This window comes from Crinia signifera, chromosome 1 (genome assembly GCF_055691185.1).
Source record: "Crinia signifera chromosome 1, ASM5569118v1, whole genome shotgun sequence".
Taxonomy (NCBI): Eukaryota; Metazoa; Chordata; class Amphibia; order Anura; family Myobatrachidae; genus Crinia; species Crinia signifera.
In genome coordinates this window covers 323,702,614-323,839,011 of record NC_139217.1, presented here as the reverse complement: position 1 = coordinate 323,839,011, position 136,398 = coordinate 323,702,614, and the positions used below count along the sequence as shown (strand labels likewise).

The following is a 136,398-nucleotide window of genomic DNA, read 5'->3' as shown; positions in this document are numbered from 1 at the left end:
CTCAAGGTTTTGGGTTCTGATTTTTTTTTTTAAAGCATGAAAAACGCTAAAATCACAGAAATTATTAACCTCAACAGCATTCATCATCACTCATTTCCAGTCTATTCTGAACACCTCACACCTCACAATATTGGCCCTTATTCTAATCGGCTCGGTACGGCCCGCGTGCGGCCGTACCGCCGATGTTTTCTCTCTGCACATGCGCAGAGGTCACTCTGCGCATGTGCAGGGGAATTCTCCGTGTTAAAAATTTAGACGCCGCAAAGGGGGCGTATAGGGGCGTGAGGGGCTTCATCCCCTCATTTCCCTATGTGTACGCCCCGCGTTTCATGGGCGTTCCCATGCAAACGCGGGGCGTACGCATGGTAATGAGGGCATGACGCCACTCATGGGGGCGGAAAGCTGACGTCGCCGGATGTCAGCTTTCAGCCCCCATACAAGCTACCACACGGACGATTGTCCGTGTGGTCTCAGCTTGCGGGAGCTGCCGCGGCGTGCGGTCCTGCCTTCGATGGTCGTCGACCATCGAATGCAGGGGGCAGCTCCCAGCATGGTGGAGGCGTACGCCTCCACCATTTTCGTGCGGTTCGCCAGCCGTCCGTGTACGGACGGCCGTGGCGAACCGTATGGTGGGCGGGGATTCGTCTGGTGCGGTCGGAGCCGCATATGCGGCTCGACCGCACCAACCAGAATAAGGGCCATTGTTTTTAGGCCAAAAGATGGCACAGAGGTAGCTGGATGACTATAATAAGCGACAATAATCACCCCATGACTGATACAGTGCACTTGGCAGCACCCCATGAATTATATGGCAGACTTGGCTCACCGCAGGAATTATACGGTAGACTTCGCTTACCCGAGGATTTATATGGCACAGATGGTGGCACCCCTGACCTGATACAATACACATGGCAGCACACATAAAATTATACAGCATAGATGGCGGAACCCCCGGACTGATACAGCACACATGAAATCATAAGGCACACATGGTGACACTGCAGTAAAAAGAAAAAAAATGGTACTTGTGTATTTGCAGGGCACCCACTAAGCTATTTGCTTAGTGGGCTATTCTGCGTAGTGAAATTGCATCGCATGGCACGTTTTCGTGCCATGCGATGCAATCTCATTAGTTAATTTATTGACTGCACCCTGGCTGCGGATCCCATTGCATCGCACACAAAATCGCATGCGATGCGATTTAGCACAACACCCCCAGTATACACGTCTATACTATGCAATGGGATTTAGCACACCCCCACTATCCACGTCACCCCGAGCATGGTGAGCGCATCGCATGCCATTTGCGTGACGAGCGCAGCGAGTCCCGTGAGGGAACGCGGAATACATGTAAAGTAATCCGCGTCCCCTCACTGTGCTCGCCACACTTTATAAAATCAACTCCACACCGACGTAGATAGTGGGGGGATCAAACGGTCGAGAGGACGCGGAATGCGTCCTCTCGCCACCTATTATACGTAGGAAAGACCACTCGAACGATTTGTGAAAGAATGGCACTTCATCCATCAGCCATCAAATATGTGCTCACTGGCAAATTCTCAGAGCCACAAAAATAGGTGGTGTCTATTACGTCGCGAAGCGAAGTGGATTTATGTCCTGTATTCCAGCAAACCTCTAGGACTGAATGAGAGACTCTCTTATAACATCTTCTTATGATTTTTAATGATGTCCACCATACACCGATCCACCTCCCTTCATTTTCTACATTCCCGTAACCTAGGCTTACTATAAGCATCACCCATGGCACCCCTTACTTAATTATAATTCAACATTGATGCACAGTTGTTAGCCATCCACCTGATTCCGATATCCAATAGATTCCCTTAAATCAAGCCACTACAGTTTTTCTTTTTTTCTTCTTTTTTCTTTCCCCTTATCCCATTCGTTTTTCTTTCCAACTTTTTATCTAAAGGCCCATACACACTAGAAGATTTTCATTTCAAAAGACTTTGGCAAAATCTTTGATAGATATATCTTTCACCAAAGTAGTGCATACACACTGAGCTATTTTCCCAAAGAGCAAAAGATTTTCAGGAGGCGAAAGACTTTGCTGAAAATCTTTCATTAAAAGGCGATTTACATAATGGGCTGGGTTTGAATTCGAAAGGCGGGAGCAGAGGCCATTATATTTAGTGCATCTCTGTTCTTGGGGCATGATTCAGAACTAATGTAAACCCCTCCCTATGCTGCTAGCTAAGGCTTTCTTGATCTTTGCCAGGGGTTACATGCTCTTTGCAAGGGGTTTCATGCTCTTTGCCAGGGGAAGTTACTCTGTGCACTGCACTCCGTGGTAAAGGAGACAGCCAGGATATAGCGGTGGGAAACCCAGATGTCTCAGAACAAGGCTATCTGTCCGTGGCGTGGCTATTTGAAATGATGTGCCGGCTCGTGACTCACAAGCTAATCGAAGCTCGCGGCGTGGCATCGCCTGATTGGTTGCCTGGCCGCTAGTCCGATTGGCTCAGGAGTCGCGAACCGGCGCGTCATTTGAAATAGCCGTGCCACAGATGGATGGACTTGCTCTGAGACAGCCAGGTATATATTATTGGCTAATAAATTGAGTAAATAATCATTGGTGGGTAGTGGTGCCAGTGATATATACATTGCTGGCACTGCCAGCAATGTATATATTACTGGTTTAAGGATCTCATTGGTGCTCAGTGGTGCCAGTAATATATACATTGCTGGCACATGCCAGCAATGTATATTTTACTGGTTTAAGGATCTCATTGGTGCCCAGTGGTGCCAGTAATATATACATTGCTGGCACATGCCAGCAATGTATATATAACTGCCTTATGATACGCATTGGTGCCCAGTGGTGCCAGTAGTATATACATTGCTGGCACATGCCAGCAATGTATATATTACTGGTTTAAGGATCTCATTGGTGCCCAGTAGGGAGGCCAATCCCGGGCCATTTTTTCAATCCCGGGATTCGGGATTGAAAAACTGTCCCGGGTTTCCCGGGATCCCGGGATTGGCCTCATGATATGCCCAATAGTTGATAAATTACCTCTATGCATAGAGGAGATGCACGGCGGGCCGGCGGCATGCGGCATTTGAGGCGGGCCGGGGAGGAGGCGGGTGACAATGTCTCCGGGCAGACGCGGTGGAGGAGGCGAGGTGACTGGCGAGCCGGGGAGGAGGCGGGTAACTTGGTGTCCGGGCGAATGCGGTGGCTTGTGAATCAGTGTGTGGCTGCGCAGCGTGATGTGATCTCTCACATCACGCTGCGCAGCGACACAGCCTTGTTGCTAGGCAGCGCAGCGTGATGTTAGAGGTCACGCTGCGCAACCTTAGTGTTCAGACACCGCCGCGTCTGCCCGGAGTTCAAGGTAACAGCCTCCTCCCGCCCCGCTCAGCGGTACGCATAAGAAGGGGATCAAATGCGAATGCGCATTTGGATCCCGCAATCCCGGGATTGGAGCAGCCAATCCCGGGATTCAAATCCCGGCCAAATATGCCCTAAATCCCGGGATCCCGCCGATCCCGATCCCGGGATTGGCATCCCTAGTGCCCAGTGGTGCCAGTAATATATACATTGCTGGCAAATGCCAGCAATGCATATATTACTGGTTTAAGGATCTCCCAGTGGTGCCAGTAATATATACATATATTACTGGTTTAAGGATCTCATTGGTGCCCAGTGGTGCCAGTAATATATACATTGCTGGCACATGCCAGCAATGTATATATTACTGGCTTAACAGGGAAAACATTGGTGGACAGTGGTGCTCCGTGAGGAGCAGAACAGAGGAAGGCAGAGGAAGCAGGGTGTAGGGGGGTGGGGCGTCAGCATGTTGTTCAGTGTGGCCGGGCGGCAGAGCTCAAGTGCGGCGGACCCGGACGGCGGGGGAACGAGGCTCTGCAGAATCCAGCCGCAGCAGCAGTGTGAGCGGGCAGCGCGGACCAATCCTGCCTGCACGGTAAGTATGACAGACGAGGGGCGGAGGGGTGGGCGGGGATTCAGCTGGGCGGTCCGCCGGGCTGAAAGTGGTTAATCTTTCAGCCCGGCCGGCGTACACACATGGCGATGATGGATGAAAAACCATCCATCATCGCCACATCTGCTGGTAAAACCAGCAGATGAACCACTTAACTAGCGATGATGCGGGAGCGGCTGTTTTGACCGATTTTCAGCTGAAAATCGTCAAGTGTGTATGAGCCTTAAGTCCCGCCTAGATCCACACAATCCTAAGCTGATAGAGGTGGTACTAAACCTGTGATAATACACAAGGTACACAGTATAAAAACATAGAAACCTAGAATTTGACGGCAGATAAGAACCACTTGGCCCATCTAGTCTGCCCCTTTTTTAACCATGTTACCTCAAACCATATTTGATCCTTATTTTTTTATAAGGATATCAATATGCCTATCCCAAGCATGTTTAAATTGCTATACTGTAATTGCCTCTACCACCTCTGATGGGAGGCTATTCCACTTATCTACTACTCTTTCTGTGAAGTAATTCTTCCTCAAATTTCCCCTGAATCTTCCTCCCTCTAGTTTCAGTGCATGTCCTCGTGTTCTGTTGCTCCTCTTCCTGTGGAGAATGTCTCCCTCCTGTACCTTGTTAAAACCCATGACATAGTTGAAAGTTTCCATCATGTCCATCCTTTTCCTTCTCTTCTCCAAAGTATACATATTAAGATCTTTTAGTCTTTCCTGGTATGTTTTGTGATGTAGGCCATGCACCATTTTAGTTGCCCTTCTTTGTACATTTTCTAATGTATTTATATCCTTCTGGAAATATGGCCTCCAGAACTGAACACAGTACTCTAGATAAGGTCGTACTATTGACCTACAGTGGCATTATTACTTCTTTTTACTGCTGATACCTCTCCCTATGCAAACAAGCCTCTGACTTGCCTTCTTCATTGCTGCCTTTAAGTCCCCTGAAATAGTGACACCTAGATCCCTCTCTTCCTCAGTAGTTTCCATTATAGTGCCATTTATACTATATATAGTCTTTGGATTTTTGAGACCCAAGTGCTTGATTTTGCATTTTTTGGCATTAAATTGTAGTTGCCATGCTCTTAAACATTCCTCTAAACTACCTAGATCATCAATCATTTGTTTTACCCCTTCTGGTACCCTGTTGCATACCTTTGTGTCATCTGCAAAAAGGCACATTTTACCCTAAATTTCATTTGCAATATCACCAATAAAGATATTAAAAAGCACTGGTCCAAGTACAGATCCCTGGGGTACTCCACTTTCCCTCCCTCCTAACCTTTCCCTCCTTTGACTGTACTCCGTTTACTACAACTCTCTGTTTTCTGTCCTGCAACCACGATCTTATCCATTCAACTGTCTTAGAATTCAATCCCAAGCTTTGAAGTTTATCAGTCTGCGATGTGGGACAGTGTCAAAAGCCTTACTAAAGTCTAGATAAGCTACATCTACAGCCCCACCTTGATTTATTACTTTAGTCACCCAGTCAAAAAAGTCAATAAGATTTGTTTGACATGATCTTCCCCCAGTAAACCCATGCTGTTTTGGATCCTGTAAATTGCTGGTTTTGAGATATTCTACAACTCTTTGTTTTAAGAGTGTTTCCATCAATTTCCCTACTACTGATGTAAGGCTCACTGGTTCGATAGTTGCTTACCTCTTCCTTGCTTCCACTTTTGTGCAGTGGGACTACATTCACTGTTTTCCAGTCCTCTGGGATAACTCCAGTAGCTAGTGACTGGTTGAATAATTCTGTTATTGGTTTTACCAGCTCCCCTTTAAGCTCTTTTAGTAGCCTTGGATGTATCCCATCTGGCCCCATTTATTTATCCACTTTCAGTTTTGAGAGTTCTGTGAGGACTTTCTCCTCTAAATGTACTTGTTTCTCCCTCAGTTTTCTGACTATACTTGCAACTTAACTGTGGCCCCTTCCCCTCTCTTTCAGCAGTGAATACTGAACAAAATTATTATTAATATGATCTGCTATTATATTGTCCCCCTCAAGAAGACTTCCACTCTCTGTCTTTAGTCCTATTATTCCACTTTTTGTTTTTCTCCTTTCACTTATATACCTAAAAAAAAGTTTTCCCCCCTTTACCCACTGACTGGGCCATTTTCTTTTCAGCCTGTGCTTTTACACATCTGACTACCTTCTTAGCCTTCTTCTGTCTAACAAGATACACCTCTTTGTCCACATTATTCTGCATCTGATTAAATTTCTTAAAGGCCAACTTTTTTGCTTTCACGATACTTCTACTTCCGCAAACCACAATGGCTTCCTTTTCCTTGTGTTTTTCCTAACTCTTTTGACTTAGAGTTCTGTTGCTTTTAGTATTGCACTCTTAAATTTGTCCCATGTCTCCTGCATTCCTTCCCTCTTCTATTTAATTGATAGGCACGGAGCGACATGGCCAATGACGATCAGGCTGCCGTTTCCTAGTAACCAAGGATGCCCCGAGAGGTCTCCTCCCAAGGCAGCGTCACTCCAATATTCCTGCTACTATTTAAGGTAGGATAGGTAGGATCTTTTGTATTATCACTAAACCCTGTTAAGTGCCGCTGTTTGTCACCTCGCCGACCCACTCGGATAGAAATAACACACTCAGAAACCGCTGATATGCCAACGTTTCAGTGAGGTTTACTCATTTTCATCAGGGCAACAAGTACAAAACATTACTCACCATTTATGTGCTCACCCTCACCGTCCCACGCCGTATAGCCGCCCTGCAGTTCTGGCCTACGTCACCCAGTGCCCGTCACCAAGAAACACGTTGGGACGTCTGTCATAATCTTTTTTTGTGACTACTCATCGAAGGATCAAATAAAAACAATCATTTGGAGAAAATCTCTCATTTTATTGAAATTGGATGATTTCATAAGGACTGTATATCCTTATACAGTTGCGTATCTACAAAACACGCAACAGGATGCGTGTCACTGAGGACCCGACTTCCGGCTTGTGCAGGAAGCTGTAGAAAACTATATATATATATATATATATATATATATATATATATAGTGATGGATATGGCCGGCACTCCTGTCTTCTCAAAATAATACCCAGGTGCCTTTTTCGTGAGGACGATCAAAGATAGGTGCAAGCAGATGGATGGCACTCCAAGGATTTCAATAGCGTAAATAAAAGACCAGACTATGGTGATATCTTTTGCCAACGTTTCAAATCTTATTAAAGATTTTTCGTCAGGGACAGAGGACAGTCGTCCCTGACGAAAAATCTTTAATAAGATTTGAAACTCCTAAGAAGACAGGAGTGCCGGCTATATCAATCACTATAATTGGACTTATCTCATCTCAAACACATCTCCAGGCAAGGCAACCGTCTACCAGATTCTGTTTTTGTCAGTGGAATCCTCCTATATTACAGCTGGAGTTGTTTTTAACCCTCAAGTGGCCTATCTGGTTGTGTGTGCTTTCATTAACATTTCTCTTGTGTCTAAATTCCATAATGGAAATCCCTACTACCAGCGGCTTTGCTGCAATTAGCCTCAATAGAGATGAAATGCTCAGCTTCTCAGACTCTGATCGTGATACTATTCTATCTAAAGAGACTTTAAAATCTATAGCAGGAGATGAGTCTGATGAAGAATTATATCACTTATTGTTGAAACTCAAAAAAAAGGAGATTGATTATCTCCTACACAGGATAAATTTATCAGATTACCATCGTGAACATAAAATTCCTAGAGGTTTTAGGATTAAAAATATTCCAACGATTGGCAGGAACAACACCGATTTTTGTAGACGTTGGATAGCTATTTTAAATAAATGTTCTAGTGACCTTATCCTTTTGGTGGTGGAAGAGTCTACTTGAATTATGGAGGAGACCAAAGCAAAAATCCAAGATTTGGAAACCACCGCGACCCCGATTCTATCATAGGATGCCGACAATGATTGGCTGGTAACGTTAAAAACCAGTGTCGACAATTACAAAAAGGAACTATTTAAATATAAAAAAAAACAAGCTGGCTACGGTCGACAGAGACTATCAAGAACAAATGGTATACCCGTGGGCAACTTGGCGACAAATTCCTCAAAGGAGATACCAACATGCACGCTCAAGACGACCGCGTCGACAAATGAACGCCGACTCTGAGAATACATCCGAAAATAATTCTACCCAGAGTGAAGGTGAAATACTAACAATAGAATGACATCAATACCCCCTTACAGAGGAGCTAAGGATGCCGACACAGTGGTGAATAATTTGAATAAAGAAGAATTTCAAGCCTTAAAAAGTCTAAGTGAAAATAAATTGCTTATTATACGCTCAGCAGACAAAGGTGGGGCGATTGTTCTTCAAAACCTTGAGGACTACACCGCAGAAATTTATAAGCAACTGAGGAACACCACAGTATATGAAAAAATACCTGGAGACCCCTCTGTAACTTATAAAGCAGAAATAGATGGGATCCTGGAACAGGCACTCCATGAGAAGATCATTAATAAGATCACCAAGGAGGCGTTGGTACAAAAATTCCCCATAGTACCCCTCCTATATAGTTTACGGAAAATTCACAAGAGTTTGACCTCTCCCCCAGGACGTCCAATCATTTCTGCAAGAAACTCATTATTTAGCGTCATAGTGAAGTATGTTGACCACTGGCTATCACCGGTAATCCAGGCAGAAACAACTTACATGAAGGACACCACAGACCTGCTGATTAACCTACAACAATTAGGACCATTACCCACAGAAGTATTGTTATGTTGTATCGATGGGACGAGTCTATATACAAAAATACCCCATAAAGAGGGATTGGACTCTGTCAGAAGCCTACTCGTTGATAACACCCAGTACCAGGGGCCTTCCATCGACTTCCTGATCTTATTGCTTGAAAAAAAACCTCACGAGGAATTTCTTTTATTTCAATGGCGAGTACTTCCTACAAAGACTTTGAGAAAGGCAATAAATGCCGAAACGTTAGATCAGCACAAGCAGTTGTCGGTCTGCTTTTTGTTTACCTGTCATTAACCCATTGAGTGCCGCCACACTCCTGCTAACTGGTGTAGGGGGGCTGGGTGCCTTTTCAGGAATCAGATAACTTTTTATTAAAAAGATATAATTTAAAATTGTATGATGTCTTAGTTAATTTCTTTAAAGATGATGACAACCCAACGCGTTTCGTCTTTAGAAAGACTTCATCAGGTTTTTTTTAGGATAAACACAATGAAACAATGAATAAAGATAAAGATGGAAATGAAGTTTTCTAACCATATGGCGAATATCAATTTTTCGAAGATATCGCAATCTTTAGTGGGTAATGAATTGTTACTTTGAACTTGGAGGCTACTGCTCCATATAGGATAAATCAATTATTACTTCCATAATCAACCATTTTAGATGGGGGGAGCCTTCCAGGCGATGTGTATCAGCAATTGCCGTATAACAGGATGTTGTCCAATAAAGAGAACAATCAATACTTCAGGGCGATCTGTATTTATGCCCTTGGGGGTCAGACAGACACCTCAATATCTTCCCGATGATAAAATAATAGTAAGGCAAGATGGTTTCCAATGATAAGTGTAGAACAGTATCCACACCCAAAAAAAGCCTCTGTAAATGTGCCCTAGGAGATGGGGTTGGCACCTCAAAATCAGGGTCTGCAACCAAGTAACAATTTGAAGACCAGCAGCACACAGCATCTGTTTCTTTTGAAAGTTAAATCCGCTGGAGTGCCCCCTTACTGTATCCTTGAATACCTCCTTGCATATAATTTGTTTCAGGAAGGCACCGCGGTTGCTGTATATTTACTTGGAGTGCCGGATCACACAACGTTATTATATATATATATTTATATATAAAATTCTGAAAAGAAAGCACTCAAAAGAGCTTTAAACTAAAACGTATTGTATGTAGAATATGTTTTGGCCCAGGACAGGTTCTGTGTGTATATAGATTATATATCTATATATATAGATAAACGTAGTGAAAAACGGCGTCACTCCAGAGGACTTTTAAATCTTTTTATAGGTGCAGATAATATCAATATACATGCGACATCGCTGCTAGTGCAGTCGACGTTTCAATGTCATATAGACATTTTCCTCAAGACACGATGTGCATGAACAAGTACTTGTTCATGCACATCGTGTCTTGAGGAAAATGTCTATATGACATTGAAACGTCGACTGCACTAGCAGCGATGTCGCATGTATATTGATATTATCTGCACCTATAAAAAGATTTAAAAGTCCTCTGGAGTGACGCCGTTTTTCACTACGTTTGCATATTCTGTGGATGGCACCCGGGGCAGCTGATTGAAAGTTATTGGGAGTGCCGGCTTTAAACCTACCCTATATATATAGATATATATATCTATATATCTATATAGATATATAGATATATATATCTATATAGATATATATATCTATCTAGAAAGACAGTGGGCGCTCGAATAGTGCACGCTACCACTTTTTTTAATATAACATTTATTGGACAACGATAAAAGTACAAAGGATTGGGTCATGTACCAATACAAGAGGCTAAACAGTTTGCCGCATTTAGATAGCATAGAAACAGTGCTTTCCGGAGCAGTTGCACTCACTTGGCATGTATTGTATGTAGAATATGTTTTGGCCCAGGACAGGTTCTGTGTGTATATAGATTATCTATCTATCTATCTATCTATCTATATATATATATATATAATAGATACACTGGGGGTGGCGGCACTCGGAAATAAAGACAGTAGACGGCAGCTCTTGTGACCGACGTTTCAAAAGCGCTGTGGCTTTTTTTATCAAGGTGCTGTAATAGTGAGAACAAGTAACAAATGATACAGTGCTTACCTAAATAGTGTTGAGCTCCGTCCGTGGATCCCGCACGCGCCGGCAGGAGGAGAGACGCTGAGGGATGACGTCACACCCCCGTCGAGAGCGCGCAGGGCGCACGGAGGGGGGCTCGCCACTGTGATCCAATAGGAGAACAGAGGCAATGAGTATAGAAAAGCGTGCATAACAAAAACATACTAAGAGTATCCTGCAAAAAACGGGGATACATTAGTGCAAAATAACAGTTAACTCATTGCAACATCCTGGGTATTAAGTGAACAAAAAGACAAAAGGATAATTAAAAGGTTAAAAGACAATATGCAAGCCAAGCTGTGGGAATATAATAACAAGATATAAAGGTTCTCAAAATAACTACTTTAGAGTAAGAGAGGCAAACATATTAAATGGCATGGATATTATTCTGAATGTATAATCGACCTGTGTCGACACCACACTGTAAATATGAAATACCTTTACTCTGGTGTAACCAATAAGTAAATGTAGTTAACATCTGGGAATTTACAGAAAGCAGCTAAGACCCAGATTCTCGTTGAGCCCTCTGGGGGCCAGAGTGCCCAATGTGTAGATCCATCTACACTCTTTTTGAAGCAGAGCGAGGGATCTATTTCCACCTCTAGGGGGTGGTGGCACATGGTCTATAATTTTGTAACGCAGTGAGGCGACCGAATGCCGTGCCTCACTGAAATGGCGGGCCACAGGTTGCTCGCTTTTGCCAGTTGCTATTGCGGCTTTAATGGCCGACCTGTGTGCAGCAGCACGTTCTTTGAATTGACGGTCGGTTTTGCCGACATAGTGTCGGCCGCATGGGCAGCTAATTAAATAAATAACATATTTGGACGTGCACCCGAGCCGATGTCTAATCTTGTACTGCTTTCCTGTGTAAGGATGATGGAAGCTGTCCCCTGGCAATAGATGGCTGCATGTGGCACAGCCACAGCAGCGGTAGCATCCCAGTTTGGGTTTACTAAGGAAAGTGGAGGGCATAGCTGATGGGTACTGGATGTTATTATGGACCAAGAGGTCTTTTAAATTTTTACCCCTCTTGTAGGCGCTCATCAATGTTTTAGAGTGCAAGGCAGTAAGTGCTGGGTCTGTTTTCACTATAGGCCAGTATTTTTTGGCAATACCATTAATTTTAGGGCTATGTGAATGGAATGTATTGACCCAGATGACTTTTTCAGCTGTGGAACTTTTAGTTTTAGCTGTCAACACTTCTGTGATATGGCAGGTAGGAGGTGATTGGCTGGTTGTTTATCACTCCACACTTTTAAAGGTTAGAGAATCTGGTCCTGGTTGTGAGTAAAAAAATCTGATGAGTGGGTCGATGGCTAGGTCAAACAGTAATGGGGACAGTGGGCTGGTGCCACCAGCTAAGTTAAAGCTAGGAGTGTTTAACCCATTAATAGTTAAGGAGGCTTAGGGTAGGGCATATCATTTACGAAAGAAGGTAATAAATCCTACCCCGAGTTTTTGCATGTGGAATACACATAATAAATGCCACCAGTACACCTGATCAAAACCTTTATCAGCATCACAACCCACTTTGAGGGTGCTGCCTTGAGGGGCCGACAGAGAATGTGTCAGGGCCGCTATTACTTGCCTTAAATTATGCACTGAGGACCTGCCCCGAACAAAGCCAGTTTGAGAGGGATGAACCAGTTTCAGTAGAACTAATTGTAATGTGTGAGGTACTATGGTGGTTAAAAATGTCAAGTTCTGGTTTAATGAGAAAATAGGGCGATATGAGGTGACATATTGTGTATATTGACACATATACCCTGTGCCCCTCCCAAAATGTCTGCCGCCACAGAGAAGACACACTAAAGGTACTACTGCACCTCTAGTGTCTGTCACACTGACAGACGCTAGAGGTGAAGGAGTTCTTCTAGCGGTTGTCTCCTTTGCGGTGGTGGCCATTTTGAGGAGGGGTGCAGAGTCTCTAATGCTATCAGAGACTCTTCGCCTCTGCTGCGCTGCTCCTCCCCAAAATAAAAACATTTAACTCCCCCTGGGCAATGAGCATGAACCTCCCCATGGGCAATGAGCATTTACCTCCCATGGGCAATGAGCATGTAAACTTCCTATGGCAATGAGCATGTAACCCCCCCCCCCCCGGTCAATGAGCATGGAACCCCCTATGGTAATGAATATGCAATCCTCTTGGCAATAAGCATGGCATTGAGCATGGAACCCCTGGCAACGAGCATGTAGGTTAGTGGCACCAACAATGCGATTAATCGCAGAAAAATCATGCAATTAATCGTGTTTAAAAATGATATTCGTTGCCCAGACCTTCGGTTGGGATCCCGACGGTCAGTATACTGATGTGGAAATCCTGACGTCAAAATACTGACTGCCCGACAGTCAGGATCCCAACTAACAGGGGCTTTTCTCACCATGGGCAGAATAGAACCTGTGGCAAGTACAGTGCGCCACAGAGCCCGCAAGTTTTTTTTTATTGATTACCCCTCTGTCGGAGTACCGGTGGCTGGGATTCCGATGTCGGTAAACTGACTATTGAGATCACAATCCGTCACCCAGTCATACCACAGATATTATGTACAGAATTTTTGTATCTATTTACACTTGTTTAATGGACCAGGTACATATAGATTCACCTCAGTCTGAACCCCATGAGTCTCTTTACCCCTCTCTGGAAACCCCCTTTGCAAATCCTACGTTTGCCCCTGGATGTGGGCACATTCTTAGGGAACTGTATGTCAGAAATGTAGACAGATGCACATAACCAGAGAGTGGAGCGGCTCCTATGGCTGCTAAATATGTACCATCCCAGCTATAGGGTTGTGGTGACCCCGGGTGACCCGAAATGAGAGTGACAGGGGAAATGGGGTGTTCGGTCCCCCTGAGTGTCTCTGCCTCCCCCTGTGGCAGCTGGGAATAGTGCAGCGAGGGAGATGTGCCCTGGCCTCTGCTGCTTTGTCTCCTCCCAGCTCTCTGCAGCCGTGATCGCTGTCTGACTCACGCCGAGGGAGGAGGAGGATGCCCGCCTTGTATTGCGATGCCCACTTGTATTGCCATGCTGCCTGATTAAAACCCCTTCATATCACTTGAAGACTGGTGAGGGACTCCACTTATTGACACTATACAAGTAGTGATCTTCTAGCAAGCTCCCTATACCCGGAATGTCACCCCAGCAAGATATTTAATACAGATGTGAGTGCCAGTACTATGGACTGTGTAATATAATATATATATATATATATATATAATGACAGATAGAAGAATGGTGGCACTCACAGGCTGAGTAAAATAGTATCCTTTATATAAACATTGTTAAAAGTGCATACAAGCTCCGACGTTTCGGGGATACAACCCCGTTTTTAAGGTGCAGAATAGTGACCTTGAAATTCTGCACCTTGAAAACGGGGAGGCACAGTAAATAGCAGACTCTGACAAATTAAGGTCTGTGGGGGCCCAGGGAGGAACGTGGTACCTGGGCAGTGGGTCCGGGCAGTGCGGGTGGGCATAGGTCCCTGCGGCGTATGGGCAGTCAGCGGCGGGGTCCCTGCGGTGGATGGGAACTAGTTCCCATCCGCCACTGATTGTCCATGCTCAGCCTGGACCCCGCTGCCCAGGTGCCCGGCTGCTGGGGGGGCCCAGCAAGCTACCCCCTGCACCATTCACATGTTTGTTAGCAATAATATATAGTATATATAATATATATATGTCAGTGCTCTGTGTAGTGTACACCTCTTTCTGTGCACAGACTGGTTGGTTATAGTAGTGCAGATGACCTATAAAGGTGCATACACTTTACGATTCGCTCCTGTGCGATATCATCTTTTCCCTCTAATCTGCTGGGCCAACCATGTAGTGCATATGCACTGAACTATATCATTGACAAATGTCATCGGGTCTCCGTTATGTGCATGTAGTCATTGATGACTTGTCAATTGAGCTGCGTGTACAGATGACAACGGGTGGTCGGTAAAACCAGCGGGAGCGTGTATAGTTTGTAGTGTACATGCTGGGCAATATTTTAAACAATGCTACAATCCTGGCATTAATATGGTGTTTTGGAACAGAACACTGTGTAGAACTGAATTCCCGTTAATTATGGATATGTGCCAAGATCCTGCTTTTTTTTTTTTTTTTTGTAATGCACACCTAAAAAGAAAAATCTGGGGTCTCACTTTCTGCTGATTTGTCTCCTCACCTCCTCCCTCATGTCACCTTAACCCCTCGCCCCATTACCTCAGCTTGCCACCCATCACTTCACCCCATAACCTAAACACCTCTCTCGCCCCTTCACCTCACCCCTTCATCTCACCCCCTGTACCCTGTCTCCAGGTGTCATTTTTGAAGTCTGGGGAGTGACACCTATTCTCTACTGTATATAAATAAATAGAAAACAGTAAATGTGTTTGTCCAACACGCAGGATGATATTCCGTAGGTTGCCGAGGTGTACAGTGTGGGGCTTAATGTGTAATGGGCTTTACAGCATGTGACAATGTGTAATAGGCATTACAGTGCGAGGTATAATATGTAATGTGCATTACGGTGTGTGGCATAATGTGTTGTGGGCATTACAGTGTAGTATAATGTGTAATTGGCATTTACGGCATGTAGCATACTGTGTCATAGGCATTAAAGCATGTGGTATAATATGTAATGAGTATTATGGTGGGGAGCCGGGGGCCCTGCCTATTGTGTCTGTCCCGGGCCCCACTATTTCTGATGGCAGCCCTGCCTGCAGTCTCCCTATCTGCGCTGACAGTCCCTCCCTTCTAAGCCCTGGTGGCCATATTTACACAACTTCTCAGTGTATGGTGGGTCAGGTCGTGTCAAGAGCTTCACCCCCTCTGTGTCCTGGGCTAATAAATAGGTAGTAATAATGCTACATACCTCCCAACTGTCCTAATTACTGTGGGGCAGTCCCACTAATTGGAGACTGTCCTGCTGTTCCTCCTGTGGGTGGCAGTGTCCTGCGGGCTGGGGGCAGTTGGGGGAGCTGGAGATCTCAGCTACCCTACCGAGCAGCCGGTGATCGCTGAAGAGATGCCTTGCACATGTTCATAGCATCTCCAGTGCAGGGAGAAAGCCAGGGGCTGCTTAGGGAGCGCTGGGCAAGCTCCTAAAGTGACAAAAACAGGGTTGGGGTGCTAGGCCCTGGACCAGTCCTTAGACCACGCCCCTTTCATCTGAGCCACACCCATTTTCAAGTTGGCCACGCCTTCGGCGCAGCAGATTGCAACTTCTATAACGCCAAACTAGGGAGGTATGCTGCTATGTCTTTCTGTGCCCATATGATTTTCTATTATAATTTTTCAGCCTGACTGAAAACATGAACTTATTTATATGACAATATTTCATGACCATTGAACACATTGCAACCACACATAATCGCTGGTTTCAATTGTACAGCTTCTGCTCGTAGGTTGCCCATATACAAACTTGCTCTGGTGGTATGCGGCTCTTCATATTTTTTTCCACCAGCCACTGCAGGACACACCCCTGGGTGGAAATAGATACGCCCATAAGTCACTAGACACGCCCATTGGTTGAAATATGACACACCCCTTCAATGGTGCGCGACGCTGCACTCGGTGCATTTTGCTAGCATCTAAAATCTCCCTCATTTTGCTTTTCAAAAGTAGGCAAGTATGCTGTATCCTTGAATACCTCCTTGCATATAATTTGTTTCAGGAAGGCACCGCGGTTGCTGTATATTTACTTGGAGTGCCGGATCACACAACGTTATTATATATATATATTTATATATAAAATTCTGAAAAGAAAGCACTCAAAAGAGCTTTAAACTAAAACGTATTGTATGTAGAATATGTTTTGGCCCAGGACAGGTTCTGTGTGTATATAGATTATATATCTATATATATAGATATATATATATCTATATATCTATATAGATATATAGAGATATATATATATCTATATAGATATATAGATATATATATCTATCTAGAAAGACAGTGGGCGCTCGAATAGTGCACGCTACCACTTTTTTTAATATAACATTTATTGGACAACGATAAAAGTACAAAGGATTGGGTCATGTACCAATACAAGAGGCTAAACAGTTTGCCGCATTTAGATAGCATAGAAACAGTGCTTTCCGGAGCAGTTGCACTCACTTGGCACGTATTGTATGTAGAATATGTTTTGGCCCAGGACAGGTTCTGTGTGTATATAGATTATCTATCTATCTATCTATCTATCTATCTATCTATCTATATATATATATATATAATAGATACACTGGGGGCGGCGGCACTCGGAAATAAAGACAGTAGACGGCAGCTCTTGTGACCGACGTTTCAAAAGCGCTGTGGCTTTTTTTATCAAGGTGCTGTAATAGTGAGAACAAGTAACAAATGATACAGTGCTTACCTAAATAGTGTTGAGCTCCGTCCGTGGATCCCGCACGCGCCGGCAGGAGGAGAGACGCTGAGGGATGACGTCACACCCCCGTCGAGAGCGCGCAGGGCGCACGGAGGGGGGCTCGCCACTGTGAACCAATAGGAGAACAGAGGCAATGAGTATAGAAAAGCGTGCATAACAAAAACATACTAAGAGTATCCTGCAAAAAACGGGGATACATTAGTGCAAAATAACAGTTAACTCATTGCAACATCCTGGGTATTAAGTGAACAAAAAGACAAAAGGATAATTAAAAGGTTAAAAGACAATATGCAAGCCAAGCTGTGGGAATATAATAACAAGATATAAAGGTTCTCAAAATAACTACTTTAGAGTAAGAGAGGCAAACATATTAAATGGCATGGATATTATTCTGAATGTATAATCGACCTGTGTCGACACCACACTGTAAATATGAAATACTTTTACTCTGGTGTAACCAATAAGTAAATGTAGTTAACATCTGGGAATTTACAGAAAGCAGCTAAGACCCAGATTCTCGTTGAGCCCTCTGGGGGCCAGAGTGCCCAATGTGTAGATCCATCTACACTCTTTTTGAAGCAGAGCGAGGGATCTATTTCCACCTCTAGGGGGTGGTGGCACATGGTCTATAATTTTGTAACGCAGTGAGGCGACCGAATGCCGTGCCTCACTGAAATGGCGGGCCACAGGTTGCTCGCTTTTGCCAGTTGCTATTGCGGCTTTAATGGCCGACCTGTGTGCAGCAGCACGTTCTTTGAATTGACGGTCGGTTTTGCCGACATAGTGTCGGCCGCATGGGCAGCTAATTAAATAAATAACATATTTGGACGTGCACCCGAGCCGATGTCTAATCTTGTACTGCTTTCCTGTGTAAGGATGATGGAAGCTGTCCCCTGGCAATAGATGGCTGCATGTGGCACAGCCACAGCAGCGGTAGCATCCCAGTTTGGGTTTACTAAGGAAAGTGGAGGGCATAGCTGATGGGTACTGGATGTTATTATGGACCAAGAGGTCTTTTAAATTTTTACCCCTCTTGTAGGCGCTCATCAATGTTTTAGAGTGCAAGGCAGTAAGTGCTGGGTCTGTTTTCACTATAGGCCAGTATTTTTTGGCAATACCATTAATTTTAGGGCTATGTGAATGGAATGTATTGACCCAGATGACTTTTTCAGCTGTGGAACTTTTAGTTTTAGCTGTCAACACTTCTGTGATATGGCAGGTAGGAGGTGATTGGCTGGTTGTTTATCACTCCACACTTTTAAAGGTTAGAGAATCTGGTCCTGGTTGTGAGTAAAAAAATCTGATGAGTGGGTCGATGGCTAGGTCAAACAGTAATGGGGACAGTGGGCTGGTGCCACCAGCTAAGTTAAAGCTAGGAGTGTTTAACCCATTAATAGTTAAGGAGGCTTAGGGTAGGGCATATAATTTACGAAAGAAGGTAATAAATCCTACCCCGAGTTTTTGCATGTGGAATACACATAATAAATGCCACCAGGACACCCGATCAAAACCTTTATCAGCATCACAACCCACTTTGAGGGTGCTGCCTTGAGGGGCCGACAGAGAATGTGTCAGGGCCGCTATTACTTGCCTTAAATTATGCACTGAGGACCTGCCCCGAACAAAGCCAGTTTGAGAGGGATGAACCAGTTTCAGTAAAACTAATTGTAATGTGTGAGGTACTATGGTGGTTAAAAATGTCAAGTTCTGGTTTAATGAGAAAATAGGGCGATATGAGGTGACATATTGTGTATATTGACACATATACCCTGTGCCCCTCCCAAAATGTCTGCCGCCACAGAGAAGACACACTAAAGGTACTACTGCACCTCTAGTGTCTGTCACACTGACAGACGCTAGAGGTGAAGGAGTTCTTCTAGCGGTTGTCTCCTTTGCGGCGGTGGCCATTTTGAGGAGGGGTGCAGAGTCTCTAATGCTATCAGAGACTCTTCGCCTCTGCTGCGCTGCTCCTCCCCAAAATAAAAACATTTAACTCCCCCTGGGCAATGAGCATGAACCTCCCCATGGGCAATGAGCATTTACCTCCCATGGGCAATGAGCATGTAAACTTCCTATGGCAATGAGCATGTAACCCCCCCCCCGGTCAATGAGCATGGAACCCCCTATGGTAATGAATATGCAATCCTCTTGGCAATAAGCATGGCATTGAGCATGGAACCCCTGGCAACGTGCATGTAGGTTAGTGGCACCAACAATGCGATTAATCGCAGAAAAATCATGCAATTAATCGTGTTTAAAAATGATATTCGTTGCCCAGACCTTCGGTTGGGATCCCGACGGTCAGTATACTGATGTGGAAATCCTGACGTCAAAATACTGACTGCCTGACAGTCAGGATCCCAACTAACAGGGGCTTTTCTCACCATGGGCAGAATAGAACCTGTGGCAAGTACAGTGCGCCACAGAGCCCGCAAGGTTTTTTTTATCGATTACCCCTCTGTCGGAGTACCGGTGGCTGGGATTCCGATGTCGGTAAACTGACTATTGAGATCACAATCCGTCACCCAGTCATACCATGCACAGATATTATGTACAGAATTTTTGTATCTATTTACACTTGTTTAATGGACCAGGTACATATAGATTCACCTCAGTCTGAACCCCATGAGTCTCTTTACCCCTCTCTGGAAACCCCCTTTGCAAATCCTACGTTTGCCCCTGGATGTGGGCACATGTATGTCAGAAATGTAGACAGATGCACATAACCAGAGAGTGGAGCGGCTCCTATGGCTGCTAAATATGTACCATCCCAGCTATAGGGTTATGGTGACCCCGGGCGACCCGAAGTGAGAGTGACAGGGGAAATGGGGTGTTCGGTCCCCCTGAGTGTCTCTGCCTCCCCCTGTGGCAGCTGGGAATAGTGCAGCGAGGGAGATGTGCCCTGGCCTCTGCTGCTTTGTCTCCTCCCAGCTCTCTGCAGCCGTGATCGCTGTCTGACTCACGCCGAGGGAGGAGGAGGAGGCTACAGCCATTCAATTCCCCTCCAGCCGCTGCCGCCGCCGCCATCATCATCTTCACTTCCTCTTGCACTCCTCCCTCCCTCCGCACCTCACACTCCCATCACTCCCCAGTGGCCCGGCGGGGTGTGCGAGCTCCGGCCCTAATTTGTGTGGTTGCGGGAGGTGAGTGGAGACAAGGGCGGGAGTGGCGGAGGGAATCCCCCGGACATCCATCACCGGCACAGGGGACAGAGCACCGGTCCGGGAGGTGAGGACCCAGCACAGCCGTATCCGGGTGAGTGCAGCAGCATCCCCCACAGGACGGCGCCTGGGGAGGAGGGGAGGGGTGGCGGAGCATCCCTGGGGCAGCAGCCGGCACTGGGGTCCTGTCACTGGGCACCGCTGGGGGTGTATAGCTACAGGGCAGGACGCGTAGCCCTGTGTGATTGCCATCTTCCTTGGCACAGTAGTCCTGCCCGCCTTACACTGGGCAAAGGAGGGCATGCCGCTGCTGTACCGTATCTGCTGGGAAGATGGAAGATGGCCATAGTCGCAGCCGGGGCGGGGGGAGGCATGCAGCTCTTCAGGGGGGGCTCTGCCTGCATACCTTCTATTACCTGCACTTATTCTTTGCAGCAATATTCTTATGTCAGTGTTCTCGGTTCAGGCTGTTTAGTCTGGAGATATATACATATCTATTAGCATGTTCCAGCGTTATTCAATGCACACTATGCACATTTTCATATAAATGGTGTGAAAGCAAATAGTGTTTTCCTGCCAGTTCCACCTGCTGCCTGTACTATACTGTGCTGCTGTTGCTGCTGTGTATGTCACTATCTCTCTCTACATCTCCCACTACATTCTCCAGCTGCTGTACAAGCCCCCGTGCAGCCCTGTACTGTTGCACACAGCACTGATACAAAGCAATGGCAGTATGTTGTGTAGGTGGTGTGTTTTCTTCTTAAACCTATTGTTTTTTTTTTATTTTGCTTGTAAGCTGTGTACCGGTCTGAATGCTTATGCACTTATGTTTGATTTTGTTTATGTTAGTTGCCTTTGTTTATGCCTTCCATGTTGGTTATTATTATAAGACACCAATATTTTGATCCCTTTTGGGGGGGGGGGGGGGGCTACTTGTTTATGCTGTCATTAATATGTGCAATACAAAATAATGATGCAATTAGATTTCTGCTGTCTTTTAGTATCTCCAATGTCTAGCTGGGCTACCTGTGTATAAGAGTAAGTCCTATTGGTTAACACTATAGTTGTATACAACACTATAATTGTATATAAATAGCTGTCATCGCTAATGCTGGGTACACACCAGGACGACTAGGGCCCGATCCCCTCAATCTAGATCCAATTCCGACCAATTGGATGTAGATTGTGTGGTGATTGGGCCCTTTTCTGTCCTGGTGTGGACCGATCCGATGCGCTGTCCCGCGGGTCGGTCGGTCGTTATTGAGATCCTACCTGCTGCAAGTAGGATCTCAATGACGACCATACAGCCGGGTGCGGGTCGCCATCAGATCGGACCCGCTCACGGTGCACATCATGAGCGGGTCGTGCCCCCCCCCCCCCCCGCGTCACCGTGAGCGGGTCGGACGAGACACTGACGACCCGCTCACGATGTGCATTGTGAGCGGGTCGCCCTGGTGTGTACCCTACATTAGTTGTGGGTGTAACAATGTTCCCAATGAAGTTATGGCAATTACATTATCTTATTTCATGTTTAGAAGCTACAGCATGTTATAAGGATATGTAAATGCTATTTTCACACAGTTCAAACCACATGACAGTGACATAAATATGTATGAATGAGCTATATAGGAGGGATCGCTTAGTTCTGCATTAAGTCCTTCTTTGGGCCTTGGAGAGTGCTTTACTTCTACTTTTTATTTTAACTATGAACAATTTTCATGCTCCCTCTATGGCTTAATGAGATATTGACATCATACTTTTGCCTTTGCTTCACTTCATATGATCTGGTATGTCACATGGAAAAGCCTGACTCAATTAAACAAAATGTACTAGGTAGCTGTCAAGCAATACTGAATGAAGACAGTGGAAGGGGGGGTGGGGTTATTCAGGGCCTGATTAATGTTGGCTCGCTAGGCAATATATGTCCACTGCCTAATGTGCACCTTAACGCCACTAGCAGGCATGGGGATGTAGTCATTAACACATCCCCTCGCATGCGGCTAGCAGGAGAAATTATTAGATGGTCGCTCACCATTGAATGATTCCTCATTGGTCATATGAAGCACTGCCTACTTATTTGGCTCCTGGAGAGGCACCATATATCCAGATAATCTAACGCTTTGAGGCGGACAAAGAGAATTTATTCACACAGTGATTGACCATCGGCGAGTGTTTGTGAGAGGTAATGGAGAGGCAGAAAATGTACAGGCATGTTGTGACCATTTTGGGGGTGGGGGGGGTGGGGGGGGGGCAGGCAATCCTGTACACAGCAACACTCACTTATGCTGCTTTCCCATTGCAAATCCCGGAGCGACCCAGCATTTGCGCGAACTTGAGTCCTACTGGAGAAAGAGCACAATTTAAATACATTTAATACAAGTATTATTGCTAGGTTGCCGACGTGATGTGGGGGGTGGAGCGGTGGTGCATCAGGTGGGGGAGGAGGCAGCACTAAGGTGATGCTGCTGCCTACTCCATAGTAGTAAACAGGACCCGGGTTGCTCGACCCAGGTTACCCGTTCACAATTCCCAGAAACCCGGGTCTGAGCCGGGTAGAACCCTTCTTTTTACCCAGGTCGGATTGCCAGGATGATGGACGCAATATTTTTTAAAAGGCCCTTTAACATTGCACAATGACCCGGGTCGCGCACTTAATGATATAGTTAAACGTTATCGTTGAAGGTGTATGTGCTACATTGTACACCTGTTGGTATCACTGATATACTTAACAACATCGGCTGTGGCCGGAATTGCACAGCGTGTACGGAGCTTTAGGGCTAAGCTGCAGGAGGGGTGTGTTAGGATTAGTGACAAAATACTTACAGGGGTATGTCAGAATCCCAACTGAAGGGTTTCCACACCCAACCCCTAAGTACAGACTTTCTTGAGTCTCCATTTATGTAGTGTGCAGCTGTAATGAAGCAAGCGGCCTGACACCCAAATCTTATTAGAAAACCGTAGTCTCGGCTTAGTGAGCTGGATAACCAACACTTGGAGCTCATCTTTTCTGACATCTGCTTGAAACCCAAAATATGAAAACATGGATTGGAAGGTCCCACTTTCATGGTCTGTATTCATGCTGAAAATCAAGATGAAGCGAGCTTTTGTCCTTCTGCTCAATGGGAGGTTTCAGTCCTAGCTTAGCTTTCCTTAGGGCAGTGGTAGCCAACTCCAGTCATTGAGAACTACCAACAGTTCACGTTTTCCAGACAACCTAGCTGCTGCACAGGTGCACTCATTACTCATTGACACATTTTAAAAGATCCACAGGTGGAGCTAATTACTTCACTTGTGATTCTGTGAGGAGACCTGGAAAACATTAACTGTTGGTAGCTCTCGAGGACTGGAGTTGGCTACCCCAGCCTTAGAGCATCTGCATTACAGTATGACAGGTGTCATATGGATATGTAAGTCAAACTCCCCACTGTTCCCAAAGCAGGTCGCACTCCTGAAAGGGACATCCTGTGTAATAAAACAATAACCCAGCTCCAGCCTGCAGTGCGAAAACAGTTTCAAGCAGCTGAAGCAGTGGCCTAATTCATATTTGTATGCAGTGCCGATGTTCACGCAACAGAAAGGTTGATTGACAGGGAGCAGTACACAAGCACTGAGGTCACGAGTTCAATTCCCACTATGCCCTAAAGGTGTGGACACTCTGGGTGATATTTAGAGCAATATCATTCATTTTGGCCCTAAAATATCGGCCAGTGAGTATGCAACTAAAGGTGCCCATAGAGTGGATCCATTCGGCACTTATATAATACACATCGCATTGCATGCATGCAATGCGATGAACAGCTAGTACAAAAAGTATGTGCAGCATATACTTTTTGTACCGTACAATGAGATGCGCGGGAGCGCGCATCTTATAGTACAGAACGGACCATCTATGGGCACCTTAACAATGAACGATGTGCACTCCCACGGGTCATTAAGGAGGGTTTCTGTTGTCGATGAATGCATCTCAATTTTGGCTCAGTGGTGTCAAACTCCCGGCCCTCTATCTGTTGTGGAACTACACATTCCAGCATGCCCTGCCACAGTTTTAGCAATCAATTATATAATATATGTGGCAGGGCATGCTGGGATGTGTTGTTCCAAAACAGATAGAGGGCCGTGAGTTTGACACCACTGCCCTAGCTAGATTGTTTGTTTGTTTTTTGGCATATTGTTCAGTGTGTACAATATCCTGCACAATATCGTTTGTTCATGAAACTTGAAAGTGCAAGCGAAATTGTTCAACAATATTGTTCACGGTACACATTGGGGGGTATTCAATCCCAGGTCATGACTGTCGGGACATCCCGACAGTCGTGACTCAGGCCCGTTCTCAGCCAGTGTCCCACCTGCCGAGCGGTGAAAAGGGGGCGTGTCCGCGAGAAACACCTGTGGATCGTCAAGATATGGCGGTGAGCTCGACAATCTGCAGCTGTTCTCAGCAGAACGGGCTCGACTGCTTTTAAAGTCGGGTCTGTTCTTTCAAGATGCCTGTTCAAGGCTGTCAGGAAAGACAGCATTGAATAGGCACCCGCCGCTATTCCCCCCCCCCGTCGGAAATAGTGTCTGGGGATTGAATACCCCCCCATAGTCTAGTGGGCATGTGGAGTTTGTATATTATCCTTGTGCTTGTGTGGGTTTCCTCTGGATGCTCCAGTTTTCTCCTACAATCCAAAAATGTACTGTTGGGTTAATTGGCAGAAATGAACTGTATGTGTGTACATATGTTTAGGGCAGACTTGATGGGCCAAGTGGTTCTTATCTACCACAAGTCTGTGTTTCTATGTAACCAGTTTCTAGCCATTCTCTTCTAGAAGGTGCTAGATAAGTAGAATCTGGTTGGTATGGGTGACATCTGCACTTCTAAAAGACGTTTTGTACATACTTGCTTGATTAACAAGTGTCTCCTGCCATCTCTTTAAGGGCACTGCTACACAATTTAATTAGGATTAAATGCCAATGTATAAAATTAAATTTTAATCATGGCATTCACATTACAAAGAAAAATAATTTCTTAAGGTTTGTCCTGACGCAATCAGATCGTATCGGGACTCGCATCTCACGGCATGCCAGATGGGCACAATTTACACTATATAGTGTAGATCTGCACTATATAGTGTTGCCTGCCCTCTCTATCTGGCTGCTGATATGCGCTCACACGGGAGCGCATCGGGCTCGGAAGCCCTAAAAAAGCATGCGATTTGGCTTCCGATGTTCCCTATATTGGGAACATCGGAAGCCAAATCTAACCGTGTGTACACACTATTAAAGTATTTCCCAAACCTATACAGGATGGTAGAAATTGACATATCAGGATGGTACCATAGAACTCTGCATTCCGTCTACAATACTCAGCAGTAGTCATTTTCTGGCCTCCATAACTATAAAGGCGTATAGTATGTAATAATAATACCTTTATAATGATAGTTTAACTTTACCGGTTTTCAAGGGAAGATCATAACAATTCCGGTTTCCCTGGAGTAAACACTAACCTGTGAATGTCTTATCTGGTAATAAAAAATACTTGTCACTAGCTGGCAGGTTTGTAATTGTCAGTATATAAAAAAGCAAACAAACCTGTCATAGGGTGTGGCTGCTGCTGTGTTGTTTATGGGCATCCATTTTCAACAGGGCAACAATGCATTGTACTGGGGGAATTAATTGTATTTTGGGCACGCTGCATCCAACAGAGTAATTTCTGCTTGCCACATTCTGCTGAGTAGAAAAGTGTGACTTTTGTGCAATTTCCTTGTGGTGCCCAATAGTTTACTTTATATGGCTAAGCCTGTTTATTTGGGCATGATGCGTGCCAGACCAACAGTTGAATATCATCCCATCTAAAGTGGTATGACGGGCACCTTAAAACAAATGTCAGAAACTGGAATGATTGTTCTCCATGATAAAACATAGATTTTGATGGCTGTTCAGAACAGTTTGGCCATCTTAACTGCCGTTTATGATACAAAAGCAGGAGTAGAACAGTGGACCATACCAAAATTGTGTTTGGCAGTGTTGTAGCTTTTGAGGAGGAAAAGTAACTTTTTGTCCCACAAGCCAGAATGATCAGTCTTTAGAGTTGAACATTACACGATAATAGAAAAATTCAGAGACCTTTAAACTGGGTACACATTAGACGATATTGTCCATGAACAATATCGTTTACTATTTTGCTTGAACTGTCTTGTGTTCCCTGTGCAAACTATATAGTGCATATACATTAATCAATGCCGTTCAATGGCCTCATGATGGAGGAGAGCTGTTGATGACGATATAGTTAGGATTTGACTGCATGTACAGGCGACAGTGGGGGAGGGGGGGGGGTGCTAATAATCCAGAGTCGATATGCATTCAAATACTGTTTAATTGTACCCAAAATATTGTTTAATTGTACCCAGTGTTCCATATATATTTGCAAAGATGTGGTTAAGCCACAGGCTTCAGTATTGGCTTCTCTGATACTGGTGATCGCTAACACTGCGTGATAATCGCATCCAATTTGTGTCATATAATTGCTTATTGTTCTGCTGCATAATAGCACAAAGACATATATGAAAATGTTGCAGTCCAAAGTTTTTGCAATTCAAACAGTCTGATTTTAAATTTTGAAATTGTCTTTTTTTTCTTTTTTTTTCATTCAGAAATGGTCTACATTGAATGTTAAACAATGTTAATGTTTTTATTTTAAATGGCTCACCATTGGTTCTGCTACTAGGGCTGTTTAGCCTGACGTTGGACTTGAAAGGGTTAAGTGTTGCTGTAGCTTTGGTGCACACAGGCTCTGGCACATTCACAGCTCAGAAGTGGCCACTTCTCTACACCCCTAATGGGCTCTACACACGTAGCAACCTGCTGAGCGATCTGTCAGGGCCAATGTTCTCCAGTGAGAACACTGGTCCTGACCGATTTAATAACCAGTGTTCTGGTTATGAATCGCCGGGAGATAGCGATGCGTGGGGCCGAGCATCGCTATAGCCCCTTCACACAGGGATATAGGGACATTTTCTGAGTGATGTAATTACATGAAGTAACAACGTTACATGTGTAGGGCCCATAAGAGAAAAAGGGAGGCCTCAGAGCATGAAATACAGGCAAAAGAGCAGCGGTTCCCAACCCGTGGTATGCGTACCACCGGGGGTACGCGCTGGTCTTGCAGGGGGTACGCAAACCAGTCGCCGCTATTGGCGGCCGCGTGACCCAGCACATGCTCAGGACACCGGGTCCCGCCGCGGCTCGCCACAGCTGGAAGGCAGTAAGACGGGTTGCTGGGGGTATGCGGCGCCGGCTACTGAGCCTGAGGGTAGGAGAGTGCATTGCGCATCTCTCCTACCTCTCACCGTGCTTCCCTGTGACTGGGCCGCCCGTCAGCCAATCAGAGCTTGCAGGCCGGCAGCCAATCAGGAGCCAGCCCGCAAACTTTGATTGGCGGGCAGCCCAGTCACAGTGAAGAGAAGGAGAGATGCGCAGCGGCGGCAGCTACAGTGACTGCAGGGGGACACTGGACTGTCCTCTCCCCGGCAGCAGCATCAATGGTGAGTGTGCTGCTGCTGGGAAACACTGTGGGGGGCATTGGCACTGTGGGGGTATACTTATTGCTGGCACTGTGGGGGCATATTTATTGCTGGCACTGTGGGGGCATATTTATTGCTGGCACTGTGGGGCATACCATATTGCTGGCACTGTGGGGCATACCATATTGCTGGCACTATGGGGGCATAACATATTGCTGGCACTGTGGGGGCATACTTGTTGCTGGCACTGTGGGGCATTGCTGGCACTGTGGGGCATTGCTGGCACTGTGGGGGCATATTTATTGCTGGCACTGTGGGGGCATACCATATTGCTGGCACTGTGGGGGCATACTTGTTGCTGGCACTGTGGGGCATTGCTGGCACTGTGGGGGCATATTTATTGCTGGCACTGTGGGGGGCATACCATATTGCTGGCACTGTGGGGGGCATTGCTGGCACTGTGGGGGCATACTTGTTGCTGGCACTGTGGGGCGTTGCTGGCCCTGTGGGGCATACTTGTTGCTGGCCCTGTGGGGCGTTGCTGGCCCTGTGGGGCATACTTGTTGCTGGCACTATGGGGGCATACTTGTTGCTGGCACTGTAGTGGCATTGTTGGCACTGTGGGCGCATACCCAGTACCATGGGGTCATACCTTGCACCGTGGTGGCATTCCTGTTTCTGGCACTGTGGAGGCACACGTGGCACCATTGGAGCATATGTGTATCTGGCACTTTTGGGGGCATATGTGTATCTGGCACTATTGGAAGGCTAACGTGATCCCTTGGAATGTCTGTTGCTTCAGTAATAGAGATTTGACAGTGTTCTGTTTTTTTATATGCTGTCCGCAGAATGGGCTGAGCTTATATTGTGGTCAAGTGGTTGCACTTTTTTTTTTTTTTTCTCGTCATTGCCAGTATGAACGCTATGTTTTATATTTGGTACCAGAATGATTTTTGTAGTATAAACTGGGCACTAGAATCTTTTTGGATATCATACATCATCTGAAGACATGGCACATACCACCACAGTGAAAATGGGGGAGTGACTTGCCCCTGTTAAGCCACACCCTTCAAATGAGACCACACCCTTTTAGGCCACGCCCCTAAATTTTTCCACGAGGGGGGTACTCATAAATGAAAAGCCTAATCAAGGGGTACGGGAGAAAAAAAAGGTTGGGAACCACTGCAATAGAGGGTAGGGGTTCCCAGACCATGTACTACTGATACAGCCTACTACACACATGGTAGTTCCATACTGCATGTGAGCATCTTAAGGTTACTATAGAGAGAGGATGTGAAGATCATTTCATCCATTTGATATGATTGAATGTCACCCAGTTTGGCACACTGCTGTAGCCAGAGAATGTAGACAAGTGAGTTTTAATTAAGTGTTACCTTTGTGTACATTTTATCAGGTTATGAATAGGTAAAGTAACATTGTGTAATATTATAATGGGATAATAATAATAATCATGAATTAACAGTTTCTGAATTAATTAAGCATGCCTATACACCATGCTTTTCATTTAGTACTTTTTTCCCGAATTCGCATATTTAATGAGAAGCGAAAAACTGTAAAAACCGCTGATTTTGCCGCGAAATCGCACATTCTGAGAGTGCGCTTTTTAGTCCCGCCGGAACTCGCATCCAGATGTTTTGCAATTGAAAAGTATACAATTTGCATATTTAATGAGATGCGAATTTGGAAAAATGTGTCTAAAAATCGCCAAACATGTAGACCAGGTTCTGATATGGGAATTGGCCAGAACCCTGCACAGGTCATTGAGATCTGTGCATGGTCCTGTGTAAAAAAAAAAAAAAACAAGTCCGCTGGGACTTGTAGTCCACCTGTAAAAAGAATGTTTAAATAAAACACACACACAAAAAATATATATAACTTTATTTCACACACACACACCTCACTTTTACACCAATATACTTACCGCACCAGGGTCCAGTGCTGGTCTGTCTCCTGCATAGCCAGCTCACCCCGCACTGACAGTGTGCTGGGTACAGACAATATGATTTGCGGCATCGGCAAAATCATTGATGATGTTAGTGGTTCTGCTGGAAAAACGATCTGGAGTTAAAACAATAAACGATACCATTAACATGCAGTCACTGACAATATAGATACAACATGCAGACAACTAGGAGAGTCCATCGTTAGCAATATAGTTTAAAACACACACACACACACACACACACACACACACACACACACACACACACACACACACGTGTGAATGGATCTTTTATATGTAGTAAGTGAAGTCTTGTCCTCCAGGAGACTAGACTTCCTTTTGACCACTTAAAACCTGGGAAAATCGACTAAAATTGGAGTTCTATTGAAGATGGGATGTAGCAATTGTTGCCCATTAGATTCTACTACTTATTTATCTAGCTCCTTCTAGAAGATAATATAATTTGGTTGCTATGGGCAACTCCCATCTTAGTTAATTTTACCCATAAGAATATCACAGGTATATGTAATAGGTAGAGACAGGATTATATGCAACATAAAAAGCTTGAAATATGCATGCAAATAATAATAAATACTTAAAATATGCATGAAAAGCATTAAAATATGCTACATTAAATAATAAAAAAGTAATTTTTAACTTATTTAAAAATCAGCATACAATTAGTTGCAAATAAACTTCAAAAATAGGCCCACAGCATTTGCAGATGTCTAGTGCTGTACACATAATTTTTTTTCTTCCTGGCTGCTACAGCAGACTGCAGCGTCCAAAGCTCTTCTTGCATCAACTACACGCACCCTCATCTCCAGCGCCAATGGATCAATTGTCAGCATAGCGTGTGAGGGTGGCGCAGTGGAAGGCTTACTCCCTGCCCTGCATGCTCACAGCAACCCGGCGTCTCCTGCGCCATGTGATGTCACAACCCTTCTGCCCGCCTCCTCTACTGCAGAAGTCTGTCTCTTGGTGTAAAGTACCAGGCCAGGGGCAGGCAAAGGTTCAGGAGCTTCGTAATGGCATCTGCCCAACTGACTTTTATCAACATGGATTGGCAGCCTAGAGCAGTGTCAGACATATCGTACATTCAAGGTTCCCCACACTGCACACATATTGCCCCAGCCTGCACACTCTACCACTACCTGGCCAGCAGCAGCAGGGCAAAGCAGTGCTGTGACTCACGGGTGCAAAGGGGGCAGGGCCTAAAATATGCACCATCTCTAGATTTTAGGTAAAATATGCAATAACCAGTAAGAATGGGCAAAATATGCAAATGCATATAATCCTGTCTCTAGTAATAGGTTTCGAGTATGCCGGAGCGGTGGGATATTGGCTGAGAGGTACTTATGAGTTATCTGGGCGCCCGATTTTTTGATTGTATGCCTTAAGTTAAGGCATACAATCAGATGCGATGCGATGCGATATCGCATCGCATCGCATGCGACCATCGGATGCGATGACCCGATTTTTCCATAGGAATCAATGTTAAAATGGACAGAGTCCATTTTAACATGGAATTCAATGGGAAAAAGGGGTCCTCTTCATACCCCTACTATCCAAGTGGGCATGGAGTTGGATATAAACCTGTGGCGAGCGTAGCGAGCCACCGAGCCCGAAGCGTGGCGAGCCCCGCGAGGGGACGGTATTCTATGTCCCCTCGCGGGGCTCGCTACGCTCGCCACGCTTCGGGCTCGGTGGCTCGCTACGCTCGCCACAGGTTTATATCCAACTCCATGCCCACTTGGATAGTAGGGGTATGAAAAGGACCCCTTTTTCCCATTGAATTCCATGTTAAAATGGACTCTGTCCATTTTAACATTGATTCCTATGGAAAAATCGGGTCATCGCATCGCATCCGATGGTCGCATGCGATGCGATGCGATGTGCCCGATCCGACCTGATTTAGAAATCGGGCGCCCGGATAACTCATAAGTACCGGCTGAGAATATCCATATTTGTAAAGTGGAAATCATTTACAAGGCAAAACCAATCTGGTCGGTCAAGCCTGGTTTTTCCCCAGGGACCCAGCAATAACACGGGTTGTTTGGGCAATGTAAAAGGGTTAGAATTTAACTCACTATAGCTGTGTACACACAGTGCGATTTGGTCGCTGAGCGATTTTTTTGGCTTAATATCTCTCAGCAATATGTTGCTCAGTGTACCATTTTAATCGGCGACCAGTGATTATGGCTGAAAATTGCAATCTATTCTGTCTCTACCTCATTTTGACTAGAAATCGCACAGTACAGTGCATTGCGCACCAGCAATTTTTAGCCATAATCTGAGGAGCATGCTCCTGCGACCATGAAGGGCTGGCAGCGGGAGTACGATACTAGTGATTTATCTCCCACAGTACATGAAATCACTGGTAATATGGTCGCTCAGTGACCATATTGCCAGCGATATGTGCTGAAATCACCCCTGTGTGTACACAGCTTTAGGCAAACCAGGGTGGCTGCTGTAGATCCTCCCTGGATGTTTGCCATCTATGTGCATTCCACTTTAACCTAATGGCATGGCAAAAATGTAATTTCTCCATCGCGCCATCTTGTGACAGCCATGGGAAAAACAATTGAATCCCTCCCCTTGTGTCCAGCTTCACAATTGACAATATTTAACTAAGCTAGAATAAAAAAAAAACATTCCATTGCTGTGGCAAGTCTACATACAATTTAAAAAAAAAAATATATATATATATATATATATATTCATTCTTTCATTGTGTTGTTTTTAAATGTCTTTTCATTTATTGTAAATCCCCTTTCATATGAATGTTTTTTTTTTTATACACATTTATGCTGGTATTTCAAGCACCACGTACTTATCTTGACACTGAATAAACAAATGCTGTACATATGATTTAGTACTGTTTTTACTTTATAGACTTTTTGTTAATATGCTAAATGTCTTTTCTAGGTAGGTCTGACCTTTTATAGAGTGTATCACAGGGCAGTTACTTCCTCACCTTGTTATATAGAGCACCCTTGATCTTTTGAACCTATTATAAACTGTAAAAAAACTGTTAGGCACACAGTATCTTAGCTAGTAATGGGGCAGATGTATTAAGCCTTAACAAGAGATAAATGCAAGGGTGATAAGGAGAGATAAACGTCCAGCCAATCAGCTCCTTACTGACTTTTTTCAAACACAGCCTGTAACATGGCAGTTAGCAGGTGATTGGCTGGATGTTTATCTCTCTTTATCGCCCTTGGATTTATCTGTTGTTAAAGCTTAATACATCTGCCTCCTTGTGTATATATCAGTCACAGAGCTGAAGAAATGGCCAGTCATGTTTTCCCAAATTGTAGCTCAGCTACTGTACTTTTTCTGGTAGTTATAGATGAGGTGATCGTCTATGAATGGCCATACATACTATTTTTTTTAATAATAGACATGGCTTACTGTTTAAAACCAAACTATGGCCCTCCAGCTGTTGTGAAACTACAAGTTCCAGCATGCTTTGCACAGTTTAGCTATAAAGAAATGCGAAAACTATGGCAAGGCATGCTGGGATGTGTAGTTTCATAACAGCTGGAGGGCCACACTTTGGACATGCCTGGTATACATGCCTGTATTTTTGGTTTTGTTTGTGTGACCAACAGTATTATATATACTTAAGCCCCGTACACACGGAGTGCTTTTTTCTAGCCAGCATGCTGAGCGATGCAGGCTAGGGAAATTGCCCTTGTGCTTCCCACTGGCTAGATGGCCCATACACAATGTGTGTATGGGCAATCTGTTTAACCAGTGTTCTGGTTAGCTCAGGCCGGCAATTTGACTAGATTTTGACAATGGCGATCCCTGCTTAATTTCTAAGCAAGCTAGTCTGATGGCTTAGAAGACTTAAAAGTGCCTGTGTGTGCCCCTTTAGGCAGTAGCCGTGTCTTCACCAACTACTTGCCCCAAGGCCATGTGGCTTTGTGCCCACATAATGCCACCAGCACAGTCCACTGATTGCAAACCCACCAAAAAATAGTGGTTCCCTGGGACCCCTTGCTTACAAAAATAAAGCCTCCTTTCCCCTTCCAGCCCCAGCGTGGCACATACAGAAGCCGCCTACTCTTCTCACATGGCATATACCCTGAGTTGGCCCAATCCTATTTTTTTTTTCTTTCTGTTAAGCAAACATAGATTTGGGCACCCTTAACTGTGGCTATTGTGGGCTATTTTTTTTTTTTACATTTACTGTATGCTGGTGTTTCAAGCACCACGTACTTATCTCGACACTGAATAAACAAATGCTGTACATATGATTTAGTACTGTTTTTACTTTTTATAGACTTTTTGTTAATATGCTAAATGTCTTTTCTAGGTAGGTCTGACCTTTTATAGGGTGTGTATCACAGGGCAGTTACACCCTCACCTTGTTATATAGAGCACCCTTGATCTTTTGAACCTTTTATGAACTATCTACAGTTTTGCTATTTGGCCATGCCAAAACTGATGCAGGGCATGCTGGGATGTGTAGTTCAACAAAAGCTGGAGTGTCAAGGTTAGACATCACTGATCTAAAACCTATATGGAGGTATTCAATCTTGCCGCTATTTCTACCGGCGGATATAGCAGAACTGTAGGCCTTCAGATTTGAATTTTTTTTTTTTTTTTTTTAAGTCTAATCTGAATTGTCGAAAACAAAACACCGCCGTGAATCCGACTGTCAGGAACGTGCCGACTGTCGGATTCGGGATTGAATACCACCCATAGCCAAAATAAGTCCATGGCTAATTCAGTCTAGACTATCCTATAAAATAACACATATATACTACATATGTCTAAAACAAAAATTAAATTACAAACAGTTTCAGTTTTTTTTTATGTTTTGGTATTGTTGCTTTATAATCCCGTTCTGGAGAGCGCAGCCTGCTGGGAATGGAGATCAGCCCTGTGGTTTAATGTGTGCATTTTATTACCTCCCTGCTCTAGTTGGGAATCGCTGGCAGATCTCTTCATTAAAACAGTCTAGAGACCCTGAGGTCAGACATCATCTTATAGCGTTTTATCAAGTGATTGAATTCTGAAAATGCTCACAGAAGACCATCCACCAGAGAAATCTACTTCTAATATGTAGATGATTTGTATAGAGTTGAGATAGATATGGGATTTCAATTGTTCATTAATTAATTGCACATTTATGAAATAAAATAGAGTTAACATCTATTATGGTAGTCCCATGGTTTTTCCAGTGTTTTTGTTACTATCATGTGCCTGGGTTTTAAATTTAGCTCTTGGCCTAAATATCACTGTTACATGTTATTACTGTGGCAACTTATAATTTTTTGATTATACTAAAAAAATATAAAACGCAAACTGATGAAAACAAATGTAATGTACATGGTATATACTTAGTCTCCTTTTGCTATTGTCGACTGCTTTTCGTGCAGATGAAAAATGCGTCCCTCAGTGCCTGTATAATATATTTTCAGTTTGGAAATGTTACCTGTCTATTAATGTTACATTGTATAAAAAGGCCATTCACATCATGTGGCTGATTCAGTACACTAGTCCGATGGGCGGTCATTAGGTAGACAATGTGTAGGTCGACAGTCACTAGGTTGACCCCTATTGGTCGACGGTGCATAGATTGACACCTTAAAATGGTCAACATACCCAAGGTTGACATTGACAAAAGTCGTTTATGGTCAACATGAATAATGAGTTTTTCACCTTTTTTTTTCCCCCAAAAAAGGAGGTTTTCCATACTTTACTATCCGAAGCATGGCGAGCGCAGGGGTACACTATAGGATGTCGATATAGGGACTGAAAAATGTGGAAAACTCACATGGACCTTATTCATGTTGACATTAAGCTTGTGTTGACTTTTTGACAATTATCGTCCATTTCAAGGTGTACAATATACACGGGCTACCATTTATGCCGTAACCCACTAGTCCTATACCTAGTGCAAGAGATATCTCCAAAATCAAATTAATCCCTGTGTGCGCATTGGATACCATTCCACCTATATGTGACCCTGTTGCCACAAAGTTAGGTCCCTTCAGCCGCAGTGGAATATGTTGCATGGGACTCTGAATTGAATGTAGTTACCAATAGATGTGTATGCTTGGAAAAACTGCTTGTGTTGTGCTAAACATCACAAGACCTGGCAGCAAACCAGTGTTGCCTGCAGCTCTGCATTAGCCTGTGCATGTTTATGTGCATAGTCCAGGACATATTAGTGTTCACAGCAAACCATAATCACACTTCTGATCACCTCTTTATTTTATTAATGGATATATACATGTATTGGTGGAGTAAGGCTGTGTACACACAGGGCGATTGTTAAGTGATTTTGACTACATCGCTCAGAATGCTTCCCTGAAGACCAAAACGATCTGCAAATCAATTTAATTTTTCATATGAATTCTGTTTGGTAGCTCTGCAAGTCACATGGGCAGAGAGGGGGTGTCAAGAGCATATGTTTCTGATGCTTGTCAGTTTTGCTGATAGGTTCTTCTAGTTGTAAGGGCGGGTTTTGTGTTGATGTTGGGTTAAGTGTATCGACCACATTTCACAAAATCCTGAGAATGTAATAATGCATTATTTTTATGGTATCCAGATGGGTGACAGACAATGTATTGGTTGACCTGCACAAGGCTGACACATGAAAAGGTTGACGTGTTTATTTCCCTTCATTTTTTGGACTGTTTTATAATTTACCATCCATGTGGACTCCGATTGGGGACAGTTAATTGTTCCGACCTAATGATTGTTGATCTAGACATTGTCTGTCTGTGAAATATACCATATATATAAATTTTAGTGCAATTTGAAATCCTCCAGGCATACCCACTAATAATCAGTGAGTTAGAAAATCCACAACTTCGTAAATTAGCCCTATGCTCAGTTCTTACGCTAAGGGCAGGCATCTAGCATATTATGATTTCAATAAGTATTTTAGCTGTTTAACAGCCACTTTTCCAATGGAAGCATACTTCAGTTGCATAATTAACTGATTATAGCAAAGTATTGGGCTCGTAGCAGCCAACAACCTTGCAGTTAATATCTTCATTACACCCCTGGTTTTTTTAAGTTGACAGAACTGTCAGATTTTTTTTGTTGCAAAGACAGAACAACTGTTGAAGCTTTGCCAATGCCAAGCACATTGGTTCTGGCTCCTGCCAAAAAGTCTATCTTATATTCCCTAAAATGCTGAAGAATGTATTACTTCAGTACCACTGTACATTCTTGAAACAGGTTCATCCTTTTTTGTATTAGATCCCATTACATGTTCTTGGCAGCAGAGTTTTTTTTTCCTTCTGGGCAGGAGAAATTAACACTTTATAGGGTTCCTATTGATATTGTGCAGCCATATTTTTTTTTTTGGGGGGGGGGGGGGTGTATTTGCTAATATTACAAGGTAATATCATTTAAAAAAGATAATGGTGTACTTACTGACTTTTTCCTCTATAAATGAAGTTGATGGATTATAGTAATATCTAGTAAGTATCCTTGTTATGATGTCAAAGCTGCTGACAGTATGCCAGCAATGGTGCTAAGCGTTAGGTGTATGCAAAGGTCAGGGGAGGCGGAACACCTTCTCTACAGCTGCACGAAGCATCACACACTCTGCTAGTAACTTTTCTAATGGTAAAAATGTTGTGTGATTAAAAATAGATAAAAAAGGTAAAAAGAAAAACGTGCACAATGGTTATTTCCTTTTTTATGGTATACATTTTGTCAAGGAAACTGTAAATAAATAAGGATGTTTGGCATTCCCTCAGAACTGCATGTTCCCCAGACCTGTTATCATTTAGCAGTATAAAAAGGGGAGTTCTCCCGGTCTCCTAAAGCTGTGTACACATGGTGCGATACTGGCTATCGATTCTGACTATATAGTCAAAATGAAATAAAAATGAGTCACAATCGCTCGGTACTCCGCCACATTTGATGCTAATGCGCGCCCCTGTTTAATCAATCTTGCATAGAACAGTGATGGCTAACCTTGACACTCCAGCTGTTGTTGAACTACACATCCCAGCATGCCCTGCATCTGTTTTCGCATGGCGAAATAGATCCTCGCTGTTTAACCCCTGCACCGGCCGCTCACCCTATTCTACGTTCTACGGGAATCCTCGCTGTCAGAGGAAGATGAGAATTCCCTCAAACAGAGAGACTCGCATCTAATGCAGGCCGCTCATGCCGTTTCCCCGTCGCTACAAAAACCTAGCGAGGGGGAAATGGCATGTGCAGCGGGTCAGTACATGCATGCATCTAACCTCATATACTAAACAATAGGGGGGATATCTATATGTGTGTTGTTCTTACAATATCATGGCTGTAAAATACTGTTGATATATTTTTTTTAAATAAGAGTATTATAACTTTTTAATAAGTAAAAGGATTTTGCACAGCGCTGCCTCTATTCTCTTTTTTTGCATCTTTTCAATTCTAAGGGGTTTGGTAATCCCCCTAAATTGAGACAGCTGCAGTGCAGAATCACACAATCTGCGCTCAGAATTTACCCCTTTTTTTGTTGTTGCAGTACAATACTGACCCTGCACTGCTCGCTGTCACAGCTCATAAAAATCATTGAATACACCCCGTTATATTTTCTGTATTGCTGGCAGCCTTTTTTTGCATGTCATTCATCTGCTTTTTTTACCTCATATTATGGGGTATATTTACCTCTAAAAATGAAGAGGTGATGTTGCCCATAGCAACCTATCAGATTACTCTATTGCATCCTAGAAAACGATAGACAGTATATTATTGGTTGCTATGGGCAACATCACTTTTCATTTTTCAATGCTTTAGTGAATTTACCCCGTGGGTTTATCATATAGCATCCTTTGTTATACCCCGTTCTCACTGCCGCAAAAACCCGGGTATTTGCCAGGGCAAGCAGTAATTACCTGTGTCCTGTCTGTGTGAAAGGGTGTTTGTGAAATTCCCAGGTGTTATGCCCTGGGAATTAGACACACAAGTTTTTTGCAGGGTTTTTCCTGGGTAATACACGAGTGTATGGCAGTGTGAACAGCAGACCCGGGTTTTTCTCACAAATGCAAAAAAAAAAGCAAGTTCATTGGGGGATGTAATCATGTGATATGTGACAGCCAGCCAATAAAAGCTGGTTTTTAAACAGCCAATCACAGCAATTTGTACAAATTTCCCAACACCCAATCAAATTCCACACACCTGTTGGAAGGCAGACCATGGAAAGCAGTGTGAAAGGGGCAGACATGGGAAATTCCCGGGTCTGAGCTGCAGTGTGAAGGGGGTCTGTTGAGCTGAGAAGCTCTGTGCCCCGCCAAAAATCCGGCAAGAAAAACCTGGGATTTTGCAGGGGCGGCAATGAGAACGCAGCATAATACCCCGTTCTCACTGCTGCAAAAACCCGGGTATTTCCCGGGGCAAGCTGAACATTCCCGTGTCCTGTCTCAGTGTGAAAGGATCTTTGTGAAATTCCCAGGTGTTATGCCCCTGCAATTACACCCGGGTTTTTTGCAGGGTTTTTCCTGGGTAATACACGGGTGTATGGCAGTGTGAACAGCACAGACCCGGGTTTTTCAGACAAAAACGAGCTCATTGGGGTATGTAATCATGTGATATGTGACATCATCTTTAGCCAGCCAATAAAAGCTGCTCTTAAACAGCCTATCACAGCAATTTGTACAAATTTCCCAACACCCAATCACAGCTGCTATTACATTCCACGCCCTTGTTGGAAGGCAGACCATGGAAAGCAGTGTGAAAGGGGCAGACACAGGAAATTCCCAGGTCTGAGGTGCAGTGTGAAGGGGGTCTGTTGAGCTGACAAGCTCTGTGCCCCACCAAAAATCCGGCAAGAAATACCCGGGATTTTGCAGGGGCGGCAATGAGAACATGGTATTAGTAGTTTCTTTAGTCAGTGAAAATTTAACTTTTACGTAGTTGTATACTATCATTTCATAAGGGGGAATTCAATTCAACATAATGCCTAGTTACAAAGAGATCTGCCATATATGATGAAGCGCAGCATCGCAAATTTTCCCTCACACCCCTAGAAGACTTAGGGGGGTATTCAATGTTTGTTGTGCTCCCGCAGCCATCTCCCGACGGGGGAGATGGCTGCAGGGCCCTATTCAATGCTGTCTTCCCCGACCGCATTGAACAGGGGTTCTCGGAAGAACGAGCCCGACATCACAAGCTGTCGGGCTCGTTCTGCCGAGAAAAGCCGGAAATAGGCGAGCTCCCGGCCAGGGCTAGTCTATTTCCGGCCTCAGCTCGCGGCCACTCCCCTTTCTTGACTCTCGGCAGCCGGGACATTGAATTCCGACCGCCGAGCTCAAGTCGAGCAAAGCGAGAACGGGACAGGGGCACGGCTGCCGAGCTTGTTTGACAACCGTGCCCCTAACATTGAATACTCCCCTTACAGTATGATTGAATGCAATATTCTGTAACAGAACAGCACATTATGTACTTCACAGAGAAATTAATTGCATTACTTTTCAAACTATTGTGGTAGATTCCTAAACCTCATTCTGGATGTGCAGAGCTTAAAGTTCTCAGCCTGTGTTCTAGACCACACCGCCTGCCAATATGAGTTTACTTTTTTTTTTCAAGTTTTAAAATCTGAGTGTAGGTGCTGGGCTTCCCCCAAGCTCTTCCTTGCTCATGGCATCTATTCACATGGCGGCAGCGCTCAGACTGTTTTAGCAGGGCATTGTCAAAAGGGCAAGGAGCATTTTGCTCTTTTAAAAATCGGGTTTAAACAGCCCTGCATTAAGTACTATGAGATGCATTTGTGTGTCATCCCTTTACTGATCACACTTTTCCCAATACAGTCAATCTATGGCAGTGGTTCTCCAAATCTAACCTCAAGTGTCCTCAACAGGTCATGTATAGAGGATATAGGTCTATTAAAACATATAGCCCAGCAAAATGGCTACGGGGGAGATTCTCTAAACTAAAAATGCAGTAAAAACACAGTTATCAGGGTTTTTACCGCATTTTGGGATGCTCTAAGACAGTGGTAGCCAACCCTAGCCCTTGAGAGCTACCAACAGTTCACATTTTCCAGACAACCTAGCTGCTGCACAGCTGCACTCATTAATCACTGACACATTTTAAAAGATCCACGATGGAGCTAATTAGCTCACTTGTGATTCTGTGAGGAGACCTGCAAAACATGCACTGTTGGTAGCTCTTGAGGACTAGGGTTGGCTACCCCAGCTCTAAGACTAAGCATCCCCCGCCGGGTTACCACAACGGGGGACATCGACAGAAATTTGGCTTCTAAAGCGACCCACCGCCGCCCTGCAGCGACCCCCCCCCCTCACCTGTTTCCGGGCAGCACAGAGCTGTGTGCTGTTCGGACCTGTGACCTCCTCCGCCCTGCACTGTACATCCTCTTCCGGGTGCAGGGAGGAGGAGGAGAGCCCGCCCCCCCTGCAGCAGCAGCATCCAGGCCGGGTAAGAGAGGGACCCGCCGCTCATCGCCGGGTCACCGCAAAAGACAGCTCTTAATGCAAGAGCTGTCTTTTGTCATTATTATCGCATATGTTAGATCATATGGGATAATGATGTTTGCGGTGGGCGGCGGTAAGGGGGCGCAGATGTTAGAGCACCCCCCACCTCATCTGTGCTTTAGGTAATTGTTTACTAGCAGGGCGCTCAGTACGCTAAATGCTTACTGGGCTATTCTCCGTAGTGAAATCGCATCGCATGCCGCGTTATAGTAGCATGCGATGTCCATATAAAATGCACAGGAGTGCTTATACAATGAAATATCGAATCCGATCTCAGTTCACCAAATGCGATGCGGTATTTCAGTGTACAAGCACCCATGTGATGGGTGTTTACAATTGTAATCACCTATGCCATCGTTTTGCATCACCCCCAGTATCAATGCCACCCCGAAGCGTGGCGAGCGGTGGAGGAACCCATCCTCTGACCTTTTCATACCCCCACTATCCACATCGGCGTGGAGTTGACTTAATATAGTGTGGCAAGCGCCGCGAGCCACCGAGCCCGAAGCGTGGCGAGCGGACGCAGAATACATGTAAAGTAATCCGCGGGGCTCGCTGCACTCGCCACACATCGAGCTCGGTGGCTCACTGCGCCTGCCACACTATATAAAATAGACTCCATGCCGACGTGGATAGTGGGGGTATGAAAAGGTCGGAGGACTCATTCTGCCGCCCCTCGCTGCGCTCGCCACGCTTTGGGTGGCGTTGATACTGGTGGGGTTTTGAAATCGCATTGCACGGCAAAAAATATGCGATGCGATTTCATTACGCTTGCGTACGTAAGAAATCTGGGTGCCCTGCTAGGAAACCCGTGTTTTAATAAAGTGTACCGTGCTTTATTAACCCGTGTTGTAGTTTTCCACCCAACACTTTAAAAAAGTATATATCCATTATATTAAATTTTAAAAAAAATTCAAAAACAAAATTAGCCATCCCTCAAGAAATCACATACATTTCAACTAATTCAGTTACTGAGCCCAGACATAAATCCAAAAGACATAAACTGTTGGTTCTTGTGGACAGGAGTTCCGAACCCCTGGTCTATTAGCATGTATGTATGTGCTCATAATGTATTCTAGAACCCTTCATAGTGCAATTTACACTTTAGAATGCAGTTGATGAGAACCAATCCATAACACACTGTTAAGCCAATTTGTAATCCAGTTTTCGTGTTGTGTTAGCGGCTATGAACAGATGATAGGTGTGAACGAATCACTATTATTCATGAGATTGGGTTTGTGGCTTTTGTACAAAGTTTGTTTCCTTACATTCAAAACAAATATTTGTTTTCAACAGTACACAGGATGTGCAAACAAATAGAGGACATTCAAATATTTTTCTAATTAAGCTCTTAAGTATCTCAATGAAAAAAAGTGTGAGACTAATCGTAACAAAGGCATCCCTTCTACCCCAGTGCATTTGATGTGGATACAGTAGATTCTTTTGGATGCAGCATCAGAAACTAGTGTGCCCGCTTAATATAACATCGTTGGAAAAGAATCTAGACTGGCTGGATGAACAGTAGCCAGTGGAAGTAATAATTAGCTGCATAATTCATATCACCAACACACGTTTTCTCGGCATGTGTGGTATTTGACTATAAATATGAGCTGCTTTCTGTATTACCCAGTTCTAGGTAATACAGTATAATGAATGTGTCTACAATGAGGTCACTGCTATGAGTCTACCACTGGTGCACTCTTACCAAGAAGACTACATTTTAATGATGTTTATCACATGTATGATCTAGTGCAGAGCAAACAGGGAAAACACTGTTTACCTGTAGCCACAGCCAAGTTATTTGATTGCAATATATTTCTTCAGTATTTTATTTGTTTGACCAATCATTTGTGCAGTGTTTGAACTAAAAGGTTATCCTTATTCATAAGAGTATAGTCTTATCAAAAATGTTTAAGTAAAGTATTATCACAAGTAGTAATACCTTTTTTACCTATTGCTTATTTAAAAAAATTGTATATGTGAAGCTTAAGCCCTCGGTATCTTGCAAAAGGTCAATCACCTAAAAAAAGGTTTATTTGTATAGGTAGATCGTACAGCTGATGAGGCAAAACGCTTGTTTCAGAACAGATATTAACAGATATTAACTTATGGTGGGTACACACTAGGTGATTGACACACTAACTGGAGTCCCAATATAGTGCATACACACTAACCGATATCTGTAATCGATCAGTGATGTCATCCGCCCACCACTCCGTACATGCAGTCGTTGACTAGATAGTCAAGATTGAGCTGCATTTAATCGCAAGTCTCCCAGCCCCCATCTGTCCCCCACCGTTCTAAAATACTCACATGACCAGATCCTCTGTCCGTGTCTGCAATGGAGGATATGTGCAAGAAAACAGGTATGCATTCGTTTTAACATGCTCGCTGATTGGACAGGATTCTGAGCAGTGCCTGTACCAGTCCCTTTAAGGAGACACACACAGTACCATGAATAAGGGATAGCGAGGCTGCATAGATGAATTTTTCCTTTAAATATAAAACTGACTTGTATAATAATTTTTGGATTTACTGCATTCCCTTTATTACAACTAACTGGTGTCATCACATGACAGGAAGGTTGTTTTAGACTAATACGCTGCAGCTTGTTGTAATAGTGTTCATTCTAGCACCCGCTATCTTTGAAAATCCATGCAGTTCCTCTTCCCTGCCTGGGGTGTCACTGTCTGCTGTGGTGCTTCTAGCACAGTGTGGTCTGTATATCAGCACTGATGTGCAAACCAGGCCTGTGCTAGAAACACCACAGCAGACAGCGATACCCCAGGCAGGGAAGAGGAACTGCATGGTTTTTCAAAGATAGCGGGTGCTAGAATGAACACTATTACTGTAAAGTTCTTACAGTAACAGTATAGGTGACAGCCAACCAGGAGTGGTTTGTTACACTTCTCAACCAATCGTTGATAATGTTATTTGAGGAAGCAGTTCACATACTGCCAAAAAGGACACTTCACCAGGCTGTACAGCCTTCCTAATGATAACCGCATTCTACAACTTGCATGCACATTTCTACTTCAGATACCATCATCAGTATTGGTGTGTACACACGGTAGATGTGCCTTAAGATCCTATCCACGATCTGGTCAGATAGGATCGTGGATAGGATCTTAAGGCACATCCGATTTGCATCCTATCTTGACTAAATAGTGCAGATCTGCACTATATAGACAAGGCAGCCAAGACTTTCTGGCTTCTGGTACGTGAACGCGCATCGGGATCGCAAGGGTTAAAACCCTTGCGATCTGCATCCGATGCCGATCCGATGTTGACTATATCGTCAACATCGGAAAGGAAATCGGACCGTGTGTACACTGCTTATCTGTATATTTGTAAATAAATATTACACACCCAAATGACACTGTAAAAACATACTGATGCCAGGTGTACTTGGCATACTCTGAAGCATGACAGTGCTTTCCATTACTAATCACTACTGTGATTCGCTGATGATAAAACACATTGTAGTCGAGTGAAGCACCTGAAGGTGAGCACACACACTGATTAGTTCTGGTGAGAGTGTGCTCTTATTTAGGGTTCACAAGTTTGTTGTTTATTTTTCTTGTTCATTAGGTGACTGTAGACTTTTTTTTGTCTTCCATTTCTTATCATTTTTAATAAAACATTTCTAAACCGCTCATTTTGTGGTTATGTGGTCTCTGTCTTCTAAGAAATGCTTGGCTGCTACTAGGAATAAAGCTTTTGTCTGAGTATTTCTGTTTGGCCAGGCTCTGGAGCAGCCCTTGATGAGTTGGAGTGTGCTTGCATTAGTTACAATGCATTGACTATTGTTTCTATTTTTACTCTCCCCATGTCACAGAAATTAGCAGGAGCCTCGATAGTGCTCTGAATTCAGATCAGCAGGACGTCACGTATCCATGGCAATACATGGTGGTGTGGGAGGCAGTGAGGGGCAACACTACAAGCCTCTATTAATGTTACAAACATGTAGCCTTCACATATACTATGAAATGTTTAGTGCACGTGTCTTTGGCCTCCTGGCTGGCAATAACCGTTTGCTGTTAAATTAGCGTCTGAATGTAAATTAATTTATAGAAAATACTTGTACGACTTGTGCATTATTTCAGCAGCATGTTACATGAATTGTCTTTGACTTAACTAGAGAACACTGTATTTATTGTTGATCGCAAACATAATGCTTCATTCATACTCTTTACTATGAGCATTCATACTTTCTATGACATTGTTGTTTTTTTTTAAATATATTTGGTGTATACTGCTAAAATCAAGAACCATAAAGTGGGTCATTCCATGAAAACAGTGGCATAGAGGTGAATTGTTGCCAGATGAATTCCAATGATTGTTTCTTAAGAGACCACAATGTATATAGCATACTCTAGTGTCCTCAAGATACAATTCCTTCGAAAGAATAGGGGGAGAGATTTGTACTTTGTCTATCCCCAAGCAGATGAATTAATGACGTTTCATTTGTAATGGTGTTAGCCAAACCAAGAAGTGTTTTATTTCTCACAAAAGCTACCTGTGACAATCGAGTGACCTTCGTGTTCTTTAGTACTCTAATTTTTGGACACTCCCTACAATGATCTCCGTTATGAACATTTCACTGTGTAACGTTTTGTTTCATGTGTGTGACGTTTGTTACTTTTCTGTGTTAATTTTTTTTCTGGGAAAATGATGAACAAGTCATAACTTTGTCATTACCCAGTTTTAAAATACATGCTCTCTATTACAAGCACAAGTGTTTTTATTTCCAGAATTTACCAATTAGCAGAGACATTTCTTTATGGGTCACAAACATTGCAGCTCAGGTCATTTTCATCCAATGTTTGTTACCAGTTTTCAATCCTCTCTCAAAGCATCTAATAATGACAAGAGGCTAAGCTTTGCATTAAAATGAGAGCATATCATGTACTACACAAATAACTTTACTTTGCACAAAGTATTCAACACATGCTCAAAAAATTATTTCACATGATCTGTTTAGTCAAAATATAACATTTGTTACCATGGAATTACCCATGTGGCCTATTTTGCCTATATTTACGGTACTAATCATTTCATTAAATGTTCCTTTTTATAGACTACATGGCTAAACCATTAAAGCAGTGGTTCCCAAACTGTGTGCCTAGACCAGTGGTTCCCAAACTGTGTGCCGTGGCTCCCTGGGGTGCCTCGGGACACTTGCTGGGGTGCCCCAGGTTGGTGGTCCAGGACCAACTCAATTTTTTTATGGTTAATTATTTATGGGCAAAACCAGTGCTGGTGGCTGCCAATCATAAAATGTGTACAAACAGAAGCAAATCCTGCCCTTTAGCACATAACTGACCCTAGGAATCGCATATAAAGCCAATCTAATTACTTGTTTTTGGGCCTAGGGGTGCCGCGAAAAAAATTCTGATACATTAGGGTGCCGTGATTCAAAAAAGTTTGGGAACCCCTGGCCTAAACACTCTGGGGTGCTGCAAGGCACTTGCAGGGGTACCTCTGGTTCTTGGCCTAGGGCCAAATAAAATAATTTATGGTCAAGGTGATAAGAAAAACCAACTGGAAGCAAAATGTACACCACCACATAACTGACCCTAAGAATGACAAGCCTAATTTCTGTATCAAGCAAACATAAATTTTAGCGCCCATCATTGTGGGTGGAGCTACAATGTGGGTAGAGTATCAATTGAAATGTAAAATATGGACAGTATGCGCACAGCAAACATTTATGGCATGGCCACATAATAGTAACAATTCACATTACACCACACAGTAGTGCCCCTTACAAAAAAACAAATTACAAGGTAACGTACAGGGTGTGTTGATAAAATACAGCATAAATAGGGTATAGCTGGTAGAACTAAAAGCATCAGTTCTGTAGTAGGTGTCGAAATTGTCGAGGAGACTGAAGATGAAGTAGAGGAACGGAAGAACAGGGCAGGAGCACTGGTGAGGTAAAGAGGTAGGGTGAGGAAGGCGGGCCCTACTCATAACAGTTAACAGACTAAAAGGAGGTGGGTGGACGAACGAAAAACAATAGGATAAGTAGGAACGGATGGAGGGGTAGGGTAGGCAGGATAGGAGGAGCAAAAGAGGTTAGGAGGAGGAGGGATAGGCCAGTCGGAAGAAGTGGGTTTTGAGGGAGCGCTTGAAGGAGGTAAGTGAATCAGAAAGCCTGATGGTTGGCAGGAGGTTGTTCCAGTGCAGGGGGCAGCGCGAGAGAAGTCTTGGACACGGGAGTGGGAGGAGGTGATTAGGTGAGAGGTCAGTCAGTGGTCGGCGGCAGAGCGAAGAGGATGGGAGGGAGTGTGGATAGAGATCAGTGAAGAGAGGTAAGGAGCAGTGGAGGAGGAGAGAGCCTTGTAGGTGGTGAGGAGTTTTTAAAGAGAACCTGGAAAGGAATGGGGAGCCAGTGAAGAGATAGACAGGGGGAGGTGGAGCGGCAGGAGAGGAAGATGAGCCTAGCAGCAGCATTAAGAATGGATTGGAGAGGGGTAAGGCGGGCAAGAGGTAGCCCAGAGAGAAGGATGTGGCAGTAGTCAAGGCGGGAGATGACGAGAGTGAATGAGAATTTTGGTCGCGTCAGTGGAGAGGAATGGTCTGATGTGCGAGATGTTGCGGAGGTGAAACCGGCAAGACTGTGAGAGAGCACGAATTCCAAGCGACCCAGGTTCTGTTCACGTCTATGGAGGAGGCATCAGCGTCGCCTCAGTGCTGCCTCTTTCCTGGCAATGCCCCGCCCCGGATGACGTCAGCATGTGGGTTGCTGTGAGTAGCAAATGCCGGGATGGACCCATGTCCAAATACCGGGTGTGACCCGGCATTTGCGGTGTGAAAGGGGTGTAGGTGTTATAAAAAAGCTTAACAAATGAAATCTTTACTCTTTAAACATAGATATTTAGAAGTTGTTTCTGTGCAGGGAAAATACTGACTGCTTTATTTTTACACTGCAATATAGATCTCACTTTGAAGTAAAATCCCACCCAAATCTAACTATCTCTGCACAAGTAACATCTACCTCACCTGCAGTGCACATGGATTTTGTCCATTTGAGAAAGAATTTGCCAGAACCAAAATAACCCCCAATATCTGCTGTGCACATGTATTAGATGTGACGTGTCCAGAGATAAAGCATGTAAGCTTGGTTTGATTTATTTTTGTTGCATAACTGAAAAATATCTGTGTGTATGTATGTATGTATGTATGTGTATGTATATATATATATATATATATATATATATATATATATATATATATATATATATATATATATATATATATATATTGAAAGTTATCATCTCATGACTATTTAACTGTGAAATGTAATTGACTGTCAATATGTTTTAATGTTTAAAATGTACATAGGACCTAAATATTTGATCTACTGTCAGTCACACCCTACTGTTTTTAGGCAGTAGGGTATAAGCAACTTTGGGGTAGGTAAAGTCTTGGGGTTTAACGTCTGGATAGTCCCCCATTTTTGGGGTGCAGTAAACCATGGGTTAATGCATGTTAAGCCTTTAGATTGTCCAGCAATCTGGGTCCCACGCGGGTAAAACCATTCCTTTAACCTGGGTCGGATGCTGCGTTGCTGGAGGTTTTTTCAAATGGTCCTTCCACACCTCACAGTGACCCGGATCGATCCAGCAACAACCTGGGTCAGACCCAGGTTATGTGTGCAGGGGTAAGAGGTATTCACTTGCTAAACCCAGCACCTTGTTGACTCAATTGCATATCTCTCTACGATCTCCTGTTGCTATAGGTAACAGATCGAGCACGATATTACCATTGAATACAGTCCACTGTGTATTTATAGATATCATATTATATGGATTTGATGGGTATATAGGAATCTGTGTAACCAATTCCTGTTTCGTATGAGCAGAAACTCAGAATGTGAGTAATGCATGTAATAGTACATCTACATGTATTATATGTTCCAGGAGAGCGAGAGCTACTGTACTAGTTTAAGAAATCATTATTGGTATTTTGCATCAAAAGGCAAATCGGCTGTAAAACCATTGGTACACCAGCATACCTATGACTGTGATAAAGGGTCCATTCAGACCCACTTGCTTGGCTGCAAATTTGCATCCAGAGCAATTATCGAATTACTGCGTTTGTGCGCAGTCCGCATTGTGCCTGTGTAAACCTTCCTTGGGATCGCAGCTAGCGTGGGGTGGCATTCGCCTGATTGCTGGGCTCCGAACACACTCAGCCCAGTGATCAGGTCTGAATCGTGCCCAAAGTGCCTGTGTGTGAGTGTTGGTGTGAGCTGAAATGTGTGTAAGTGCTAACATAATAATAATAGAATAGTCAGTTATTGAGCCCTTCTTGATGATTTGTCCAGACCTTCCAGCTTTACACTGAGTATTTGAGAGTACTATGGCTCTAATGCAGTGGTTCCCAACCTCGGTCCTCAAGTAACCCCAACAGTTCACGTTTTCCAATTCACCTGGCAGGGGCACAGGTGCGCTCATTACTGTTACACAGGTGGAGCTAATTATTTCACTTGTGATTCTGTGTGGAGACCTTGAAAATTTGAACTGTTTGGGGGGACACACACACTTGAGGACCTAATGGACAAAACCATGTGCAATGCAGGTGGGGCAGATGTAATGTGTGCAGAGAGTTTAATTTGGGTGGGGTGTTGGTTTTGTACAATGTAGCTTTTGTGATCCAAGCTGAATTAGGCTTTATGTCCATTTTTTGCTTTTAATCTAACTGTATTTTTTTTAACAAAACTGTTGCCTTTTTATATTTTTAAGAGAGTAAAACTTTTTTTTATAGTTTAATGATGTACTGTCCATGTGTTCTTAACAAGTACTGTGCCAGATGACTACTGCAGTTAAGCACAGATCGCTCTGCTCAAGTGATGTGTGCTACGCGATCTGTCATGGTCAGTGTTCTCAATTGAGAGGACACTAGTAAAGACTAGATTTATACTGCATGCAGTATAAATCTATTCAGGCGATAGCGCCGTGTGGTGCCGTCATTGCCGCTGCCGGGGGCCATACACATACACAGTGTTTCATTTCTAAGCTATCTAGAGAGATCGCTTATAACTGGGGCTGTAATCACCCCATGTGTATGGCCCATTCTGTTGATATTGCAGTTTGGTATGTTGTAATTCAGGAAGTAACTGCTGACTTACATTGGCTGTCAACTCTTGAAGTAAATGTTAGTGCTGCTAGAGCTGGATGTTAATACTGAGGGAGAGATATTTTTTGACATTTTAGAATGACCAGATGGTTTTCTTTTGACTAACCTATCATGCCCACAGTTCCTGCATTCTTGTCATAACAGCCACCTCCGCTTATCTTAAATGCATATTGAGGCATGTGTGTAGCACAGCTGTATATTTTAAATGTAGCTCACACATCCGAACTGACATAATTCTTGAGTAATACTTGCACTTTGTGCTAATTCACAAAATATATTACCATGTAAATTGTCATTTATCAAAAAAGGTACTTGTGTAGTTTCACGCCGCCAACATGGGGGCACACTACTTCCGGGTTCTGCTCACGGCAAACTTTCTAAAATAAACTAAATAAACTCCATGCCTACGTGGATAGTTCATACCCCCCCTATCCACGTTGGCATGGAGTTGATTTTAGATAGCGTAGCAAGCCACCGAGCCCAGATCGTGGGCTTGCGCAGCGAGCCCCGCAAGGGGACTCAGGCGCACGGCCATGCTGGCCATCAAAAATTATACACATTATATTACAAAGATACTTCATTCCTAGTTTTCTATTTTGGCTTGGTACGCACTACGTGATATGTGTGTGTGTACCCACCGTTTTTGACGGCGGTGGGGTGCCGGCTTTGGCAAGTACATACACACTTGCAGATGATGACGGGAATACAAAGACTATACGAGAAAGTAAAAGATATCACTCAGAAGGGACCTTCTGAGAGGTATGTTTTACTTTCTCATGTAGTGTGTATGAGGCTTTATTTAACCGCTGTGTAATAATTAGGGATGAGCGGGTTCAGATCTCCAAGGTCCCAACACCATCCCCCTGGACTCAACGATCCGAGCTGGCTTGGGTTTTCCCGCCAGACTCAGATCCCAGAACGAGGCAAAACGTAGGTTTTGGATTCTATATAAATCCACGCTGATCAGCATCATCTGCACTCCAGCATAGGAGAGGGTGCAGGGCGGACCTGTGTCTGTCTGTGCATGGTGGCGTCGGATGGGTCTGCTGTAGTACTCCAGGGTATCCGGTCTGCTCTGAACTATCATTTTTGGTCTGCTTTTCAGCATTTGGGAGCAAATGTCGATTGTAATTTTTGCTCCTATACATTTCCAGATTTTTGTTCCCACCAGACAGATTGGACATATAAATCTGTGTGTGTATACCCAGCTTTTGACCATGGCCTATGTTCATGACTAGTAGTTCAGCTTCTCATGAAGATAGAAGCCCTCCTTCCTGATTAAACTGGTTAAAGCACAGATATCACAAATCCCCTAGGAGAGTTCAAGTGTGTCGGTGTCTAGGTCTGACCTTCCCAACACTACGGCAAGAGGAGTTTCCTTATCACCATTATCATGCCCTCTGCAAGTGCTGAGAGGAGCACCGTTATTCCCGTTGGATTAAGGATGTCACTTTTGAAGTACACCAGGATGAGGAGAATATTGCGGTGTCTGGCGCTGAGGAGGAAGTTGACGATGAGGCTTCTGATGGTGATTTGGTTTGTTGGAATAAGACCGCGGTGGAGACATTTGTTGGACGTGGGATAAAAAAGCCCATTGTCATGCCTGGGCAAAAAAACTAATAATCCACTTCTTTAGTCTGGAATTATTTCTATCCAAATCTGGACAACTACTCTTTTGCCAGATGTAGTCTTTATTAAGAATAAGGGGTAAGTATGCTAACCACCCAGGAACATCCTACACAAAGTACACATGTTGGTGTTATGCTGTGTACACACTTGTACAATCTGCATGAGATCCAGATGAGATAACAATTTAGACTATCTGCATACAATTTAGACTATATACTGCAGATCTGCACTATATAGTCTATGCAGCCAAGACTTTCTGGCTGGGATACGGGAGCGCGCATCGAGATCACATCTGGATCGCAAGGGATAAAACCCATACAATCTGCATGAGATCCAGCTGAGATTTTGACTATATAGTCAAAATCTCAGCTGGATCTCATGCAGATTGTACAAGTGTGTACACAGCATTAGACATGCGCCCAGTTTCCGCCATCAGTGCAGTGGGATTTAGGCAGTTGATTTTTACCAGTTTCCATTAGAGGTACTCTGCTGAGAACCTCTTAGAAAAGCTCTGGGGACATAACCACACAATAGCTTACCCCGCTTATACTCTCCTGGGTATTTCCGATATCTGACAATGCCATCAATATTATGCAATCATTACATCTGGGCAAATTGCAGCACATCCCATGTTTTCCAAGTTGCATCTCCTTGAGATAGATATTGTATTATGAGAATCTGATGATACCATCTTTCCTGCAACCTGATAATTTTCAAATCTTGATTTTAAACCAGCTGTGGGGATGGAGGAGGGTGTGTAACTAACCTCTAAGAGATCTAAAGAGCTGACGTTGCCCATAGCAACAAAGTACCTTCTAACTGTCTATTTAGCCTGTGCTGGTTATCCCTGATTTTGTTTTGAAAAGTATTTGCGAAACATTTAGGTCTCAATGGTGGTTGTTTTTCTGATGAACAAGGATCTATTTTTTTTTCTAGATGTGATGTCGCTGTAGGATGTCCCGGCATCTGATCACAGGATAATTATCACACAGAATTGGACTGCAGATTTTTGAAGCATTTGTTCATTCAGGAACTTTAATTGCTCTTGTACGCATTAAGTGCCGCTTTAAAAATGCTGTACTGTGATAAAGCTTTGGCTTGGGAGCGGAATCTAATTAGTTGCATAGATTCAGCTCCTGGTGTTGACGCACAGAAATATTCTATTAGCAGTAACCCATAGAATCCGGGTTAAATATTTAGAGCAGAAATCAAATGCAGCCTAAGAATAGCCTTGGGCACTAAACCTGGGAGCTAGAACTAGTTTGTAAGTTTTTTCCCAGTGTTTGTGTGTGTTTTTTCTTCTATAAACCGAAATTGTCAGAATACTCCTGGTAGGTTAATTGACTTGACAAAAAAAGCTATGCACATGTAACTGCATAAAAATGTGGTGTTTTAGTTATCATTGTGTAGTGATCACCTGACATTGACATTTCAGTCCTGCGATGGGGGCTTTGCAGATCTCCCACCATCCTAGCATTTATAAACACACGGGTCCCCTTCATTTGATGTGGTATTCCTTGTTCTACCATATTATTGATATGCATGTAACGTTTTTTTTTATTTGATCTAAACAATGTTTTAATGGTTTTAGTGTAGATCTAAATTCAAAAATTGTATAGTTCTCCATTGTTGCTTTTGAAAAGTGTATTAAAGTGGAAGCAAGTATCATAGGAGCAATTCAATTGTTCATGCAAATATTTCTTCATGAAACTATTCCGTTAATTCCCACGATGCGTACTATTTCACTGGAGAAGGTGCGAGATTAGGAGCTTCACCCATGCTAAGTGCCAGGCACTCTGCAGTTACAGCAGCCAGTGCGGAGCCATACTTATGCGGATCTCTGCTAACATCGCATGTGCCAGCAAAAAACTATGATGCATGCAACCTCGGGTTTAGTTTGGGAATTAATTGAATAGCTCCTGGGAACCCATATATATTCTTGGCGTTGGTGTGAAACACATTTTGCTTTTAATTCAATTATATTTATCATATAACTCATAAAAACTTTTTTCCTACATTTGTGTTGATTTAAACTTTTGGAAGAAAATCTGTTAATTAATATTTTTAATAGTTCAAGGTCTTCTGACAGACCAATGTGTAGTTTGGGTGAGTGCTGTACTTATGCATTCTTATTGATGTTAGAATGTAACCAGTGCAGAAACTGCCCAGATAATCAGATAGTTATACTAAAATTATATATTTATAGTTATACTAAAATTGCAAGGTAAACATGGGTCCTGTGTTGGTGGGAAAGGGTCCTCGAAGCTTAAATGTGCTGGGTCTAGATTCTTACAAGGGTTATTACTGGGACCAGTCTAGATACACTCAGGTGTGAAAGGTTGCACTATTCGGAATACATTTAAATAAGCACTGAGGTTCTTTTTAAAAGCATGGTTGCAAATCATGCACAAAGTTCATCTTCTTCGCCAAACATACTACGGGCCTGATTCAGTACTGGTTACAGTTTTGTGACACTTCAATCCCTGGCGGTAGTCTGTTGGGGGGGAAGGAAAGGTGATGTGACTGCAAAAATTTGCAGGCACATCGCTAAACTGTGAGCATTTTGCTATACAGGTGTAAGCAGCCAGGTGCAGGCTGGGTATTTTCCGGGTAGCAGCAGTGCCTGTGGTTTCTGTGGGCCCCTGCCAGAAAACACTGCATAGGTGCCACCCCATCAGAAACTGATTGATTGCGAGGTGATCACAGTTTAAGTGTTTACGCACTGGCACATGTACAGAATTTTGGACATCTGGGTATGGATCAGGCCCTATGTCCACCTCCCCTCTTCAAAAAGTTCTACACGGTCTCACCTTCATAATCAATCTTAAGCTCCTAACACTCACTTGCAAAGCCCTCACCCATTCCTTTACCACTTACATATGTGACCCTATCAGACTCCCCCTTCCCTACAAAACTTTTTAAACGGTTCTCAAGACCCACTTCTTTTTTATTAAACCCAGCCCTCTCTCATCCTAAACTTCAGTTTATGCTCCCTTCTACCCCATGTGTGTCACTCCTGTCTGTCTGCCCGCCCCTCCACTTTAGAATGTAAGTGCTCACGAGCAGGGCCCTCTCCTCATGTGCTTGTAAATATACACAAACCTATAAACGGAGGGTGGATTGGCACTCACAACAAGTGTCAGCTGGCTGTGTACCCTTGCCGCAATAAAACATTTGCTCTGTAACACTGAACCCAGATGGGTAACTGGAAACTAGCACAGTAATACAGCATTCGGTATAAGTTACTTTATTACCATATAGATAATATAAATATAATTTCTCTATCATTCTTATGGGATACAGGGAGTCGTTCATAACGATGGGGAAAAGAGCTTATCCGAAGGAGACAGGCACATATAACAATTTATACAGGGTGTACTGGCTCCTCCCCTCTGCTCCCCTCCCTCTAGCTTCAGTTTGAGAACTGTGCCTCAGGAGAAGCACGCATCAGGAAGAGCTCCAGAGAGTTTTTCTTCTGTTTTATTTTCTTTATTATTTTGGGGCTGCTGTTTGGACTTAACAGCAGTCCTGCGTCGTGGGAGACTAGGGGAAGGGTTCAGCTGCTGGCCACTTCAAGGTACCGAGCTGTCCCTGCCACAGGACCACCGTCCTGAGTGGGTGATGTTACCGCGGGCATTGCGCTGCAGCGCGCACACCCCTGGCACGCCGCACACCCCTAGTCCAGTCTGAAGACGTCTGTGGTGAGTATTACCCCGGGGTCCCCCGCCGTGGGGTCCCCGGGTTATTGTGCGGCAAAATGGCGGCGGTATGGCGGTGCCCTGCACAGGGACCGCGTAACCCTCTGCCTACACTGAGACAGGGTACAGTTCCTGTTTTGTCCAGGGCAGTTACCAAAGAGGATTTGGACATTCCCCAATGTCAGTCTCAGTATAAAACGCAGGTAAGCTCCGGCGCCATTACGCTGGGCGGAGCTTACCCAGAGTGAGACCAGCTCTGTGAGGGCGCCAAAACCTGCTTCCTGCTTCTTCCCTGGCTGCTGGAAACGCCATTATACTGCTCCAGACACTCCTCAGCGGTGTGGATCAGAGGGAATCTGCTTGCAGAGACAGCTTCAGGTTTTCAGCGCTTGTGTACTTGTGCACTTGCCTGCTTACACTGTAAAGTACTGTTATTGATACTGTACTGTATTACCAGCTCTTCTAATCGGAGAGCTAAGGTTATCAGGTGTATTGGTCTCCTCCATTATCCTCTGTACACCACCCCACTGGCTTGTTAAGCTGTACAGATCAGATAAGGCTACACATAGTATTTATCTGGTTAATTTCACACTGCATATCCACTGTGTGTGCGCGCTGTGTGAGGGGAGACTGTTTGTTTGTCACAATGGTGAGGAAACTTACATGTATGGTGTGCAGTGATAAGTTTGTGCCAGCATCTTCATCACAGGTTACTTGTGAGTCATGCATGTCCCCTCAAAGTACTGGGGTCCCCCCACAACTAACTGGGCAGCAAAGTAGCACACAGGACAGCTCACAGGAGCCAGCCTGGGCTACAGGTATAAAAACCATGCTTGAGACTGTAACTACACAGTTAACTGCTACTGCAGCACAGACCCAGAGAGTACAAAGGGAGCTGGCTGTCCTCACTGCCAGAGTGGATGTAATTACTCCCACCCCTGGGGATACTCGTAAGAGAAAGACCCCCTCTCAAACCCCTGATTCCGGGGCTGATGATGGGGATGATGGTGATGATATGGATGATGCAGACGCAGGTGATGACGAGCCTGATGCTTCACAGTCACTACTGCGGGGCACAGAGCCATTGATTATGGCAATCAGGGAGGTGTTGGACCTTCCCTTAGCTGAATCCACAGCAGGTGATACCTTCTTTGCTACTCAGAAAAGGCAACAGGTAGTTTTCCCTGAGCAGGCTGACCTGGAAAGTACATTCAAGTCAGCGTGGAATAACCCAGAAATGAGGTTTAAAGTGGCTAAAAAGTTTAAGTCCACGTTTCCCTTCGATCCTGAGGGACGTAAGGTGTGGGAGGAGCCACCAGAGGTTGATGCTTCTGTGTCTCGCTTAGCCAAAAAGATGGTACTCCCAGTACCAGGGTCGTCTTCGCTTAAAGACACCACGGACAGAAAGGTTGAAAACACTTTGAAGTCCATTTTTACTGCTAGTGGCGCGTGTCAGCGTCCTGTATTAGCTAGTTGCTATATGGCCAAGTCCATATACACGTGGGCCTCCCAGATACAGGAAGGTCTTCTGGGCGACATGACAGTTGCGCAGGTGTCTGAAAAATTACACCATATTCAGGACACTGCTAAAGTTCTGTGTGAAGCGCAGAAGGAGTTAGGTGCCATTAACGGCCGTAACTCAGCCATGGCAGTGTCTGGGCGCAGATCCCTCTGGCTCCGGCAGTGGGCTGCTGACGCTGACTCCAAAAGGAGTGTAGAAAACCTCCCCTTCACAGGTGGCAGGTTATTTGGGAGTGATTTAGACGAATTAATCTCTAAAGCCACGGCGGGAAAGTCCACTTTCCTGCCATCCACTCCACAGGCGCCAAAGCGTCCTTTTCAGGCTCACTCCCAGCAGCAGTCCTTTCGGGCTAGTAAATTCCGCCCTAAAGCAAGAGGTGGTTCAAACGCTGCAAGAGGCTCCCGTGGTAAATTCAGGAAGCCTTCCGCTTCGGCCACCGCAGAGCGGCCATCTGGGGCAGCTGCAGGAAAACCCGCAGCATGACGGTGGGGCTCCACCATTAGCTCCGGCAGAGGTGGGAGCCAGACTGGCGTTCTTCGGCCAGGTTTGGGAAGCCTCGTGCCTCAATTCTTGGGTACAGGCTCTTATTACGCACGGCTACAAGCTGGAGTTTGCAGTTCAGCCACCTCAGAGGTTCTTCAAATCAGGCCTCCCAGCGTCCCCAGAGGACCAAGTGGTGTTGCAGCAAGCAATCCAAAAGCTGGTGCAGGCCAAGGTTATAACCCGGGTCCCTCCCCTAGAGAGGGGGCAGGGTTATTACTCGAACCTATTTGTAGTTCCGAAACCGGACGGGTCAGTGCGCCCAATTCTGAACTTAAAATCCCTGAATCCCTTCTTGAAAGTAACCAAATTCAAGATGGAGTCCTTGCGGGCCGTGATAGCGGCACTGGAGGAGGGGGAGTTCTTGGCGTCCCTAGATGTGAAGGACGCCTACCTTCACATCCCAATATGGCCCCCTCATCAGAAATACCTGAGGTTTGCGCTGTTAAACGAGCATTATCAGTTTCGCGCACTGCCATTCGGCTTGTCCTCAGCCCCGCGCATATTCACCAAGGTGATGGCGGAGATGATGGTGGTTTTAAGAAAAAAGGGTATCTGCGTGATACCATACTTGGACGACCTGTTGGTAAAGGCGCGGTCGCCACAGGAACTACAGACAGCTCTACAAGTTACCATACAGACCCTGTCGGGTCATGGTTGGCTCCTGAATCTGGCAAAGTCTTCTCTGATCCCTTCACAGAGACTCCAGTTCCTGGGCATGGTGATGGACACAGCTCTCATGAGAGTGTCCCTGCCACAGGACAAGGTGTTGGACATCCAGCGGCTGGTCACAGACTTGCTAAGGACCCCCCAGGTGACAGTACACCAGTGCATTGTCCTATTGGGAAAGATGGTCGCCTCTTTCGAGGCTCTCCAATTCGGGAGGTTTCACAGCAGGATTTTCCAGCTCGATCTCCTAGCGAAGTGGTCCGGTTCACACCATCAGATGCACCGGCGCATTGCGTTGTCATCTCGGACCAGACTGTCACTACAGTGGTGGCTCCACACGCCCAACCTGCTGGCAGGGCGTCGGATTGGCATCCAGGATTGGGTCTTAGTCACCACGGATGCAAGCCTCACGGGATGGGGGGCAGTGACCATGGGTCAGTCCTTTCAGGGCAAGTGGACCCTATGGGAAACACGCCTCCATATCAACAGCCTGGAGTTACGTGCTGTGTATTACGCACTTCTGAAGGCGGGCCCTCTCCTCTGCGGTCAGGCGGTCCGTATACAATCAGACAACGCCACCACGGTGGCATTCCTGAACAGACAGGGCGGGACCAAGAGCAGGCCCTGTATGAGGGAAGCATCGAAGATCCTGTCCTGGGCAGAGAGTCATTGCCAAGCGCTCTCGGCCATCTTCATACCCGGGGTGGACAACTGGGAAGCAGACTTCCTCAGTCGCCACGAGCTCCACCCCGGGGAATGGAGTCTACACCACCAGGTATTCAATTCTCTGGTGGCTCGGTGGGGGACCCCACTGGTAGACTTGATGGCATCAAGAAACAACTGGAAAGTATCCAGGTACTTCTCGAGGGCAAGAGACCCTCAGGCAGAAGGAGTGGACGCCCTCTCCATACCGTGGACGTTCAACAGCCTGGTCTATGTCTTCCCACCGATTCCCCTAGTGGCTCGGGTGCTAAGGAAGATAAGAAGAGAAGGAACCGAGGTTATTCTGGTGGCCCCAGACTGGCCACGAAGAACGTGGTACCCGGAACTTCTAAGTCTGCAAAGGGACTCGTGGCGCCTACCCCTGCAAAGAGATTTACTCATGCAAGGACCGTGCGTCTTCCAGGCCTTGGAACAGCTGCGTTTGACGGCCTGGAAGTTGAACGGCAGATCCTGACTCAGAAGGGGTTTCACACTTCGGTCATCAGAACTATGACAAGTGCAAGGAAACCGGTAACAGCTGCACATTACCACCATATCTGGAAAAGATATGTGGGTTGGTGCGAACAGGGAAAGTTTTCTCCATCAGAGTTCAGACTTGAAAGATTTCTTCGCTTTCTTCAAGCTGGTCTGGATCTCGGCCTACGCCTAGGCTCTTTGAAGGTGCAGGTATCTGCGTTATCAGTTTTCTTCCAGAGGAAACTGGCTAATATTCCTGAAGTGCAGACATTTCTGCAAGGAGTATTGCACATACAACCTCCTTTTGTGGCCCCTACTCCACCGTGGGACTTGGATGTTGTGCTGAAGTTCCTTAAATCCTCCTGGTTTGAGCCCTTGGAGGAAATTGACCTGAAATATTTAACCTGGAAGACAGTGGTCTTACTGGCCCTAGCTTCGGCTAGGAGGGTCTCGGAGCTAGGGGCGTTGACTTGCAAGAGTCCTTATTTGATATTCTTTGAGGACAGGGCAGAATTACGTACTAACCCGCGTTTTCTGCCCAAAGTGGTGTCTGCGTTCCATGTGAACCAGCCAATTGTGGTTCCTGCTGGTGGGCCTCATTCTGAGGTGCCGACGTCCTTGGACGTAGTAAGGATTCTCCGTGTCTACATCAGGAGAACAGCAAGGATTCGAAAAACTGATGGACTTTTCGTCCTTTATGATGCCCAAAAGATTGGACGTCCTGCTTCCAAGCAGTCTATTGCACGATGGATATGTGCAAACATTAAACAGGCTTATGCGGTAGCAAAGCTGCCTATGCCTGTTGGGGTGAAAGCTCACTCTACTCGTTCCGTGGGGACATCCTGGGCGGCTGCCCGAGGAGTTTCGGCCTTACAATTGTGTAGAGCAGCCACATGGTCTGGCCAACACACTTTTATCAAATTTTATAAGTTTGATGCTCTGGCCACTGAGGATACTCAGTTTGGGCAAGCGGTGCTGCGGCAATAGGTTCCGCACAATCCCGCCCGTTCTGATATCTTTGGTATATCCCCATCGTTATGAACGACTCCCTGTATCCCATAAGAATGATAGAGAAAATAGGATTTTAATACCTACCGGTAAATCCTTTTCTCGAAGTTCTTATGGGATACAGGGCACCCGCCTCTGTGCGGAGGTTTGCCTTGCTCACTTTGTGAGATATGGACCAATTCTGGGTCCTTCTGCTACCCTTCTTGTTCCTGGCGGACATAGGGTGTAGGTTACCTAGGTAACTTAATCTTACATAGTGTACCTTAAAGGTCCACGAGTGTACATGGTCACTTAGGTGATTATTCTATGCATTGTTCCAGTTGGAACACCGTTCAAAATAGTTGTCATGTTGACATGTTCTTAGGCCCTTAGACTTCCCAGGTTATGGGGTTGCTAATGTGGTCTGTTTTGTTGAATGTTGGGTGTGCTGGATGAATCTCACCACGGTAAATATACACATATTCCTCTCATATTGTTCTTCTCCTTCGGCACAGTTCACTTTAACTGAAGCTAGAGGGAGGGGAGCAGAGGGGAGGAGCCAGTACACCCTGTATAAATTTTTATATGTGCCTGTCTCCTTCGGATAAGCTCTTTTCCCCATCGTTATGAACGACTCCCTGTATCCCATAAGAACTTCGAGAAAAGGATTTACCGGTAGGTATTAAAATCCTATTTTTTTTCCGGTACTTCTTCATCTTTGCAGCCACTGCTACGCCAGTTAAGTTAGCTGCTACTTAACCACTACGTAGTGGTACCATTGTCCCATTGCGGGCTTGCTTCACTCGCTACGCTTCGGGCTTAGTTGCTCGCTAAGCTCCGCTCACCACAACTTTACTAAAGGTAATAGATGGGGGAGTGGACACAGGGTGGTGGCTTACATAAGTTCTGTAGCATAAGCGTGGCCGCAGAGATGAGGAAGTACCTTTTTTTGCCTTTCTGTGAACTCGTAATAATTACTTCAGTGTCCTGTCCCATGATACTACTATCTTTATGTACCATGTACTTGTCCTAAATTACCGTTGTTTTCTTGTTTTTGCTCATTTATGTATAAGGCGCCGTGGAACCATTGTGGCGCCATATCGGTAAACAATAATTATTTTAGTAAAAGCTGGAAAGCCTTGGTTGGAAAGCAGGTTGTAAGGTGTTTTTGTCTCTCCATAACAAAGCTTATATTGTGAAGTTATTGCTTCTCCTGGGGAATCCATTCTTGCAGCAGAACAGCTTATTGCATTATTTCGAGTGACTTATCCATTACTGTAGAGAGCAGAAAGGATTTATTGTAAACCACAGAGATAAATGTAAGTGAATCTCTCATCACTGGTTTACTACTTCAATTGTTCTTCTCCACAATGGGCATCATGCTCTAATGTGCACTTGTAATAACAATGTTTTCAATCTTTATACTGTTTCATCTAAGGCGGATGCAGGTCTTTTATGATGGCCTTATGCACATAGTATTACAAGGGTGTGGATTAATAGATTGACAGCGTAAAGGTATACAGTCATTGGGGTGTATTCAATGATTTTTGTGACAGCGAGCAGTGCAGGGTCTGTATTCAACTGACCCCCTTCACACGCCGTTTCCCCCTCGCTAGGTATTTGTAGCGAGGGGGAAATGGCGTGTGCAGCTGCTAAAACAGCGAAGCCGGCTGCTGAATGACATGGACTGCATTATCCACGAGCCTTGCTGTCTGGGGGAATCCTCGCCGTCATGTGACAGCGAGGATTCCCCCAGGACATAGAATAGAGTGAGCGGTCAGCGTGGGGGTTAAACAGCGGAGATCACTTGTTTTTGGCGATCCCCGCCATTTAACCCCCTCGCCGGCTGCATTGAATACGTTCCATTTCGTCAATACCATATGGTTGGCGTGCGTTAGGTGGACAGATTTCTTTGGTTACTTTGGGACAGATTTAGGAAACTTGCTAAAGTGGCCGTTGACAACTCACCAGCCAATTGGCCCCTAACTGTCAAACCCAGCTTGTAACATAGCAGCTAGCAGCTGACTGGCCGGTGTTAAAGTATTGGCCACTTTATCACTTCACCTTCTTATTAAATCTTCCCCCTTGTCCCAAATGCAGTATCTTATCTGACAACCATCAGCAGAAACAACTCTCCCAGATTTAGCTCGACAGGCTTCAGGCTTAACTCGCCACAGGTTACTATTCCCAGTAGATATTAACGTGGATAGTGTCCCCACCGACCTAGTGTGTGGCTGGACCTGCTCGTTATCGTGCTGGTCGTTTTTTAATTGTCTTATCTGTATGCACATTAATTTAGGACAAAATGATGACCTTTTGTACCTGTTCACCTATACGTTGTCAGTCTGCCATCAGTTTCTGCATTACACATTATTGGGCGGCGCATTTAAATAAACGTCCAGAGCTTAGAGTATACAAAAAACATCAAATTTAAAGGTCATTTTTCAGCTGCTTATGCTGCGTATTCCAATCACTTACTGTGTATTTATTCCCTCCTGACGTACGACCAGAAATCCGCTCAAATTCGGGCAGTTCACCCATTTGTTTAGATGGGTGTAGCTGCTTTGCATGGCTAATCTCTTTTTATTTTGGGGATATCTGCAATAAGCATCTGCTTCAATTGCACCCATTATGACAAGTAAATTAAAAGTTCCCGTCACTGTACACAGTTGTGTGAAAAAAACAATTGAATTCATTCTTTTGAGCAAATTAGCTTCTGTATAGAGGGGCTGGGAGCTAATTCAGTTGTTTGTGCAACCAGCCCCACGCTGGATGTAATGGCCGCATTATTGTGCCTGAATGTGCCGCATTAGCCCTCAAGTCCCAGGCACAGTTCACCCTGCATGGTGCAAGCAGAAATCTGCAATAAGTGAGCTTCAGTGCTGCTCAACCAAAACTATTGAATGTATTCAATGGGGTTCATCCTATTAGCCATGAAGGGTGCGAGTGTTTAAATGCTGGCAACAACACCTAATTTTAACCTGATCTCTCACCCTTCGCTGGGCTGAATTTGCTTATAATTGCTCGCAACCCTATGAAGATGCGAGCGTTTTCGGCAAATTCCATCTGCCGTAATGTGCGCCCGGTGCAGAGATGATTCGCACTCCCGAATCAGCCACGGCTAATAGGATCAACCACTGTTTTTTCAGACCAGTTCTTTGGGACCACTGACTGGTGATATTCCAAAACGTACCATGCCTAAATTGCAGATTGATTATACTAATTAAGATCTTTTAAGACATAAATGTATTTCATGGTTGTTATGTCACTGCAGTGGACATTATAATATAAACCTGCCATGTACTTCATTGCATGCAGGCAGCTGTTTTGGACAAAGTTGAACTCTGTAAATGGGCTAGGCAAGAAAATCCTTCTGATTATCCGTTTGCATCCATATACCTTTCGCTCTGATTGCCTGCTTAACCTGAGATATAACAGTGACTAGCAACATCTGCTTAGATAAGGATTTCCATTTTAAAACCATTCCTTTATCCTGACAGAAGGTATGTTGTAACATGAGAAAGTAGAATGTAACTTTTACTGTGCCCCACTAAGCAATCTATAATAAAAAAAAATACATTAGAGCAGGCTTTCCCAACCACAGTCCTCAAGGCACACCAACAGTGCAGGTTTTAGTGATATCCAGGCTTGAGCACAGGTGACTTAATTAGTACCTGAGTGATTCTGATTAAACCATCTGTGCTGAAGCCTGGATATCACTAAAACCTGCACTGTTGGTGTGCCTTGAGGACCGTGGTTGGGAAAGCCTGCATTAGAGAAAGTGTAAAACAAATATTAAGAAGTGTTGAATATGATTTCAAATTGTATTAATGTGACAGCCTGGCAACCAGACCTATACATAGCTTATGAGATTGAGTATACTTGTTAGTATGGTATAATTAGCACATAGACCATGCACAAAATCTAGTAAAATACAGTATGTGCAGCTATTTTGCATATATTAAGGGGCACTGGTGACATTCTTCTTGAACAAGCTTGCTGGGTAAAACGTGTTTGATCAGGACAACCGCTGTGTTCACTCATGTGAAAGATACCTTATGCTCAAATTGTTTCCCTTTCTTTACTACTCTGTTCCACAGGTAATAAGACAGTTTACCTGTTCGCAAACTGATTATCTTCCAAAGTCTCCTGATATTGTATTTAGTGAAATGTGGGACATGCAATGCAAAAAAAAAACAGTGTGATCGCTGGGCTGATAACTCATGTTTGAATTGTGTTTTTCACCATTCCTGTTGATATCATTTTTTAGTTACCATTGCAATGTTCCACAGATAGCTTTGGCAGTCTCAATATTTTGTATTTTAGTGGGGATGATAAGTGTGTTTACAGTGGTATACAGATGGAGTTCGTGCCATCTTTGCAGGGGATGGCGGAAGATTTGCCAGCCGCCATCCCCCGCCAGCCACTGTAAGTTGATGCGTGCACACGAGATGCGCGTGCGTCCCCTTACAATGGGGGTCCCCGCCGCCTCGCCGAGGGTCATCCCGGTTCCCCGCGCCTTGCCGCACCCCCGTGTCCATGAGAAACGGGCTTGGATGATCGACATACAGCAGTGAGCATCGACAATCCACAGCTGTTCTCATCAAAACAGGCCCGTCTGCTTTTAAAGTCAGGTTCGTTCTGCCGAGATGCCTCTTCAATGCTGTTGGGAAAGACAGCAATGAATAGGCACCCGCCGCTATTTCCCCCTGTCGGAATTAGCGGCAAGGGATACACAGGGTAGCACTGTTCCCAGTATTAGCGTTACTTATAAATAGCACATAGGGGCAGAGGTTTGAAGGCTGATTAAGTGATCAAGTGGAAGGTGGTAACACACCAGCCAGTCAGCTCCCAACTGCCAAGACACAGGCTAGGTTTGAAAAATGACAGTTAAAAGCTGGTTGGCTTCTACTTTATCACTTCACCAGGCTTAATACATCTACCAACCTGGGGCACCCCTGCAAGTGTTCCGAGGCACCCCCAGGGATCCTAGGCGCACAGTTTGCGAACCACTGACTTAAGCAAATGAATATTAATCTCAAGTGTTGCCTTAAATTGTAAGTAATAGCCCAGTTTATGGGCATTTTATGATTTTGCATCACTATGGTGCCAGACATAAGCATGGGAATATTAAAGACTCTGTGTTGTGCTTCATAACGTTTGGTATTCTGGTGCGGATGTCAATGTGCAGGCAGACTCCCTGTCAAGACTGAAACATATTTGGGTTCTGCAAATAACGCATAGCAATTATATGAATGGGAGGCATACAAAAAGAAAATGAGCTTTAACGTTTTTAGATTTCTTACATTCTGTGTTGAAGAAGCAAATTAAATTCTCTGCCAAGGTAATATTTACTTTTGCATGGTTATAAGGGTAGAGATCTTGCCAGATAACACAACAGGGGCCCTATTAATCCTGCAGCACCCCAATGAATGGTAGAAAGGTCCTTTGGTATATATGGAGACTGCTGTGGTGTCTGAAGCTGCAATATTACAGCAGAAGTAGTAAGTTATGAAGGTCAATAAATAAAAACAATAATATTTAAGTAATAAGTCTCCATCACATTCTTCAATCCTTTCTGTCAGGCTACTCCCTAACCATATGGCCACTTTCAGGGACAGATTTATTAAGCTCGGTGAAGTGATAATGGGGCTGGTACACCGGCCAATTAGCTCCTAACTGTGAAGTTATAGGCTTGATTTGAAAAATGACAGATAGGAGCTGATTGGACGGTAATAAAGACCAGACACTTTATCACTTCACCAAGCTTAATAAATCTACCCCTCAGTTTGCTAGGATATTGACCCTTTTCACAGAAGTTTCCAAATGTGGGTTCTTGTTTATGTCACATGTGCACTCAGTGGTTACATTGGGTGTGGTATAGGGTCCTGACAGTCATTATCCCGATGTCGGGATCCCGATTGGCTGGACCCAGACAGCATGGTGAGCTAAACAAAGCCCCTTGCGGGCACGCTGCACTCTCCACGCTGCGTGCATGGTGGCTCACTACGCTCGCCACCTATTCTATTCTCCCTCTGTGGGGGTCATGGACCCCCACGAGGGAGAATAGCCGGTGGCCGTCGGGCTCCGTGTGTCGGGTTTTTGACTGTCGGGATCCCGACGTCGGGTAAATGACTGTCAGGATCCCGACTGTCGGGACCCCATCCGGCACCCGGTTACATTATGTGAAGCTTTCTAGCACTAAAGCTGACCTATACGTCAGTACAATCAGCATCCGATCCAATTTGTCTAACGATTTTCCTGGGAGCTTCTCGGACACACAATAGACCTATGTGTGTAATATCACCTAAAGCTGGCCATACATCAGAAAGATCGATCTCAAGATCGATTGCGCTCATGATTGTGTACAATTTCCCTTGAAATCCCCGGCAGTCCTTGGTGGTTTTTGGACACACAATCTACACACAATCCATCTTACAATCAGTCATACAATCCATCTGCTGTATGATTGTGTATACAAGATGTGCACACAATCTGCATACAATCCATCATACAATCAGTCATACAATCCATCTGATGATTGATTGTATGATTTGTGTACACAAGATGTGCGCACAATCTGCATACAATCCATCTTACAATCAATTGAGATTGTATGATTGGGTACAATATCTTTCTGATGTATGGCCACCTTAAGATCTATCGTAAGATCTGCAACTCCCTGCGTACTGGTCGTTGGCAGCATCTTCAGATCTTAAGCTGGCCATACATCAGAAAGATCGATCTTAAGATCGATTGCGCTCATGATTGTGTACAATTTCCCTTGAAATCCCCGGCAGTCCTTGGTGGTGTTTGGACACACAATCTACTCACAATCCATCATACAATCAGTCATACAATCCATCTGCTGCATGATTGTGTACACAAGATGTGCACACAATCTGCATACAATCCATCATACAATCAGTCATACAATCCATCTGCTGAGTGATTGTATGATTGTGTACACAAGATGTGCACACAATCTGCATACAATCCATCTTACAATCGATTGAAATTGTATGATTGGGTACAATATCTTTCTGATGTATGGCCACCTTTACTTGCAGCACATAAGATCTAAATGTGGCCATACATCAGAAAGACATTGCACCCAATCATACAATCTCAATGGATTGTAACATGGATGACAATCTCACAAGTGTATTACCAGCAGATGAGCGGCTTTCCCAGTGATGATGCGGGAGCGCGCAGCAACGCTCACTGCTCGTCGCCGGGCCACACACACTGGGCGGCTTTGAGCTGAAAGCCGCTCAAACATGCTGTTTTTGAGCGGCTTTCAGCTCAGTCGCCCAGTGTGTATGGGCCTTAAGACCATTCTATCATGGAATATCTCTGCTATGGATAGAAAGAGGCATCTGGCACAACCTGGTAATACACATTTGGGTACTTGTTTCCTAGCATGTGCCAACCCCAATTTTGATCATAGTACATCTTCTACCATTGCATGCAATATAGCGATATGCAATGCGATTACATTTTTTATTGTACAAGCACCCTGATGGGTGCTTACAATGTTAAATGCACCCCCATTGTCAACGCCACCCCCACTTTCAACTCCAACCCGAAGCGTGGCGAGTGCAGCGGTACGCGTCCTCTGAATTTTTCATACCCCCACTATCCACGTCGGCATGATTTTATATAGTGTGGCAAACACCACAAGGCGAGCGGACATGGATTACGTTACATGTATTCCGCTCACCACGCTTCGGGCTCTTATTCCGCGTCCCCTCGTGGGGCTCGCTTCAGGCTCGCTGCGATCGCCACACTATTTAAGATCAACTCCATGCCGATGTGGATAGTGGGGTATGAAAAGTTCGGAGGATGCGTACCACCACCCCTCGCGGGCTTACTGCGCTCGCCACGCTTCAGGTTGGCGTTGACAATAGGGGTGTATTTAACATTGTAAGCACCCATCAGGGTGCTTGTACAATTAAAAATCACATTGCATGCCATTTGCTGGCATGCAATGCTATACGATATTTCATTGTACAAGCACTCCTGTTCATTTAACTGGAATATTGCATCGCACACCACTAAGTACGGTATGCGATGGGCGCCGTGCTAGGAAACAAGTACCCACATTTTTTTTTACATATTGAGTTTGAAATAGCTGATGCTGGTCCAAAGCTGTGTGGTACATATATGGTGTAATGTAAATGTGTTTACTTTTCTAAAGTGCCAACATTATACATCACAATTATCTGTACTGCAAGTTACAAACAAAGTGCAATGTTCAATTATTCAGATCTGATTGCAGTACAAACTCTCTAACTCTCTCTGCACATGTTACATCTGCCCCACCTGCAGTACACATGGTTTTGCCCATTTTCCAAACAAATTTGTACTGCGATCAGATCAGAATAAAGGCTATTGTGAGAGAAATTGCTCAATTGTATTAAAAGAAAATAGCTTCCAGCTCGAAGAGCTTGCTATCTAATCAGGCGCATAAGTTTTGGTACAGCGCCATACTGAGTAAATTTACTAAAGCTTCTGAAAGTAAAAAGTGGATATGCTGCCCATAGTAAGAGTTTTATTTATATAGCGCACTTTCAATAACAGGACTCAAGTCGATTTACAGACATCAAAACAACGCACATAATAATTCATAGGATTTAGGTAGTACAGCAATAGGCAAGTTGCACAGGCATACAAGAAAGCCTTTGGGGAACAAGCACAATGCAGTGTTGGTGCAGGCATTTTGCATAATAACTTCCATGAGTTGTGTATTCCACCCTAACAAGGTACCAGGTGAGGCAGCCATCTTTGGTGCACTGCGTAGGATTACCCTTGTTGGAATAGGTTACCCTTTGAAAAGATGACACCTAATGGGGTAGTGTAGAGTAGGGTCCTAACAAGACACGTTGGTACTTATGTAATATCTGGGCTCCCGTTTTTCTTATGAGTCCGCGTCCCCTCGCGGGGCTCGCTGCGCTCGCCACGCTTCGGGCATGGGGGCTGCCTGCGCTCGCCACACTATATAACATCAACTCCATGCGTAGTTGGATAGTAGGGGTATGAAAAAATGGGGTGCATTTAACATGGGGGCCCAGATAATACATAAGTACCAACACATTAGTAGAGTCCATGTATTATTTCATCTCATCCACATATCACCTAATCGGATCCTGGCTATCATTTCCTGGAATGCAATAGAGAAATGATAGATAAAATCTGATTGGCTGTGATGGGAAACATGCCCATTTCTCACTTTTAAAAGAGTTAGTGAATTTACCCCTGATTTCTCAGCTGTCATCGCTAAATTTCAACTAATGCTATGTGCCGTTATGTTAAAGAGCGAATCCCAGCTGGTGCAAGTTTAGGGGTCCTAAACTGGCTAACACCTTGTGACTGCTCAGCTTTACAGAGCCAAGATACATTGTGATATTCTTTTCTGGTTCTTTTGCATGGTTAACAATTTTTATTTAGAGCGTCGGGGTAGTAAAATGGTGTCCTTAGTGCTGTGCTTATCTATATACCGTAAATGACCGTCTTCTGTGCTTTTAGCGGGATAAGCATTCTGCCAGGCACTGACAGTACAGCTGCATCCCTGGTAACTAGGTACTGGGAGAAGGCACTAGGGCAAACATCCAAACAATGCTCAGCTCCATCCAGCCGGGCACTTTAATCTAATGGATTAATGCAAGACGCGCGTTTTCTAACAGTGACCATGCCAGATCCTATTTCTAAATGAAAAATGTGCTGTAGAGACTCTTATTTCACGCTACAGTTTCTAGTGGATATCCTGCATCCGTGATCATTGGCTATATGAAATACAGATTTGCAGGAGGAGTTGTCTATGCATGAATTTCCTGTACGTTGGTCTGAAAAGTAGACACATCACTAGTTGTACCAAAAATCTATTTATTACATGTGCACATAGTTCCATTGAACACAAGAACACTTGTATCTTCAGTTTGTTGAATACCAATATATTCGTACCTTTTTGAAACACTATAAACATATGTTAAACATTCCCTCTCCACATGTCATTTCAAGTACAAAATTGCTGTGATATATTGAAATTGATGTCACATAAGGGGGAAATACTTTTGATCCACATACATACACCTACGCCTCCATGGAAATGTAATTAAAATGTTGGCAATAATTCTTAAGCTGGGTACACACTATTCAATTTTTGTTGATGATAATTTATAGTTCACGATGCGCAGGCTCCCACATGGCATTACCGATCCCCCATTTAGTCTGTACATGTAGTGAAATCTGACAATATCAGTCCAAGTGATATCGCTGAACGATATTGTTAATGATATTGCTCAGTGGTTTAGCGCAACTCACTCGATCCCCAGCAGTGCCAATATCATTAATGATACCGGCCGTGCTGCAAATCGCATAGTGTGTTTGGGGATTGATACAGACCACAACAAACACATTTGCTTTTCAGGAGACCTAGAATGTGGGCTCAACCCTGTGCCTCAAACTTATAGGTTGATTGGGTTTTGGTCCCTCCCACTGCGGTAAAGAAAACGAACGTCTGTATTTAATTGTGTTAGTGTCTGTATGTAATTTGATTTTGACATGGTAAATGTGACTTTTAGTATTTATTAATAACACTGTTAATTCACTGACAGACTATGGGGAGAATTCAATTGCTGGCCAAGGTTATGGCATTTAAATGCTGGTGGCGACACCACATCTTGCACGTTTGTCCATCTGATTTGGGCAACAATTCACACAAAAGCGATCACTACCCTAGGGGGTACCTAATTCCTTTTTTTTTTTTTGTACAAGACCCAACAATTCTATTAGAATATATATTGTGACAATTACTTAATGTGATGGTGTGTACACATTTGTTTTGGTTCAATCTGCTTTTATTTTCCCAATTCCAACCCCTTTCGATGTGTATTCAAGGCACAGGATACACTTTAGATTTACTGTATCTAATTTAATATTTTCTTGCACAGTCAATTTTTCTTCACGATTTTAGAGAAAATGGTAGCGTGCATCTAATCAAAAGTGTATTAAAAACTGTTCGATGTTGCTTCTATAAGCAAAATCGAATTGAAAACCTGTCAATATTGAAGCGTGTGTACACCCCTTAACTGTATACATTTCTACACACATGGTCAACGGACATGCCACATCCCTTGTAGTAGACCAGGCAAATATGCTGCACTTGCAATGTTAGTTCTGAAACCTGCAAAAAATGATTTTTGTTTTTTTTTAAATGTATTTTTAATGCTCATTTTACATCTGCATTTAAAAAATCTTCCCCAGTTGTTGGTAAATTAATTGCTATGGCAATCCAATTTCTATACATTTTTTCCATAACACGAAAAAATTCTTGATTTAACAAACCTAATTTGGGGGGGGAGGGAGGGGGGGAGAGTGTCTATCGTTGATGTATATCTGCTGGTGAAAACCCTGAAATTCCTATTGAAATATTTCACATTCTATTTCAATGAACTTTACAGCTGAATTCAACCTGGCAGGATGCATCATTCAGAACACAGTGTTCTGCTTCTGTTTTTCATACTAAAGGTGGTGTCATGCCAGCAACTGTGCGTGGGGCATTTACTAGAATGCGTTAGCTTTCCTCAGGAACACTCAAGCCAGCATTCAAAATATAAACATTTTTTAGGTAAAGAAAATTACAGCAAAATGCTAAGGTTTTATATATGTAATAATTAGTAAAATCCAATTAAGGACACACTTGTCAATGACGGTGGGGGGCCATGCTGCATCATGTCCTTTTTTGTTTTAGAAGAACCTCCCTCGTCTAAAGTGTTTAGATGAGGGAGGTTGTTAACGGTTTGAGGAAAAGCACCTCATTAACGATATGGAGTGTACACAATAGACGAGATAGTAAAATATATAGCTCAGAAGGGCATTAACACTTGTTACTTGGTAATAAGTAACATTTGAAAAAAGCAGCGCATATCAGACATTCTACTAGAAGGTAGATAAATCATTTCTATGTGTTGATGGAACTATGCCTTTCTGTTGGGTAGATGTATGAAGCAGTGATAAGGGAGTAGAAGTGATAAAGTGCCTGGTACTTTATCAGCTCCTGACTATCCCTTTTCAAACCCAGCCTGTAACTTAATAGTCTGGAGCTGATTGGCCGGTGATAAAGTACCAGCCATTTTATCACTTCTCCTCCCTTATCACTGCTTCATACATCTACCCATGAGTTTAGTATGTGATATGTATGGATTTCTCAAACTGAAACTTGAAGTCACCTCCCACATAACTGGGTATTTTCTCACCTATTAAAATTTTGTTAAATAAACTTAGAACTGCATCGGTGGAAAATAGTCAAACGGCTACATTTTTCGACTAAATCATGTGGATTAGCGAGTAATTAGCTGATCCATGTGTTTTCCGACCATGAAGATTTTTCGAGCAGTGACAGAATTGGTATTTTTCTTTTTTGTATTTATTATGTAGGTCGACTGTCAGAAAAATGAAAACAATTAAATACTTTTATTTTTTTAAGATTTTGTTCAGCTAGTAGAAAAATGTATTTACGGTCAGAACAGTCAAACTCTGGAACTCTCTTCCTGGAGAGGTGGTGTCGGCTGACTCAATAAATACATTCAAAATAAGGTTGGACAAACACTTACTGGTTAATAACATCCATGGGTACAAAGAGTAATGCAACAATTGATTTAGCATAGGGGCCCACTGATAAAGCACAAGCTTTTATATGCCACCCTTGTATTTTATTTACTGAACATTAAACAATCTAAAAAATTTGTTCTTTAAGGCAAAGTATTTGCGTACCCAAGTGAGGGTACGCAAAAACAAGTTTACATGTCACCTCAAGATATGATGCTTTGTGGATGTGAAATGATCCACTTATGTACTTGGTGAGTACAATCAGACCAAGTCTGTGGTGCAATCAGTATTCCAGAATGCTTAAGCTATACTGTGGTTAATGTAGCTGTAATTTACATATTTATCAGCGACAACTCTGTATTGCTGCAATAAACCGCCCCAACCAGTTGAACTTTGCTCTGGCATTTCTATGATACCTGCTACAATGATTACAATATGTGTGTATGTACTTAATTTGTATATGTATATTGGAAATTTATTAGAGGCTTTGTATTACTGATCATTTTCCTCACTACTTCACCCTCCCCAGCAACTTGCGATGAGCAGTGTCCACAGAAATCACTCTGCCTGTTTTTTACTATTGTCCAGGACATGGATTCACGTAGAATGAAGGGGTGAATCAGAATTTACTTCTCAAAAGCTGTATTAGGTTATTTGGGAGGGTATTATTAAAATACTAAATTTATTTATAGCAATTTACAGTACATGCTTAGTAAAAATAAACTAATTATTAGTGTTAAGTGATATGGGGCAGATGTATTCAGCCTTAACAAGAGATAAATGCAAGGGTGATAAAGAGAGATAAACGTCCAGCCAATCAGCTCCTTACTGACTTTTTTCAAACACAGCCTGTAACATGGCAGTTAGCAGGTGATTGGCTGGGTGTTTAGCTCTCTTTATCCCTTTTGCATTTGTCTCTTGTTAAGGCTTAATACATCTGCCCCATAATGTGTTGTGCAATATGGACCCTTGGAACCAGACCGAGCCTTATCTAGGATGGTGGAATGGATGCCACCACCCAGGATATCCGAACAATAGTGGTGTGTCTGCCCATCCCTGTCTGCTCTCTGGTCCCTCCAGTGCTGCACAGCCTGCTTAAGGCACACACAAGCACAGTACTGTACCAGGGCCTGCCAGTGTCACTGATTTTAGTGGTATCACTATTGCCATGCCAGTAGCTATTTATAGGTCTTTATATGATGAGCAGAATGTGGTTGGACAGGTTGTTGACTTGTATTATTTTAAGGTAAAAAATGTTTCTTCTTTGAATGGGGCGATATATCATATTTACAAAAATCCCTTCATATGCTTAGAACAAGTATTGGCCTGTGGAAGATAAATTGCAAAAATCCTGTTACTAGCAGACTGAAATTCTTCCACATTATTCCACACTATATTCGTATAGGAAATGAAAGGACATTGCTGGGCTCAGCTATTTTCCCTTCGGTGGCTTGAGGCTTTCGGCAGATATGAGTAATCCTGCAGAGCATGTTTTGAGCAACCTGGGCTGTTTTCCCATTAGAGTTATGCATGTTGCAGTCATATGTACTTCACTTTTGTCAGCTACTTCTGATATATTGATGGTTTTAGGAAAGCAGTGGCAGCAAGGGTTCATAGAGGTTTACACCATGACTGTAATAACCACATTAGATGCTTGGTAATCACATCTATATTACCAAGATATGAATATTGTAATCTGGGGAAATGGTCCTATCTGTTCTAATCCTGGGATTTTGGTGCCTACGTCAGAAGCTGAAACAGTCCAGCCTTGCAATACAACAGTGCCTGGAACGCTGACTAATGATTTGCTGGATGTGCTTCATGTATTGTGGATCTGAGTGAAAGCATGGGAACAATACTTGGCTGCAGTGTACTTTGTTTTGAGTGACTCACCTGCACACATACATATACAGACAGCTTCCTTTCCATCTCTATCTCTTTTGAGAATCAACTTATTCCTTTGTTAGGTAATAGCCTAATTTCGAAATATTTAGGCATGGACCGATGAGGCCTGGGATTTGTCCGAGTCATAGGGGGCTGTCTGTCAGATTTGGTCAGTTAACTTTATAACACTCCTTTATTCAGTGTATCCATCACACAACTGCTTCGCTGTTTGTGAGAAACCAGGTGAGTCTCATAGCAGTAGGAATGAAAGCACTTCAACAAGAGGGCACTGTACGTACAGACAATAGCTGCTGACCAGTAATTAACGGGTATCATTTCCTCTTTATACTGTAATAAGTTGCCATATTATTATTATAATTATAAGCATCCTTTAACTTACTGATCAGTACTACATTCCTAGTTCTAGATCTACTATCATTGTTATTGTTTAACAGCTTTGCAGGTGCAAAATAAACAATGGTCCGTTTTTGTACTGTTAAATAGCAATTGGAGGTTCTTGCCACACTGGAGTTTCCTATGAAGCTTTAACATGATGTCTTAATCTAGGTTTGTGGTGCTTTTCTCTGCTCCTATGTATTTTTGTGCTATTGTTTTAGAATTCTTCTTTTTCATCATTTTCATTATGATGTGTTATTACTAAAGGCCCATATACACTTGGAGACTTTGAGCTGAAGGCCAATCAGTTTACTCGTTTGAGCTTCAAGTTAGAAAGCCGATCATTGTGTACGGGGCAGCGGTGATGCACGCTCCTGCATCATCACTGGCCAGGCTGAATACCAGCAGACTAGTGAGGGGTGGGACAACTTTCCATAGAATCTTGCTGGGAAATCTCATCTTCCCCTGGGAAAATCACTACAGTGTGCGAAAAACGCTCAGTGAGTATGCACTGAGCATTTTTCAGCCAAGTGATTTTCTCCATCGGTCAGCATACACACTGGGCAAAATCGCCCAGTATGTATGGACCTTCAGAAGCGTTATAGAACTGCAGTATGAAAGAAGATATTTCAATTGTAAAATTATACAAGCATGTACCATGTGCAAAATTGTACAAGCATGATTCCTACAACTTGCAATGGTCATAGACAAATCAGTCTCAAATGTTTTTTGTTTTGGTACTTGTTTCCTAGCACGGCCACACCGATTAAGATCGGGGTGGTCGTGCTGAAAAAAATCGGGTCGATCGCATCGCATGCGATTTGGTCGCATGCGATGCGATCGACGCGACCGACCGATTTTTGACCCGATTTTTTCATTAAATCCAATGTAAATTGGGTCCCTGGGACCCAATTTTACATTGGATTGAATGAAAAAAATTCCAAACCCCCCCAAATTGAAGCGCGTACACAGCGCCCCACGATAGACGGCAACCCGAAGCGTGGCGAGCGCAGCGAGCCCGCGAGGGGCGGCGGTACGTGTCCTCCGACCTTTTCATGCCCTACTATCCACTAGGGCGTGGAGTGAGAATAGAATAGTGTGGCGAGCGCAGCGAGCCACCGAGCCCGAAGCGTGGCGAGCGCAGCGAGCCCCGCGAGGGGACGCGGATACCTTCACAGGTAATCGCGTCCCTTCGCGGGCTTCACAGGTGTCCGCGTCGCCACGGACACCTGTGAAGCCCGCGAAGGGACGCGTTTACCTGTGAAGGTATCCGCGTCCCCTCGCGGGGCTCGCTGCGCTCGCCACGCTTCGGGCTCGGTGGCTCGCTGCGCTCGCCACACTATTATATTCTCACTCCACGCCCTAGTGGATAGTAGGGCATGAAAAGGTCGGAGGACGCGTACCGCCGCCCCTCGCGGGCTCGCTGCGCTCGCCACGCTTCGGGTTGGCGTGTATCGTGGGGCGACGACGGGGACATTTATAATGTGAAATGGGTCATATTGACCCATTTCACATTTTTTTACATTTTTACACCATTTCAATGTTAAATTTTTTTTTAACATTGAATCCTATGTAAAAATCGGGTGCATCGCGTCGCATCGCGTCGGGACCAATGTTAATGGTCCCGACCGACGCGATGCCCCCGATATTTTACCGTTCCCGACAAGATTTCAATGTTAAAAAATTTTTTAACATTGAAGTCAATGCAAATATCGGGGGCATCGCGTCGGTCGCGTCGGGACCAATGATAATGGTCCCGACCGACGCGATGCCCCCGATTTTTGTTTCCTAGCCGGCAAAATGGACCTGATTTCAAAAGAAATCGGGTCCATCGGGGTAATCGTGTCCCTTAATTAAGGGACACGATTACTTACGATTGTGGCCGTGCTAGGAAACAAGTACCTTTGTTTTTTTTTGTATAGAAATGTAAAAAATGTCTTTTGGTGAAATTCAATCCACTACAATGTGCTCCCCTGATGTTTGTCTGCATACATCACCGTAGAATATGATGCAGTAACGGTGCTAATTTTCCAGGTTATGAGGACATCATTGTTGCGTTACAGCTTGCAGGGCTCCATAGTCCTCGCTTAAGTCCCATACACACACACACACAAAAAAATACTTTTTAAAATACATTGCTCATTTTGGTCCTTCTGAGTGAAACTTGCTTAGTGTGTATCTTCCATATCGTTAACTGTAACAACTTGCTCCCCCCTCCTGTCATCTGTGCTGCACACTAGTACACATGGTATGCAGCAGGATCCGGGGGGTGATGTCACTGGCGATATGGTTTATGAGCGAATAGTCTAGTGCGTGTGTGGGGCTTTAGAATTCGCCATATTTGAATGAGCTATTTTTTTTATTTTTTTATGATCACTACGTGTAGATGAATTGTTAGTACATGGCTGATTCTGTATCAATCCTTTATTCATCTCACAGTGGAGAAATTTACACGGTTACATCAAAGTGTACTGTGCAGATAGGATCGGTAAAGAGCACAACAGAAAAGTGGAGTATGTATGTATATGTGCGTGTGTGTGTATGTATGTATGTGTGTGTATATATCTATATATATATATATATATCTATATATCATATAGCACAAGTGTTGGCATTGCATGACAGTAAGGTTAAAGTTCGTCTGGCGGCCTACCAGGCACCATGGTGTTTGTACAGTCTGGCCACAGCAGGAAGGAAGGACCTGCGGTATCTCTCAGTGAGACACCACGGGTGAAGCAGCCGGTCACTGAAGGAGCTGCACAGTGCAGATAAAGTGTCCTGGAGGGGGCGGGACATGTTGTCCAGCAGGGATGACAGCTTGCCCATCATTCTCCTGTCTCCACCTCTACAGTGTCCAGAAGGCGTCCCAAGACAAAACTGGCCTTCTTAACCAGTCTGTTTAGTATCCTGCTGTGGGCAATAGAGATGCTGCTGCCCCAGCAGACCACTCCATAAAATCTGGCTGATGCCACCACTGAGTCAAAGAAGGTCCTCAGGAGTGCCCCCTGCACTCCAAAAGACCTCAGTCTCCTCAGCAGATAGTCTGCTCTGCCCCCTCTTGTAAGTTCTCTGTACTTCCTGTCATCCCCATCAGAGAAAAGGCCCTCAATAGCGTTGTCAATCCTTACCGTTTCTGAGGCTTTCACGAATGTTCTTATGTGACCTCCCTGCTTATACTTTTTCCTGTTTCCACTTGAATAAAGAAAGTTTTGTCTGTGGTGGCATCTTTAAAATGGTGTCAAACTAGCGAAATCCCTGGTCTGCTGGCAATTGGACACTGGGGCTTTAAATAGATTGAGTTCATTTATTCGACAACCTCAACATTTGCTGCTTCCTTTAGCTAAAAAATAAAATGCCTAATATTATAGCAGACAGGGACTACAGACCGCACACATTACCTATAATATATTATGCAGTCTGTATTTGTAATAAACATCCTTTTTGTAACTGATGTAGAGAAATAGATCAATGTAAATGTATATCTTAATTCATCCATCTGGTATTCAGTTTATATCTGGGCTGAATGCAGGTTGAGCTTTTGTGTAGCTCTGTTTCCACTTTAACTTAATCCCCTCACCACCACTGTTCGCTTTCGTTTCTGTATAATGGTCCTATACTGTGGAACACTCATCAATTTTCATAACTCATGATGACAATATTTCAAGCTGCTGGTCTTTTTGCTGATGATCCTACCTCAGTGTTGTGTGGGCTGAGCCCATGGCTTTTGTTGGGTTGTACGGCATTCCTAATTATCTTCTGCTCCATGATGCTGCTTTTGATTCAGAAAAGACTCAATACTTTTAATACATATAGCTATATCTATTCAGGCTTTGTGCAGTATTGGTCATTTTTGTCTTGTTTTTAAAAGTGCATGGGGGAGGGGTGGTGCTGGGATTCACTACCAAGCAGCACCCATCCACTGCTGTAAGGAAAATGAGGAGGCTTTGAGCCCATGGGTGAACTGTAGAACCAGGAAGTGTTAAGGCCCATACACACTGGGTGATTTTGAGCTGAAAGCAGCTCACTTTTACTGCTTTGATCTGCTTTAAGGCCCATACACACTGGGTGACTTGGAACTGAAAGTCGCTCAAAACAGCAGGTTTGAGCAGCTTTCATTGTGCCGCTTTCCCCCCCCCCAGCGATGAATGCGATCATCGCTGTCCATACACGCTGGGCAAAATCGCCCAGTGTGTATGGACCATTAGGCTCAAAAGCTGGCTAGAGTGTATGGGCCTTAACAATTCCTGGTTCTACAGGTCACCCATGGGCTCAAAGCCTCCTGGCTATGGAAAGCCATCCACCCTTCGGGAAAATTGCTTGGACGGGCTAAAACCGATTAGATTGTGCGCACCTTTAAAAAATATTATTGGATGCCATGAGGCTTCTCAACTATGAAGTTTGATTTTATTTTGTAAACCGTCAAAATAAACTACATGAACTAATGTACTTTAATTTTGAAATACAACATGTTTTATTAAAACCGTTGTTTGAACATCCTTTATTTTATTGTGCTGCATGTAAAAATGGTTATCCTCCCAGTCTACATTTAGAGTCTAGATCCGTGAAACCGATCTTGGTTGGAAATGTGAGGGATTCTTTCACCTCCATGTACATTTATGTATTGAGTGATCTTCTCTCAGTGATTAACAGTGCAGCAATTCATGTCTGTCCAATTCATACAATATTTAGCTGCGAAGAGAAAATGATCTGATAAATCAGCTAAAATTCATGTACAGCAGATGCCTGTTCTATTTAATAGATTATGCACCTGAGGATGATGTTTATAATATTATAACCAATTCCTTTTTTTAGTCCCTTGATCATTCAATTAGATACTATAAATCATGCATATATATTTTAAAAGAGCCACACTTAATCCTTAATTTCAGTAATGAAAAACCAGCCCAAAACAATTTTGACGGCACCACATCACTTATTTTAAACTGCTACTCTGTGCCCCTCATATGTTTCACCACATGCTGCTCAGCTGCCTATAATGTCCCCTACATCTCATGATATGCCCTTCTCTTACAAGTTAGTCTACAGACTAAGCAATGGTTTAACCTTCTAGCTGGAGCACATAGACCAGTAGTCGGCAATGAACGACTCACCAGATACTGACAGCACAGCATATCCTGCCATAGTTTTTGCTATTTGGCTATGAAAAAAACAGTTGCAGGGCATGCTGGAATGTGTAGTTCTACAACAGCTGGAGGGGCAGATTATTGTCCACCCCTGCCATAGAGGAGGAAGGGAGAGCACCTGGCTTAGATTATGTATATGACTACCAAGCATTTCCACAAAATGGTCCAGGTTATTTTGACTGGACCAGTTAATTTCAGCTCTGTTCACCCTTCTTTGGCTGCATCAGACTGTATGTGATGTGGAGCAAATTATAAAGTTTTGTGTCTCGAGTTGGTTGTAAGTATGGGAAAGGAAATGGAAACTATGGGCAGTATTCAATGAGAAAAATTCTCTGTGTTTTATGGAGAATTTTTGCTTTTTTCGCCTTGGACGGAGCATTTTGCTCTCCAAAAGTGAACCACCCTATTCAATGTGAAATATTCGCCGTCTTTCTAAGTGATTTTCGCCATCTCTCTCCATGTAGAAATTCTCCACTTTTGATGGAGAGCTGGAATGTGAACTTTTAAACTAAAAGTTTTTTTTTTTAATTTTGGTGTAAAAAAATCTGGTTTTTTTTTCTGTGAAGGGGCATGTTATTTTTATTCATGTGCTTATAGCACATGAATATATATTTAATAAAGAAAAAATTTTATTTTTTATTTTTACATAGTGCAGCCAGCAGGGGGCCGGAGCGCTCGAGCCGCTCATTAGATATTCATATATTCACTGCACCCGATCGTTAATATGCATGATCGGGTGCAGTGAATACTGGGTCCCCCGCTGGCTATAGGGGGGGGCAGCCTGTGCTGCCTGGGTCCCGGGGAGCCCCCTCCCCTCCACATATGTTCTGGGGCATCCAGGGAGACTTTAATCTCCCTGGATGCCACCGTCCCACGGCTCCCTGTCAGCTCCCTGCCGCGGACGCTCGTCCGCTGCAGGGGTTAAGACTCGCCGCGAGCGGCGGCGAGTCTTAAATACATTGAATAGTGGGAGCAGGAGGCTCCGGAACACGGAGAGTGCATGGCGAGAGAAAAAATCTCTCGCCATGCACAGAGAATTTTTTTCATTGAATACTGCCCTATGTGTGGCTGTATTAACATTTCTGATGCATTTATCTGCAAGTAATTGCACAAGTATTGTCATGTATTTGCTGGGGGCAGGTTTGAATGTGACCCACACACAGGTCAGCCTTAAATACTCATGTGTACTACTATATTTTAGTTAATGCACAGAAGTAATATCTATTTACTTATTGTGCAAATAGTGTACTAGAATTCATTGGGGATTACTGTGCACCGTTTTAATTAGTCTCCACTACCGTCTGCTGTGGGTTAAATCTGAATGCCTAGTTGAGCCACCCTCTTTGCCCAATTTTTCTCATCATCTTGCAGTGGGGATCATTATGGTAGGAGCAAGAGGATGTTCACCATCTGCCTTCTGTTAAGGTGCGTACACACAGGGGCGATTTTGTGCAAAATCGCGGGAAATATGGTCGCTGAGCGACCATATTGCCCGCAATGGGAGTGTGCACCGGCGATATATCGCCGGGTGCGCGCTCCCGTTTATGCCCCTGTGGTGATCGCTGGTCGCAGGAACATGCTCCTGCGACCAGCTGATTACCACTGCCGGGCTCCCCCCCGGCAGTTTCTTTTTCATCAGCGACCATCTCTGGTCGCTGATGAACAGGAGAAACGGAGCAATATATTGCTCAGCCATATATTGCTCAGCAATATATGGCTGAGCAATATATCTCCCCCGTGTGTACACAGCATTAGTTTGCAGCCAGGCTGTCAAATCAGGATACGGTCACTAGGTCGACAAGCCTGAAGGTCGACATGGGGTTAGGTCGACAGGGTCATTAAGTCAACACAGTGCACCTTTATAGTGTCCATGTCGACATTCGGGTAAAAAAAAAAGAGAGGGTAAAACCTCCATGTCGACCTTTTGACTGTCAACATTCCCCATGTCGACCTAATGCTTGTGTTGACCTAGTGACCCTGTCGAACTAAACCCATGTCGACCTTCATGCTTGTCAACCTAATTGCTGTCTATCCAATGATCCATACCCATCAAATTTTACCAGGTGCTAATGCACTTGTGCTACTACAGTAAGTCAATAGGTTACTTTGCTAAATGTTGCAATCCATTTTTGGCCACAGAAATTTTTTTTTCACATTTTATCATTATAAGAAATATGTGGAGGCAGAAGAAAAAACACTCCAGCATTTTGCAAGCACATTCCTTAGTTAGTTCTTGAGGCAACTGAATCTAAATATCATCTGACATAAGAAAAAGTAGATTAATTTCCTGTCCACCCTCTGGCCTAGTTATGTTATATTTTCTCATTGAAGCTGTTACCGCACCTTTATGCTTTGTCGTTCTGCTTCAGTCTGTCTACAGATATATTCAGAGGGTTGTTTTTAGGCTTTTATTACATATGCCATGGGGGTGCCAGAGGTAAAGCTTTGGAGAGTACAGAACAAAATGTTTGTAGATTTGTGACTGTTTGGGAAGTGATCTGTTGGAGATACGGTTGGTCACACAGGTGCATGTACTTCTCCCCTTTCCTCTGTTCTGACATAGTTGCATAATCAGCAGAATTCATTATATGCAAGGGCAGTGATTTATCTGTTTATTTTGGATTTATTTCTGTTTATTACCTGATTAATTGCTGCGTTGGGGATTGTAACGAGGAAATAAACATTTAATAATCATGTGGAATCTAATCACCTGTAAATGGCGGGGACACTTGTGGAATTTTTTCAACACGAAGGTGCTTATTTAGCAGTGCGAGTACAGTGAGGGGATTGCGGTGCACTTCAAATGTGTCCATGTTGACTGTGTCTACATTCCGGTCAAATAACTGTGAAAAACCCTATGTCCACCTTTTGACTGTTGACCTTGCTTGTGTCGACCTAATGTCCTGTCAACCTTGACCCATGTCGACCTTGCTGCCTTCTGACCTAGTGGTGTCGACCCAATGCTTGTCGACCTAGTTGATGTAGACCTAACAACCCACACCATCCTATGAAATTTCACCCACTGTATCTGATATGAGATATGCTGTGGTTCTTCCTTGATAGTCATTTTTTCTTAATATTTGTGAATACCCCCGAAAAATGTTATCGTCTGGTAAATAGTTCTTCTCTACTGTCCAGTGGGATACTGGGTTGAATACTATGGGGATAGAGATCCAAAGTTTTAATGTGCCTGTCTCTCCTGCGGAGGATCTCTATCCCCATAGTATTCAACCCAGTATCCCATATGGACTACGAGAAAAGGATTTACCTGTAAAATAGTTTTTCCTTTTTTTTTTTTATGTCTTTCGTTACATACACCATAGAAAATCTGACATATAACATAGCAATACGATATGTATATGTGCTGGCATAACAAAAAAAGTATAAAGCCAATAAATTTATGTATGTAAAGTCAGAAAAATAAAGATTAGACATAACTTTTAACCTTTGGTGTATTTTATTTTTTTAAATATTTTACCTTTTCTATTACCATTTTAGGCCAGTGTGACAAATATTAAACCAGGCAATTAAACCAGTGCTAGATACATTGTGTAATATATATTTGAATTTAAATGCCTTCAATGGCCTTTGAAGTTTATTTAAATCTGAAAAATGATTATTTTATTTATCTAACTCCGGTTCCCACACTGTGCACAGTTTTTCTCTCTTGGAGGATTGGTTATTCCTAGGAGTGACTGCTTTATGTTATGTGGTTTTGGGAATCCTTCCCTTTAATGAATATTATATAAATTCCCCAGCAATGATCTAGTTTATTTAGAGAAAGAGACTGATTCTCTCGCCTATATCATATGCCAGAAGCAGTAATAATGAGTCATTTCATACCCTGTGATGGGTGGCGTGTGATAGCGGAGGGTGTGTTCCGTGTAAAGATCAAATTGTAAATATTGGCTGTGTGCTTTCAGCTGAGATTTTTTTTTCTCCCTTTTTAAAGTAGGTTATCAGCTGTATGCAATTACCTATTACTTTATATACTTGTTACTGCATATGGTTTAGCTCACTTAGTTGTAGATCTAAAGTTTTGTGAGTGCACATATATATTTAAAGGAAACATTTTAGATAGAATAATAATGTATTAGCAGGGTAGGTTTACGGAACATGTCCTAATGAGGCTGTAAATCCAGCCATGGTCTGACTTGGAAGGTGAAGGCTCTATACATTTTGACGATGGGTATCTTCACTGAAAGGCTCACTGTTGTCTACCAGACGAATGTGCCTAAAGTTTATATTAATGGAATGTATTCATCTGTCCTACTGGAGAAGTGTTTCAGCATCAGGTGTATTAACCATTCAGCCATAGTCTGAGCCAATATGAAAACTATAAACCTTCCTGTATATTCCTCATTGAAAATGTCACCTTCTCAAGTATCACACTTGCTGAGGATGTTTTGCTGCAGACAGACTTTGCCAGGCGCCTACTCACCTGGCACTGATATTTTAGTTCCACAAATCTTTAAATCTTGTGCTTTCCCTTATGTATAGTTTCTGTTCTAGCTGTTGGTGCAGAGCTTTGTCAGGATCATGAGTGTGCGTGTGTCCTACCATGCAAGAGATTACAGACAGTGGGTAGCATAGGTAGTGACTAGCACAAAAAAAAAAAAATATAGGTACTCTTTACCTAGATGGGCGCCCGTCGCGGGCATCGCGGGTACATTTATGTATGGCCGCGACGCGACCGACGCGATGCCCGCGATTTCCCATTGAAACCCATGTTAAACATGGAAATTGCGTCGGTCGCGTCGCGGCCGTCCATAAATGTACCCGCGATGCCCGCGACGCGATGCTCCCGATTTGCCATAGGAATCAATGTTAAAAGGCCCGATGGACACGATTTTACTGTTAAATGGCTCAATGGACCCGATTTGGCCATAGGAATCAATGTTAAATGGGCCACAGAGGCCAAATAAGCACAATTAACCCTTAAATGTCCCCCCAAATTTTTAACGCCACCCCACGATCCACGCCAACCCGAAGCGTGGCGAGTGCAGCGAGCCCGCGAGGGGCGGCGGTACGCGTCCTCCGACCTTTTCATGCCCTACTATCCACTAGGGCGTGGAGTGAGGATAGAATAGTGTGGCGAGCGCAGCGAGCCCCGCGAGGGGACGCGGATACCTTCACAGTTATACGCGTCCCCTCGCGGGCTTCACAGGTGTCCGTGGCGACGCGGACACCTGTGAAGCCCGCGAGGGGACGCGTCTACCTGTGAAGGTATCCGCGTCCCCTCGCGGGGCTCGCTGCGCTCGCCACGCTTCGGGCTCGGTGGCTCACTGCGCTCGCCACACTATTCTATTCTCACTCCACGCCCTAGTGGATAGTAGGGCATGAAAAGGTCGGAGGACGCGTACCGCCGCCCCTCGCGGGCTCGCTGCGCTCGCCCCGCTTCGGGTTGGCGTGGATCGTGGGGTGGCGTTAAAAATTTGGGGGGACATTTAAGGGTTAATTGTGCGTATTTGGGCTCTGTGGCCCATTTAACATTGATTCCTATGGCCAAATCGCGGGCATTGAGGCATTTTACATGAAAATCGCGCTCAATCAGCCTTTTTAACATTGTTCCCTATGGGAAAATCGCGGTCATCGCGGGTAGCAGATTTTTATGTACCCGCGATGCCCGCGATGACCGCGATTTTTACCCCCGACGCCCGCGATTTCAATCGCGGGCGCCCATCTAGGTAAAGAGTACCAAAATATAATATATATATATATATATATATATATATATGCACTATAACCCATCTCCTTTACTGAATTATGGGGTCTCCCTCCCAGGAACCCTCTCTGTTCTATTAATCACCACCCTCTGAACTGCTGCAAGGATGAGATCAGAAAACAAGGTTCTTCTTGGGGCCCTTCATTGTGGGAACCCATCATGGGGCTCTACAACGCAGTGCATAGAGAAGAATTCCCATTAAACGAAATCCCATGTAATGCAAGTGCCCTATTTTGCTACAAGTGTGTCATGAGCTACTTGTTGAGTTTTGACTTGTCACTTAGATGTTTGTATTGGCTGTCCTCTGGAATGTGGAGGGTTGTTACTTGTACATTAATACCAAGTGAGAGAGAATTATAGATAAAATCTCCTTGGGAATAATCAATAGATTTCAGTCTTGGTATTTTGTGCATCTGTCTGTTACTAAGTGGAAAAACTTGGCTTGAAATTGAGGTTAGGTAAGGTTGCTGAAGCTCTGTTACAGCCGCACTGTACCTATGCCACATGTTTAAAAAGACAGATACAGATTTGCAAACTTTTTTTAGGGTGCATATATACGGTTCTCTAAAGTATTTAATACTTGCTATAAAAACATCATTCTTACAAACCTGGATATAAACCAAAAGGAAGCATCCCACTTTGGCTATAATCGATCTCTGACACCTGGGTTGCAAATATTTCGCCGCTTTCATATTTTGTGTGTGTTCTGTCAAAATGATGGACAACCTTTACTGATCAAGTTTTATTTTTTCTTTACATTTCAGATCTTAATCTGCACAGGCTGCAGGGCACTCTCCTCAATGCAGGAGCCACTGGCTGAGGATTCACCTTTCCGGAGCACCTGACATACCATCAGAAACTTTACACCAAGGACGCACATTTTGATTGGACTCCGAGAACACTTTTAAAGTACTGTCCCTCGGGATTGGGTTAAAGGCGACGGTCTCCATTTTGACTGCAATATAGCCTTTGAACTATTAGCAATGAGTGAATTTTGGTTGTGTTTTAACTGCTGCATTGCAGAACAGCCGCAGCCTGTAAGTATTTTTTTTAATGCAAATTGATTTATTGAATTACACTGTATAACCCTATTCTTTCCCAGTATGTTTTGTAAGCGATGAGGTTGATATTGCATGTCAATAGTGAATGCTTTGTTGGGAACACACAGCTGTTGTTAGGGGAAGGAAGGGAGCCAATTGCTGTGGCTGAATCCTGCGTGTGCAGTGTGACAGCTCCCTGGCAAAGTAGGACTAGTTATATCCCATCAATCTAGGAAAAACATTGTCATTTGGTAATAGAAAACTCTTATGTAAGGGAATATCCTCTTCTGTTTGGCAGCAGCGGTAATGTGTGGACTCTTCTAGGAAAACCTTTGTTGGAGGAAGCACCTCCACACAAGGTCAGCGACACGTTGAGATTTCTCACATCACATTTGCTGGCCCACCTTCTGTTTTGCAAAATACAAGAGAACATAATTTGTGCCTGTTTTGTATCTAGTCTCCAGGACACGCTTGACCAAAAGCATACTAAAGCCAACAGGCTCACCTATGGCCGAGATGCTTGCAATGGTCACACAGCTGGTGGAAAGTTACAGCACATGTCAGCTTTTATACTGCCGCAGTCCTTGTTTTACACATAGGATGCAGCATTCTGATATTAGTTATGTCTTTAGAAACATTCATTATTTGGAAATTGGCCATGTAATGGCATCTAACTGAAAATACTCCCCATTTATTTTTATTTTTCTTCTTTTTGTTCTGTCTAGTAATAAATTTGCTAATTGGATCTGTACTGTTTTGTAGATGAATAAATCATGCCTCACATGTTACTTGTTACCTTACCTGCTATAAAAAATCTAGATGATGCATTGAGGCTTATTGGTGGCCATACCCGATTGCTTTACTTTTCAACATGCAGCTAAGGTCTCGTAAATATGGCTGTAGGAAAACTGCACTAGTATAAACTCATGTGCTTTATCCATGCTTTAACAGGGCATTAGCCCTAATGTATCAACGCAGTGTACTTTAAATGAACATTATTGCTTCTGAGTACTACATGGCAAATTAATGATTGTAAGTAGTGACTTGCCTATAATTGGTGCATGGTGTGTGATTCACAGAGTCTCCTGGGTCCAGGGAGAGCCACACCACATACCCTGAGCCCATCTATAGTTACATTTACCTTCTCCGACTTCTTTGGAGTCGAGCATTGACTGGTGGCCCAGTGATGCAGAGCAGCAGAAATCACAAGGAAAATGGCCACCATGGTTTGCTCATGCTCAGTAGACAAGACACTGGCTCCATATTTTCAGAGACGTGAGCATGTGCAGTAGACCCTGGCACAAAACCCAAGTCTGCTGAGCTGCCAGGGAAGAGGGGCCCGGCATAAAGCCTGCACATGGGCCCTCTCCTACGCTTGTAAGATCATTTCCGCTAACAGTATTTTTGGAATGCGTCATTTTATGGTATCTATGGTATGCCTTATAAGAAATGCATAGTGCACAATGCTGCAGGGAAGAGTTGAGACTTATTATTGAATATTGAATTCTATACCTCTGTTTAAGTGGCAACAAAGTACAAGATTTTGTATATGCTTATTACATGTTGAGTATCCCTTATCCAAATAATTCCGAAAACCATACATTCGAGAAAAGTGGGGAAAAAAAATTCTGGATAAAACCACTACTGCGGACATCTGTAACAGCACTACTGAGGACACAATATGTAACTGGCACTACTGGGGACATCTGTAACAGCACTACTGAGGACACGATATGTAACTGGCACTACTGGGGACATCTGTAACAGCACTACTGAGGACATGATATGTAACTGGCACTACTGGGGACATCTGTAACAGCACTACTGAGGACATGATATGTAACTGGCACTACTGAGGACATCTGCAACAGCACTACTGAGGACATGATATGTAACTGGCACTACTGGGGACATCTGTAACAGCACTACTGAGGACATGATATGTAACTGTCACTACTGGGGACATCTGTAAAAGCACTACTGAGGACATGATATGTAACTGGCACTACTGAGGACATGATATGTAACTGGCACTTAATATGTGGAACATACTGATTGCTTGGTATTAAATTTAAGGACCTGAGGATGTGCACAAACTTTGTTTCATGTTTTAAAACCTTGTTTTATGCACAAATAAAATATATTTGTGTGTATTTCATGTGTTTGATGTGTATATACAACATAAATGCAAGATACCTCATTGAAATATAAAAATATTCTGAAATACGTAATAATTCATTAGCCAAAATTCTTCTGGTCCCGAGCATTTTGGATAAGGGACACTCAACCTGTACTAGATGTGTTTTCCAACTCCTATGTGTTCAAGCCCTTATACTATCAATGGAATGGAAAAGGATGTTATGTTTAGGCGTTGGCTCTGAAATGAGAAGTAACCTAAATGGAAAATGGTAAAGCTATTCATACACAGCTTCTTTCAGTGAGTTTCTCCTAAGTATAAAAATTCTGCAGAACCACATGCCAACAGGTGTAATTAAAAAAGCAGCTGCCAGTTTCCAGTATATCAATGCACATATACAAGTGTGCAGATTGTGATGCTTTTGGCAGCTGTCTAATGCCACAACCTATGGTGTGCTTGGCACTACTGTACTTAAGTCTTACATCTGTACTGCCTCCTTAGCATAACAGATACAATGGGCCAAATGTAATAGCCTCTGGGATTAGGGAAGTGCAGCGATCTGTGATTTAAAGGGAAACCCAACGTGGTCAATTTCACAGCTAAATCACTGAAAGCTGTGCATTTTCCAAATTCCATTGCGATCAGACCTGGGCAGAGGCAAGTTCTGCCATCTTGTGAGCTCCAGATGATATCAGCTGGCATTGTTTAATTTCTATTTGACAGCACTGCCTATCACTCTTAAGAAGTTTGTGGGCTGAATAATGTCCAGTTTATGCAAAGAAGGGCATGGAGGAGCCCCTGTGTGAAACTCTGCAGTGACCCACTTCTAAACCTTTCCTCTGTAACTTGATAGTTTTGGGCATTGAGGGAAGATGTAATTATAAATTGTGGATAAAATCAGATTAAATGCCCCAGGATTGGAGACTGAAATGAAATCTGATATGTAGGAGAACAAATATATGTAATGTTACAGTGTATATAGCTCTACCGTATTTTATCATTATCGAGGGCAGCACTAATATTTGTATCTTTTGCTATGCTTGTGTCTAGTGGATATTTTTTACGTTATGTAGTAAGAAATTTGGCTAGAGAGAGACTGCATTTTTTAGTGGCTAGGTCTAATTGTGAGGGCCTGAGTCAGTGTATGTACCTTAATGCATTTGTAGGCCATTATCGCGTGAAGGTATGCTGATGCTGTAACTACCTGAAAATTGATTGACACCCCACCGATGAAACCAAGGTCCAAGTAGCTACGCACAAATTCACTGCAGTGGTCGCTGATCCTTTGATAATCTGCTCCCTGATCATCTGCTCCCTAACCCTATGGTCCCAAAGAGTGGCTGCAAAATTTAAGACACTGGTGCCATGTTTTCTGTCTATGGGATGCATACTCATTGTAACCCATGTGCAGTTGCAGTAATTGCTTAACTGCAAGAACATCGGCTGAGTGAATATGTGAGTCACAACCTGAGTTACCACAGTGAGATTGGTGCATGGTATGTAGCACATGTCCAATTGCTTGTTTGGGAAATGAATGTGGTGGCGAAAGAAAGAAAAATGGTTTTATGTTCAGGGCAAGATCATTTATGGCCCTTCACATTACAGGTTAGTACTAAAAGGAGGTATAAAAAAATAGCTACTAAATAGGCTGGAATGTGGAATAAATAATAATAATAATAATAATAATCAAATACCCCTTTCACATCGCACCTAATTACCGTGGTATAAATTTGGCAAAAAAAGAAGGGTTCTTACCGGTTCGTTGCTGTGCAGCGTGAACGGGTTAATCTGAACAGACCGCACATGCAGGGTCGCACCGGGACTGACCCGTTTCTAAGTCCCGGTGCGACCCTGCGTTTGCGGTCTGAAAGCTGTATAACTGTGTAATAAAAACAGTGGAATGCCCCTCAGTGATTGCGGTCATTGGGGAAACACAGTAGACATTATTTTTGCACAGTGTTGTAAGATAACCTGCAGCCCAAACTTTGAGACACATGACAGAAACAAGCAATCACTAAACTTATTTATAACTGTGTCTTTTTAAGGACACTAATGTATTTTCTGCGCTTTCACCATGTCAAACCATTCACTGGACAATAAGTACAATACAAGAAGACTCTCTATAAAGCAGTCTTGAACAGAAAAACAGATTAACAAAAGAATATATTTAAAAATCTAGCGTGACAACTATATAGTATACTGTTTTGTGTTTCTTCACTGATAAGACCGTTTTAGAAGGTTCAGCAGAAGAACATGCCAGGATGTGCAGCGGTATGACATGTTGCTGTAACTATGTCCTAAGCTACTTAGTATGGAGGTTTCCTGCCCTGGGGTGCCTCATTATATCGTATTTTTTCCAACAAATTTTATTTGCATACGTTTATTTATTCATGTATGAAAGCTATGCAAATCCTTCTCATGAGAAAATTTGGTTTTTATGTTATCCTTATTTTTACTATGGCCTTTTAAAGTATTTTAAATAATAGAATTAAAAGAAAACAACATGGGATTTGACACAGATAGGAACTCTTGACCAATCTAGTCCATCCATTTAAGCCCATATAGTTAACAATATCGGCCACAGTTTACACATGGAACAATATCGGTAAACAATATCATTCAGTGACATCACCAGGGCCCAGTTAACATGCAGGCCATTTGTCTATGCCGCCAAATTGACCTGCATTTTCAGCAGACCGGAGGGGTCGTTAATGGAGCGGGTATCGTCAATGATGTTGAGTGTACACACTAGATTATATTTGAAATTATATCAATCAGAAGGCCCTTTCTGATTGATATAATTTACAATATTCTCTAGTGTGTATGGGGCTTTAGGTATTTTATTTTTCTGTCCAAAATACTTTTGCCCAGTACCTTGTTAGAACAGTCTGGTTTTTTTTTTAAGACTCAGTGGATACCCTGAGGTATGAGCTAATCCTTAAGGCGCCCATACAAGGAGCGATGTGCTCCATACTTTTTTTTTTTCTAGATCGCATCACATCTAGTACAAAAAAGCATGTGATGTGCACCAGCAGCGCACTCTTTGTACTAGATGCGATCTAATAAAATCGAATTGAACTGTGCCATTCATTTTATCTGTAATATATTTGCTATTTAATTACTGTAATGTTAAGTTTGGTCTCCCTGTATTGTTCCTTTGTACGACAGCAAGAAACACTTGTGGCGCCTTATAAATAAAATAATAATAATAATATGAAAAGTAAAGGCTGCCCTACTTTTCGTGCAGTGCGATGTGCGTGGGAGCACGCGTCGCACGGGGAAAACACTCCATGTATGGGCACTTTTGTGGACAACTGCAAACAAGATTTAAGATATGACCTGAAATGGCACACTGCTGCCTATGAACTGTACTATCCCCTGGTTATCACCCAATAACCCTTCAAGTACCAAACACAACACAATGGGGATTTCCAAATCTCTGGCGCAATACTTGAATAAAAGTGACTCTGAAGGTCTGTATCTTCACAATCTTCAAGAATATTCTCAATGATACATAGAGAGAAAGAAGGGATCAATGATTAAATGACTCTATCCCAGTTTGAAGAAAGCAATATGTAGGAGACAAATGTATGGGCGTACCCCCACTCGCGGTAAGTAGGGCGATGTACAGGCACGTAGCGGTTTCTTTTCTTCCTCTTCTGTTTTCTTCTGTTAGGTTCTTCTCAACTAGGTGGGTTCCATTTGTCTCCGTGAAAGTGAAAAAATGGAGATCAATGTGTGGGTCTGTTAACTTTAGAACACCCCGTGAGAGTTGGCTAAAGGAAAACGTGTTGATCGTACCTTACTCACCAAAGAATGGAGCAAGATACACGTGTAAAGGTTTCTTTAAATATCAATATATCATGCCAGGATCAGAAATAAATGTGCGTCCCACACTTACGTGGGTAGATGAAAGGTATGTACCCGTAGCGTGTTCTTTTCCTGTATGAGATTCTATTTCACAGTGGAACCAAATTTTTCTCCGTTGAGGTGATAAATGAATAAAAAAAATAGTCATATATATATATATATATATATATACCCAAGAATTATTATCCGAAGGACAAGGGATATGCGTACCCAAACTTACAATGATGTAAGTTTTTCAGCACCTATAGCGGTTTCTTTGTCTCTAGATGGTAATCCGTTATGGGGTTATTTTTTCCTCCCAGGTATGTCGACCAAAAATTTCTTTAAAAAGTATATTTATTGCACAGTAGAAAAAATCAATAAAACATCCTCCATCCCAACAATGGAAGGATCACAGAGCGTCCCAAATAAATCCACAGGTATCCACAATGAAAAACAAAAAATATAAAAAACTTTTTTAAAAATACATACAGTAGTGTGTCCAAAATGTATCCGGAAAAAAAAGGTGATGGCTGCTCACTCTCCACAGTACTTGTCGACGCGTTTCGGTGTCTATGAACACCTTTTTCAAGAGAGGTCTTGAAAAAGGTGTTCCTAGACACCGAAACGCGTCGACAAGTACTGTGGAGAGTGAGCAGCCATCACCTTTCTTTTCCGGATACATTTTGGACACACTGTTTGTATTTTTAAAAAATTTTTTTATATATATATATATTTTTTTTTTTGGTTTTTCATTGTGGATACCTGTGGATTTATTTGGGACTCTCTGTGATCCTTCCATTGTTGGGATGGAGGATGTTTTATTGATTTTTTTCTACTGTGCAATAAATATACTTTTTAAAGAAATTTTTGGTCGACATACTTGGGAGGAAAAAAATAACCCCATAACAGATTACCATCTAGAGACAAAGAAACCGCTATAGGTGCTGAAAAACTTACATCATTGTAAGTTTGGGTACGCATATCCCTTGTCCTTCGGATAATAATTCTTGGGTATATATATGACTTTATGAGTATGCACAACATGCGGTGAAGTCATCCATCTTCTATAAAGAAACCTTTCTGGGTGTTCCTTTACACACCATAGTGTGAGTCACGGTACGCCACTAGTACCTCTATCCATTTTGTAAAATTAAAGGCACAGTCACTTCATACTTACCTCCTACACATAGGGGTATAGATGCAAATAAAAAAAGAAATACTTATTCACTAACCAATTATTTTTTTTATTCATTTACCACCTCAACGGAGAAAAATTTGGTTCCACTGTGAAATAGAATCTCATACAGGAAAAGAACACGCTACGGGTACATACCTTTCATCTACCCACGTAAGTGTGGTACGCACATTTATTTCTGATCCTGGCATGATATATTGATATTTAAAGAAACCTTTACATGTGTATCTTGCTCCATTCTTTGGTGAGTAAGGTACGATCAACACGTTTTCCTTTAGCCAACTCTCACGGGGTGTTCTAAAGTGCACTGAAGTTAACTGACCCACAAATTGATCTCCATTTTTTCACTTAGTGGAGAAGAACCTAACAGAAGGAAAAAAAGAAGAAAGAGGAAGAAAAGAAACCGCTACGTGCCTGTACATCGCCCTACTTACCGTGAGTGTGGGTACGCCCATACATTTGTCTCCTCCATATTGTTTTCTTCAAACTGGGATAGAGTCATTTAATCATTTATCCCTTCTTTCTCTCTACGTATCATTGAGAATATTTTTGAAGATTGTGAAGATACAGACCTTCAGACTCACTTTTATGCAAGTATTGCGCCAGAGATTTGGAAATCCCCATTGTGTTGTGACTTTTGTGGACAGTATATAGACTTCTTGTTTCACGCTTTTGTCTTTTTCCGGGCTCTTCCGTTGAGCAAGGCAGATGTAAGAGCAATGGTTCCCAAATTTTTTTTTAATCACCGTGCTCTAGAGCAGGCATTCCCAACCACAGTCCTCAAGGCACACAAACAGTGCAGGTTTTGTAAATATCCAGGCTTGAGTACAGGTGACTTAATTAGTATGAGGGATTCTGATTAAACCATCTGTGCTGAAGCCTGGATATCACCAAAACCTACACTGTTGGTGTGCCTTGAGGACCGTGGTTGGGAATGCCTGCTCTAGAGTATCAGAATTTTTGGTACTTGTTTCCTAGCACGGCGCCCACGATATTAGGTCGTACGACATCGAATCGCATGCCATATACCCGATGCGATGCGATTTTTAAATTGTATAAGCCCCTATACGATTTTTAATTGTATAAGCACCCTAACGGGTGCTTACAATGTTAAATGCACCCCCACGCCACCCCCAATATCAACGCCAACCCGAAGCAAGGCGAACGCAGCGAGCCCACGAGGGGCGACGGTATGCATCCTCCGACCTTTTCATACCCCCACTATCCACGTCGGCGTGGAGTTGATTTTATATAGTGTGGCGAGCGCAGCGAGCCACCGACGCTTATTACTTTACATGTATTCCACTTCCGCTCGCCACGCTTCGAGCTCAGTGGCTCGCTGCACTCGCCACACTATTTAAATGCCGACGTAGATAGTGGGGGTATGAAAAGGTCAGAGGACGCGTACCGCCGCCGCTCGCCATGTTTCGGGTTGGCATTGATAGTAGGGGTGGCGTTGGGGGTGCTTTTAACATTGTAAGCACCCATTCCGGTTAATTCTTATAGGGGGCACATTTAGCATTGAAAACACCCATTAGGGTGCTTATACAATTTTAAATCGTATATCATTGTATTTGGCATACAATGCGATGGTATACAATTTATTGTATAATATCAGCTGCCAATCGCGTAACATCGCATACCATCGTATGCCTTATGGTCTGCGATGCGATGGGTGCCGTGCTAGGAAACACGTACCAAATTTTTTTTTTTATATTAAATGAAGTAAATTGGGTTTATATTTCATCCTTAGGTTCAAGTTATGTGGTGAGGGACAGAATTCACTTCTGTTTGTGCATATATTTTACGATGGGAAGCCATAAGCACTAGTTTTGCCTATTCTACTGACTAATTTGGATTTTAATTATTCCAGGACCACAACTTGAGGCACCCTTAAGGGTCCCAAGGCACCCCAGGGTGCCACGGCACACAGTTTGGGAAACACTGGGTTAGAGCATTAAGATATGTGTGTGTGTGTGTTTTTGGTTGTTAGACTTTATTCTGAGGATACGGATGGTCCTGTGTCCCTTCCAGTCGGATTACCTATTGGGACAAGGGGGAATAGGGTGACCAACTCATCCCTTTAATCTGGGACACATATTAATTACACATGTTCTGTGGCTGGCTTTCACCTGGTTTTAAACTGCCACACCTCAAGACTCCATTTCACCTGGTTTTAAACTGCCACAGAACCTGTGTAATTAATATGTGTCCCGGATTAAAGGGATGAGTTGGTCACCCTAAGGGGGAACCATTCTCTAATACCAGGCATTGTAGACATGGCAAGCGCTACTCTTGACATTTTTAAAAGCCTATGCCATGAAAAGTCGATTTAATCTGCATATTAGAAGGAACAGCTGAGCAAATGGATGTGCTTTAGTCCTGCTGCATCTATGACTACTGCAGCCTGCAGTATGGAGCTGGAGTCTTGAGAAATCGAATGACACCCGTTCTTGATAAACCCTCATTAAATGCTTTTTATTTTTTGTTAGGGAACTGTTTGATATGTATAGATATGTGTGTGTGTGTATGTGTGTATATATATATATATATATATATATATATGTATATATATATATATAAATATATATATATATATATATATAAACATAGACTTTTGTTATTTCAGTTGAGGTGCTTAAATACTGCATGGATGGTCTGTAGAGAGGCATATATATTTGATTAACAGAGACCTTTCCTCAGAGGGATCTGTTGATTCTGAAGACTCATCTGAAATTCAGCAATGGGAAATTAAAGAACAACATTTAAGCCACACATTAATTAAACACATTAGTAAAACAGTGGCTATACAGGATGCATTGGTCATGTACAAGTTGCAACATTAATTATGTGAAGAAAAATTGATTAACGCAGAGTGTATATAGTACTTACGGTGATTAAGAATTTGCTGGATGAAAAGTAGCATACGTTGGAGAAAAGAGAAACTTAAAAAAAAAGCAATTGGACATTTCCACTTCAGGAGATTGTGGAGAGTAATTAGGATTCTTCAGTAGCTTGTTTATCACAAAAATGACTATAATGTTAGAGAATAGAGGTAGAGAGAGTAGAGGTCCACTTATAGATTATATGGACAAAACTATGGAAAAATAAAAGTTGAACATCCGGCACTCACTTGTTGAAATAATCTTCACAGACTCATCAATGCGTTTGCAAACGCATTGATGAGTCTGAAGATTATTTCAACAAGTGAGTGCCGGATGTTCAACTTTTATATACCTACCTTTCTCCATGTACATACTATAACACTTGCAGCAAAGGTTATAGTATGCAAAGGTTGGTTAGGAGAGCCCTATGGAGTTGTTTTTGGAGAGTGTGTGGGTACTTCATCTAGTGGCCATTTTTAGCACTGTATTGGAAAAGAGAGAAGAAAACTAAACATTCCACAATAACAATGAAGGTGGCCTCTAACTGATTACTATGTATATGGAGACTTTGATTCTTCTTTGGGTGCATCATTTTTCCAGAAATGAATAAGCTAGAATCTGAGGTAAACAGAAATGTAGTGAATTCTACAATCTCTGAACAGCTGTATGCCACTGCATACAAACACTTTTGGCGAAACCAGTCATTTCCATAGGTGCCGCTCTACATAGAAAAAGAGTTTTGAGCCAAACTCTAGTGAGGAAAAAATGGTCCGTTTCATACTATTACATCTCTAGAGACTGATGGTTGATGAACACCAAATATTTTCTTATGAACTCCTATATAGTCCTTTCTGAGTAACAAGGAAGGAGGAAACACCTTTGCATAAGTAGATTTAAATTATGCATACTTTAACGTACCAATTGCACAGCAATAACATTGCTTTCTTGCGTTCTGCATTCTGGAATATCATTGCTAATTTAACTATTATTTGACCTCTAGAAATCTGTTAGTTGAATCCTGATGACTGCTCTCATGAATTAAGGAATTTCAGTCCAGTCTTATTTTATTCCTTTGCACTTTACAAAAGTGATACAACAAACAGGGTATTTACATTCTAGTAATCGTAAAACAGTGCCCAGAGTAATACACTCAAAGTGAAATCTCATTTTGCTGGAACATCTGTGGATCCCAAATCCTAGGAATAGTGACATATTGCTTTGTAAACAAGTACATTTTCTGGAAAGCCAGATTGAGTGTCACACCAGATCAGTCTCTTCCTAGAGATCTTCTGTGCGGCACATCTCAAGCTCTTAGGAATGTTTTCTCTATCCTGTGTATTGTCACCTATACAGGTTGGCATATGAGAGACCAGATAGAGGCAATCAGCCAAAGGTTTTGCGATCCAGAAATTCTGGAGCAAGTTTTAACACTGATACCTAAAACCAGAAAAACTGGTGGTGAGAACATACATTAGGAAAAAGCAGACCTGAAATGGATTGTATCAACAAAGGATTAAGGTGCCCATTTATTATTCAATATTTGCAGCTAAATCCCAAAAATACCCCTTTTTGGGGGGTTAGCCGCTAATATTAAGTGTCCCCCCATGTATGTAGGAGATCCCGATCCGATCCCTCCTGTACGGCCGCCTCCCCCATAGGTTTCTATAGGGGATGCGAAGCTGCCCGATGTATCGACATTGGTAGCATATGTGCTACACACTGCACTGCTGCGGGGTCAGCGCTAACCATGCATGCGCAGACCCCCTGGCTTCCGGCTCGGCGCATTGCAGGGATGGGCTCCTTTCGGAGATCCTGGGTGGTAATATTCCGCCCACATCACATTGTAAATGCGATCCATGATAAATGGGCCCCCTACATTTGCTAGGCTTGGGTGTTCATCGGCACATTGTAGTCATAAAAGAAGAGAACTTTCATTCAGGAGCAGTGGGGAATATTACTCACTTGTCGAAAATATATTTTATGATCTTTTACAAGAATTTTTAAGGGATCATAAAATGGGTCTTGAATAAGTTTAGTTTCATAACTTTCCATAATTATAGAGAACAATGGCATCATTGTGTAGAGAAGACAAAGAGGAAGTGACCCTCCTCGCAAGAGCATATAGTCTAAATGGAATATCCGCACTAGAGACGAGGGCTAAACAAGGGATGGTAGAGACTGCAGCATTTGGAGGAGGGGTTGTATGTTAGAATGAAAATCGAAGTTGTAAGGAAATGTTTGGCAGCTGGATAAAAGTGCAGTAGAGCTTGGTAGAAGCCTAGTTTGATGGCAGATCATAGTCACTTGGGCTATCTAGTCTGCCCTTTTCTATTACAGAGGTTAGGAGCAGTCAGGGAGTAATCCTAAAGACTTGCACGGGAACAGATGATCAGGAAGAAAGTGACATGGTTTAGGGCAGGCATGTCCAACGTTGGCCCTCCAGATGTTGTGAAACTACACATCCCAGCATGCTTTGCAATAGTTTTAGCATTCTCGAATAGCAAAACTGTGGCAAAGCATGCTGGGATGTGTAGTTTCACAACATCTGGAGGGCCAACGTTGGACATGCCTGGTTTAGGGCATTGTTGGGGGGGGGGGGGGGGGGTGTGTGGTAATAATTTGTTTCTGAATTTGATAGGTAGGCAATGAAGTGGTAAGAAAGGGGTAGTGCCTTATATCTTTATTTTGTATTCCATATGTATTTATTTCCCTACAATGCACAAGCAGTGATTTTGTGTCTTTTTACTCATGTATTTGACAGGTGGCCACTGAACCATCTAGTTTACAGTTAGTCGCAGCTCTTTAGTGACAGCTTGGCCCCAGCTGCTTATAGAACCATGGCCAGATACGCTGATGCAGGGTTAAAAACTCTTCCCCAGTGGTACTTTAGTATTTCAAGTAATTTTCCCCTAAAAGTTTATGCGCTATAATTCTCAGCAATTTGAGCAATGCGGAAGCTGCAAACAGCTGTGATCCCAGCCAATTCTCTTATCCTCTTTATTTTTTTTACAACACGAAGCATGAGAGCCTGAGCTGTCTGACTAGTGTGTACGTACTGTGGGAAATATGCCTTGGAGAGAGATAAAGTACCAGCCAATCTGCTCGGGAGCTGGTTGGTACTTTTTAAGGCCTAGTATTTCTGCCCCCGCACTGCTGTTTTAACAGATGATTATACATCTGTGATCACAACTTAGAAAGAACATAAGCAAACTGTAATTATTTTTGTCATTACTTTCAGAAAAGGCGGCGGCGGATCGACAGAAGCATGATTGGTGAACCAACAAACTTTGTTCACACGGCACACGTAGGGTCCGGAGATGTATTTAGTGGAATGAATTCAGTAAGTACTGCAGTACTCGCAAAATGAACACACAAACAAAATATGTTGTTAATACCATGTACAAATGTATCCTCATACATCTAGCCTTAACAAGCCAAGGCGTGAGTGAGCTGACCGATCCTGTGCAACTCTGCTGACGCCGGGCACTTTTTTTTTTTTTTTTTTTTTAATGAAAATTAGCTTTAGCTGTAGCATGATACAACTGAAATGCACCAGGGGTAATAATTTGATATGTGACAGTTGCAGAGGCGTTACTTTCCCCTATAACACCCTGTACATTAGTTAAAATCTTGGTGGAGCATGGCATCGTGGGACTAGGGTGTTAGTTTGCATGCCAATTCCCTGTTTTTCAGCACAAAGAGGGTCCATCCAGTGTAGGGTGCTCCATGGGAATAGTGTGGCTGTTTGTGGCAGGAGCCAGGTGCTGCACATAACATAAGTGCAACATTTACTGTATCTCCTTATCACTGGGATGGAGCTGACACTTTTGTGACGCCACTGGACACTTGTAAATCTGTGTGATACGGAGTCTGTATACAAAGCACAACAGGTTATTGAAAGACGCTGCAGCATTGTAGTACTTTGCATAAAGATTCAGAGACTCAGGGGGGTATTCAATGGATGTCGTGCTCCCGCAGCCGGGAGATGGCTGCGGGGCCCTATTCAATGCTGTCTTCCCCGACAGCATTGAACAGGGGTTCTCGGTAGAACGAGCCCGACCTCACAAGCTGTCGGAGCTCATCTATTTCCGTCCTCAGCTCGCGGCCACGCCCCCTTCTCGCAGCTCGGCGGCCGGGACATTGAATCCCGACTGCCGAGCTCCAGGCGAGCAAAGTGAGAACGGGACAGGGGCACGGCTGTCGCGCTTGCTCGACAGCCGTGCCCCTGACATTGAATACCCCCCTTAGTCACACACAGACATAATAGGTGTTGCATATCAATCATAATCAGCTCAGTCTCCTGGCGTGACTGCAGCAAAGCTGTATAATGATGCATCTGTACATACAAGTGTCTCACCATAGCAGATTTCACTGCCCCCCCCCCTCTCTTTGCCTGCTTGGTCATCACTCAGTGACTCACAGAGTTGGCTTCTATTAGACAGATTTATAATGTCTATATTAGCCGAGACCAATTAAACAACTCTCGAGCACAAACCATTATTTACTTTGTGTCCATCCTTTTGTATTGTTGAATAAAAAATTCATTATCAAAATATTTAATCTTGAAAGTTGTTTTTATAAAGATACTTTTTATTTTGCTAAATCCCAAAGGAATTTAAAGCTGTGTACACGCAGTGTGATTTGTTCGCTGAGTGATTTTGGCTTAAAATCACTCAGTAATATATTGCTCAGTGTACTGTCAATATCTCTCAGCAATATATTGCTCAGTGAACCGTTTTCATCAGCGACCAGCAATTATGGTTGAAAATTGCAAGCTATTCTGTCTCATTCTGTCTCTTCCTCATCTTGACTAGAAATCGCTGGTGCACCAGCGACCAGCAATTTTTAGCCATAATCGGAGGAGCATGCTCCTGTGACCAGCGCCCATGAAGGGCTGGCAGCTGGCGATTTATCTCCCACAGTACATGAAATCACTGGCAATATGGTCGCTCAGCGACCATATTGCCAGCGATATGTGCTGAAATCACCCCTGTGTGTACACAGCTTTACTGTAATTTTAATGCTGTGCACACAAGGTGAATTTTGTTTAGTATATAGTCAAAATCTAATCGAAGAGATTAGAACGGTTTTCAGCCTCATTCTATCCCTATGCGCGCTCCCATTTAGTGTAAACCGAACAATAAAATAGACTGTGCAGACAAGCCTATATAGTACAGATGTGAAATATAAATAAATAAATATATATAGTCCAAATCAATTGATGCGGCATCTTAGTAGTAGTAGTATGTTTATTTATAAGGCGCCACAAAGTGTCCACAGTGCCGTACATAGCACTTCATATGCAGATTCAGGGACTCGGTTGGACACACATATATACAAGTGTTGGATATCAAATTATTAAGCACATACTCCTTGTGTGTCATAATCACACCATTGTGACTAATGCATATTTTCGATAAAACATGACTCCTGATGCTAACAGGCTCTCTCTCGGGACAACTGCGGCAATGTTATGATGACACATCTGTTTGCGTTAATGTGCTTGGAGAAGAGCTGTTTCTACTGTAGGACTTCACATTTTACTGGGGATCCTGCAGGTTGCAGTGTAATCTATCTTGGTGTACTTGGTAACCTTTTCCCTTTATATCCCAAGGAAGATGGATGAATGGATTTATTTCTAGCAGTTAGAATCAATGTTTTAAAAACGCAGTTAAAAGAATGTCTGGTGAGACCATAATAGTGCTGTGCAAGCTTTAGTACAGACGGCAGTAGCGCCTTTTGTAGTAGTATAAGTGATGTGCAGATGCCCACTGCGGGACTGCAATGTCACGGGTGCATTATATTACTGTTCAGCTGGTTTTCATGTTTATTTTTTATTCCTTAACCAAAACTTTATTCAAAAGTATTCTCCATTGTTCTTTCAGATAAAAGAATATGAAAAAGTGCTGAACTTGATATATTGAAGTTCTGCCATTACATGTATAATAAAGTGTCTTGGGGACTCTGAACTCTGCACAGTTTTATCATTCCAGCCTGAAAGCTTCTCTAAAGAGCAGTATATTACTAATGTGACATTATTCTTTCTGGGGTTGCAGGTGAGTTCCATCCAAAACCAAATGCAGTCAAAGGGTGGCTACAGTGGCAACATGTCAGCAAATGTCCAGATGCAGCTTGTGGATACAAAAGCTGGATAACCTTAGTATTACCTGGTCAGTAAGTATAACACAAGTTGATTTACATCATAGTAGTTAAGGCTGAATAAATGCTTGCGTCCATCAAGTTAAACCATCATTTACCCTAGAGCAATTTCCTGTTTTCTAGAAGGGAAGGGGCTGTCTTGTTAATGTCCTAATTTCTAGACTTCTGACATTCTGATTAAGGACCATTTTTATTCACGTGCGGCACATGTGTAATTAGCGAGGATAGTCTTAGGCTTTAACGCGGGAGGCTGTTCAATTAGCTCCCAACTTTCCCCGAAAGGCAGTTTAGCGCATGCTAACTTTGTGTGTTTAGAGCAGCATACCTCCCAACATGACCCTCTCCAGGAGGGACACTTTGCACTTTCTGGACTTCCCTCTTAATGTATGATTGTCATCACCTGTTTTAAACAGGCAAATGGGTAAGAAAGGTGTTTCCACACAGGTGATGACAATCATACATTAAGAGGGAAGACCAGGAACAGAGCATTGTGTCCCTCCTGGAGAGGGTCGTGTTGGGAGGTATGGAGCAGGCATGTCCAAACTGTGGCCCTCCAGCTGTTGTGAAACTACAAGTCTCATCATGCCTTGCCACTGTTTTGCTATTAGGGAATGCTGAAACTATGGCAAGGCATGATGAGACTTGTAGTTTCACAACAGCTGGAGGGCCATAGTTTGGACATGCCTGGTTTAAAGTGTTTTTCATTTGATAATGCATGGTATCTGTGAAGTGTTCATGGATTCCAGCATTATAAGGTCCACTGGACCAGATAACTCCTGAGGTATCTGGTATCTTCTTTTACCAACCAGAGGCTGGTGAAAAATTCCTAATGCTTACAGGGTTAATTGACTAGCCTCTGAGGGATTAAATACCCACGTTAAAGTCCTGCGGGTAATGAAATATCATTCTCAGGGGCAGATGTATTAACCCCTTCCCGACATTTGACGTACATTTACGTCATGGTCGGGAAGCACTTCCCGACACATGGCATAAATGTACGTCATGCCATTTAACTGTCACCGCGTCTATAGACGCGGTGACAGTTTCAACATGTCTGCTGTCCCTGACAGCAGACATGTCCGTGCATGCCCAGGGGGGGCTGCGATGCCGCCCCCCCGTCGGCGATCGCTGTGATTGGCTGTTCAGTGTGAACAGCCATTCACAGCGTTTTCCTGTGTCACCGGCGAATAACGTTCGCCGGTGACACGGGATCGGAGGTGATTGGTGCTGTAAAGTACAGCACCAATCACCGCGGGGTGTAAGGGTGACACTGGTGTCACCCCACCTCACCCCGCCCGCCCCCAAAGGCCGTGATTGGTCCGTCGGACCGACGGACCAATCACAGCCATGGAGGGGGGTTTAAACTAACGGTGACTGCACTGCAGACGCCATTCCGGTCTGGAATTGCGTGCAGTGCGGTCACCGTGCCTAGCTGCCGCGATATACTGACCAGAACCTTGCTCCATACTTACCTGATCACTGCTTCATCACTGCTTGATCACTGCTTGATCTGTGCTTGTAGTGTGCTGGATGCTTCCTGGATCCTGTTGCTACTTGTGCCTTCCTGTGCTGTGAAATTGTGCTGCTGCAGTGTAATAGCTAGATAGAGAGATAGATAGAGAGAGATAGAGAGAGATACTGTGCTGTGAAATTGTGCTGCTGCAGTGTAATAGCTAGATAGAGAGAGAGATAGAGAGAGATAGAGAGAGATAGAGAGAGATAGAGAGAGATACTGTGCTGTGAAATTGTGCTGCTGCAGTGTAATAGCTAGATAGAGAGATAGATAGAGAGAGATAGAGAGAGATAGAGAGAGAGATAGTGTCAGAGAGTGCTATATTTTGTGCTGCTGCAGTGTGATATAGTTATAGATAGAGAGATAGAGAGAGAGAGAGAGATAGATAGAGAGGCCTAGTGACAGAGTGCTATATTTTGTGCTGCTGCAGTGTGATAGTTATAGAGAGATAGAGAGAGATAGAGAGAGAGAGATAGAGAGAGATAGTGACAGATTGTGCTATATATTTTTTATATAACTGACTGCTGCCCCCTCCTTTTGTGCTGATCAGTATAAATTAACTGATCAGCAACTTTTTGGGGGCGCAGGTTTTTTTTTTATATATAGATATACCTGTCAGTGCTGCTGCTGCAGTGTCATAGAGTGATAGATAGTGAGAGATAGAGAGATAGAGAGAGATAGTGACAGAGAGTGATAGAGAGTGCTAAATTTTGTGTCTGCTGCCCCCGCCTTTTGTGCTGATCACTATATCTGAGGTGATCAGCAACTTTTTTGGGGGTACAGAGGTTTTTTTTTTTTTATATATACCTGTCAGTTGCACCAAAGGTTGTGCACCTGCTGCCCCTCACTGGTAATCAGTGTCGCATCACTGATCACCTTTTTTTTTTTTTGTGGGTGCTGTGTGGTCTTTTTTTAATTTTTTTTTTACACACACTGTGATTTTGTGGGTGTCCTGTGGCCACTGTGCGCTGATCAGTGACGTACATCACTGATCAGCTTTTTCGGCGCAGGGTTGATCTATTTTTTTTTTTTTTTGATCAAATTCCTGTTGCCTTTGAGCGCTGTTCAGTGACAAACGTTACTGACCAACATCTGTGCTCAATTTTTGGCGCAGGACCTTTTTTTTTTTTAACCCCTTCAATTTTTTTTTTTTAACCCCTTCAATTTTTTTTTTTTTTAACCCCTTCAATTTTCTTTTTTGGTATAAAGTATTTTTTTTTTCTGCACTACATACACATTACACACTACATTCCCCCCAGGTTGAAATAAAGTTTGTACCCCCCCCTACACTATACACGTGTTGAAACATTTCACTACCAGTAACACAAAAATAAAAATGGCATCCCAAATGTCCTCCCAAATGTCCTCCCAAATGTCCTCCCAGTCATCCAGGAGAATGTATTCAGTGGAGGAGGCATATGCCATGCTTGCTTCTGACTCTGACACAGCCAGTGATGCAAGCGGGGAATTTGAAGGATTCGTCTTAAGCTCCTCTTCCTCCTCTGGTGATGAGGGACCCCCTCAAAGACGCCCCCGTAGAGCAGCTGAGACCCCCCCCCCCAACAATTGATCTCGTATGGACCCCACCACCAGACAATTTTGAGCCCCAGGTTCCTGAGTTTTTGGCCATGCCAGGAATCCAATTTGATTCCACAGGTCTCAGAGAAATTGACTTTTTCAAATTATTTTTCTCTGATGATTTTATAAATTTAATGGTGGACCAAACTAATTTATATGCCCAGCAGTTTATTGCTCAAAACCCCACGTCATCATTTGCTAGGTGGACCCCTGTAGATGCAGTAGAGATGATGACGTTTTGGGGTCTGGTGTTTCATATGGGCATAGTAAAAAAGCCAGAAATTAGGCAATATTGGAGTACAGATGTTCTGTACAGTACTCCATTTTACCGTATGGCCATGACCCGGACTCGATTTGAGACAATTCTTAAATTTATACATTACACCGATAATGCACAGTGCCCACCCAGAGATGATCCCACCTTTGACCGGCTATTCAAAGTCAGGCCGGTCATTGATCATTTCAGTGCCAAATTTGAAGAGGTGTACATCCCTGAAAAATTTATTTGTATCGACGAGTCCCTTATACATTTTAAAGGAAGGGTTAAATTCCGCCAGTACCTTCCCAGTAAGAGGGCAAGGTATGGCATAAAAATGTATAAACTGTGTGAAAGCACCTCAGGGTACACCCACAGGTTTAGGGTTTATGAAGGGAAGGATTCAAGAATTGAACCGCCAGAATGCCCCCCCTCCCTCGTAGGTGTTAGTGGGAAAATTGTCTGGGATTTAGTGCACCCCTTCCTGGATAAAGGTTATCACCTCTATGTGGATAACTTTTACACTAGCATCCCCCTGTTTAAGGCCCTTGGTTCAAGAGGTACAGCAGCTTGCGGTACTGTGCGCAAGAACCAAAGAGGCCTTCCAAAAACGCACATTGCCCAAGTAATGAGAAGGGGTGAAAGCAGGGGAATATGCAACGAAAATATGTTGTTGGTCAAATATAAGGACAAGAGGGATGTCCTTATACTGACAACAATTCACGGAGACAGTACCACCTCCGTCCCTGTACGAGGTACCAGTACCCACACCTCAAAACCTAATTGTATCCTGGATTACAATAGGTACATGGGCGGAGTGGATCTTTCAGATCAGGTACTGAAGCCGTACAGTGCCCTGCGGAAAACAAAAATCTGGTACAAGAAGGTGGCCGTGTATATCATCCAGATGGCACTGTATAACGCTTACGTGCTATTCCGTTCTACCGGCCAGAGGGGGACATTTATGCACTTTCAAGAGGAAGTCATAAAGGGCCTAATATTTGGGAACCAGCAGGCAGAGGGCCCCAGTACTTCTAGTACTGGCCCCCGTATTGTACCAGGGCAGCATTTTCCTGATGAAATCCCCTCCACTGGAAAAAAGGGCAGGACACAAAAAAGGTGCAAAGTTTGCTATAAAAAGGGAATAAGAAAGCAAACTATTTTCCAGTGTGACACTTGCCCCGACAAACCCGGCCTATGTATAAAGGAGTGTTTTAAAATATACCAAACATCTATGGAATATTAGGTTCATAATTTCACCGTGCTTCGGGGGTCTTGCTAATGCCACATAGCACCCACCATTCATTCCACCAGAATCTGAGCCGCAAAATCCAAAAATCACTCCTTCCCTTCTGAGTCCTGCCATGCACCCAACTGGTATTTTTTGGTCACATGTGAGGCATTGCCGTACTCGGGAGAAATTGGGGCACAGATTTTGGGGTGCTTTTTCTCCTTCATTCCTTGTGAAAATGAAAAATTTTGAGCCAGAACTGCATTTTTGTGTAAAAAAATGTAATTTTTCATGTTCACTGCCCAGTTTTATCAAAATTGGTGAAACCCCTGGGGGTTTGAAATGTACACTATACCCCTAGATGAATTCCCTGAGGGGTGTAGTTTGCAAAATGGGGTCACTTGTGGGGGGGTTCCACTGTATTGGTGCTTTGGGGGTCTTGCTAATGCGACATAGCACCCACCATCATTCCACCAGAATTTGTGCTGCAAACTCCAAATATCACTCCTTCCCTTCTGAGTCCTGCCACTTTTTGGTCACACATGAGGCATTGCCGTACTCGGGAGAAATTGGGGCACAGATTTTGGGGTGCTTTGTCTCCTTCATTCCTTCTGAAAATGAAAAATTTTGAGCCAGAACTGCATTTTTGTGTAAAAAAATGTAATTTTTCATTTTCACTGCCCACTTGTATCAAAATTGGTGAAACCCCTGGGGGTTTGAAATGTACACTATACCCCTAGATGAATTCCCTGAGGGGTGTAGTTTGCAAAATGGGGTCACTTGTGGGGGGGTTCCACTGTATTGGTGCTTTGGGGGTCTTGCTAATGCGACATAGCACCCACCATCATTCCACCAGAATTTGTGCTGCAAACTCCAAATATCACTCCTTCCCTTCTGAGTCCTGCCACTTTTTGGTCACACATGAGGCATTGCCGTACTCGGGAGAAATTGGGGCACAGATTTTGGGGTGCTTTGTCTCCTTCATTCCTTCTGAAAATGAAAAATTTTGAGCCAGAACTGCATTTTTGTGTAAAAAAATGTAATTTTTCATTTTCACTGCCCACTTGTATCAAAATTGGTGAAACCCCTGGGGGTTTGAAATGTACACTATACCCCTAGATGAATTCCCTGAGGGGTGTACTTCGCAAAATGGGGTGACTTGTGGGGGGGTTCCACTGTATTGGTGCAACATAGCACCCACCATTCATTCCACCAAAATCTGTGCTGCAAAATCCAAAAATCACTCCTTCCCTTCTGAGTCCTGCCATGCACCCAACTGGTATTTTTTGTTCACACGTGAGGCATTGCCGTACTCTGGAGAAATTGGGGCACAGATTTTGGGGTGCTTTTTCTCCTTCATACCTTCTGAAAATGAAAAATTTTGAGCCAGAACTGCATTTTTTTGTAAAAAAATGTAATTTTTCATGTTCACTGCCCACTTGTATCAAAATTGGTGAAACCCCTGGGGGTTTGAAATGTACACTATACCCCTAGATGAATTCCCTGAGGGGTGTAGTTTGCAAAATGGGGTCACTTGTGGGGGGGTTCCACTGTCTTGGTGCTTGGGGGGTCTTGCTAATGCGACATAGCACCCACCAAAATTCCACCAGAATCTGAGCTGCAAAATCCAAAAATCACTCCTTCCCTTCTGAGTCCTGCCATGCACCCAACTGGTATTTTTTGGTCATATGTGAGGCATTGCCGTACTCGGGAGAAATTGGGGCACAGATTTTGGGGTGCTTTTTCTCCTTCATACCTTCTGAAAATGAAAAATTTTGAGCCAGAACTGCATTTTTTTGTAAAAAAATGTAATTTTTCATGTTCACTGCCCACTTGTATCAAAATTGGTGAAACCCCTGGGGGTTTGAAATGTACACTATACCCCTAGATGAATTCCCTGAGGGGTGTAGTTTGCAAAATGGGGTCACTTGTGGGGGGGTTCCACTGTCTTGGTGCTTGGGGGGTCTTGCTAATGCGACATAGCACCCACCAAAATTCCACCAGAATCTGAGCTGCAAAATCCAAAAATCACTCCTTCCCTTCTGAGTCCTGCCATGCACCCAACTGGTATTTTTTGGTCACATGTGAGGCATTGCCGTACTCGGGAGAAATTGGGGCACAGATTTTGGGGTGCTTTTTCTCCTTCATACCTTCTGAAAATGAAAAATTTTGAGCCAGAACTGCATTTTTGTGTAAAAAAATGTAATTTTTCATGTTCACTGCCCACTTGTATCAAAATTGGTGAAACCCCTGGGGGTTTGAAATGTACACTATACCCCTAGATGAATTCCCTGAGGGGTGTAGTTTGCAAAATGGGGTCACTTGTGGGGGGGTTCCACTGTATTGGTGCTTTGGGGGTCTTGCTAATGCGACATAGCACCCACCAAAATTCCACCAGAATCTGAGCTGCAAAATCCAAAAATCACTCCTTCCCTTCTGAGTCCTGCCATGCACCCAACTGGTATTTTTTGGTCACATGTGAGGCATTGCCGTACTCGGGAGAAATTGGGGCACAGATTTTGGGGTGCTTTTTCTCCTTCATACCTTCTGAAAATGAAAAATTTTGAGCCAGAACTGCATTTTTGTGTAAAAAAATGTAATTTTTCATTTTCACTGCCCACTTGTATCAAAATTGGTGAAACCCCTGGGGGTTTGAAATGTACACTATACCCCTAGATGAATTCCCTGAGGGGTGTACTTTGCAAAATGGGGTGACTTGTGGGGGGGTTCCACTGTATTGGTGCAACATAGCACCCACCATTCATTCCACCAAAATCTGTGCTGCAAAATCCAAAAATCACTCCTTCCCTTCTGAGTCCTGCCATGCACCCAACTGGTATTTTTTGTTCACATGTGAGGCATTGCCGTACTCGGGAGAAATTGGGGCACAGATTTTGGGGTGCTTTTTCTCCTTCATACCTTCTGAAAATGAAAAATTTTGAGCCAGAGCTGCATTTTTGTGTAAAAAAATGTAATTTTTCATTTTCACTGCCCACTTGTATCAAAATTGGTGAAACCCCTGGGGGTTTGAAATGTACACTATACCCCTAGATGAATTCCCTGAGGGGTGTAGTTTGCAAAATGGGGTCACTTGTGGGGGGGTTCCACTGTATTGGTGCTTTGGGGGTCTTGCTAATGCGACATAGCACCCACCAAAATTCCACCAGAATCTGAGCTGCAAAATCCAAAAATCACTCCTTCCCTTCTGAGTCCTGCCATGCACCCAACTGGTATTTTTTGGTCACATGTGAGGCATTGCCGTACTCTGGAGAAATTGGGGCACAGATTTTGGGGTGCTTTTTCTCCTTCATACCTTCTGAAAATGAAAAATTTTGAGCCAGAACTGCATTTTTGTGTAAAAAAATGTAATTTTTCATGTTCACTGCCCACTTGTATCAAAATTGGTGAAACCCCTGGGGGTTTGAAATGTACACTATACCCCTAGATGAATTCCCTGAGGGGTGTACTTTGCAAAATGGGGTGACTTGTGGGGGGGTTCCACTGTATTGGTGCAACATAGCACCCACCATTCATTCCACCAAAATCTGTGCTGCAAAATCCAAAAATCACTCCTTCCCTTCTGAGTCCTGCCATGCACCCAACTGGTATTTTTTGTTCACATGTGAGGCATTGCCGTACTCGGGAGAAATTGGGGCACAGATTTTGGGGTGCTTTTTCTCCTTCATACCTTCTGAAAATGAAAAATTTTGAGCCAGAACTGCATTTTTGTGTAAAAAAATGTAATTTTTCATTTTCACTGCCCACTTGTATCAAAATTGGTGAAACCCCTGGGGGTTTGAAATGTACACTATACCCCTAGATGAATTCCCTGAGGGGTGTAGTTTGCAAAATGGGGTCACTTGTGGGGGGGTTCCACTGTATTGGTGCTTGGGGGGTCTTGCTAATGCGACATAGCACCCACCAAAATTCCACCAGAATCTGAGCTGCAAAATCCAAAAATCACTCCTTCCCTTCTGAGTCCTGCCATGCACCCAACTGGTATTTTTTGGTCACATGTGAGGCATTGCGGTACTCGGGAGAAATTGGGGCACAGATTTTGGGGTGCTTTGTCTCCTTCATTCCTTGTGAAAATGAAAAATTTTGAGCCAGAACTGCATTTTTGTGTAAAAAATGTAATTTTTCATTTTCACTGCCCAGTTGTACCACAATTGGTGAAACCCCTGGGGGTTTGAAATGTACACTATACCCCTAGATGAATTCCCTGAGGGGTGTAGTTTGCAAAATGGGGTAACTTGTGGGGGGGTTCCTAAATTTTAGCATCTTATGGTGCCTAGAAACCTACATGGTGCCTAAAAAATAATCTCATAAAAAGGAGGCTCCAAAATCAAGTAGGTGCTCCTTCTATTATGAAGCCTGTGGTTTGGTCAACGTGCACACTAGGGCCACATATAGGATATTTTTGAAAACAAAAGAATTGGGGGAATCAATTTTTAGTCACATTTCTCTAGTAAAATGTACTGTGTTCCTTAGAAAAATGTATTAAAATTGCAAATCTGCAAAAAAAATGAAATTTTGAAATTTCACCTACACTTTGTTTTAATTCCTGTGAAACACCTAAAGGGTTAACAAACTTCCAAAATGCTGTTTTGAATACTGTGAGGGGTGCAGTTTTTGAAATGGCATCATTTATGGGGGTGTCTCACATACAAGTCCCTCAAAGTCATATCAGAACTGAACTGGTCCCTAAAAAAATCAGTGTTTGAAATTTTCTTGAAAATTTGAGAATTTGCTATTCATATTGTAAGCCTCCTAGTGTCCAAAAAAATTAAAAGAAAGTTGAAATAATGATGGAAACATAAAGTATACATATGGTCTATGTTAGTTATTAACTATTTTGAGTGGTATGATTATTTGTCTCACAAGCAGAAAATTTAACATTTTGCAAATCGCTAAATTTTCCATTTTTTCACGACATTTTGGTATTTTTCACAAAAAAACACAGACTGTATCGACCCAAATTTACCACTAATTTGAAGAACAATGTGTCACGAAAAAACAATCTCAAAATCACTGGGATAAGTAAAAGCAAAAAAAAGTTATCCCCACTTAAGTGAGACATGTCAGATTTGAAAAAAATGGCTCTGTCAGGAACGCAAAAACTAGCTCTGTCAGGAAGGGGTTAAGCTTTAACAAGAGATAAATCCAAGGGTGATAAAGAGAGATAAACATCCAGCCAATCAGCTCCTTACTGACTTTTTTCAAACACAGGCTGTAACATGGCAGTTAGCAGGTGATTGGCTGGACGTTTATCTCTCTTTATCACCCTTGGATTTATCTCTTGTTAAAGCGTAATACATCTGCCCCTTAATCTTTAATTACTGCATGACCGTACAGTGGATCAGAACCGCAATTGCAGACCTGTTTAAACCAGGCATGTCCAAACTGTGGCCCTCCAGCTGTTGTAAAACTATACATCCCAGCATGCCTTGCCATAGTTTTAGCATTCCCTAATAGAAAAACTGTGGCAAGGCATGATGGGACTTGTAGTTTCACAACAGCTGTAGGGCCACAGGACATGCCAGGTTTAAATCGTGGCTTAAAAATATAGGGGTATAGTTAATTAGTCGAAACTGCCGTCTTGTTGGAAAGAGGGCAGTTCTGACTGATTTAGGTCAGAAGGTGTTCCAACCTATTCAATTAGGGCTGTTTTTTCCGACAGGTCGAAATGCTCCGACCTGTCGGAAACCAGGTGGATTGGCGGGATAGCCGTGGATCCACATGCTTTTGACGGAAATGCGTCCAAATCCGGTTTTGGCCCCGTTTCCGGCAATCTCAATCCGATTTGAAAAAATTACATGTTGAGGCAGGGAGGACGGTGCCAGGTGAGTAGCAGCAACTTACCATTCACCAAGCTCCTGCCTCCCACACCCTCCTCAGTTGTTCACAGGGTCCCTGTGCCAGGTGAGAGCAGCTCATCCGGCACCATCCCACCGTCGCTCACCCAGTTCCAGCAACGGCCAGATGAGCATTGGCCAAGTCCAACATTCGGATTTGGCCGCTGATTGAATAGGTAGTGTCCATTCCATTCCGACAAATAAATGTTGGAAGGGATCAAACACTAATTGAATATATACCCCATAATATCCAATCTGGAAATGTTTTCATTGAATTGAGAAAATTCACAATAGAGTAAATGCCATGTAGACCAGGTATATCTCAATGCTGTCTTCAGTACATAATTGAAAATCTACAGTAGAATGATAAATTCAGGTTATTTCCATTATCATTTGTAATAACTACTATTCATATGAAATCCCTGAACAGTCTGTAATAACACCATGTGGGAAATGACCTTCATGTGGGACAGCAATTCCCTTCTTTTCTCTTAGGCTTGTATACAGCATCTAGTTTATATACTTTTAATCCATAGGAAACTATATATGGGGGGGGGGGGGCACCCCACTTGTAAAATAAATAAATAAATAAAAATTTTTTTAGACTATAGCACACTATTACTGTATGGGCTATATTCAAGACCATATAAAGGTAGTTGGCCAGCATATATTGGGAAGGCACAGAGGATACTAGGACAAAGTTGGTTTATGCAGAGTATGATGTCTGTGGGCATAGTTATTTGTGTACTTATTTGTATTCTCTGAAATTTTGGGTGCTTCCTGAGATATGCAAAATACAGCATAACATTTCTTCCATCATTGCCATCATCCCCTCATATCTTTTTGTTTGCTTGTTGGAATTTTTGTAAAATAAGTAAAATTGACCATGTCCATACTACATCTTCGGTACTTGTGAGTTATCCGGGCTGCCGATTTTGTCCTTAAGTTTGGTTAACTTAAGGACACCCGACCGACGCGATGCCCACGATTTAGCTCCAAATCGGGGGCATCGCGTCGGTCGTGGCCGTTATAAGGGGCCGCGACGCGATGCCCCCGATTTCCCATAGACAGTAATGTTAAAAGACACGATATCGGGGGCATCGCGTCGGTCGTGGCCGTTATAAGGGGCCGCGACGCGATGCCCACGATTTCCCATAGACAGTAATGTTAAAAGACGCGATGGACCCGATTTCCCATAGACAGCAATGTTAAAATAAAATTACAATGTGAAATTGGGCAATATGTTTTTAAAAAAAATGTTTCATGGCCCCCCACCACCGTTAACGCCACCCCGCTATTGACGCCAACCCGAAGCGTGGCGAGCGGCGGCGGTACGCGTCCTCCGACCTTTTCATGCCCTACTATCCACTAGGGCGTGGAGTGAGAATAGAATAGTGTGGCGAGCGCAGCGAGCCACCGAGCCCGAAGCGTGGCGAGCGCAGCGGACACCTGTGAAGCCCGCAAGGGCACGCGGATACCTGTGAAGGTGTCCGCGTCCCCTCGCGGGGCTCGCTGCGCTCGCCACGCTTCGGGCTCGGTGGCTCGCTGCGCTCGCCACACTATTCTATTCTCACTCCACGCCCTAGTGGATAGTAGGGCATGAAAAGGTCGGAGGACGCATACCGCCGCCCCTTGCGGGCTCGCTGCGCTCGCCACGCTTCGGGTTGGCGTCAATAGCGGGGTGGCGTTAACGGTGGTGGGGGGCCATGAAACATTTTTTTTAAAAACATATTGGCCAATTTCACATTGTAATTTTATTTTAACATTGCTGTCTATGGGAAATCGGGTCCATCGCGTCTTTTAACATTACTGTCTATGGGAAATCGTGTCGGAAATCGGGTCCATCGCGTCTTTTAACATTACTGTCTATGGGAAATCGTGGGCATCGCGTCGCGGCTCCTTATAACGGCCACGACCGACGCGATGCCCCCGATTTCGGGCGCGATGAAAAAATCGGCAGCCCGGATAACTCACAAGTACCACATCTTCTATTCTGTAGGCGCATCTCACAATTCTCAATTGTTCTATTTAATGGGATTTTTTTTTCAATGGGATTAAAGTGTTTTTGTTTGATTGGGGCAGTGTGTATAATGAATATATTCTCTTCTAACTTCCTAGGGTCTCCTGGATGGATCATACGTTCTATTCTCTTTTTGTCTTTACCACCCTCATTTGGTGACCATTTTTTTGTGTTCTCCAACGTATACAAGATGATGCATTGCTCTCCCATGTGATGGCAAAGATGAGCCGCACCGACGATCTTGTCTTCATTATGTCTCTTCAGAGGAGTTGGCATTGGTCTGTGCCAAAATGAGAATTTAAAACAAAACTAATTTAGAATAATCTTATTTTGCAGGCCCTCATGTTTTCATACTGGCTTTTGATTTTGTTTTTTTATTTAATTGCTACAGTATATGCAGGCCAATGCTCTTCGGTATTTTCTTTTGTTGTTAAGGTCTGGGACTTTGAAGCACAAATTCTAATAGCGATTTGGACTTTGTTTAGTAGATGACTTGCATGCTGTGTAATGTTCCTTTGTACAGTGGCCCTGACTAGTGTCAAGAAATACAAAAAGGTCTGTTGCTGAAGACTGAGGATACTTGTATCTGCCAAACTGTCCTCCTGAAGCGACAGGAGCAAACCGACTTAAATCACTTTAGGTCTACCCAAATTTGATCTTGATAAGGATTATATAATAAAAATAATAATAATAATTAAGATAATAATAATAATAAATGCTTACATACTTAAGGAATTCTGTTGTATATGTTCAATATATTTATTTGCAAGATCTGACCTTGAGATTGTAAACCAGTGTAGTAACCTATACAGTGTTGTGTTGGTGCTTTTGTCTGTCAAAATATAAAATAAAACCACCATTCCTGCTTTCTTAACCATTTACCTGCCTATACCTAGGTGGCTGGTAGTGCATGTCAGGCTACCTGCAGTAATCCCTTAACATTTAATGACATCATACAGGCAGTGTTCCCTCTGATGCTGTTTAGCTACCAGCATGCTCTTGTCCTCCAACTTATGGCTCCATTAACAGCCCCCTGATCTAAGCCGTGCACTCTGGAAATGACTTAATTTAGTTATTATTATTTAATAATGAATTTAATACATTAGCCATGAATCTGATTTGTGTACGCATAAGATTTTACGCTCCGAGATGTCAGTTTGTTAATTTTTCACAAAATAGGGCACAATATGTTTGCATATTATGAAAAACAGCAATATGTGGGAAAAAAAAGAAAATGAAACATGTTAAACATGAACTGTTTAAAGTCACATCTGATGACAACGAATGCAATTCCACATTTGTACTTAGCATTGTTAAAGCTGTATGATCTTCCTCCAAATATTGTGTTTTATTTTCTAAGTTGTTTAAAGTATTCACCATCTTCATTTCAAGTAGCAGAATCCTAGTGGTCTTATTTCTGTAAGTCCCAACAGTTCCCATGAGGCATACTCATGCTGGAACCAATAACTGCAGGGCCCAAGGTCATGTATACATTAAGGGGAATACACAGCTTATAGTTGTGTGTTAGCAACATGGCTGTATATGAGTTCAGTGTATAAGCGGCAGCCATGCCATGTTTCTTCTTAACCCCACTAAAATGGCTCCAGTGGGAAGCCACTACTAATGTCTGCTCAGCTAGGTTTCCCTGTTTCTGTTGGAACTATCGGAGGACCCCCACGTTTCTGCAGCTGTCGGTGAGGGGAGGTGATAATTTTCCCCCAAAAAAATAAGCTGGAGTTATTTAATGGAATACAGTCTTTAGGGTCAGGTTGCTTACAGGCCATGAGATTGTAGAACTGCTGCTATCTGGATTAAAAAATGTTCCGGGGCAAGAAAGTGAAATGTAAAACTGGCTTTTAACATACAGAGTGACTTTTTAGAGCACCTGTAAAACTAAGTCTTTTTGCTCAGGTTCCAAAACGTGTATGTCTTTCACACATTGTAAAAATAGTTATTTTAATATTGCACTGTTTACTGATGTACATGTTTGGTTCCGTTTTCAAGTCATGTAAGATGTGGTTGGAGCGCAGTCTGACTCTGTTAAGTCAGGCCGGTTTCAGTTCCACATCAGAGTGTTGAACAAATGGGATGTAATTATAAGTCTGACTGAATGCCTATGTTAATGTCCAGTACCATTAAGCCAAAATGTACTGTACAACAATAACTTTACCTTGTATCAACTATTCCCAATCCATTATAGTGTCAAACCGATAGCGAATCAGAGAGAAGAACAACAGAGATTTATTGCAATACCAAACCATCTGACAGCCACTAGATCAATGAATACCTTATGAATATGCAGTGGTGGGCTATATACTGGTTTCCTGAGGACTACAACTGAAGAAGTAGCAGTCCTCAACTAACAGTAATAGTTAAACTGTTGCAATACTTCTATAATTGTGTCATGTAACAACTGTTCTATAAAAGGTAAAAAAACTGAGTAAATGATCAGACTGTGCCAGGGTTATTTGCCATGCATTTTATCATCCTACTACCAATCTGTCTGAAAAGCAGGTTTATCAAAAATAAAAATATTTTCACGTTCTTTGATCGAGAATAAAAAAAATAATCAACATATTTTTATAACAAAGCATACTTTTTGTACATTGTGTTCATTCTTGAATAAAGTCAGTTCAGTGTTGGCTTGTAGATATTACAGAGAAGTATTGACATTGATTCAATAAATGTTTTCTTTCATCTCTGCGTTGGATATTTCATTTGATTTTCTGAAAGTTATCAAATAAAGTTGGCAGCTGAAAATATTCCTGAACTGAGGAGTGCATTTGTTGTGAGAAATGTCTACTATTTACTTCATACGGTGATTTGTGCTTTAACAAACTACTTTGGTAGTTTGGCAGTTGTGTATACTGCCAACAATCTTTACTTTACACATTTATATGATACACACCTGCCTCCCCAAAAGTGTGCACAAATCATACACATACACTTATGGCCCCAATGTAATTTGCAAATCCACTTGAGCCACCCTGGACCCTCCTGGGCAGCAGGTTTGCACGTGATACAAAGCATGCAACCCTTCTGTATGCGATGTATAGCATGTAGGGAAGCCAATCCCGGGGCATTTTTCTAATCCTGGGATTTGGGATTGAAAAATGCTCAATCCCAGTATCCTGGGATTGGCTTCCCTAATAAAAAAATAAAAAAAACACCCCGACCACCCTGCATATTCACTTAATGTGTGGGTGCGGCCAGGTGGACAGCGATGGAGCCGGATGGGCTGTTCTGATATGAGAGTATGGTTTAGGCAGGCATGCTGGCAGCCATCCAAGATCAAGGCGGCTCAGGCGGGCTGTGTGGCCTGCGCAGTCTGACCTCATCATGCTGCGCAGAGCCGCACTGCCAGGGACGGGAGAAGCCAGGCAGCATCTGAGCTAGTGCTCAGACACTGCCCAGCATTAGAATGCGCATGCGCAGTCCAATCCCAGGATTGAAATCCTGGCATGTTTGGGTCCAAATCGCGGGATCCGGCTGATCCCCCTTCCGGGATTGCCCACATCAATAACATGCAATAACAATAACATGCAATCCCCGCTCTCTAAGGCCAGGAGGGGGTCCAACTCGGAGATCACATATGATCTCCAGGTCCAATCCATTGCATACAGTACATTGGATTTGATCGAGCGTCAGACACATGCTATATGGCGGACCAATTTCACTTGATTTCGAGGTACTTATGTTAGTTGGGAGCCCACTAAGCTAGTTGCTTAGTTTTCCGCATCCCGTAGCGGGGCTCGCCACGCTTCGGGCTCGGTGGCTTGCTGCGCTCGCCATACTATGGGCAGTATTCAATGAGGCCAAATCGCCATGTTTTATGGCGAATTTGTGCTATTTTCACGTTGGAAGGTGATTTTTTGTGTCAAAGTGAATCACCCTATTCAATGTGCACTTTTCGCCGTCTTTCTAAGTGATTTTCGCCGTGTAGCAAATCGCCATCTTTTCATGGTGAAGTGGAATGTGAACTTATAAAATAAAGTTGTTGTTTTTTTTTCATTTGGTGTCAAAAAAATTAGGAATTTTATTCTGTGAATGGGAATTCTATTTTTATTCATGTGCTTATAGCACATGAATATATATTTAATAAAAAAATATATATTATTTTTTTACACTAACAACCAGCAGAGAGCCGCTTATTAGATATTCATATATTCACTGCTCCCAATCATTACATATGCATGATCAGGAGCAGTGAATACCCGGTCCCCTGCTGGCTCTCCCGAGGGGAAGCTTGTGCTGCCTGGGTCCCGGGGAGCCCTCCTCCCCTCCACATACATTCGTGGGCAGGCAGGGAGACTTCCATCTCCCTGCCTGCTGCCGTCCCCCGGCTCCCTGCAGGACGCCGCAGGGGTTAAGATTCGCCGTCAGGGGCAGCGAGCCCCTGCGACATTGAATATGGGGATTGCAGGGGGCATCGAGGCTCCAGAACATGGCGACTGTACAGCGAATCCTAAACAGGATTCGCTGCATGCTGCAATAATGTTCATTGAATACTGCCCTATATAAAATCAACTCCATGCCGACATGGATAGTGGGGGTGTGAGCGTACTAATTATAGTGGGCACCCAACTAACATATAAGTACCGTTTTCTATGCCCGATCACCTGGAATCTGGTGATCTGTCCCAAATCAGTTTCAGTTCCACATCAGAGTGTATGGGGGGCTTAACTTATATGTTTATGGATGCTACATCCCCCTTTGTGTGTTACCTAATACAGTCAGTTACAAGCAAAGGGGATACCTAGTTAGTCAAAAAAATTAGGTGGCGTTATTTAATGGAATACAGTCTTTTTGGTCAGATTGCTTACAGGCCATGAGATTGTAGAACTGCTGCTAACTGGATAAAAAAAACATTCCAGGTAAGAAAGTGAAATGTAAAACTGGAGAAAAGAGTAGTGGAGCGCTAAAAAATTATGATGAATTGGGTATCACAATTATACGTTTTTATTGTATTATATTAAAATATTTATCTAATAATCACTATAAAAAAATACATAAAATAAAATACTGATTTGAAATAACCAAGTTCAGGTATATTAACCCCTTCCCGACATTTGACGTACATTTACGTCATGGTCGGGAAGCACTTCCCGACACATGGCGTAAATGTACGTCATGGATTTAAACTGTCACCGCGTCTATAGACGCGGTGACAGTTTCAACATGTCTGCTGTCCCTGACAGCAGACATGTCCGTGCATGCCCCGGGGGGGCTGCGATGCCGCCCCCCCGTCGGCGATCGCTGTGATTGGCTGTTCAGTGTGAACAGCCATTCACAGCGTTTTCCTGTGTCACCGGCGAATAACGTTCGCCGGTGACACGGGATCAGAGGTGATTGGTGCTGTAAAGTACAGCACCAATCACCGCGGGGTGTAAGGGTGACACTGGTGTCACCCCACCTCACCCCGCCCGCCCCCAAAGGCCGTGATTGGTCCGTCGGTCCGACGGACCAATCACAGCCAAGGAGGGGGATTTAAACTAACGGTGACTGCACTGCAGACGCCATTCCGGTCTGGAAAGCGTGCAGTGCGGTCACCGTACCCCCCTGCCGCCATACTGACCAGAATACTTGCTGCAATACTTACCTGATCGCTGCTGATTGCTTCCTGGATCCTGTTCAATAATTGTGCCTTCCTGTGAAATTGTGCTGCTGCAGTGTACTAGCTAGATAGATAGAGAGATAGATAGATAGAGAGAGATAGATAGAGAGAGATAGAGAGAGATAGAGAGAGATAGAGAGAGAGAGATAGAGAGAGAGATAGTGTCAGAGAGTGCTATATTTTGTGCTGCTGCAGTGTGATATAGTTATAGATAGAGAGAGAGAGAGAGAGATAGAGAGAGAGGCCTACTGACAGAGTGCTATATTTTGTGCTGCTGCAGTGTGATAGTTATAGAGAGATAGAGAGAGATAGAGAGAGAGAGATAGAGAGAGATAGAGAGAGATAGAGAGAGAGATAGTGTCAGAGAGTGCTATATTTTGTGCTGCTGCAGTGTGATATAGTTATAGATAGAGAGAGAGAGAGAGAGATAGAGAGAGAGGCCTACTGACAGAGTGCTATATTTTGTGCTGCTGCAGTGTGATAGTTATAGAGAGATAGAGAGAGATAGAGAGAGAGAGATAGAGAGAGATAGAGAGAGATAGTGACAGATTGTGCTATATATTTTTTATATAACTGACTGCTGCCCCCTCCTTTTGTGCTGATCAGTATAAATTAACTGATCAGCAACTTTTTGGGGGCGCAGGTTTTTTTTAATATATAGATATACCTGTCAGTGCTGCTGCTGCAGTGTCATAGAGTGATAGATAGTGATAGATAGTGAGAGATAGAGAGATAGAGAGAGATAGTGATAGAGAGTGCTAAATTTTGTGTCTGCTGTCCCCGCCTTTTGTGCTGATCACTATATCTGAGGTGATCAGCAACTTTTTTGGGGGTACAGAGGTTTTTTTTTTTTTATATATACCTGTCAGTTGCACCAAAGGTTGTGCACCTGCTGCACCTCACTGGTAATCAGTGTCGCATCACTGATCACCTTTTTTTTTTGTGTGTGTGCTGTGGGGTATTTTTTTAATTTTTTTTTTTACACACACTGTGATTTTGTGGGTGTCCTGTGGCCGCTGTGCGCTGATCAGTGACGTACATCACTGATCATCTCTTTCGGCACAGGGTTGATCTATTTTTTTTTTTTTTTTTGATCAAATTCCTGTTGCCTTTGAGCGCTGTTCAGTGACAGACGTTACTGACCAACATCTGTGCTCAATTTTTGGCGCAGGACCTTTTTTTTTTTAACCCCTTCCTTTTTTTTTTTTTTAACCCCTTCATTTTTTTTTTTTTTAACACCTTCATTTTTTTTTTTTTTTATTGGTATAAAGTATTTTTTTTTTTTTCTGCACTACATACACACTACACACTACATACCCCCCGGATTGAAATAAAGTTTGTGCCCCCCCCTACACTATACACGTGTTGAAACATTTCACTACCGGTAACACAAAAATAAAAATGGCATCCCAAATGTCCTCCCAAATGTCCTCCCAATCATCCAGGAGAATGTATTCAGTGGAGGAGGCATATGCCATGCTTGCTTCTGACTCTGACACAGCCAGTGATGCAAGCGGGGAATTTGAAGGATTTGCCTTAAGCTCCTCTTCCTCCTCTGCTGATGAGGGACCCCCTCAAAGACGCCCCCGTAGATCAGCTGAGATTCCCCCCCCAATAATTGATCTAGTATGGACCCCACCACCAGACAATTTTGAGCCCCAGGTTCCTGAGTTTTTGGCCATGCCAGGAATCCAATTTGATTCCACAGGTCTCAGAGAAATTGACTTTTTCAAATTATTTTTCTCTGATGATTTTATAAATTTAATGGTGGACCAAACTAATTTATATGCCCAGCAGTTTATTGCTCAAAACCCCACGTCATCATTTGCTAGGTGGACCCCTGTAGATGCAGTAGAGATGATGACGTTTTGGGGTCTGGTGTTTCATATGGGCATAGTAAAAAAGCCAGAAATTAGGCAATATTGGAGTACAGATGTTCTGTACAGTACTCCATTTTACCGTATGGCCATGCCCCGGACTCGATTTGAGACAATTCTTAAATTCATACATTACACCGATAATGCACAGTGCCCACCCAGAGATGATCCCACCTTTGACCGGCTATTCAAAGTCAGGCCGGTCATTGATCATTTCAGTGCCAAATTTGAAGAGGTGTACATCCCTGAAAAATTTATTTGTATCGACGAGTCCCTTATACATTTTAAAGGAAGGGTTAAATTCCGCCAGTACCTTCCCAGTAAGAGGGCAAGGTATGGCATAAAAATGTATAAACTGTGTGAAAGCACCTCAGGGTACACCCACAGGTTTAGGGTTTATGAAGGGAAGGATTCAAGAATTCAACCGCCAGAATGCCCCCCCTCCCTCGTAGGTGTTAGTGGGAAAATTGTCTGGGATTTAGTGCACCCCTTCCTGGATAAAGGTTATCACCTCTATGTGGATAACTTTTACACTAGCATCCCCCTGTTTAAGGCCCTTGGTTCAAGAGGTACAGCAGCTTGCGGTACTGTGCGCAAGAACCAAAGAGGCCTCCCAAAAACGCACATTGCCCAAGTAATGAGAAGGGGTGAAAGCAGGGGAATATGCACCGAAAATATGTTGTTGGTCAAATATAAGGACAAGAGGGATGTCCTTATACTGACAACAATTCACGGAGACAGTACCACCTCCGTCCCTGTACGAGGTACCAGTACCCACACCTCAAAACCTAATTGTATCCTGGATTACAATAGGTACATGGGCGGAGTGGATCTTTCAGATCAGGTACTGAAGCCGTACAGTGCCCTGCGGAAAACAAAAATCTGGTACAAGAAGGTGGCCGTGTATATCATCCAGATGGCACTGTATAACGCTTACGTGCTATTCCGTTCTACCGGCCAGAGGGGGACATTTATGCACTTTCAAGAGGAAGTCATAAAGGGCCTAATATTTGGGAACCAGCAGGCAGAGGGCCCCAGTACTTCTAGTACTGGCCCCCGTATTGTACCAGGGCAGCATTTTCCTGATGAAATCCCCTCCACTGGAAAAAAGGGCAGGACACAAAAAAGGTGCAAAGTTTGCTATAAAAAGGGAATAAGAAAGCAAACTATTTTCCAGTGTGACACTTGCCCCGACAAACCCGGCCTATGTATAAAGGAGTGTTTTAAATTATACCACACATCTATGGAATATTAGGTTCATAATTTCACCGTGCTTCGGGGGTCTTGCTAATGCCACATAGCACCCACCATTCATTCCACCAGAATCTGAGCCGCAAAATCCAAAAATCACTCCTTCCCTTCTGAGTCCTGCCATGCACCCAACTGGTATTTTTTGGTCACATGTGAGGCATTGCCGTACTCGGGAGATATTGGGGCACAGATTTTGGGGTGCTTTTTCTCCTTCATACCTTCTGAAAATGAAAAATTTTGAGCCAGAACTGCATTTTTGTGTAAAAAATGTAATTTTTCTTTTTCACTGCCCACTTGTATCAAAATTGGTGAAACCCCTGGGGGTTTTAAATGTACACTATACCCCTAGATGAATTCCCTGAGGGGTGTAGTTTTCAAAATGGGGTGACTTGTGGGGGGGTTCCACTGTATTGGTGCTTGGGGGGTCTTGCTAATGCGACATAGCACCCACCAAAATTCCACCAGAATTTGTGCTGCAAACTCCAAATATCACTCCTTCCCTTCTGAGTCCTGCCACTTTTTGGTCACACATGAGGCATTGCCGTACTCGGGAGAAATTGGGGCACAGATTTTGGGGTGCTTTGTCTCCTTCATTCCTTGTGAAAATGAAATATTTTGAGCCAGAACTGCATTTTTGTGTAAAAAAATGTAATTTTTCATTTTCACTGCCCACTTGTATCAAAATTGGTGAAACCCCTGGGGGTTTGAAATGTACACTATACCCCTAGATGAATTCCCTGAGGGGTGTAGTTTGCAAAATGGGGTGACTTGTGGGGGGGTTCCACTGTATTGGTGCAACATAGCACCCACCATTCATTCCACCAGAATCTGTGCTGCAAAATCCAAAAATCACTCCTTCCCTTCTGAGTCCTGCCATGCACCCAACTGGTATTTTTTGGTCACATGTGAGGCATTGCCGTACTCGGGAGAAATTGGGGCACAGATTTTGGGGTGCTTTTTCTCCTTCATACCTTCTGAAAATGAAAAATATTGAGCCAGAACTGCATTTTTGTGTAAAAAATGTAATTTTTCTTTTTCACTGCCCACTTGTATCAAAATTGGTGAAACCCCTGGGGGTTTTAAATGTACACTATACCCCTAGATGAATTCCCTGAGGGGTGTAGTTTGCAAAATGGGGTCACTTGTGGGGGGGTTCTACTGTATTGGTGCTTGGGGGGTCTTGCTAATGCGACATAGCACCCACCAAAATTCCACCAGAATCTGAGCTGCAAAATCCAAAAATCACTCCTTCCCTTTTGAGTCCTGCCATGCACCCAACTGGTATTTTTTGGTCACATGTGAGGCATTGCCGTACTCGGGAGAAATTGGGGCACAGATTTTGGGGTGCTTTTTCTCCTTCATACCTTCTGAAAATGAAAAATTTTGAGCCAGAACTGCATTTTTGTGTAAAAAATGTAATTTTTCTTTTTCACTGCCCACTTGTATCAAAATTGGTGAAACCCCTGGGGGTTTTAAATGTACACTATACCCCTAGATGAATTCCCTGAGGGGTGTAGTTTGCAAAATGGGGTCACTTGTGGGGGGGTTCTACTGTATTGGTGCTTGGGGGGTCTTGCTAATGCGACATAGCACCCACCAAAATTCCACCAGAATCTGAGCTGCAAAATCCAAAAATCACTCCTTCCCTTTTGAGTCCTGCCATGCACCCAACTGGTATTTTTTGGTCACATGTGAGGCATTGCCGTACTCGGGAGAAATTGGGGCACAGATTTTGGGGTGCTTTTTCTCCTTCATATCTTCTGAAAATGAAAAATTTTGAGCCAGAACTGCATTTTTGTGTAAAAAATGTAATTTTTCATGTTCACTGCCCACTTGTATCAAAATTGGTGAAACCCCTGGGGGTTTGAAATGTACACTATACCCCTAGATGAATTCCCTGAGGGGTGTAGTTTGCAAAATGGGGTGACTTGTGGGGGGGTTCCACTGTATTGGTGCTTGGGGGGTCTTGCTAATGCGACATAGCACCCACCAAAATTCCACCAGAATCTGAGCCACAAAATCCAAAAATCACTCCTTCCGTTCTGAGTCCTGCCATGCACCCAACTGGTATTTTTTGGTCACATGTGAGGCATTGCCGTACTCGGAAGAAATTGGGGCACATATTTTGGGGTGCTTTTTCTCCTTCATACCTTCTGAAAATGAAAAATTGTGAGCCAGAACTGCATTTTTGTGTAAAAAAATGTAATTTTTCATTTTCACTGCCCACTTGTATCAAAATTGGTGAAACCCCTGGGGGTTTGAAATGTACACTATACCCCTAGATGAATTCCCTGAGGGGTGTACTTTGCAAAATGGGGTGACTTGTGGGGGGGTTCCACTGTATTGGTGCAACATAGCACCCACCATTCATTCCACCAGAATGTGTGCTGCAAAATCCAAAAATCACTCCTTCCGTTCTGAGTCCTGCCATGCACCCAACTGGTATTTTTTGGTCACATGTGAGGCATTGCCGTACTCGGGAGATATTGGGGCACAGATTTTGGGGTGCTTTTTCTCCTTCATACCTTCTGAAAATGAAAAATTTTGAGCCAGAACTGCATTTTTGTGTAAAAAAATGTAATTTTTCATTTTCACTGCCCACTTGTATCAAAATTGGTGAAACCCCTGGGGGTTTGAAATGTACACTATACCCCTAGATGAATTCCCTGAGGGGTGTAGTTTTCAAAATGGGGTGACTTGTGGGGGGGTTCCACTGTATTGGTGCTTGGGGGGTCTTGCTAATGCGACATAGCACCCACCAAAATTCCACCAGAATCTGAGCCGCAAAATCCAAAAATCACTCCTTCCGTTCTGAGTCCTGCCATGCACCCAACTGGTATTTTTTGGTCACATGTGAGGCATTGCCGTACTCGGAAGAAATTGGGGCACATATTTTGGGGTGCTTTTTCTCCTTCATACCTTCTGAAAATGAAAAATTGTGAGCCAGAACTGCATTTTTGTGTAAAAAAATGTAATTTTTCATTTTCACTGCCCACTTGTATCAAAATTGGTGAAACCCCTGGGGGTTTGAAATGTACACTATACCCCTAGATGAATTCCCTGAGGGGTGTACTTTGCAAAATGGGGTGACTTGTGGGGGGGTTCCACTGTATTGGTGCAACATAGCACCCACCATTCATTCCACCAGAATCTGTGCTGCAAAATCCAAAAATCACTCCTTCCCTTCTGAGTCCTGCCATGCACCCAACTGGTATTTTTTGGTCACATGTGAGGCATTGCCGTACTCGGGAGAAATTGGGGCACAGATTTTGGGGTGCTTTTTCTCCTTCATACCTTCTGAAAATGAAAAATTTTGAGCCAGAACTGCATTTTTGTGTAAAAAAATGTAATTTTTCATTTTCACTGCCCACTTGTATCAAAATTGGTGAAACCCCTGGGGGTTTGAAATGTACACTATACCCCTAGATGAATTCCCTGAGGGGTGTAGTTTGCAAAATGGGGTGACTTGTGGGGGGGTTCCACTGTATTGGTGCTTGGGGGGTCTTGCTAATGCGACATAGCACCCACCAAAATTCCACCAGAATCTGAGCTGCAAAATCCAAAAATCACTCCTTCCCTTTTGAGTCCTGCCATGCACCCAACTGGTATTTTTTGGTCACATGTGAGGCATTGCTGTACTCGGGAGAAATTGGGGCACAGATTTTGGGGTGCTTTGTCTCCTTCATACCTTCTGAAAATGACAAATTTGGAGCCAGAACTGCATTTTTGTGTAAAAAAAATAATTTTTCATTTTCACTGCCCAGTTGTACCACAATTGGTGAAACCCCTGCGGGTTTGAAATGTACACTATACCCCTAGCTGAATTCCCTGAGGGGTGTAGTTTGCAAAATGGGGTCACTTGTGGGGGGGTTCCTAACTTTTAGCATGTTATGGTGCCTAGAAACCTACATGGTGCCTAAAAAATAATCTCATAAAAAGGAGGCTCCAAAATCAAGTAGGTGCTCCTTCTATTATGAAGCCTGTGGTTTGGTCACCGTGCACACTAGGGCCACATATAGGATATTTATGAAAACAAAAGAATTGGGGGAATCAATTTTTAGTCACATTTCTCTAGTAAAATGTACTGTGTTCCTTAGAAAAATGTATTAAAATTGCAAATCTGCAAAAAAAAAGAAATTTTGAAATTTCACCTACACTTTGTTTTAATTCCTGTGAAACACCTAAAGGGTTAACAAACTTCCAAAATGCTGTTTTGAATACTGTGAGGGGTGCAGTTTTTGAAATGGCATCATTTATGGGGGTGTCTCACATACAAGTCCCTCAAAGTCACATCAGAACTGAACTGGTCCCTAAAAAAATCAGTGTTTGAAATTTTCTTGAAAATTTGAGAATTTGCTATTCATATTGTAAGCCTCCTAGTGTCCCAAAAAATTAAAAGGAAGTTGAAATAATGATGTCAACATAAAGTAGACATATGGTCTATGTTAGTTATTCACTATTTTGAGTGGTAAGATTATTTGTCTCACAAGCAGAAAATTTAACATTTTGCAAATCGCTAAATTTTCCATTTTTTCACGATATTTTGGTATTTTTCACAAAAAAACACAGACTGTATCGACCCAAATTTACCACTAATTTGAAGTACAATGTGTCACGAAAAAACAATCTCAAAACCACTGGGATAAGTAAAAGCAAAAAAAAGTTATCCCCACTTAAGTGAGACATGTCAGATTTGAAAAAAATGGCTCTGTCAGGAACGCAAAAACTAGCTCTGTCAGGAAGGGGTTAAAAGGTTGTATATTTATTCAATTGGCGTTCCACTTTCACAGCTTTAATTTGCTTTATGGCTCACTTGTCCAGTGGATTTCCTTATTTGGCAGTAGGAAATTTCTCAAAAGGGTCCATAAACCTTGCAGGATTGGCTGCTGGGGGGAAATGGCAGTCCTCAGATGTTATGAAGAGGCATCCTCACTATGGTGCGGTATTTGTATCCAAATTGTGCAGGTGGTGGAGTCCCAGTAAAGTGCTTGCTGTGCAAAGTCCAGTGTAGACTGCAGTAGAGATGTGCGGCGGCCACTTTTTCCGGTTTTGGATCTGGATCTGGATCTCCCTTCGTGATCTGGATTGGTTTTGGCAAAACCACTCTTGCGGGTTTTGGTTTTGAATTTTTATGAAAAAATGCTAAAAATGGCTAAAATAACAGAATTTGGGCCTGTTTTTTGCCCCTAACGTATTATTTACCTCAATAACATTAGTTTCCACTCATTTCTAGTCAATTTTGATCACTTCACAGTTCACAAAATTGTTTTCATTTACTGTAGTTGGGCCAAAAGGTTATACCGAGGTAGCTGGATGACTAAGCTAAGCGACAGCAGTCGGCATCACATACATGTGGACCTTACACTTCCAACCTGGCACATCTTGGAAGCAGAGAGGCACTGCAGGGGCAGACAGGGTGGCAGTTTAATAATGTGTTTTTATTTTATTTATTACTTTTATATATTTCTCTTTCTTTACACTGGACACAGCCCGTCACACTGGATATAGCCCGTCACACTGGACACTAGATATAGTCCGTTACACTGGACACAGCCGTCACCCTAGACACAGCACCTGGGCAATGGACACAGTCCCTGGACAGTGGACACAGCCCCTTGTATTATGGACACTGCAGCCCCTGTACACTGAGTGTACAGTCAGCAGCACTGCAGCCCCTGCGTGTGAGCACTGCAGCACCTAGTTTACAACAAAATAAAAAATCAGTTCCTAAATAAATCATAGCACGGAGCACAGATCGCAACCACCCTCTTCCCTCTCCTATAATGGAGTGAAGATGGCGGGGCGCGCGTGCGTCATATAGAATCCAGATCCCGCGAGAATCCGACGGCGCGATGATGACGTTTTGCCTCGTTTTCGGTCCGGAATTCAGGCAGGAACTCCCGAGCCGGCTCGGATCTGTCGGATCCCGGCGATCCGTACCCGCTCATCTCTAGACTGCAGCCAAAGTGGCGAACTGAAGTTGCTGTTGTAATCTGGATAGTCCAACACAACCTTCAGGAGTGCCAATGGAGGTATTCAAGCCCACGTGGTGAAACGCGTTCTGCTGACGGGCTGCAGTAGCTCCCCACTTCAATGGGGAACTGACAGCCCTCTCCCGGACACTGGTCCAGTGTACCCGCTTGCCATTCAGAGGTATCTGACTCACCCCTTTTTCTCTGTATGCCGAGTGACCCGCTGGCGGCGCATCTCAGCCCTGCACCTCAGCATCAGGGCCGACCTAACACCGCTCACAGTTTGTGTCTCTGGCACACGCGTCCACCTGCCTTTTCATCAGAGTACCGGCCTGTCAGTCACACCTCCTGGCCGCTCTTTGAAGAATGGTGGCTCTGACTGACTCTGGATTATCACACTCTGGACTTCAGTTTTTCTTCCTTCCTCCACTCTCCTTTGACTGCTTTAATAAGAATTTATGTTTGCACTAATCATTCCACCAGCCATTCCATAAACATTTGTATGCACAGTTGTCATTATAGTTCTGCAGAATTTAAATCAATGCAACCATTATACGAGAATTGGACTAATGCAGTAGACTTTTGGCTCCAATATATTTAGCAAAAATTACAACTGTCAATCATTGTTTAGAGCTCTCCTATTTAACTTTATATTGTATCACCATTTTCTATAACCGTGAGCTCTCAGTAACAATTTGATACATATGTCTCTGATGCTTTAAAACCATCTTTTTTCTGTATTCTGTGTTAGAGAGACTTTCTGGTGGCGCATTTCAGCCCTTTTGCACCAGGGCTGAACTAACACCACATACAGAAGTATACACTTATCCTTTTTCTCTATCAGTGTATCAACTTCTTCTCTCACCCTCCGTCCGCTCAGAGTTCTGAAGATGCGGGGCAGCAGAAAGAAGTGATTCTAAAACACTGTACTCTTCTTTCCCCAACTCTTTACAGATACCGTGCGTGCTCTGCTGAACGTTTCAATCAGTGGTTATTTAACTAATTAACAACTTATTACCACTAATAGTAGTATTTTTACTTTGAATTGACCCATTAAGAATATCACTACTATATAACACACTGGACCTGTCCGCATTTGTCCTATTTGAGGACACCACTCAATCATACACCAACAGTGTATGAAAAACAAAAAACACCACCAATTACCACTGTATAGAGTTAACGTACCTAATACGCAGTGGAATTATTCCTTTTTCTTATAATCCTAGAGGCATATATTTTCAAAAATATTTTAAATATTACTTATGCCGGTACTTGTGGATTATCACGGCTCCCATCGCATGCCATATATAGTGGCATGCGATGCGATTTTTACCGATTTTTGCCGGTTTTTGTCAGCATCGCATGCCATCGAATACGATTTTTCACTGAAAAGCATCCAAATGCATTGGAATTAGTATTAAACATGTTCAATGGCCCCCAAATGGCATTTTTGAGGCTGTACCACCCCCACTATCAACGCGAACCCGAAGTGTGGCGAGCGCAGCGGCCCCGCGAGGGGCGGCGGTACGGGTCCTACGACCTTTTCATACCCCCACTATCCACGTCGGCGTGGAGTTGAGAATAGAAAGTGTGGTGAGCGCAGCGAGCCACCGAGCCCGAAGTGTGGTGAGGGGACGCGGACACCTGTGAAGCCCGTGAGGGGACGCGGATACCTGTGAAGGTATCCGCGTCCCCTCGCGGGGCTCGCCATGCTTCGGGCTAGGTGGCTCGCTGCGCTCGCCACACTTTCTATTCTCAACTCCACGCCGGCGTGGATAGTGGGGGTATGAAAAGGTCGTAGGACGCATACCGCCGACCCTCGCGGGCTCGCTGTGCTCGCCACGCTTCGGGTTCGCGTTGATAGTGGGGGTGGTACAGCCTCAAAAATACCATTTGGGGGCCATTGAACATGTTTCATACTAATTCCAATGCATTTGGATGCTTTTCAGTGAAAAATCGCATGCGATGCGATTTTTTCGCATACGATGGCCATCGTGGGAGCCGTGATAATCCACAAGTACCCTTATGCCAAATTGCATATTTTGTGAAATTATTGGACCAGTATTTTAATGTTAATTGGAATTAAAAGTTAAGTTTTATTACACATTATTCTCTAATGACATAAAAGTGTGCCTCCCACAAGGAATCTCTTCTGTGAACGACTGCCTACCTCTTGTGGTCAGCCGGTTCTCCCCTTTTTGAGTATACTTGTACTCGATTCCCGAGGGGGTACCTCCAACCTCATCTAACGAATTTAGTTATTAAGAACAGCATTTTCAGTTACGTTGGATTCAGATAATTATTAACTTTCATTTGCTCGTGTCCTGTGCAGGATACTACTCCCTTTTGCTATTTGGTACTTCTGTGACATCACAAGTTGAAAATAAATTGGCTGGTCTGATTAAAAATTTGTCAGGCTGGCTGGTCTAAGAAAAAAAAAAGATGGTTATGTATATGAGGTACAGTGTTTGAATTGGAAAAGGTTGGTCTAATGTAGGGTACACACCAGAACGATCGTGACCAGATCATGAGACAATCATGCAATGGTTGCAAGATCTGTTGGAGCACACAATCTGCATACATTCCGATAACGATCTGTACCCAGTTGAAGGGATCATTTTCAAAAACTGATCCGATGCGCGGTCCCGCGGTCGTTATTGAGATCCTACCTGCTGCAGGTAGGATCTCAATGACGACCATACAGCCGGGTGCGGGTCACCATCAGATCGGACCCGCTCACAGTGCACATCGTGAGCGGGTCGTGCCCCCCCGCGTCACCGTGAGCGGGTCGGACGAGACACTGACGATGCATATCGTGAGCGGGTCGTCCTGGTGTGTACCCTACATAAAACATGCCCAATTTACATAAAATCAGTCAAGATTGTATCGAAATTGGGGGAATTAAGGCCATATTGTTCTAATGTGTACCCAGTAGTGGATTTTACCACTGCAGGACTGCAGCAGACCCCAGCAAAATCTTCCACCCCACTCAGTGTCAGCAAATCCAGATGCAGTCTGAAATTGCACTGGCTTAACTGTGGCCTGGCAGTGACTTTATTGGATGTCTTACCTGCCAGTCACCCACATGACAGGAATCCTATCAGAAGGTTTTTCCTCCCTCCAGGAGTCCATACAGCCAGTCCGGGTTGTGAGCAGTGAGCTTGCTACTTGTAGGAAGCAACTTCCCTGCCTTTTGCATAGCCCTTCCAAGCTTCAATGGGCTGCACAAAGAGCATGGTGTTCCGATATCGCCAAGTTTTATATACAGCACATTAAACATAACATGGTTGCATGCAACCACTAGAATGCACAAATCACTGGTACACACTGAGCGATGTAGGCAACAGACCAGTCAATTTTGCCTGATCGGCCGGTATATTGCTCAGCGTGTGCCCAATTTAAGATCTGGGAACCACTTCATGTATTTTGAAACTACAAGCCTCTATGATGTCTGCTAACAGAAGTTGAAATTAAAAGTTGTGCAAGAGGAAGTCGTGATATCACCAATGGAGGCGCTCAAGCATCTATCATTGACCCATTCATCAATGCCCAGTGAAGGCAGAATCCTAGATCTGGTATGTTAAAACCGGTAGGAAGTAGACTACTGTGCCACTGCTGAGCAATTCTGTAATCTGAGTGCAATCGTAATGCTAAATCACCAGTTCAGTGACTACACATTCTTCAACTGTAAGGGCTCATAAGTAAAGCATAATCTATTACGTGCACTATCAAATATTTCACCACAGCTGGTACTTTAAGGAGCAACAGGCATGTAAACTACTTTAAGCGATAAATAGAGGAAGGGTTAGGCCACCAGAGTGACCTTAGGGAGCGCCTGGAAGGAGTATGTTTTGCTGAAGCAACAGTTTCTGAATTGGGAAGTCAGGCCCAAATAATATACAACAGAAAAAAAGAGGGGGTGAAACTGCGCTTATCTAAAAACATGCAACAGGTGTTGGTAATAGTAAACAAGAATTTAATAAAAGTAGATATAATTAAAAATGACAATTCATAGATCCATTAAAAATCAATGATACCACAATAATGAGTAGTGAGAGTCTGTTTAGTCGCCCACAGTTCAGCCGTATATTCCTGAGTCCGTTCCTAGGTTGCTTCTGTATTATGTCCCAATATGTATAGCCAGTAGACGGGGGGAATTTATTTGGGAGAGGTGAAATTCTCCGGTCCAGGGAGCTCTTGCTGGTGTTAGGTGCTCTACCTGAAGTTTTGTAGTTGAAGTCCAGGGAGCGCCTGATGTTGTTGGTGCTCTACCTGGTGATGAGAATTGTGTACCCCAAGGTTTCAGGCTGGGAAATGGGTTCCAGAAGCTGGTCCGGTCACAGGAAGCAAATGCGTGGATTATCAGGGTGTGGGTATCTTTGCTCTCTTCCACCGACGCGTTTTGCTGTCAAGCTTTATCAAGGTGATGTAAACTACTTTAAGCGATAAGTATGTAAAGTGAGATTGGTACAGCTGTTCCTTAAGCAGCTAAACAGAAAACTACTTGGTTTGGATGTGATGGATGTGATTTTACTTTACCGCTGATTGCACAACTTTTTTGTTTGTGAGAAAAGGGTTGTGAAGGAATTATAGGGTAGATTTATTAAGCTTGGTGAAGTGATAAATTGTCTGGTTTTTATCACCGGCCAATCAGATTCTACCTGTCATTTTTCAAACCAAGCCTGTAACTTCACAGTTAGGAGCTGATTGGCCGGTGGTAAAAACCATACACTTTATCACTTCACCGAGCTTAATAAATCTACCCCATGTTGGATATAGGGTAATGGCTTATCTAAAGTGCAGATATCAGTAACTAATGGTGAACCAGTAATTCACCTGTAAAACAATATTTATTTTTTAAAGTAGTTTTTGTGGATTTAAGAAATATAAAAATATACCTGATTGATAATGAAACCTCAACAATAATTTCAAATAGCAATTAAAGTTGAAATCTGTAGAAAACTGGGAGGCAAAAAAAGAGGCAGAGGTAGTTGAATGAATCCTGTATAAATGGTAGAAATGAGAGGAGGGAAAGGTTAGGGGTGAAAACTGTTGACATGGTGTGCAAATAGTGAGCGCTTTTGGTAGGCTGTCCAAGGAGAACAGTTTCCAGTGAATTTATGACTTGTGTAAGTAGCCAGTTATATATTAAAGTTGGCAAGTGTCAAATTGAGATTAAAATAGAGGAGGGGGGGTCTAAATAAAAATACTTAATACTTTACCATTAACTCTGTACCTACTACCACCAGGGATACAGATACATTTGTGGGTTCCCTCATAAGTATTGTTAGAGACATGCACTCTATTACATATTACATTTACCCCCATCCGCACTAAAACATTTACAAACTCAGAGACAAGTGTACAGTGGCACAAACATACCTCCCAACATGACCCTCTCCAGGAGGGACACATTGCTCTGTTTCTGGACTTCCCTCATAATGTATGATTACCATCACCTGGTTAATTGATTAGAAAGGTGCTTTAACAAAGGTAATGACAATCATTAATTAAGGGAGAAGTCCAGAAACAGCAATGTGTCCCTCCTGGAGAGGGTCATGTTGGGA

The 136,398-nt window shown here is 43.4% G+C and overlaps 1 protein-coding gene across 2 annotated transcripts; it reads left to right on the top strand.

The window, feature by feature from the left end:
• The first annotated feature begins 20,071 nt into the window (after positions 1–20,071).
• On the top strand, positions 20,072–118,876 carry CDC42SE2 (CDC42 small effector 2). 2 transcript variants are annotated; one of them, XM_083187790.1, is made up of 5 exons: positions 20,072–20,431; positions 87,158–87,430; positions 100,741–100,842; positions 103,559–103,676; positions 116,213–118,876. In XM_083187790.1, the coding sequence occupies exons 2-4, from the start codon at positions 87,377–87,379 to the stop codon at positions 103,655–103,657; spliced, it is 255 nt and encodes an 84-aa protein (XP_083043916.1). In that variant the 5' UTR covers positions 20,072–20,431; positions 87,158–87,376; the 3' UTR covers positions 103,658–103,676; positions 116,213–118,876. The 2 variants fall into 2 exon arrangements, with proteins under 2 accessions (XP_083043916.1, XP_083043907.1); XM_083187781.1 differs by having other exon boundaries at positions 20,074–20,431; positions 103,559–103,672.
• Positions 118,877–136,398: the final 17,522 nt, after the last annotated feature.

Coding starts and splice junctions, on each gene's coding strand:
- CDC42SE2 (XM_083187790.1), top strand. CDS start 87,377: ATGAGTGAATTTTGGTTGTGTTTTAACTGCTGCATTGCAGAACAGCCG. Junction 87,431..100,740: donor TTGCAGAACAGCCGCAGCCT/GTAAGTATTTTT, acceptor CATTACTTTCAG/AAAAGGCGGCGGCGGATCGA. Junction 100,843..103,558: donor TATTTAGTGGAATGAATTCA/GTAAGTACTGCA, acceptor CTGGGGTTGCAG/GTGAGTTCCATCCAAAACCA.